At 39.5% G+C, this 101,935-nt stretch overlaps 3 protein-coding genes and 1 long non-coding RNA gene across 5 annotated transcripts; all 4 read left to right on the top strand.

Moving 5' to 3' along the window:
* The first annotated feature begins 11,642 nt into the window (after positions 1 to 11,642).
* LOC136714904 (uncharacterized) lies at positions 11,643 to 13,354 on the top strand. The gene is made up of 4 exons (XR_010805067.1): positions 11,643 to 12,034; positions 12,361 to 12,428; positions 12,915 to 12,991; positions 13,221 to 13,354. It is a non-coding gene; the product is annotated as an uncharacterized LOC136714904 (long non-coding RNA).
* A 217-nt stretch (positions 13,355 to 13,571) lies between these two features.
* On the top strand, positions 13,572 to 17,467 carry LOC136714506 (uncharacterized). Its single transcript, XM_066692038.1, has 7 exons — positions 13,572 to 13,721; positions 14,052 to 14,134; positions 14,424 to 14,511; positions 15,082 to 15,161; positions 15,471 to 15,616; positions 15,724 to 15,988; positions 17,176 to 17,467. The coding sequence occupies exons 1-7, from the start codon at positions 13,698 to 13,700 to the stop codon at positions 17,201 to 17,203; spliced, it is 714 nt and encodes a 237-aa protein (XP_066548135.1). The 5' UTR covers positions 13,572 to 13,697; the 3' UTR covers positions 17,204 to 17,467.
* A 13,089-nt stretch (positions 17,468 to 30,556) lies between these two features.
* On the top strand, positions 30,557 to 58,551 carry eif2b3 (eukaryotic translation initiation factor 2B, subunit 3 gamma). 2 transcript variants are annotated; one of them, XM_066692056.1, is made up of 13 exons: positions 30,557 to 30,637; positions 31,781 to 31,922; positions 32,399 to 32,554; positions 34,567 to 34,706; positions 38,524 to 38,683; positions 39,109 to 39,220; positions 46,987 to 47,076; positions 50,560 to 50,690; positions 51,100 to 51,290; positions 51,427 to 51,492; positions 51,614 to 51,762; positions 55,734 to 55,837; positions 58,310 to 58,551. In XM_066692056.1, the coding sequence occupies exons 3-13, from the start codon at positions 32,407 to 32,409 to the stop codon at positions 58,360 to 58,362; spliced, it is 1,344 nt and encodes a 447-aa protein (XP_066548153.1). In that variant the 5' UTR covers positions 30,557 to 30,637; positions 31,781 to 31,922; positions 32,399 to 32,406; the 3' UTR covers positions 58,363 to 58,551. The 2 variants fall into 2 exon arrangements, with proteins under 2 accessions (XP_066548153.1, XP_066548154.1); XM_066692057.1 differs by lacking the exons at positions 30,557 to 30,637; positions 51,427 to 51,492 and having other exon boundaries at positions 31,607 to 31,922.
* Positions 58,552 to 68,275: 9,724 nt separating this feature from the next.
* ptch2 (patched 2) lies at positions 68,276 to 101,712 on the top strand. The gene is made up of 22 exons (XM_066691644.1): positions 68,276 to 68,978; positions 70,627 to 70,819; positions 80,700 to 80,889; positions 81,010 to 81,079; positions 81,232 to 81,323; positions 85,119 to 85,314; positions 85,436 to 85,557; positions 86,563 to 86,710; positions 87,571 to 87,702; positions 87,822 to 87,977; positions 88,088 to 88,180; positions 88,294 to 88,419; positions 89,067 to 89,185; positions 89,336 to 90,060; positions 90,915 to 91,057; positions 91,182 to 91,362; positions 91,564 to 91,844; positions 93,224 to 93,361; positions 93,529 to 93,671; positions 97,693 to 98,086; positions 98,247 to 98,796; positions 99,182 to 101,712. Exons 1-22 carry the CDS (start codon positions 68,832 to 68,834, stop codon positions 99,214 to 99,216), a joined length of 4,374 nt encoding a protein of 1,457 aa, XP_066547741.1. The 5' UTR covers positions 68,276 to 68,831; the 3' UTR covers positions 99,217 to 101,712.
* Positions 101,713 to 101,935: the final 223 nt, after the last annotated feature.

Below are 101,935 nucleotides of genomic sequence, written 5' to 3'. Positions count from 1 at the left end.
TCTAGTTAATGTGAACTAAAGGCCTATCAATATTACATTTAGCATTAATAATTATATTGTATTAAACTGGTTTTAACACCATAATTAGAATGAATATGAATATGTTCTGGTTTTTATTCAATGTATTTATTACAGTACAAGGGAAATCAATTTGGCAACTGTATAAATGCTCTCCTTTAAGGGGTATTTACAGCAGCCATGATTGTGAGGAAGGTGACACTTTTAAGTTTAAAAAGTTACTAAAATGATAGAATGGAACACAAACACAGTTGCTTTGCTAATATGTTCCTACTAACACATATAAACCCATACTTTTAGAGGCTGCTAGTTTCCCTTTAAATTAGTAGGATTAGACTGCCACCTGCCGGACTCAAACTATAAAAGCACATTGTTCTTGATGAACTATGATGTAATGCAAAATGTTGGGGTTCTGTGTCAGTAGGTGGTGTTTTAGAAAAATCTGATACTCGTTGATTATTACACACATTATTACACACGTCAGTATTTAATGTTGGAGTCTGATTGATGAGTGTTTGTGAACTCTGATAAGACAATCTCACAAGCCTTCTGGGTGACGGGCCTTTGACAAGAACAAGCAAAGAGGCATGTTAAAACACGACAACAGTAACCGACAGTAGAAACCTTACTGGTACGGGTTTCTGCATAGGTAGGGTCCAGGAAAATAAATCTCACTTTTAAATGTACTTCTTTCATTTTAATATTAGTTAAGAAAGGCAAAGCTTAGTAGACCAGCTGTGCAGAGAATCCTAAGTAATCCCAGGCAGAAGAGATAAATGCACCAGAAATGAGAATCACACCACAGGTAAGATTTCTGGATTATTTCTAGCACCTCAATCCCCATTAAATTCATCATATTTGACTGTGCATCGGAATTTGTGACCAAATTTGCTCTTTCTCTGAATTTAAAAGAAAAGATAATTGCTTAAATGTATTTTTTAATACATGTATAATGTTTTCTGTCTACCAAGATAGTATATAGTATGAAGTATTATTATAGGGTATTATTATTATTATCATTATTATAATAATATGTTGTTTAATGTGATGATATCTTATTGAATAATTGATTTATGTCTGGTATTTTGTTTGAGAGATGATAACCAAAGTAAAATTATCCAGTTTTCTTCTTACTAGTACCTACGTTCAGTTTCCCAGAAGCCACTGCATTCTGAGAACTATCTAGATTTATCAAAATCTCACATCAGTAAGTGGTTTCATATTTTTTCATTCAACTCCTGATAGTTTGCAACAGTTACATAGCTTAATCGTACACTATTGACATTTTTAAAGCAATACTTTTTAATAAGTCCAAATATAGCAAGATGTTGATTTGAAATATATGTTCTTTTGTGAAACAACATTTTAAAATATTGTGAAACGTGATCCTGAATATACAGAATCTTTATTGCACTACATAAGTCAGACCATAAGAGGGTGCCAAAACCTGATGGAAACCCAATTAACAATGAAAAGTGGTTTGATTGTGTGGCTAAGAAAGATATGACAATGCTATGAAGATATCTCGAAGATATCAGTAAATACAACCTTACTAGTACTGTTTTGCATTGTTTTCCTTAGTGCTCTCCTCATTCTTCTATAAGATTGTACGTTCATTTTATTTAGTTTTTTTACCAGTTAATCAGTGTGAGGCTTCTGAACAAGCTGTTGAATTAATGGCCTTCTCTCTGTTTATTGAGCTGTCTTTTGTTGCTTTTGAGAAATATCCTATCCAATATCCATATTTGTATTATGAACTTCTGATAACTCCTGTTTAATCAATTATGCTATGGTAGCCAATTGAGAATGACTTTCTGAGCAGTAGATGTCTTTGTGGTCGACTGAATGAATGAGCTGTTGAGCTAGGGCAGTAGTGGACTCAATACAATATCTTGCTGACATCTATGTGTGACATGTGTCTCTTGTGTCGGTGCTGTGCAGGCGTGATTGAAGGCCTGGGCATCTGTGCCAGGCTGCAGATTTTGGTCCTGTCTGGCAATGGTATCACTGAGGTGGACAACCTGGACTGCTGCCCTCAGCTCTGGAAAGTGGACCTGAGCAACAACAAGGTGCGTCTCTCGAAGAAAACTGCATTTTTTATAGACTACAATGTTGGGAGAGGTGATCGACATAGATTTAAAAGGAAGCATTTTAAAAGAGTGGTTAATACTTTCAAGTGCCAGATATATTTAGTGTGAACTCTGTAGCAAAGTGAAACAGAGCACCCGGCCTGTAATAAGAGGGACCACTTTGTCCTCCCTTTATTTCCACAATATTTAATTTCTTACGTGCTTGTTTTCTCATACGGTGTGTTTAATCTTTCTTTGTTGTCATTTCCCCCTTTAAGAATGTTTTGGCCGTATTAAATAAACTCGGGTCTGATGAGAGACGGGCGGAAAGTTGAACTTTGCTGTTAAGTTTATTTAACATGGCAAGCGGTCAGGGCAGCAGAGTACGTGCTGGTGAATGATTTAAGACAGATAGGGTTAAAGGGATAAGAAATGTGTTGTGAAATTTAATATATTGCATGATAGATATGAAGATAAAATGTACTCTTTGCATGAAAATATGTATGTTTCTCCCAGGATTGAATTCAAATTACAGTTTAATACTGTACAGCAGAGACATAAAATGATTTGGCACATTTCGGAGACGGCTGGCTGGGGAGGTTAGTCAAGCACACAATTACTCACAGACAGTGCTTTTGTAGCGGCGTCTTATGTTTCCTTTTCAGATCCAGGGGCTGGGTGGCCTCCGTAAATTTATTGCGCTGGGGACGCTAGATCTGTCCCACAATGCACTGGTCTGGCCAGAGCTGGAGAAAATCAGACACCTGCAGATCCTCGACCTCTGTCTGCAGGGAAACGGCAGGCTGTGCGGTGACCCAAACTGTAAGGCAAGACTCTCGGATCAGCCCACACTGAGTAACAAGTACAAATAAAAAAATAGAGTATATAAAAATAGTGCAGAAACAAATAAGCACACACACACACTTCAGATCTCAGCCCTTGAAAAACTGTTGTTGATGGATCTAACTTTATTATAAAACTACTGATTCTTCAATTTCAATTCCTTGTCAATATCTACACAAGACATTTTTAAAGCTTTTTTCCCCTGGCAACTCTGATAGATATTTTTTTAACGTGCATTGCTAATTAACATCAACATATTTACAGTAGACAGTTGTGCTAGACCACTGCACAATTTTCAGTAATTCAGTTGATATATGTATACTATTTCACTTGTTTTATATAATGATTGCAATTGACAGTGTTTCGGTGTGTGTATACTATAATTACCAACAGCAGTTTGATTGACAGTTGTTTGTTGGTCTAACTTACAGTAAAATCTTGCTGTGTAGCTCAGGACTTACATGTCTACTGTGCATTTTCTTCACAGACCGCCTCCATGTGTTGGACAGTCTCCCTGCTGTCTGGATGCTGGACGGCCATATTTTTTTGTCAAATGAACAGCTCCAGATTTCTGAGTTTTTCCAAGATTCAGCTCTCACTGAGAAACCAGTGGTATGTCATATAAATATGTGTATAGATTAATTGTGGAAACCTGCCATTAGATACTCTGGTTGTAAAGGGGTGGATGGTTAGCAGTTTCTGTTTTTTCTACAGCAATGTCTCTGAGATAACACGCTACTGAAAACAGTCTAGAATAAATTCAGACTAGTAAGACTCAAGCCCTCAAAGTAGGAGGATTGATTTCAAAGAATTGTTTCCCATATAGAGGCATAAACTCGGAAAAGGCACATTCATTGCAAGCTACAGGAAGAACCTGGCCCAATGCTGCCCTTATGGAGAGCGGGTAAGTAGGCTTGTGAATTGGAAAATTGAATTTGCAATGCTTTTTTATGATCCACACAAGTATGACTTCACTGTTACAAATGTGTCCAGCTATGGTCCCAGTACAGCTGTGTACTGTATCAGTCCCCATGGCCTAGGAGGGGCCCAATTCCCTGAGAGATCGTGTAACACCAGCCAGCCATGGTGACACCTACTCCCAGGGGTTGAGAAGCTGAGAACATTCAAACGTATTTGATTAGAAGGAGGAAATTGCACTCTCAGGTGTTTCACGTTTTCCTTCAACTATTAAGGGATTCATTTAATTGAATTAGAAAAGCACACGGATCGTTTGAAAACAAGATGATGTAATCTATGGATCAGGAAATCACGAGTACATTGGATATTAATAAGAAAGCGTATTTCCCACAAAACATATGGAATGGCTTACTGGGGGCCACTGATGCTAGGAATAGCAGTGGGTATGAAAGACGTAGAGACGTCTACCTTGAAAATAAAGCCTGAAAGGACCACAGGGAGAAGATTTTAAATGTCAGGTTATGAAAATCATGTGAAATACTCCTTGAACAATGCTTTTACAGTTAATTAGTGCCGGCTTTGGTGAAAGTCTTCAGAGGGTAGTAAGTTTGATCATTATGTTCAAGTGAAACAGCGCTGACTTCGAAACATGATCTGCTAATTTTGAGTCACAGCACCACCTAGTCCATTATTAGCCTTCACAATAACCAAACCCCAATGCTAGGCAGCCCCCATGTCTGAAGCTATACCCACATCGTAGAAATGCAACCCCAACCCAAATGGAAGCCAAAGTTTAGTGGGAAATGTGACCTTAATCTTAACCCAATCCAATGTCTGCAACCGATTTTATAGCAACAATGTGTAATTCTGCTAGATGCATTTATTTCCAAAATATTGGCAAGCATGGCCAAAACTGTCCTATTTTTTAAGCAGACTCTTCACTTCATGTAAAGGTTTCCCTTCAATGAGACACTTAATGCTGGTAAGTGTTTGTTTGCTCGTTTTTGTTAAATTAATATAGTTTACCTGCGTGATGTTTACATGTTCTCCCCGTAGCCACGTTGGTTTTCACCTGGTGCTCTGGTTTCCTCCCACATCCCAAAGACATTCTACTAAGGTTGATTGACTACTCTAAATTGCCGTATTTGTGTGAGAGTAGTGTGTGTGTTGCCCTGAGATGGGCCATTGCGTCTATTTTGGTACATGGAATTGACATTGACAACAATGTTGCAAGACACTGACTGCTATAGTTTTTTCTCCAGGGGAGGTCCTGTATTAAACTCTCAGCCATCTATACTTTCAGAGACAGACAGAAGAAGACTAAGATACCTGGCCCACAATCTCCAGGAGGATTTGATACTGGAGTTAAGCCACACTGGGAGGTAAACTAGTTTTCAGTTTAACTACCTGTACATAGAAGTAGTTAAAGAAACTGTGATTTCATTTCATGTCAATAATTCTGAATGTTTACTTGTTATGATTTTACTACCTGATGGGAGAGTCCAAGGCTTCAGACTTGAAGTGTTTCTTCCCATAATACCCCTCTTGCCATTCTTGTAACCCTCCTCCTAAGCGCCACCCCATCTCACTGGCCCCCCAGTCCCACTCTCTCCTCGCTCCAGTCTGATGAACACTTCAGCCCCCCAGCCTCACACTGTCAGGGCCCAGTAATGAGCGTGCCTCCCACTCATTGTCAGGACTAGATGTATTTGTGGGCCCGGGAGTGTGTGGTTCTTAAGGGCAGGCTATTTTCAAACAAACAAAGCTAGGCCTCTGAATTTTAATGGCAAAGTTTGCATACTGAGAGTCTCCTAATAGAATGTGTGTGTCTCAATGTGTGTCTATTTTCTACAAAGTTTCCTTTGCTAATATTCGCTCTCTGTGACTGACAGCACTTGTAGCCTGCCTGTGAATAGTGCTCTGACTAACAGCCTCATTCTTTTTCCTCTCAAAGGAATGTTTACAGAGAGGTTTACAAGGCAGTTGTTTTTTTTCTAACCATACCCTAAGCCTCTTGTGAGAATGTCTTATTATCCCCTTTGTAAAAATGTTTAGTGACTAGGGCCTGTGGCCTAAAGGATTATGGAAGCCTTGCTTTTAAAAAGATCAGGAAAGAAACTACAACATTAAGGCCCCTGACAGTGTAACATGTCCTCTTCTGCTGTGATGTTGAATCCAGCTGAGATCAAGCCCCATGGACCATTGTCCTCCAGAATATAGCCAATCACCATTTTCAACTTCTAACATCATTCTTCACCATATCCGTGTTTGTTTTACCGTGCTTCCACTGTGGCTGGACACTGTATTGTGAAATTTGTATTCCCCCTTTCTCAAGAAACCTTTGTTTACAGTCAAACACATTCACAATACTAATAGTCTATTTCCAGTCACTAAATCTATACAAACAAATGTGTTTGGTGGGAAATATACAACACATTGTGCAAGATAAGTGTGCTAGTTTAATTTGTAATACTCTAAATGTGGTTATGAATAAAATGTCAAATGTCACAAAGTATTAAGGCATACATACCTTAACATTTTGGCAAGCTGTTTCATCCTAAATACAAATTTCTGATGCATAGCATTAAGTTGTTTCACGAGTGGTTACCTAACTAGACTTGGAATTTAAATAGCCCAAGGTCACTGAGTATTTTATCACATAAAACTCTTACAATTCATTCTAAATTATGAGAACATTTATATTTTTTAGCACATACTTTACACTTTAAATTCTGTTCTATTAAGTTATGTTTAAATACAAATCTGTAGTACATTTGCATGCTTTTACATGCTTTCATTGTGTTCTACACAAGAAACAATGGCATTTAAAGGGTAGGATTCATAAAACAGTTAGTGTATAGAGCCGCAAAGCATCTTCTGGCATGCTAACCTTTTGTGAGTATGGCCCAAGGAGTAGTATCCCCAAAGCCTTAATGTGCCAGTAAATGCTTTTCAACTCTATAAATGCGTCCCTCAGTGTTTTAGGGAGAACTTCAAGAGGCGAGAGGGATGAGAAAGATGAAAGGCTTGATATCAGAGGCTTACATGTGACACACAAACAGCCCTTTAAAAAAACAGGGATATGGACGCTCTCGCTCAAAGCTAAATTGAAACATCTTGAAGGCATGACACAACCGTTTTGTTTCTGCGGCAAAAAAAAACAAAAAAAAAACCTTGTCAGAGGTGGACCTATCAGCAGTTGAGATGAATATCACTCCCTGGCACAGAAACTTGTCAAAACCCCCCCTGGGAACACAGCGACAACAAATTAGCCTCCTTTTATGTGCGGGCAGAGGGACGACACTTGGACAGGCCTGAGATTGTCCGCCCGGGTTCCCATGAACCTCTCCTAACCTTCTCTTTCAGTCTGGAAGGAAGCAGCCATTGTGCCAGCACCTGTTTCTGTGGAAATTGGTAAAATGATGGCTTTGTTAGGGGTTGCCTGGGAAACCAAAAAAAAAGGGGTGGTGGGGGGGGCTGAAGGGGAGTATAAGTAGAATGTGGAGGGGAGGGGGTGGGGGGTGTCAAAGACGATCCAATAAATGAATGGCGATAAGAAATGGGTCTACTATGGATCTACGGATGAGCTTCTCTAGTCACTGTCTGAATTGGCTTTTAAATGTCGAAAGGTTATGTCATTTTCTTATTAGAGCATTACGATTCAAAAAGGGTCAGCCTGTGTCAGTATTCGCTCCCTGTCCTGATTGATTCTGTTTGTTTATTGTTGGTGTGGTCAGTAATGGACACATTGAAAAGGGGCGATCTTTCTATTTGGACTCACCACATCTTTTTTTTGTTCACTCTGGAAGGACATGCCTATTCACAGCAGCCTGAATATCCCAATTTGTGCCTTCATCAGAAACGTATAGGTTACTTTGCAGACTTTCTAATGCCTCAAATCAATCTAGGAATCAATCTGTTTGATTTAATTGAGACTTATTTTACGTTGTTTGGTTGCCCTTGAGCTCATCCTCCATAGATGCTGTTCCTCTTTGGTGTTCTGAAATACATTGTTTGAACCTTACAAAGACCTGTAGAGCATGAACTGTTGGTCTGCAAAGTTAATTGAAACAAAAACAAAGAAGAAACGAAAATGTATTGTGATAATCAGGGATAGTTTGCCCATGCTTCGACATGTCCTTCCCTTCACATATACTTTTGTTTTCAGTCTATCATGTTCATGTTCAGTCTAAGCACTTCTTTAGAAAATCAATAACGAAACGCTGGTGTTTCTGGGATAATTTCATTTCAATTTCAGGTAAATGGCCAACTGCAGGTGTTGCTGGGAAGTGGCATGACGAAAAGCTTGCTTCCTTTGCAGATGGGACTTGGCAGAAAATCTCAAAGGCTTCATGGTAGAACTGGTCACAATGAGAGACAAGGAAATGGACAAATGTAACATGCTGCTGCTAATTTTAATGGTGAGATTTAAAGACAAAAACAAAGACAACAATATTACATTTCTTTGACCCCTTTCCTTAAAATGCAGGTCTTAGTTCTTGGGAATTTGGTGGATTCTTTTACTCACATTAATCTGTGTAATGAATCAATATTGTGCCTATACTCTAAGCTGCTGACTCACGTAAAGGTGCTAACTATTTAATTGTGATGCAATGTGGTCAGGCTTCATTGGAGTTTGGACTGCATTTGGAGCTCATCCAAGACACTCTGAAAACCACCAAGCTCAACTGGATTGGGTATGTGAAATTTACGCTGTGTTTTGTTACTCCTAAGTGCATCCAACCATTCTGTAAAGTGCAAGATTAAATCTGCTGTAAGTATTGTGCATGTATTGTCATATGATGTCTCTCTTGCTCTCTCTGCTGTAGGAATGTTTCCACTCCTGACCTGTTCTTGCTGAGTCCTCTGCAGAAGGTCAATGTTGCAGCCCTGCTTTTGGGAGCAGTCAAGTTAGACAAGGACTCCAGACAGGTGACCGCCTCATGATTACCCATTAGTACAGCTTAATCCTCCACTGCTGAGGTCACAAGCTAGAGCAGTTCAAGGGTAGAGCGGTCCATAGTTTCTTGATTTCAGATTTTATAAAGAGAAATCCTGATTTCAGGGGAGCATGGCAAACCTGCTGACAGTTCTCAGCTAATAAATGTTTAGTTTACTCTGTGTTTACATATTTTAGCTCTAAAACTATTTATTCTTGAGGTAAAACAAGGTGGAATTGTAAAAAGCAGGTCTTAGGCATACTGCTGTATGATGTGCAATCCCAGCAAAAGAACCACCTCCAAAACTGTCTCTCAGACGATCCACAATTTGGAATTTGGTTCCAGCCATCCAAACAATTCTGCTATTTCCTTGTGTGATTTAATTTAAGAGTGTCAGTGGGATGTACCTGTATGGCTTAAGACAGTGTTAGATTTGATAAACAGTGACTGTAATGTACTTCATCAGTTTCTAAGCTGTCTTACCCATGAACAAATATTTAACTTTGATAGACATGCAGGAACTCGTATACTGTTGTTTGAAGCCACGTATTACAACTTGGTTTGTGCTTGGTTTCACTGGAAAACAAGCAAGGCAAAGCCAAGCCTACATTCACTGGATGAATGCAGCATAAACAGTCTTATTAACTTTCTTCAAAGCACCACTAAGGAGGATGTGCATTATTATTTTATGTACAAGACATGCACAGCAGATTTATTAAATATGAATTGGCAGTTAATTGTGAAATATTAATACTATTCTAAACGTTAAGACTTATTGACGTTAAGTCATTATAATCACAAGGAGAGCTTTAGAGTTTGTAATTTGATAATGGGTTCCACGAAACAATATGTGTAAGTGTTGTATAAAATAATTAAAATAAAATCATCAGGATGGAGAGGATGGAATTGGGTATATCAAAACAGAAGGCCCCAGGTGATGCCAATTTGGTCAACAATGTCTAAATAAGTTATAAATGAGGTGTTTATAATGTGTAAGAAGTGATGCTTTGTGCAACAAACTAATTGGGATGCTGACCTTCAGCCTATCAATCTTAAATTAATTTCAGTGTTTTTCCAATAGGAATACACTTTATAGCAGTACCACTGGGTGGCGATCACTCATTAGTAATGCAGACTAATTTAGAAAAACAAGCCAGCGAGAACCAAAGGGTTCAAAGTGGGTCCTAAAGCTCCTACAGTTAAAACTAGCAGACATTGCGAGCAGATTGTGAGGGTGTGTGAAGGACTGTTGAGAACTATTACATTGTAAAATAATTATATATTTTTTTTATGTACAAATTAGCTTATTGGGTGTTATTTTATTGTCTCGGTTTCTTATCAGACCCAGGCTTTGCTGTAATCTCTATCTGTCAATACAGCCTGTTGAGCTGGGTTTATCTTCCAGTTCCCATCTACTTTTGTTGCCCCTGTAAAGCCTGTTTGTATCAACAAGCGTGTTGTTTGACCTCTAATCTTGGCACATGACCTTGGTTAAGACCAGTGCAATTGGCACATCTGTTTCACATTTCAGCTCCTGACAGGTGGCCACCCCCAGCTAACTAGTTTCGACATACTTTTTTTTATAATAGGCTGTCATTATAGTTTACAATATCTCCTGTTGTCATTATTATATTCATGATTATAAATGTAGATTCTATATTATTGCTATAATCAACAGTGGTGCTTCGCTTTGTTTAGTCACCTAAATGAGTGGAGGGTATACATAGAGCCAGGGGAATAATATTTTTTTGCACACTGGGAGGTCACTGAGTGCCATTTGCTGAGCGGTGTTGTTGTTGTGCAAGCAGAGCGGGGGCCTGTACGACCAGCTGTTTGTGAGTTTGTACTTCCTGCTGACGGAGCTCATCAGAGGGGTGGGGCCAGAATGCAGGACCACCCACCTGCTCATCAGGAAGTGCAGGACCTCCAGGTGTGTCTCTCTCCAATAGACTCCCTTTCTGTTACTACTGGGAAAAGTACTGCAATCTGATTTCAAAAAACCTATCCACAAAATGCACTTGTCCAATTTTGCCATTGCCCTTGAAAGTCTCCAAAGTAAAGACCAGCGCTTTGAATTCTGTTTAAAAGCCTCACTGCCTTTTGGTCAGTCCTGCACAAGTCTTTCATGGCCACGTGTTTGAAAAAGCTGCTGTTTTTTCAGTCACAGACAGTTCCTGACTCTGTTGGCCTCCGAGGTGTGTCTCCTGTTTGCTGTGGTGCCAACCTTTTACACCTTAATCAGGAGAGAAAGTCCCATCAAGGAGCTTCTCACCCTCGCCACTGGAGATCACAACACAGTGGAGAAAGTCTCTCATATTCTACAGGGGAACTGCGACCTGAAGGTAGAAATTATGACCCGAATGAAGCTGACATTGCACCTGTAACAACACTTAAGCTGGTATTGTAAAAGTGGGGATGTTTTCAACCTATTAAAGCAGTGCAATTGTTTTTGTTTGCATCCAGACAGCTGTTTGGGTTTGACAACCTTCCAGCAGCGAAGGAAAAGGATCCCAAACCTTTGTTTCAGCCTATTTCTGGTCTTAGAAGCAGTTTTTCTTTTAGTTATAGTATCTTTTATCTGCTTTTCTCTAAAGTTACGGTAATCTTTTGGTGCATTTATTGAAAAACATTGATATATTTCCATGTATTCTTGCATTTACACTGTTAGAAGTTGGTAGAAAGGGAATGGGAATGTAGAATGACATTGGCAATGGTTGACAACCCAGTAGTTGAAAGAAGTTGAGATTCGTCCCTTAATACCTCTGTAAATGTAACAAAGGGTTTCTGCATTTTTAACACAATACATTAACAATTTCAGCATACCTTCACTGTGCTTTATTACACTGGGCCACACTTAAACCATTGTATACTATTATAAACATTCCTGGTTATTAATGTATTCATCTGATGCTTTATACAGTTAGGTTATTGCTCAAGCAATCTGTAAAGTACCTACTCTGGAGTACAGCAGTGTCGTCTTAACTGGGACTTAGACTTACATCTCCAGCAGTCAACAGTGCCAGACCAGCGAGTAAAGCCAAACATTTAAACCTCTCACATCAAATCACAAATCTGTGTAGTAAATGACTGAAGTGTGGGCTGTGTTGTGTGTGGCAGGATGATGGAAAACAGGCAGTAGAGGTGGCCGCCGCCTACATTACCCACAGAGTCCAGCAGTGGCACAGCCGCCAGCGTTGCCTGGCCAGCTGGCCTGCACACAGCACCCAGGCACACTTCGTCCTTGCAGTGAGTATCTATCGCTCCTAATGTACGAGCTGCACCGCCAACACATTCACGTCATGTAAGATCAGTGTTTTGACCACAAAGAAGGTGAGACTGGCACTCGGAGATAGAGTCTGAGAAGAAGAATTTCCGAACAGAACAAGCCAAAGATATATTTTCTGACTTGTTTGTAGTTCAGCACAAGTTGAAGTCTTGCTAAAGTCATGACATTAAGATTGTTAGGTGTTATCGCAATTGCACTGTAGTCCTAGTGATCTCTGTATATAGTTATACCACACAGACAGAACAGAGCATAATGATGACACAAAATAATGTATCATTCCTTCCAGGCCAGCCAGGCATTGCCCCGGAGACCATTCTCTGCTGTGCTCCAGGCCAGTGAGATGCTACACCAGGGGTTTGTATGAGACCACTGTAGCTGAGGACATTGCTCCTTTAACTGCAGAAAACCGTAAAAATCAAACAAAGGCCAATATTGAAAAAGACATAGTTATTTCCTCAAAAAATCTCAAAAAGTTGAAGGGTAGGCCAAAGCCACTGTTAACTGTTTCAACTGATCTGCATTACATACATGCAGTTGTCTTAATAAATGTGTTAAGGAAATCTGTTTTTAAAATTTGAAAACAACACAAGTGCAAGACCTATTTTGGAATGCAATAACATTTACTGATAGTCATAATTCACTTATATAATGATATAGGGACATACAAAAGGTCAATGCTATATTAACTAGCGTCACGAGTTAGGGAGTCAAGTCTTTAGTTAGAAAGACTATCTGTAATCATTATGCTTATCAAATGTTTATCTATGCATTTGTCTATTTTAAAAGGCACTTTATTATGAATTCACTAGTGCATCACATGCAATATGTTGTCTGTATTAGGCTTCCTAGTTCGAGCAGGATAAAGAAATGTGCTCAGACTCCATTCTCTGGCCAAGTGGAACGCATCCAAGCTCCAGGTATTGCCATTGCCAGAAGTTTTCTAGGTTTATTTTCCTTTATAAAACACATGCTCCGTATGTTATGTTATGTTATGTGGAATATGTGTATCTGCAATAAGGATCATTTTGTTAGGAATCCAGGTAATTTGTAATGCTAGCTATATTAAGATAAAGCACTGCTTAAGAGAACGTATGTATAAGTAAGCCATTGTATGATTTTTTATATATATTTTGTTTATCTCAGCAGAATCCAGAAATGATTTATCTTTAGCTACATGTTTCCTGAGTAGTTCTGTTGTCCGAACAGAGAAGGGTGATATGCCAATCCCGGCATGCAATTCAACAGGACTGCCAGTCTACATGGAAGCAGAGCGTGGAAGGACAGCGGTATGATCTATCTCTGCAAAATGCCTAAAATGCTACATCTATAAACACATATTGAGCATTAGAGATCTTAGTGTGATCTTATTATAATTATTATTAGTAGTATTATGATGGTGTTTTTGGCAATGTAGGTAGATCTGGATTTGAGTGTCACATCTATGATGTGTTTGTATCTTTTACTTATAAATTAGGTTGTAAGATTATTATTTTTCTTGTATTCATTAATACTTGTTTGTTTATTTAGACTGACCTTGAAGGTCCTTTGTGTGTCTCTGTTAGACCAAAGCTGAACTGTGAACTGAAGGCGGCCATTCCTAGTTGGAAAAGTCACAGGGACCACATGTTGTCTGCAGAGAACACAATGGTAATATCTGTGCAGTTCATTCTTCATATAAAGTAGAGTTTGACATAACATATGATAGCATTTATATAGAGATGTTTGACTTTCCTCACAGTCACTTTTAATCAACTGAATTATACTGATATCTTCGTAAATAACTGTAATAGGGAAAGGCTTGCAATTCTGTTTGGTTCAAATTATCATTCCCAGCTTTTAAAGGAGGATGTGACTGTTTTTCGGTGATAAAGTTCCTGCGTGAGAACCTGTGGTGATTCTCCACGAGCAGGAAACTGATCTGTGTGCGGCATAGTCAACATCCTGCTCCTCTAATAAGCTTCAGTTGTCATCCTGTAGACCTCACAAGAAGCAGGACATATTGATCTGTCTTCAGAGGAATTCACGGAGGAGAGAGGACAGACATGGGAGGCCAAAGACAGGTGGACATTGGGATTTTGTTTTTCAGTGTCTTGATATTGACATTCAGCTGTCCAAATCTTTTGTCAATTTAAATAGCAATTGTATTAATATAGCAAATTCATTCATATATATTATTTTATTTTATTTTATGCAAAAAGCTAATATATGACAAAAAAGATTTGTTAAACACCTGAATTAACACTTGTATCTTAGTTTCACTGTTCCTCTATTAGGGCATTACACGGTATGAAAAGATACATGCGTGTTACATTTGAAGTTTAGTGTAAGCCTACTTTTGTTTCTTGGTAGTGACTACCTCAATCCATGTAATGGCAGAACACTGAACTATGACAGAGAGCAATCAAGACCGACAAGAAAGATCAACTTTGAACACCAGGTCAGAAGGGATGAGTAATTCTGGAAAATTATGTTTAGTGTTCTAAAATTCAGACATAACTGGTGAATCAGACTCCCTTTGACATTTTGAGATTTTTGCAACATTTGGCAACATTTGAATATATGAATATGCAAATACATTTGCCTCAACAGATGCACTACCTGCTTGGTAAAGTCCCTACAAAAGTAAATGTGCACTGTACACTGTCATTTCTTTGTCATAGCTTTACATTTCTTGTGTCATGGTTTAATACATCTCTCTGTGCATTACCATGATTTCACCTTGCTGACATACATTTTACTGCAGTTTTACCATGGTATACTACAGTAAACATTTGATCAGGGTTATCTGCACACATCACAGAACTGCCCTGTAATAAATCAGTAATGTATACCTGTATTTTCAAAAGTGATCAGTTACTTTTAAAACATTTGGGAGCCTGACATGCATAATTGTATCTATTGTTCGTATTTTGTTACAAGGTGACCAGGCATTATCATAGCCTTTAATCATGTTTGCTCAATCCTATTTGTATAAGTGACAACCAATGCATATATCATATGTGCACAGGTGACTGTAAAAGATGATAAAGACACAAACCTCTGTGCGCCATCACAGAGTAAGCAACTCGGAGCAAGAAGTGGAAGAAGGTATACATTTTGTTCAGTATTATATTTACATAATTTAACGTTTTTTCCAAATAAATATTTAATTCAGTCTTGAGTATCAGTCAATACCCACCCATGCAGCTTTTAACTGTCTATGAAGCAACTGTTTTCTTGCAACCATATTGTTTTTTCATCCAGGGAGGAGAGAGTTATTTTAATGTGCCTTTTTTTGAAAGGATGGCATGGCCCTGAAAATGTATGTTTAATTGTTGTTATTACTATTTTAAAAATGTGAACTGTATGAATGTGGAAAGCCAGATCCTGATGAGACATTGCCCTGCGCGCTCACAGAAAGCTCCTCGGGGTGACAGCGGCGTCACGTGACGAAGCACTTGGGCCTGACAGCAGCTCCTCGTACAAGGCACAATGCGTGGAGGCCTGGAAGACAGCCGCACGCACGACTCCCACATTGCTACCTCCAGGGGCGAGCCTAAAAGGTGCATTTTCTGTCATGTAATATTATTGTGGGAAAACACCCACACATAATACTAGAAAATCCCATTATCTCTGTGAATTAGGTTTCAGTTGATCTTCTTTATTGTAGATGGCAGGGCTTGGTTACTTAACTCTCGTCACAGAAGAACCCCTCAGTGCAGAGAACTCAGCAGGTCAGCTTCTGTCCAGTCGGCCAATGGATGGTTGTGTCGAGGGGTCAGTGGCCTGTCAGGGACGCCCAGAGCAATTTGGATCCCCAGGCCTTTAGAGGGAACCTCAGGAGATGGATCAAAATTGCCTTCAAAATGTCAACAAAGAAGGTTCCCCTTTTTCAAGGTCCCAGACTGTACGATGTCTGCCACAGTCTCAAAAAGGTAATACTTATCTGTAGGCACGAGAAGATATTCTGAGCATTGCTTTGCATTGGTTAATGAATAAGGAATAGTGGATTATAGGTCCATCTGGTGTTGTAAAACCATCTCCTATAATGATAAAGCATGTCAGATTGTAAAGCAAAATCAATACTAGCAGGTTAGTTAATATATAATTAGCTCTTGCCAGCAGAGACTGCTTTCTCTCTTTTGTTTCTTTATGTATTCATCAAACTCCAATTCAGTCCATTATATACAGTGTATCTACAGGCATCATATCTACTTTTATACGTGGACATCAGATCATGCCCAGAAGGCTGGAACAGGTTTTGTTGTCACTTTAAGAACTCAACCTAATGGCTTACAGAGTTCCTTCCCCTTCTTCTTTTTCTGCTTTTTTTTTTTTGGCCGGTAAAGAATGGAGACAGCATGTGCTTACTGGGCTGTCTGAGAATAAATAAAAGAAGTAGTAAAGGCCTCGCTACCATCTTTGTTCCATAAAACTGGCTGGGCCTGGTCTGGCTCTTTGTGAAACAGTGAAGGCTTACAGCCAAGGACCTAAAGAAGAGGTACTCAGACCCTCCTGTGGGGGGTGGCTGGGGTGCTTTTCAGGAGCGAGGAGCACTTAAAACATGGCTGGGGCTCAACCGAGGAGCACTTTAAAGGTGGTCCCTATTGTTTCACACTGAGAGCCATTGTACTGGAAATGAAAAGGGAATTTATTTAGCATGCCAGTGCGCTCTAGGGGATCCTTGGTGCCACTGGGAGCAACTAAAGGTTAACCCTTTCCTTCAAACGGCTTCTCCCAAACAGCCATGGCCTCAGCACCACGTTATAAGGCAGCCATGACAGTACTCTGGGAGGCTGACAATGGCATAGGTAGCTGACTTTGTGTGTCTGCTAAGCAATATAATGATTGTTTGAAAATGACTATATTTCCTTTTTAATATACTACATCATATTATATATATATATAAATGTTTGGGCCAGAAAAAGTGCACTAACCAGTCAAATGTGTTACAGTGTTGTAAATCACAATGTATAGCCTTGAAGGAAAGGAATCGTGCTCAAGGCTTACTGATTTCCAACATGGAAGACCTTTAAAGTATATATGTATTTAACAATATTTTCAATAGTGTGTGTTTAGAGTTCTATTTAAATTAACAGAATGCAAAATGTTTTTGTTTCAGACAGGTCTGCCGGGATAGTTGGAAATAATGGTGTCTCTGTGAAAACCCTCTCTCTCAACTCTCTCTAATCTACCTGTGATCAGGACAGGCAGATATTATATTCAGCACACTGATATGGCTTGAAGAGATTCAATATAATTAATTGCAGTTTATATCTGCCCACCAACTAAAATGCATTTTAAAAGAAGATATGTATGGCTTTTAATTTTTTATTGAGATTTTCTTCATTGCTGCTTAAGTAAGTGAGAAAGGTCTTCTGATGTTTAAACTATTACTCGAAGGAATCTTTAAAAATGACAGTGATTTTCTTTTTCATTAATAAAAATCTAAATGTTTTACTATGTTTGGGCTTTGAACAGTTATTTGATATTTTCTAAATAATTAATCTATCAAAGAAAGAGCTACTATGATGTTAAACTGCTGGTAAACATGCTTGTCAGACTATACTCACTAGTCTCTTTCACTTGGTTGAGTGAAAGTCTATCAGAAGATGGCGCCAAATCACCTGACTTCTAGGTATTACCCTTTTAATCCCCCAGGTTTATTTTTCATAGTGAACTGAATTAACTAAATTATTTACAGATTGAAGTGAGGTTATTGTTCAGTCCTGGTGAGGTAATTATATGTTTTGTCATTAAATATTTCTCCATACTGCATATAACAGGAGGAGCAGAAGAAATGTTTTCAAATCAAAAACAAATCAACTCTTTCCTACTTTAACATTGTTGTCAGTCCTTTCAACAGTGCCTTATGAACCCTATTAAAAATACTGTTGTTGATGTCAGAACCCATTATTTACACAAATCGTTCAGCTTGTGGATCACAGCAGTATCAACACTTCTGCTCTCTCAGTTTTGTTGGGCTGTAGCTTGTTTTCCCAGGATGTATTAAATATGACCTTTTTTTATGAAATGGCTTAGTTGGTTTGCTGCGGAACACTTTTGCGAGGGGATCATGCTAAAAGCTTGGGAAAGACGAATCCTGTTGCATGAAAAAAGAAAAGAAACATATGCCATTGTTTTTTTGGCCGGGGCTCAGTATGGTGTGTGAGGGGGCTAGTTAGGGATGATTTATTCCCACTCTGGGGTTCACAGGATGGTTTCAGTTTAGCAGATTTCCCAGAGCAACCGGAAGCTGCTACCAGCCGCCACAACCAGGAATTCTCATTCCTGCGTCGGATTCTATTAACCCCTTTATCGCCAGATATATTTATTTACTGTGGTGTTGGATCGAAGTATAAGGGGTGCAGTCAGATGTAATGTCAGATGTCAGCAGACTTGAGTCCCTTGCAAATACTATTCCATTTATGGCTTTCATTGCTTAATTTCATGAATAGTACTACAGGAATGTTTTCATTATTTAAACAAAAAAGGCAAGAATTGTGCATGAATTATAGAGGTTTTTTTTTTTTTTTTTTCAAAACAACATGGGCATTATATTTGTGATATATTTGTGTTTTTCCACAGCATCAGTGTTGAGGGCTGGCACAGGTGGCAAACTGGCATTAGATCTCCAGAGCACTGGCAAAAATACCTTTCAACAATATATCTTATGTTTTGTGTGAACCATTTCTCTAGTGTCTTGTCACTTGCCATGTTATTCTCCAATCACACAAGGAAGGAGAAAGCCAGTTGGAAATCTGAAAGTCTTATCCAAAAACAACATTACAAAATATGCCAAATTCATTCCACTGACCACAAGGGGGAACCACATGCAAGGTTCAGATTTTTTTACATTTGTAATCATCTTAAACAACTCCTTTTCATTATATATATAAGAGTTACATTTCAATCAGAATTTGACATATGTTATGAATCCATATATTCCGTTTTGACTTATGGATGGGTTTTTAAGAATGCTGTGTATTTTGGGTATTTATAAACTTGGATCAGCAATATAGTGACCATACAGGCAGGGGGAATGTTTTTGGTCACGATTAAGGTCTTTTGTTCATATCATTAATTTTGATATGTTAACATAAAGCTTTTTTTTTTTTTTTTCCTTCGCTGTTCAATCATTGCTAGCGGTTAGGGAGAATAGTTTAACATTCAAATAAAAAAAGAAAGAGTGCTCTCTTGAGCCTTTGACTTTGGGCTGATTTTCCAGTACATTCAACATGTTTGCATGTTCTCATTTTATACATGAACGTGATTGGTGGTTAATCTGCTGAATTCTGTAGGATATTCTTTAAAGTATGTTTTTTCTTTTTTGACTAACATACATTGTTTGTTTAAATAGCAGTTGGTTGATCATTCATTGTGTATACAATGTGCATGTGTGTTTGTGTTTGTGAGTGCATGTATGAAAGAACACATTGGAGGTCCTGAAGCGTTTGTTTTTCTGTGCCTCCAGGGTGGTGTTGCTCCCCCCAAGATTGAATGTGCCTTGTGTTCAACCGCACAGTGCTGGGCACACCGCTGGACAGCTGGAGTATGTGTGCTGGTGTCAGGAGAGGGCCTGCCAGGTACATCTGTAACAGCTTCCTGTTCCCATCCTCCCCACCCACCTCCCAGCCGCTCCGGCCCCTTGCTGAGTGCCAGCAGGACCACACACACACACATGCGCGCACACACACACGCACACAGGCCAAACACAGGGCTGCTACGCACACACACCCTGCCAAAAATGTGTGGAATGCCATAAACATTTACTTTAACAGAAAGGTAAATTATTCCTTTCTGAAAGAGTCTCCTGAGGAAGGTATTATTGCTCGAGCACCAAATAATGAACACAAATTGATTCTACCTCTTGCTTGAATCAATATTTCTTTTATGCGTTCTACGGGTAAGGCGAGTACGTGTCCGTACGAATTCCCATAATGCCAATTAAAAAGCTCCCGAGTCTTTTTCTAATTGGCTTTTTATATGTTGTGGCATATGTTCATTTTAATTCATCGCTACCGAAGCACTGTTCCTGAGTGTTTGATTGGTATTTTCACTGCTGCTCATTGCATTGTTATGTTTATAGTCTCGGGATATAAACCAGGGAGACGGTGTGTTTGTATGGCTGGAATGCAAGGCAACAGGTTTAAATCAGCATCTAATGACTTTGTTCGTTCCCTCCGTCTACGCAGGACAGAAGTAGGGAAACTCTAACGAGGCAAAGTGAAGAGATAATGTCTGAATGAGATGATGTCATATTCCCATTAATATATTTCCATTCTAGTATACTAGAGTTGGCCGGCATGGCACTATTAAGTACAATGAAGGATTCAATTGTTTATTCTTACAAAACTGTTGGATCTGTGCTGAGAGAGAGACAGCAGGGCTCAATGAAGGACAGGTCCAATTTTTAAATTCACTCAAGCGGAAGACCTGCTTACCTTGTTTAATGAAAGCTAAATGTGAGATTTGTATGATGTGTTTCCTGCGGTTCCACCCATGTTTGTGCTGCCAGGACTTTAATTCCTCACTTCTCGTAGGTGGACCTCACACAGAGCAGGGCCAAACCCACAGAGCTTCCGACTGCGCAACGGGCCTGGCAAGCGCTGTGGGGATATTAAACATTTTTCAAAGCTTCCTCAACAAATTACCCACAGGCTGCTGAGTAATCTTCTCACTAAACCTTTGATTAAGATAGCTGGGGATGTAACTCCTAATCTGTGGCAGCTATTACCATTGTTTAATGTAGTCTCAGAACTTCTCAAAGGCTTTCATTTTAAATCAATTCATTCCAATAACTCTACGGAATAATTACCACTTTCATAATGCTTTCTCTCTCTCTCTCTCTCTCTCTCTCTCTCTCTCTCTCTCTCTCTCTCTCTCTCTCTCTCTCTCTCTCTCTCTCTCTCTCTCTCTCTCTCTCTATTGCCAGCTACTGAAGTTTACAAAACAAATCCCTTATTCCAGGAAAGAAGAAATTCAGTTTGGAAAACAAGATCTTGACTTTGAATGTGTTGACTTTGAATGGGGTTGTTTGCATGCATCCTAATGTGTTTATTATTGTAATGATTGTATGTATGTAGTGTTGTCTATTAGACAAACCTGCCTTTCTCTGTTTCATTAGTGACCACAAAATATGTGTGAATTTTAAGCAGCTGCTGACCTGTTGACTGATGCCCACAATCTGGAAGTAAGGAGATTGAATTATGAGGATCTGGGTGGTTACTCGTAACATTTTGTGTAATTCGTTGATAAAAAGCTAAAAAGCATGGCGATAAAATGTCTGGCCTGTCATTGGATGAGCACCGATGATCTGTGAAACTCAGTACAGCATTGCCCCCTCAGGTAAAACCTGCTGAGCTCAGTTCTTTCCTCCTTTGACACTAATTACATCATGCATAACACCTCTTATGCTGTTATGCTCCAGTCTCCCTGTCAGTTGCCGCTGCCTATGCTACTGTTGGCATTCACGCTATGCATCATAGATTTTTGGGAGAACCATTCTACGAAACTAAACTAACAACAAAGTAGATTCGTGGGGGTAAATACAGACCTTGCGTTGCCACACAATCTTTATCCGGACTCAACTGCTGTTAATATTCTGCTGTTCTTATATTTATTGACCATAATACTAAGTTGGCATCAGATAACATAAACCCATCATACACCATCTCTTGAAATATGTGATATTATAATTAATATTATTATATTACAATCACCTCTAGTCATCGTTATCTTGGCCGAACAGCTCTGGGTTGTAACGAATGAAAAGATGAGCTTCAAGTTGTCTGTCATTTTGACAGACAATGTTTTGGCTGAGTTCAAACAATGGCTGCTTTGAGTCCCCCGTTCTACAGTAGATAAGCCAGCCTGCCTGTCTGCCTGCATCCCTGCCCTTGACTGGAAGAGTGCACAGGGTGTGTAGGAAGTTGGAGCAGTGAGGCAGAGAGAGCACTCATATATTCAAGAGATGAACAGAGTTGTGCTGAATAGAGCTGGGGACAGCTCAGCTCCCTCAATACAACCTTGACACAGTCACAGCTGGGCTGATTTTTTTTTTTTTCCCCAGAGTATCCTTTAGAAGGATTTAATCTTTTCCCTGACAGCAGGAATTGAAACGCACAACATTATTAATCGTCAAAACTTGCATTCCTAGTGTTCTTTTATGGTTTTGCTCTAAAGAGACAGACTTTTTTTCTGATTTCAACTTTAGTTGCATACTATAACATGGATTTCATTAACAGCAACCAGATAAGGATATGAAATATGAGTCTGATCCACATGATTGTATGCAAATGTTCAATCATTTTAATTATTAATAATAATGAATATTAAATTCATACATTTTCAGCAATAATTTGTGTTAAACTGTACATATTTCGATAGAAAAATGAATATATATCTTATAGAAAACACTGAAGGTCTATTCAGTTTGCCAAAGGATCTTTTGATAGGCACCACAGGAGTTGAGTAGGGTCATAGTTGCTCACCAGCCTGTGCTTGGATGAGACTTTCAAATACCAGCAGCACTATGTGGTTGAGAGGTTGCTTTTCAGCTGGAGGTAATACCTGGAATGAAACGGACATTCATTGGAAACATCACCTCGTGAGATCTACTCATAAGGCTTCGTCATAAAACTTTCCAAACCACGGGTTCAGATGCCTGGAAAACACCAGTTAGATGAATGTGGAAGCGTTATTGATGGAATGCAGTGGCTGCAGTCAAGAGCACAATAAAAGACCTTCACATCTAACCATCCTTCCCTGTAACCACAGATCCATTATGTCAGTTATGCTTGGCATGGTATCCACAAACCACTCTTTTCTGGGTCATCCAGTATTAAATCAAAACTTGTTAAGGTCCCCTTTTTAGCATTTTTATATTTCCCCCTTGGGTCTGAGGCTTAGGATTTATTTGCCTTCATCTGTAATGAGGATGTGACTTTTTTCAGGCCAGCTGGAAGCCACCCGTAAGACCACAAAAGCACGGGCAGGAAATTGGACACCCTGCATAATGGCAGTCTGAGGTCCCAGGGGCCTAATTTGTCAGTGGGCACGACAATCTCTTTCGGAAATGTGAGATTATAGATCTAAATAAAAATAAAAACAAGTCAGAGTCTAACATGATAATCCAAATGATAACATGCTAGCTAATTACTGGGAGTGAAGTTGCAGACAGCCGAAAAACAAACAACGTTGTTCATCAAATCTGGTAAGAGCTGGAAATACAGCATTTTATTTCTTTGTTTGTTAATAGAAAACAGTGATGTAATTAGCAAAAGGACAGTTATGCTGAAAAATATAGGTATGGTGGTGTGTTTAAAAACGATCCCCCTTTGAACTAAACAGCAGTCAGCAGTTTGCCTTGTAGTGTAGGAAAGGCTAATTCAGTTCATCACCAGGAGAGCTGAGGTTGAGTGTGTTGGGTCAAGAGCAGAAAGCTATTAGGTCTTTTTTTCGAAGACCTCACAGACAGAAGCCTGGCGGATGCTCTCTGAAGAGTCACCCACTGAGATCAGAGAGCCTTCATGGGGACCTTGTTTGCCTGGCTGTGGCCCGCTTTCCTGGGTTCTCCAGACCAGTCTCAGCACTCCAGGGAGGGCAGAAGGTGGGAAACCACACGACAAGAACAACACCGCCCGTCTGGCAGGTAAAAGACTTCCCGAGGGCAGCGGGAGTCGACACCAGTGCAGGCAAACACCAAACTGGTTGGCCTGTCAGGTGGTTTTGCAGGTTGCTTATTATTCAAATTCATACTAATTAGTTTTCTTAGATTAACTATAGAGCAAACATTTTTAAAAGTACTCAGAGGTGGCAACCTTCCTCAGGGCAAATTAAATATTTACAAGTTCTTTATAGATTTTTTAATGATTTGCCTGCTCGTCCTTTTTCCAGCACTAATCTACAGTCCTGGGTGCGAGTTTAACCCTTCTGCTCCGGCTGCGCTACAGTTTGATCAGACATGAATGATGATGTGTGAGGTGTTCGCCTATGATAAGCCTTTTTGAACAACTATCGGTTGTTCACAAATGACTGGCGTCTGTAAAGACTACAACAACCAATCAGGAAGGTTTTATTTCATTGGGGCGTTAACAATGTACAAAAATAAAAGTTAGGTTGAGACGAGAAGGGAGAGTGTAAGTTTAGTCACTAGTGTTTAGGTGTTTCTTCAGAGTTATATTTGTACTATATTACTTTGTTATAGTGTTAAATTTTATTTTCATTTAATTGTTCTGCAAAGTTAATACTTTTAATATACATTAATTTATTAACTAAAGCAAACAAAATAATACTAATTGATTGCTTGTTGTTGATTGTTATAAATTATGGTATAGCTCACAAGTGGGTTTTTTAGCACCTTTTTGCCATACAGCCATGTATTGAACAAATAAGTGCTGTTTTTTATTTTACCTGTTTTTATATATTTGTACTGTAATGTTACATAAGGATCCAGGGATTGAATGTTATACTCATAACTTATTGTTCAGACATTAATAAAAAATGTTTTGCATGTAAATATTTGTTTGAGGTCATAACACTTTGTTGTTTACACCTCCAACCCCCACCTTTTATTGACAGTTCAGATATGGTAACACTAGCTGGCTCTGGTTATCTCAATGCCTTATCAGTAAAGCAGTAACTTTAGCTAATGGGTTAAATGGGGTTTCTTAATGTGCAGTGTTAAAGTTGCATTCCAGTGATGTTGGAGGGAGGGGGGGGTAGATACTCAAACCTACAGACTGTGAGCATCAAGAAGTAAAAATGGTGTTGTTGATCATGCCTCTTTTAGCAGTGATACATGCGTAGGCAGGCTTTCTGTAAATCACAAAAGTAAAACAATAATTGAAACTATTGTGAGCAAGAGAATGACATGCTACCATTGTTTAACTACACTGTAACTCTCGTTCTCTGCTCTTCATCAACCATACGAGGACAGATTATGGCTTCCACATTCAGGTTCTGTCTTGGGGCCATTCTCTCTTGGTTCCTTATTATACCAATCTGGTCCAACCACAAACAGCCTGGACTGAAGCCACTCAGAAAGTTATGGGACTCATTAACCAGTAGAAATATGAGCAGAGCCAAACAAAGTGTAAAACACTCACAGGCCTGACACATACATTCACCTGGCACTGAACGGGACTTGTGCCAGAAGAATTGCAGATTTTTAGTGTTGCCAATTCTACTTTCAGTTTTGCTTTACTATTTGAACTATTGTCACTGCCCATTTGTACCGCACACATCCTACAACCTCCCCAATATAATCCAAAGGAGCATATCTATTTGCCATCTTTATTTGCATCAATCTTTGCACAAAGGCAGTTTTGTTTAAATATTATCTAAAATCTTCTCAATATCTGAAAATAATAGCTATGAGCAGAGTATTAAGCAAATTTGTTTTGAGTTCATGCATATGTTACTCATAATCTAAATATCTGAAATCTCGAGTAAAACTTCACCACCTGTTGTGTTCTGGTGAGTCAGTCTCGTATACACAGTCCAGTCCTCAGTGAGAAGAGGGGATCGCACATCTGCTCAGTGTTTTACAGTTAGTAACTCGTTTATAAATGTGTGCCTCGCAGCTCTCTGGCTCTTGTGCTAAACAGAAGGTTTTGCTTGATGACAGTGTGTTACACTCTTGTGCAATCCTCATAGTTCTTCTACTACAGCGCTCATTGACAGTCTTTGATGTGCTTTTCAGACGAGGCAGGAAAGCATTACACTCAGATTTAGTACAAAAGTGCTCTGAATTCCTTTTCTCCTTGGTGATGTTACGCTGAAGACAGTGTTGCATCACCTGGTAACTCTTGCATGAAGCCTTCTCGTCTTGATTTTCCTTAGACGACTTCCAAAAGGGCCATGGGTGTGGCAAGCGGGTCATCTGATTCAGAGCGGACCAATTGAAAATGTTGGTAAAATAAAGTATGCTGACTATGACAACTTTTGGGGTCCCTAGTTATGTTTTATTCACTCTGAGAGAGTAGGAGGGAAATTATGCATTTGTAAATGGCAGAAGTTCAAAACTCATGTATTAAAAATGATTTGATCATGTTTAGTTCTTATCAAAACTCATCATACCAGTATGAGTTTGAGATGTTTCGTTGTCTTTCTGAAACATAAAACATTGTGATACCACATTCTTTCTGTATCAGTCATTTTCAAGAACACATTTTTTTAAATATTTCATTTGTTTTTTATAAGAATGGTATGGTATGGTAAAAAGTCAGCAACAAGATAGGCAGGAGAAAACAATTATTTGACAAGTTAACATAACAGCTGCTGCATAAACTGCATGTGTGCTAGTGCCCCTGTCTCACCCCCCACATTTTTTATTTACCATACAGGCATCTGACTCCTCCTACAGAACACATATTTGATAATCTTACAATAGCATGTCAAAGTCTATAACCTTTGTTAGTATTATTAAAGGAGCTGCTTCAATTAAATATATATATATATATATATATATATATATATATATATAATCTTTTCTCTTCATAGTTATCCAAGAAAGATATTGGCGCCGGTCCAGAAGCAGATGAAGCTTTTATAAGGCTTCCAAACATCCATGAATTTATGACTCCAAGCTCGTATTCCTTGATACAATATCTATCCAGCTATAACACTTTGACTGACTGTCTGATATTGGGCCAGCACAAGCCACGACAGAGAGGAAATCTGACACATTCAGTGGCTGGGGTGACATTCGAGTTTGGAATCTTGATTTCATTACCAACATAAGAAATAGATGAATTAAACCACATGTAAAACTGGAGCACATGTGTCTACCACAATGTTCCTTCCAAGTGATACAATTAGCAATTAAAGGGACCATGTCTATATGAATAAGGAAGCTAACCTATTTATTACTCTATTTTTTTAGCCTATGAACTTGTCGCCTATTATATATTGTTTTCTTGATCAAAATGATCATACATGCAGAATTTTCAATCAGTTTAGTGGGAGAGATCCATTCATTCAACCAGGAATTGTGGAGATATTGATCTGTCAATTGATCTGATCTGTAAGATGCTGTCAAACATCAGATCTCATATGAAGGTGGAATCAGAAATGTGAGAAACACCTCCATTGGTATCCAAATGTAATTGTTTTGCTCTTACACTTTAATTGCTAAAATAAATTATAGCTATAGGATTAAATACCATTCAATATTACATTGTACCCTCCTCACCCCCAATATAACATTAGGAGCATTAGGAGAATAATGTATTGAGATAATCCATTAAAGGTCTAATGAAATCATTGTGCTTATTCTGTCAAGCCAGTCAACGAGACATTTCTTTCCCCATCCATTGAAAAGTGTCTCAAAATCTTTCCCCAACCAGAACAATTGAATAATCTTGTAATTAATACAATTGTGAAACATTGGAGCATCTTTGCATCTACATCAGGCTATTTCAGATAATGATCGAAATCCTCTGCGAAACCAATTTCTAAAATAAAAACAACAACATTATATTCAGCATTTAAATCATATTAAAACATAATTGTATATTCACAAAAGTGCAAAAATGCCTCTTATATGTCACTACACTTTTGAACAGGTATGTAATTTGTCTTGATTTTTGAAGCTGCACTTTGTAATTATACAGGACGTGCTTTAGAAGACACGTATTTATCCATTCAGCACTGCCGCCTGCCTACGAATGACCATGAACCAAGTTGTTTTCTGTTTTTAGTTTTTTTTTTCCACTGCAGACAGGACAGTCAGGGCAGCTGGAGCTGCAGGCTGTCCCTGTGAGCGCTGCGAACAGAAAACCGCACTGTGCAAGCTGTGCTCCGGCCGCACTGACTCTACGAGGGAGGCGGCGGTCGGGGCCTAGGGCCTGCTCCCTGGGTGGTCTGGCCGGTGAATGTTTATGATCTAAGCTAACCTAATCCAACTGGCTTGTTTAAGGGAATTGAGAATGATTTACAAGAGCTGCAGCAGCCAGGAATAGGAAATCAGAGGAAATCAAGGCAGAGCTTCAAGTCTGAAGCAGCTTTATGGAGCAGGGCTTTCTTTCTATCTCTCTTGCTTTCATTATAGTGCCGGGGTTTCTTTATTCCTCCGACAGCCTGTTGTTGTTTAACATACAGGGGTTCAAATGCCAAACCATCACGCCTGCTGTATTTGAATCCAAGGCTCAGTGGATTTGCAATGGGATATGAAGTCTTGCACCTGTATTTGAATAGATTTAATTGTAGCGCACCAGACACATTTACCCCACAGTGGGAGAGAGTGGAAAAAAAAAATAACACATTTCCAGATTTTCAGTTTCTACAGTTTCTATCTGCAGAAATTGAACTCATCATGTATAATGTTATGGAAATGGATCTGATGTCATTCATTTTATGGTTTTGAAGTGTACCTTTTAAAAAACAAATTGGAATCAAAACCAGTTTTAAGATTTTAAGGAATTTGATGATAGAGGAATGTGGTTTCAAATTGTCATTGTATTACCTCTCCAAATCATTACAAATCTGAGGATCACATACATTGCAGAATGTGAACACATTTATATTGAGTGAATTAATTTCCATCTAGGGTTCTGCTTTTCAAATCCTTTTAAAACAACTATATTACAACTTTAAACACACACATACAAATACACACACACAAATGTTCCTAAGTTTAATTTACATGCTTCATACACACACTAGTCAACTGCATTTCCCTGCTGACCAAACTACTGTATGTCAGCACCCCCCCAGTGAGCAGTGAATCATTAAACAGTATGTTTACTATTATTATTTGGACCTGCTTTGTGGAATGTTTTACTCACAGATTGTTAAAATTTGTAATAGGCCAAGGAGTAATTGCCCGAGGAGCGCCAATGACATGAGTTGACTTTTATGATAGCCCTGGTTCCAGCCAGACGTTTTTTTATGTTTAATGTTCTAGAATAGATTATGCCACCTAAGTCTAGTAAATAAAATGTTGCACAGTCTGCACTAGGAAAAATAACAAAAAGAATGACATCAGCACTTAAATCGCATTCATTCTGGCTAACGCCAGTGTAGTTTGCCAGTCTTCATGAAGAGCAGCCCGGCTTTGGGCCTTGTCTTTGATGTGCGCCCTGTGTTCCCTCGGAATGGAATGTTCTCATTAGTAGCAGCAGCTCTGCGTCATGTGTGGTGCTCCTGGTAATTAGTTTGAATTGTGCTGCTCCTGATGAAACTACAAGTCCTGCTTATGACGTCTGTTTAGTGTAACCTTTATTATTGGCACGCCTGATCAACAGAACTATTTGTGAGCCATTTAATGACGTGCAAAGCAAAGTAGTCTTCTTTCCTTCAGTATGTCTGCATACTGATCGAATTCGGTGAAGATTGATTTAGGTTATATCCCCTGCACAAAATTCTACAACAGGTTAGACCAAATCAAGACTTTGACCTACCCATGAATTGCAAAGTAGAGATCTGTATCCTATTGTGGTTCAATTTATTGTAAGAAACCACTTTCTACTATTTATAAATCAAAACATGATAGGGTACAACTTCGTAGTTTGTGATTCAGAGGTGGGTCGAAGTTTTGATTTGGTCTAACCCAAAGGCAAATTTTGGTACCTTGCAGATGAAAACTAAATATCATTGAATCTCATGGTATGTTTAGACTGTGGTTTGAATATGAGCTTGGCAAAGGATCTCATCTTCAATTAACATCTCAACTGGCATTTCCCTTATCATTTTAATTATGCCTTGGGCTCAACTTCAAATGTTAGTATGGACTGTAAATTGGGTTAAATATTTATTCTTGGATTAAATGGATTAATAGGTATTATGATTTGGTGGGGAAAGCATAAGTAAAAGATTAGTTAGGCTTAAATAAATGTGTCTGGTTACAGATAAATTGAAGGTCATTTTCATAGTGGAGTTTATGCATAACCCATCCAGCAACAAGGGAGTTCTCAGCTAGCCTCTTCACCATGCTAGATGCAATCAAAAATGTAACGTATTTAATTATATAAATAAAGTAGGTGCAATTGATGCTTGTTTGTTTATTTATGACTTGATTACATTCAGACACTGAGGGCCCCATTGGAAATCAGATAGTAACTCAGTGAGCCTTTTGGGTCGTAGAAGCCATTGCAATAATGTAATGAAAGATTACCTTAAAAGGGTACGTTTTCGATGTTTGCGAATTATGACAGTCAGGGTGGTCTATATGATTGCTATGCTTCCTCCTCCTCGAAAACACTGCTGTCTTTGAAGGAGGGAAGTCAAACTGCCTGAAATGGCATTGGAGGTTTGTTTTCTTGAAAGCTGCTTAGGTTTACAAGGTTGCAAATGTAAATATGTAGACAACCACCACGGTGAAGGTTGCACAAATTATCTGATTGAAACGTGTTTACAGTCATGTATGTGCCTGAGTTTCTCTTTCTTTCATTTTCTTTCTTTCTTTCTTTTTATAGCCTCATATTGCCCTGTTTTTCCACAGTTTCCTCTCCAGGCTGCTACCAACGAAGCTCATCTCCTTTCCAGAGAAAACAAAGCTGAGCTGCATTCCCAGAGTTCAATTTGCTGTTACATCGGAGGCCTGCGGATTGGGGTTTGAGCTGTGTCTCTCAACTAGGGAGGTGGGTGGGTGGTTATGTGCATTGGTTGGGGGCCTGAAAATTACTGAAGTGAATCCTCAGGAACCCCCTCCAAAGTTCAGGACACACTGGGAGCCACTGGCTCCAAAAGAATTTGGATTTTTCTTTTACAAATTGTTGAGTCGTACATTGCTCCTGAACCCTAAAGATCAGGCATGCCTCCTGCCAGAAGCTACAGAGCAATAAAACGCAACCTCACACAGCTTGTCTATTTTGAAATCCCAGATCTCGTAATGAGTTAGGTCCAAATATATATATAGCCAAGGCTGGGAAAGGTAGGAAATCTGGAGCTCACTATGAAACTCTCTATAAAAAATATATTGTTTGGGTAATAAAAACAAACAAACAAGCACTTGTATAATATTAGTATTTAGTTACTCCATACAAAGTTAGATACTGTGTATAGAACATACATTTATGTTCTTCAGGTCCACACAGTTTTGTAGGTTTTCTGAACTGAAGACAATAAAATAATGATAAACATATAGAATTGAATAAAGCTTTTGTTAAATGTATTTTAAGATGTAGGATTCTGTGTGGCATCTGCACAGGATGTCTTCTGCTCCTGTTGCTAATTTCCTAAACAGAGACTGCAATTTGTACACTAAAGTAGATATTAAATTCCACAAAGTGGTACCCTGTGGTGTGGCATAGGCAGAGGGGGTAGAACTCATTCTACTGAAAATGTCTAGGTTATGAGGTTGGGTATACAATTTAGGTAAAGTTTCTTGTGAGCATTTGGCCTGGGACGTTTTATATAGTCTTTTAGGTATTATTTTTTCCACGTTTTTGTTTCAGTGTTGAATCTTCCCTGCTGTTCTTCAAAAAGTGTTGCTCAAAACATATATATCTCCAAAATTATTATTATTATTGTTTTTCATAACAATTGCATACATATAATAGGGTATTGCGTCATCACCTAGGAACCTTCAGTTTGTTGTAGTTTGTTTCACGGGGGGTCATATTAAGGAACGGCACGCAACAACATATTGTAGTGTACGTCTGATTTCACGATTAGTAGCATTTATCTTATTCAGAAACGCAAAACTATATATATATATATATATATATATATATATTTGTATGTGTTTTGAATCAAATGTAAGTTATTTTCACGCTATTTAGCCCATCCTTGCTCCTGAAATCCGAGCCGTGCTGCACGCTTTCCCTATGCAAGTGTGCTGTGTCTGCGGCAGTGAGAGTCGGCGGTGACTTGACAGCTTGTTTTCTCCACTAATTACCAGGATTTACTTAAACATATACTGAGGTAAGTCCAAATTTGTAATTGTGTTTGATTTGTTCATATAGCTCTATAATTAATGCGAGTATTGTACATATACCGTATTGCAAAAATGGCTTCACTGGTCTCAGCGTGTGAAAACGTGCTATTCGGGCAGCCACTTTAGTCTCCGGCTACTACTATTTAAAAGCATTAAATTTAGTGAAATTGGAGACTTTGTTATATATATATATATATATATATATATATATATATATATATAGTTAGTTTATGGATGCTTATAGTTGAAACTATAGTAGGAAGTTGCCCTGAACGTTAACGTCTGTCTTGACAAGCACTGGAAGTCCTTACTGTTTGTTCCAGAATTCAAAGTAGCTTCTAAGTATATTCTACTACATGTTTCAATAAAGGAGCCATGTGACATGACAATCAAGCAACTTATTACTGTACTCTTAACAATCAAAAGTGCTGTGTGTGTGAGTTGAGCTCCTGCTGTGTCTTAGCTGAGGAGATGGAGCTGCAGGCTGTGTTGATGGCAGCAGGAGGAGGCTCTCGCATGATGGACCTCACCTACAGCACTCCCAAAGCCCTGCTGCCCGTGGGCAACAAACCACTCATCTGGTACCCTCTCAACCTGCTGGAGAGAGTTGGGTTTGAAGGTATGTGTGTTTCTAGATCTTCACCATGGGGATAACTTAGTGATTCATTAAAATAAGGGGGGGAGCCAGTCTTTTCAGCCTAGCAATTGTCATTGGTCACTCCGAGGTGTGATGCTGCAGGACTTGGCCTACATTCTGTTTGGATAAATAACTAATACAAAATAAAACAAAAACTACAGTGCATAACCAACAATGAACAAAATGATCCATATGAATAGTGTGATTTTAATTCCTTACCTTTTTAAGCACCGTTTAAATAAAGAATGTCCACATAACCGTTTTGAAGTGCATGCTCAAAAAACGACATGCTTATTCTTATAGAAATAAATCCATATGAAAATGTTTTGTATGCTCAATTCTTTCTCTCACATTATTCTTACTATGCCATGGTTTTTGTTTGTTTCATTTCTTTTAGTACCTTTAACTGGGGAAGGAAATAATAGTCATTGTATGTCTTTTTGATCCATTTCAGGTTTTACTACCTGCAGGCTTTTATAGAGAACTAGACAAAATAAGCAAAAAAATCGGATTGCTATGCGACAGTAGACTTGATTCTATCTCTGACTTAACCCTAAGAAGATTTTATAGCAAAAGCTGCAGTTACTTATTAAATCAAATCTAACATGGCAACACAGAAAATAAAGTGTCTGCCATTTTCAGAGAGGGCTTCTGGGAAATTAGGATGTTGAAGGTAGCCAATTTAGTTTTCTTACTGATTAATTTTGTTTTACAGCTAAAACAAAGCAGTGTTTGGTATGCTTGGTGTTGGTCTTGGCTATGGCCCTGAATATGAGTCCTAATTTGTACAGTTTAATGTAAAAGGAACAATTGGTTTCTCATACTTGTACCAAGTTGTGCCATGCTGCATTTTGTATTTTTTACAATAGGCAGTATTTTTATTGAACATAATAGATAAATGCACATTATGTGCAAATATTAAATATTTGTGGACAAGTAATGCCTTGTTTCAACTGCAAACTGAATTATCAATTTTATTACCAACCAGTTTTAGGTACTCTAAATATAGAAACGTATATTGATACAAACTTTGTCTAACATGCAGGAAGACAACAAGCTCATTGATTTTTCTTTCTTATAAGTTCTAATAAGTTAATTCTTGGAAGGGTCTCATTTAAACTTTTGGGAGGAACTATTATGATTACTTCATGCATAAGAACATTTCACACAATATTAAAGAAATCTTCCAAGCTTCTATGCAAGGAAAGGCTATGTTTTAAAAATGTATATGTATTATAGAGCCCTGTGTGTACTTCCTTCTTCTGCATGCTATAGATTCTGTAGATTTGCTGTTTTTGACTTGCACATAAGCAGTTAACAGCATTTGTTTTCATTCTTTGTTTTTTTGTGTCTGAGCTGGTTGGCAGACATCCTCTTTCGGAAAGGGGGAAAGGTAGTGAGACAAGGGTGTCATAAATCACGCTGAATTGAGATACCATTAGACATTAGAGCATGCTCCATCTGTCCCGTGACCCAGTTTTGATCAAATCAGCTTCATGTTGCTAATAAATCAGAGGGAATATTGTGAGAGAAATTGTGTAGATGTTTATATATTTATAAAGTGTTGTGTCTCCCCAAGTCCCCCACTGAGCACGCTGACTGAACCTTTTCTCACAAGTCTCACATTCATCTCAGAATAGCTTCTTTTATTTACTGTTAACTTAAAGACACTGTACACGGTCATATTATCTACTGTAAATATACATTTTCAACTTCTGCCCATAGTTTTTAAAGATGATCTTGTCTTTCTTTTACTAAGTTCATGGCCACCTTTCTGTAGTAGCAAATTCCAGACATTAAGTGGCACACAGACTGCATTGCTATTAAAGGCCTTTCAGAGATTAAGATAAAGTCTGACCTACTGCAGTTATTATTATACCATATGAATGGGCTGGAAAGATATTTCACTACCTGGTAAGCACTGTCTTTTGTTGTCGTTTCATTGTACATACTGTAGCAGTATGTTGATGCTTCAATCAATCTTCTCCACACAGAGGTCATTATCATCACAACGAAGGAAATCCAAAAGCTGCTGAGCACAGACACCAAGATGAAGCTGGACATTGTCTGTATTCAGGAGGATGCGGACATGGGCACAGCAGATGCCCTCCGCCACATTCAACAGAAGATAAAGGTGTGGGATTTTATAAACTGAATATGAATTTAATGGTCATATTTTTTTGGTTTCAAGTCATCTGTCTGGAAGTAAAACAAACAAAAAAACGTACACAAGGAAACATGAACGTAACAACTGTTGCCTTCGTGGATAAATACATTTTAAAGGGAGCGAAAATCAAACCAAACACTTGACCAATTCATATTTCAGATGTGGTCAAAACTCAGACTTGCTCCTCCCACAAAACTGTCTCCCCTATTACTTATTCAACATCTGAAAAACGTATCCTGTTTTTGTATTTATTTCCATAGTAGCTTGTTATAATTGGATCGTGCAAATACAGATACACATTTTGGCAATTGACCCTTGTGGTTCCATAATACAACAATACTCATGTAATAATCTTTTTATGGTCTTAATTAATGAATGCCAATAAACACATTTGAATCCTGTCATTGCGTTGCAGTGGCGCACATAAATTGTGCACCTACTAGAAATAAAATGGACAGCAATAAAGTGAGTTAAAAAGAAGTACAGTAGTGTGTCAACAATGAAGCATACTTTGGTCATTCCACAACTGCAATGGAGCTCGATGTTGTTTTTTGCAATAAATTTCAGTGATTTGCAGCTTTGACGTTTTTTTGGTCTATAAAGTCTGTGTTAAGTACGTTGAAGAAAAAAAAGGAAGAAGACAAGATCTCTAAAGTCCACAAACAAGCAGCAGTCATGCTCGGCACTTTTCAGTTGCGGCTTTACAGGCTGGCTCTGTTCAGAGCATTTAACATGGGGGCCCTGAATGAGCCCATAGAAAAGGGGCGCCCCAGGTTTAACCCGGCCACTGTGTGGAAAGACTGAGGTCAGCAGGGCTATTGAAGAAGCAGATCCTGTGTGCTGCTGAGAGATCACTGATCCGTGCATTCCTGGCTGGCTGAATGAATCGGCTCATTTCACCTGTTGAAAACCCAGCTCCTTCCCTGCTCTCTAAACATATGATGTCAGAATGCTCTGCTGTCCTACAAGCAGGTCACAGAACCCACAGTGAAGCGGGCCATGCCGGGAGCATATGTGTTGCATGGGATGACATACTAGATCACCCCATATTTGATCCTCCCACTTCTTGGGTTTGCTTATTTTATGCAGTCAAAAAGTATCAGGTTATGGCCTTAAATGACATTGTTTGCTCTTTCTTATTGTGTTAGCTGTGAGGTGGCAAGGTGTGCTTTGTCGAGGGTGCCAGTGCTAAATTCTAGCTTTTTTAATGGTTTACAGCATGACTGCTAAGCGCATTGCATTGAAAATCACAATGATCTAGGTAAAGAATGTGGAACAGACACAAACTCGGAGCTGCTAAGATTAATTGGAGCTTTACCTGTGATCTCTTTGCAATTTACACTTCCACTTTGCTATTTAGTGTAGATATCACCCCTAGTTTGAACAGCAGCTGTATTTCAGAAGAAAGCACAATGCATCACAATCTTTGCGTTGAAAAATATTGAATTAGTTCAGTTTTTGTGTTTCATTGTTGACAATTCACACTAAGAATCAACTTGCGATTGCCTGCACTTTCATTTGTTTTAGAAAAAGCTTTATAGATGTCAAGATGAATACATTAGGAAACCCCACATTAAAACCAAAAGTGTGGTTTTGTTCATGAAGTCAATTTGATTTTTGCTGGCTACCTATTGTTCTAAAAATCCTCTTCCACTCCCCACAAGCTTGCTGCAGCATGTAGTGAACTGTATGTGTTTGTATGTGTATGCTCAGCAGTTAGATTAAATGCATTGAAATTTGGAACCTCCGGACTCACGAAAAAACAACCTATGTGATGACGGATGAGCCCTGGAAAAAACGTATAACAAATGCACATATGGCATTCCTTCCCCTAATTATGAAATGAAATACTACTGAAAGACTCATATTTCAAAAAGATCTACTGCTTTTCTTAATGAAGAAGCAGTGCCTGCAGAGACTTTGTATTTTTTTTTATTTTATTATTATTCCTTTCCAAACTCTTATTCCAGGAGTTACAGTACAAGCAGCAGTAATTCTGAACCTGTCCTTAAATTGTATGTGAATCCAGTAATAACCTGGCATAACAAATATCCTTTAATATCCAAAATCATAATGGCTTTCTTCAAGAGTCTTTCATGAAAGCAAGTATGTTTCTAACACATTTGTTTGCTAATTGCTTGAACAATTAAGCTTTGCTAAGTGTCAATTGCTGGAAAAAGTTACTTCGAAATCTATTTTTGTACTGGGATTTTAAGAAATTTACTTTCTGAGCAGTTCAGCTTGATGCATATCTCACCACACCATCCATTACTGTGATGTGACGGGTTCAGATTGTGAGCTAAAACATTTTTAGGAGACATGTACAGGAAGTTTCCCACTCTCCAATGTGGGAGGTTGAAGGGATTTGAGCTGAAAGTCCTCCCCCGCTTCAATAAAATCCACAGGGTCACCAATTCAGCAGCAAAATCTCGCCAACTACACCATCATTCGCTCTTGAAAGAGTTTCCAAAAAATGTTATTGTTAATATAATAGAGCAATGTAACAGAGGAGATTCCAGTGGCACTGTGTCAATGAATATAGGCCGTAGATTCCCTGAAATAATTCAGGCCTTTCCTGTCTGTGTGTCGGAAGGAGCCTGTGATTCCTGTCTCTCTCAGGCTGGTGTGACCTGGATGGATTGAAACAGATTGGTATAGGGACAACGCAATATAATCTGGGTTTTCTTTTTTTCTTCTTCTAACTAATAGAATATTTATAGATCATGCTTGTGGGGGGAGAAAAATAAATTATATATATTGTCAACATTCGTGTTCTGTCATCTCAGCAACTTTTTGTAATTCAGAAATGCTTTGGCACAATTCTTCGGCACTATCTCTTAAAACATTTATTTATTGTATGTTTTTAATTTAATCTTATTGATATTTTATTGAAAAACTCGAGCTTTATACATTTCCCCCAAGGTTTGTGCTGAAGAATGTTAATTGCCTTGGATACAGGCTTCATACAAATAAATAATAATAAATGCGTTTTCAGATCTCAATATGAGAACATAATGTCTTTTGACGTATAGAAGTAAATCAGGGACACAGGGAAGTCATAGAAGGGGTTCAGCTCTGAGCCCTACAATCGCCAAGATGTCTTTTCCCCAGTGGCATCATCGAGTGCTTCTCTGAGCAGAGCCTTTGTACCCTGGGCTGAGTGTGTGCCATGTCTCTGCCTCTGCTTGGGCCTCCTCCGTCAGGCATGCAGTCTTTATAGAGCGAGGCTCTGTTTAACGGGCCCCCCTACTCCACTGTGATGTTTATTTATTCATCAGGGCTAGATGGGCAGAGCAGATGGTAACCAGACATTTAAAACAGAAACAATGGTAAATGCAGCCTAATTTATTGCTATATTCCGTTCTTGTTCCTGGAACCCCAACAACTATGTGAGTTTCTGATCCGTGAGAGAAAACAAGATGTTTATCAAGGCACTTGGTGTATGTGTCTTTCAAAAAACATCTTCTGTCTGTCCGTTTCCTGCGACATTGCAAAGAAAATACAAGTAAATCTACAACCGACCAATAAAACACTTGATTTTATATCATATTTATTCTATAAACGCAATAAATTGGATATCATGCCTGTAAAGACAACCTTATATCACAGTCTAGACATCATGCTGCCCTATACCAGCCAAGTGCGTAATACGGTGCCTGGAAATGTCAAATGTGTAAAAGGTGCTAATAAAATGAAATGGAAAACTCAGTGTTGAAAACTATAATAAGTTGACTTAGCTGCTGGACATGCTATTGACTGTTTGTTTGTCCATCTTTGTCTGCAGACAGATATTTTGGTGGTAAGCTGTGACCTGATCACAGACGCGGCCTTACACAAAGTCGTGGACCTGTTCCGTGCCCATGATGCCACGCTCTCCATGCTGATGAGTAAAGCCCATGAATTCACAGAAACTGTGCCTGGGCAGAAAGGAAAGAAAAAGACAGGTAAGGTTGGAAAAAGGTATCTGAAGTTTGACATGTAGTGTAGCTGCTTTTGCATTTTGAGACCTGACTGATTATAAATAGTTGAATTTGAAATATATTGTATATTAATCTCTATTTCCTTCGTAATGGAGTTTGTCCGTTGTCCAGCTGGGGCAATGACAATCCAGCTCCGGTAATTGTAAGAGAAACTTCCTTTGAAAATGTTGACAAGCTCTATCATATGGAAAGCCAGTCAAACATGATTCTTGATCATCTGGTGATCTGTGTCTGAGACAGTCCTGAAATGCATGCTTAGCTTTATTACCTTAACTGCACTTGAGTCTGGTCTATTTATCTTTCAAAAAAATAAATACAAAAAAATACAGCATATTTATATTTTTTCCATACAAGTCTGTCATTAAGTTTTCTTGGCTGTTTCGTTGTAGGTGAACAGAGAGACTTTGTTGGGGTTGACAGCTCAGGAAAGAGACTTCTCTTTATGGCCAATGAGGCAGATTTGGATGAGGATCTTGTCATCAGGAAATCCATCCTGCGCAAGTAAGTGTCTGTATTAACCTTTTTATAGTATTAGTTAGTTTTCTTTTACTTTGAACAACCTGAATTATAAAATGTGTTTGCAAAATCAAAACCATTAAACATTGAAGTCACAATGTACACATACTAATGATGTATCAATCTGAGTAAATGAGTAAAAACCTCTTAAGAAACTGTTAATTTTCTAATTAATTTAATGAAATCTGTGTGTAAATGTCTGTGGCTGTCTTAAGGATATCAGGTTGCAGAGCTATTTTTTGTAAGTAAGACCCAGTAGGTGTTGCAGATGAGCTCCCTTTAAACAATGCAAACTCAAAAGCTTTCCAGGGCTGACCTCTTTGTTGTGTGGGATTGCTAATAAAAACATATTTGATCCACCCCTGCCTGTCGTGGGACCCACCAATTATTCCAACAAGTGTGGGATTTGCTTCTGCTTTGGCTATAGCAGAGTGCGTTTCCCTGGCAGGCCTTCAGTGAAAGCTGTTCCACTGTGTTTTTAAATCGAAACTGCTTTACTATAAAAGCATTTTTATTATCAGGCCTGTTGTTTCTTGGTCGTGTCTCAAGTTCTGCTCTGTGTGCACCGTGTCACTTCTGTGAAAGCCATCCATCCACAACATACACTCAGTAATGAATTAAAATGATAGTAAAACATTTAATCAATTTGTCAATGACTGTAAATGATTGCCCCGCCTTAAAACATTTCATTTACTTTTCCAAAGTGAACCTACAGATGCCATTTTAAAAATGAACTCTTAGCTGAGAATTCGGTTTCAACCTGTTGCATTGAAGTGAAGATGTATGTTTTGTATGTTCTTAAAGTGAAAATAATAAGGTATGTGTATATATACTGCGGACAACCCATCAAGCATGGAAAGATGCATGCTAGGAATAAGCAAATGGAAAAATAAATTAATGGATCCGAGAACAAATTAAAATTTGACATTTTCATTGAAAGAGTGAAAATGTTAAAAGGGCCTGAAACTTTTGAAGAAGAGCAGATCAAAGATGGACAAAGGAAGCTATCGAATGGATCCCAAGAGATTTAAAAAGACCTAGAAGATGACCACATAAAAGATGGGAAGATGAAATAATACATTTTGCATGCATGACCTGGAAAAGAGAGGCTGAAGGCTGAAGTGGAAACATCTTGAAGAGGCCAAATCTAGCAGTGGACTGATATGGGCTGATGAAGATGATGTGTAGTGATGTGTGCACCAGCCCTTTTTCAGCAAATCAAGTAAAAAGGGCACACAAACATACAGCAAGTCCATCTATATACAAGCCTTGCATCTTGTTGTCTGCAGCCCCTTGTACAAACTATCTGCTCCCGGGGCCGGAAGTGGCCCCTCGAGCTGTCATCGCCAGCGCAGGTCGAGGGCCTGTGTCCCGGCTCACTGGGAGCTCGTAAATACTTCAGGCAACCAGACCCATTGTAAATCGTGGCCTTAAATAGGGGCGCTGTGGCAGCTGCAAGCATGCTCTTCTGCACAGTGCGTACACACACACACACACACACACACACACACACACACACACGTTCTCAATCCCTCCCTAGACAGTCAGGACTGTTGTACAGCTTTCTGGTCTTTCTTTTACATAACTCAGAGATGTCGGTGAGAGATGTGTTTTTCTAAATATAAACCCCTTTACCATACTTTATTTTTTCTTTGGCACAATTAAGAGCTGTTGGGTCTTACTTTGCTGTAGACTGCTTTTGAGACCAGGCATTGGCTCAATGAACAGAATATATTTATATTTAAAAACAATCGAGGCTCTTGAACTGCTTTTGTTTTTAAGTATGCCTTTTTGTTTGTTTTGTTAGTGGACTTCACATGAAGTTCCTATTCTTAAAATTGTTAAAGAACCAGAGACCAAATAATGGCTGAAGATTTAAATACTTCTTGCTGAGCTATTATACATTCCTGGTACTTCAAATAAAGAAGATAGAGTGTAGGCAGAAGGAGGTGAGGTAAATAGATTTGAGAAGAGCAAGATGATGTTTCTGACTGACCAAAAGCTAGTATTACAGCAATGTTGAGCCAATAGGGCTTTGTAGTGGAAATCCCATTAGTGAGTGTCAGTCTGGCTAAAGACCTTACTTAGTTATAACCCACCCACTCCAGGCAGTCAGTCCCTTGGTATAAATGGAAGGCATTCTTTGTTAGTTATTCCACATTCATATGCAAGGGAAGAAAGATCACAGTGACAAACATCTCAAAATAAGAAAAGTGTTCATTGTTATTTGTATCGTATAGCACAAAAAGTTTATTTATTTTTTCTTCCGCATACAGACTGTTAAACTGACCTCGTTCCCGTGTCCATTTTTCTTTCTGCCCGACTCAGGAAGTTTGAACATGGCATGTCTGTATTATGTGCAAGCAGTTTCAGCCCTTTGCCTGTTTGTATAATCTGTCTGTATCTGTTTGCTTGTCTGACTGTGTATTTATACAGACCCAGAATGGCACTCATGCCAATAATGCTGTCATTAGACAAGCTGGTTACCATCAAATATTCGTCGCGTAAGACAATTGGCCTGAGAAACTAATGATGATGACTGCTGTCACTTACTGGTCACCAGCAGTCCTATAATCAGGTGATATGTCTTGATCCTCCAGCAGATCAAACTTCATGAAGCACTTTGCTATGATTATGTTCAATTAAATTTACCATGGTATTCCACATAAGTAAAACGATTGTCTCATGTCCCACTGGACAAATATCACAAACTATCAGCCCACGATTTTCCACTTTTGTGAGTGCATGAATTATAAATGTAATATTTTGCGATTGAGAAAAAAATTAATATTACTAAACACAATCCCATGCACCCTTACCAAAATCCTACTACGAATAGTGTCTGTGCTTTGCATTAGCTCCATGCAGGTGCCTAGAGCCACTTCAGTGTTTTGCAGAGCAGCACAGGACCTTGGCTGAAACACTTATGACCCAAAATTGAATACAAATTTCTCGTCCTTGATATTGGCAGAGGCCAGGCCCAGTTCTGTTAAAGATTTATTTTCTCGACACAGAAGCCTAAGAGCCGAGTTGCTGGTAGGCGGTTTGCGATCCTCCTGGTGATTCTGCTTGGCGTTTGCACATGTTTGCAATCGAGCCCCTTGGCTTTGGCCACGCTACACATGTGATATTAGTTGACCCTTTAATTGATTTTACAGCTTGAAAGCTCCTGCAGATTTCTCTCACATATTATCTTGCTGTACTTTAGAGTTTGATTTATGTCAGAGTTTAAAAGTTTTATTCTTTAATCCTTGCTGTTTTTTTTTTTTTTTTCTCCTGCGTCTTGATATAGTGCTCCCCGAGCATAGAATGAAATCGGACATGGCAAGTCAAGCAGTGTTTGTGCCCTACTGATGAGTATTTTTGTACGATTGTCTTTTCTTCCAAAGTGGAAATTGCAGATGATTGTACAGCCACCTTATAAATTTGGAACAATCATACCGAACCATAAATAGTTGTCCTTTTTTATTGTTGTTATGTCTTTTTAGTATTAAAATTAACAACTTCAGACATTATAATTTTCAAGTTTTGAAATATGGAACTTAAGTCTGTACAGTGTGCACCCTTTGTATGTATGCACCTTATTTACAACACTAAATCAATGTCATGCGCCTAATTCACTACTAACCTTTTGTTCCCGAATAGCCTTCCCATTAATTACTGTTCTCAAATGCTTCTTTTGATTAAAAAAATAAAAAGTTTTAATAGACATTTTGCCATACAACCGCTAAGTACAAAACCACCCAGCGTGCTCCCGACCCTATCCTGACGCTGATTTCTGACCCAAATATTTACACTTAAGTTTCAGACGAGCCAGACTACAAAGACTGTGCTCTCTCTGCTGAGCCGTGGATGGCTCTTCTAAACGTGTTTGACTGTTCGAATGTTGACACAGACGTGTTGCGTGACAGAACTGCAGTTAGCTTTGTCCCCTCTGAGAGCAACACCAAAGTCCATTACCTCAGTTCGCTGGGATGTGGAATTTGATGATTTAACGGGTGGAGGTCGGGGTTTAGTCAGTCATTAAACAACTTGTGAGTCACTATCCGAAAATAGTCTTTTTCTTTTTAGCATTTTTTTTTACCTTTATAATTAATAACAATAAATTCATAAAATAACTAAATGGCACTGGTGAAAACAGAATCCCATGGAGTGTAAATGTGAAACGTACTGCGCACATTCTGTGGAGTGAGGTTTAATGCAGTCAAGTAATTAAATTTTGCAAGTAGCTGATGAGGAAACTGCTACTTCCCCTTGTTGTTGTTTTTTTAAGTAAAAGTAAAAGTTCAGTCAATGAAAAGCACCTGTTGCTGCAGGTCTCCCTTTAAAAGCAGTACAGGCTTCCGCTGCACAGGACTCCAATAAAATGGCCTTCATCAGTGGGTGTTCTGTTATCCGGGCCACAGGTGCTGAGAGACGATGGCAGATGAAAATCTGTTTGAGGAGGGTCACATAAATCAGTGTCATGCATTGTTTATCACTGTTTACCCTTCCTTCTAACGGAAATGCGTGTTTAAAGATGCAGCGATCCATTTTCTCCACTTCAGTGCACTTAGGGACAGCTCTGAGTGATGCCATGTGTTGGGTTTAGTTATAGACTGAAGTGGGGGCGGGAGGTTGAAGATGGTGGAAAAAAAAATAGGACCAGTTGATCCTACTGGAAATGTTAACTTTCAGAATTAATAGTTAATATGTGTAACACAATAATGTAAATTGAATCGATTACACTTGGAAAAACATGGTGGCATTTGAAGGCATTCAGTTGTAACAGCCTGTGTGAAATATAAGAATGTGTCTTGTTTTACAACTGTCTTTTTAAACTAATAATCTGTTACTGTATATATTAGGACAAATGTGAAAACCACACCCTGCTTTAAATTGAATTGATTAAGAGTCAATCCTGAATGCAGATATACCATTTTCTTTATTACGAAGTGAGGCAAAGCATTCAGGTTTTTGCCAAATTAACAGGGAAGGATAAAGGATAAAGACTTGTTTTATGTTGTCATAGTTTTGCATGTTTTTTCCCCCCATTGGTTTCTGAGACTTTGTTGTAACATTTTAAGATCTTGTTCTCCAGACAAGTGCAAATTTTTGCCGTGTGTTTAAGAGCAGATCTGTTTGTAAAAGCTGACATTTGCAGCATTACCCATTTATTTTCTCTATCCTGCAGCATTGTGCAAAGGAGTGTTGCAAACACAAACATGCTGTATGTGGTAAACGCAGTTGACAACGGGCAATGTGGGTAGCTGTATATTTCATTTTCAAGAATCCATTCAGAGGACTGTTTTATGTATTTAAAATGTGCTCTTGTGTTTCATATTATTCTAATTTGGCAGGAAATAAAGTTAGTAATAACATGTGGACACTGGTAGTTTCACTTTAGTGGTTCAGTAAATTGTCTGGTTTTACTAGGATATAAAGAAAAAAACCAACATTCAGAAGTACATCTTCCAACATCCGGCATTTGTTAATTCATGAGCTTGCTCTACCACGCTGATGAATGAGTCGAGTCTAAAGCCAGCTTTGAGTTGTCATCGTTTACTTGCGGTTGCTTACTTTTTCATTTTTATTTTCTCTGCCCTTCGGCCTTGATTTATAATCATAAGCGTCTGGTTTTAAAGCTTAAGTCTTGCGTGCTGTCCAGACTCGCTTCTGTGGTTGGCATTGACTCTCTAAAGCAGTTTTTAAGAGAATCTCTTGGTTTGTTGAGGAGAAAAAATATATATGTATCACCAGTCTTTCAAAGGCACCTGTTGGCCCTCTTTCAGTCATCGAGCAAATTAACCAGTCAAGGTTATAGGATTGAGAACAATGCTGAGGGGTAAAATATATTGACTTTGTCTACTAAACCGAATGTCATATCCACTCACCCAGATGAGATCAGTGTGTTAAATATGTACCGACATGGTATTAGGATGGAGGGGTGGGGGGTCAGAGGTCCCGGGCGTTCTCCATGCTTGTTTGTGAGTGTGTGTGAGATGTACAGATACCACATGTTGGACATGTGGTAGTCATCAATGGAGGATGTGACTTGGTGAGACACAACACGGAGGAATGCAAGGTTAACACCCTCATCTGGGAATGACTTTCTCACTGGGTGGCAGCAGGTTGGACATCCCACTGTACACAAAACCTTAAAGCCCAACAGGTAAAAGGATATGTAGAGGATCAATGAAATAATAGAAAAAGGGAAACCTAATAAAAACAATTATGTCAGTTCATGTTAAGACATTGAGTGTTGTACCACTTCCAAGGGATGACTGAGCCGGTCAGATTACAGTCGGATTACATGCTACTAACTGTTTGGTTATTAAGTGATAATTAGGCTTGTGACTGTTTGACACCCCTGACTTCATCCCAGCAGCCTGACTTTGGGAGAAGATACATTATTCACCAGGCGACTTTATTTACATAAATTACTCATGGAAGAAGTGACCCTGCACTGATCACAGATTCTTAGTGCATCTTAATGATAGCTGTTTGTGTAAATGTTATCTTGCCATAGAGATTTTTAGCAGTGTGGTGCAAGTAAGCCATGGTAGTAACAGTCTGACCTACTACACAAGGTGTGGTGTGACCATGGCAATCAAAATGGTAATTGGCAATTAGGGTCCAGTACGTGATGTTTTTTATTACCCAGCATGTGCGTTTCATTTCAGTCTTGGGTGGACTGATTAACTTTATCATTTTCATTTTGCTATGAACTGAACAGGATAATAAGCAGCATATATATGTTAGAAGCCTTAATATTTGAAATAATAATTTAAAAAACATATTTGGCTGCACTGGTAGTCTAATAGTGTTTTAATCATGGTCTAATGTAATTTAGCTAAGCGCATTATTTTAAATAAGATAATCATAATCATATTTATATTTTTGGCACAGATCTAAATACATTCTGTGATTATTCTTTAAAAACATATTCGTGTACAAGCAAAACATGAACCCAGTGTAGTGGAGAATCCTGCTGATTGCAAACACGTTGGACATCTATTGCCCAGGTTTTATTGAATGTGACTCTCTAACGAGGCCTTTTTTTTTTTTTTTTTTTGACAAGCTTTAGTCTGATGAATTAGTGCAAAGGTTAGAGTGCAGATTCATCAGTGCAGGTGCTGGTGTTGTCCCTCTTTTGGTCCTTCCTGGACTACAAGGAAGAAATTACAGAACGCTTGGACTCTGGCTTAGTTTAGGTTAATGATACTCTCCATGGGCAGCTGTTGGAGAGTCAGGATATGTGAGGGTTTCAGAACATTGTCATGTCAATTCAAGGCTGTAAACCAATTGGGGGGTCCAGTGTTGGCGTTTGACCAGTTGTGAACAGTAGGCCAGGCAGTGTTGCTATGGCAGCTGTGTGGGGACAGGGGGCCTCATACGGTTGGTGGTGGACAATGGATAGATATAACAACATCCCATTGCTTTTATGTTGCTTTTTTCATAACAGATGTTCTCATAAAGTTCTTTAAAGGAATCAATTAAGGAAGGATACAGAGGAAAATTAAAGGCTACAAATACTGTGACGTTGAACTGCAGCATTTAATTAGAAAACATCAGGCTAAAAGAGAAAATATAAAAGTGTTTGGTTTTTCTAATTTCAGTTGGCCTACAGCCTAGTTTTCTACTTTAAGAAGTCTTTGTTGTGTGTTTGCCGTGTATGGTAGCTTAATGACATATCCATGGCTTCAAGCAGAAATGTCCTTTGTACTTTACGCAATGTGACTATTAACTTTGTTTTTCCTTTTTCTGTGTAGACACCCGAGAATGCACATCAAAACTGGCCTGGTTGATGCACACCTGTACTGCCTCAAGAAATGTGTGGTCGATTTTTTAGCAGACAACAAGTGAGTATTAGGATGATCTTGGCATCGTGTATAAACGCATTACTGTTACTTAATTTATTACTGATGAAAATTATTATCCAGGGCTTTTGTGTGATTCTGTCTTGTGTGTAATTATATTGGTATTTGGCATGCTAACTAGCTGACAAAAATAGATTTATAAATAGATTATGTAAAATAATAATACAATATAAAATTATACTGCCTGGAGGGAAGGCAACCATTAGGCCTAGGCCTTAAGCCGTGAACCCCCAGAGATTTGTTTTCTTCTATAACAATCTGCCACCCTGTAGGAGTTTTTGGTTCTCTCTCCTCCGTGCCTAATGGTTTATTTGTTTCTTTTGTTTATTTGTCTGTTTCTTTTTTCAATCTGTAAAGTGCTCTGTGGCTACCGTGTGAAGGGAGCTATACTATATCAATATGTATTAATATAAATCGATAATAGAGAATGTATTGGTATGTTTAGAACTTATTTTGACCTGAATAATTAAGTCCCATGGGAAATAATATCAATATAAACAAGAGAATCATTACAGGACATGTGAAATAAGATTGCACAAAATTAAACAATTTCCTCAAGATTTAAACATATTCATTTTCACAGAAACTTCCTATTATTTGATTTTGAGTTCAGTGTGAGTCTGAGCTTTTGGCTTATTTATAATATAGCAATCTGTGGGTGATATTCAGTATCTTGTTGAACTTTCTAATTGTTCGGACTCAACTTTAAAAGCTCAATTGATAATAGTCCTACCTGAATAATCTACTGACACACCTCTAGGAGGTTTACATTGAGGTGCCCCTCAGACATAACTGTTTACTTCTCTTTAAACACCTTGTATCCTGCCAGGTGTGAAAGCGAATTTGAAGATGTGGAATGTGTGTAGTCGAATGAATCCCCTGACAGATACTAAACAGTCATTTTCAAGCACAGTTAAGAAAGCAGAGCATTTGTTCTGAATACTTTTAATGTGAATGAGATTGTGTAATTTAAAACCCTTTACATTTCATTTATTTTACTGGTAAAACAAATTGTAAGGAGCAAACTGTGTGCAACCCTTTTCAAGGTTGGCCCACCGTTTGAGAAACAAGAGTATGAGAAGAGAAGTGAATCCTCTAAAAGCACTATCACTAACGTAGTCTCTTGGAACCGTGATTTGAAAATCAGGCTGGGTTTTGGAGTGCGTGTTTTTGCCGCCATTTACTTCTAATGAAAATGACAGCGTTTGCTTGTTTTCACATTTCTCATTTCGATACACTGTTTATGTACAGCGCTAGGGACAAAGACCCCCTCGTTAGTGATGGCAAAAGGTATTTTTTTGTTGTCGTAGCTTAAGCCTGTTCACATCTGCCAGCCCCTGCATTCTTAAAATGACTTGCTGCTCTGAATCTGAAACAGGGGCTAGTAATTGCTTCCACACCCCCCCCCCCCCTTGCCTGGTCCCTTTGTGCTTGTTAAACTCACATTGTGGGAAATCCCAAACAGCCTCTTTAAGTGGCGTTGAAAATAAGCGCAGGTGGCATTAACTTGGGAGCGCATTAGCCCATTCAGCGTCCTCTTTTTCCTTTTTCCAAGTAGGAATTTTCGCTCGGTTTACATAAATACTCGCTGGAGCCGTTTGTTCACCGTGCTTCCCAGTGCTTTGACATTTTAATTCTGAGTCCTCCTGATATAAATATCATTTTCCCTAATCCGCTTCCCAGACGTGGGGTCTAAAGCGCTGTTTTTTTTTCTTCCCCCCCCTCTTTTTTTTTTTTTTTTCTTCAAAGTGGGTTGACTTTTTTTATTCAAGTTTTTCTTTTTTCTCTTTTTTTTCCTCCCTCGAAGCTCCTCCGCTGTGGAGCATTTAAGGAGAAAAGGACAGAGTAACTGTTGTTTCTTTCTTGGTATTCACATGGAAATTCTAATCTCCCTGAAAAGAAAAGAAAAAAGAAGAGAGAGAGGGAGTGAGAGAGAGAGAAAGGGGAGAGAAAATAAAATTGCCCGCAGGCTTACATGGAATTTTAAAAACATTATTTGCCCTGATCCTTTTTAAGTTGATAGGGACCCATGAACTTGTATATACAGCGGATCAAAATTAAATTTTTAATCCTTACTCTTGTGACCACGGTACAGGCTTGTAAAAGTCTACATGGATATTAGCCATATAGACAAGTGATTATCCTTCTCCAACCTCCATAACCCCCGCCTCCGGCCCTAACTTCTAGGTGATATCGATTTGTTTTACTGAAAACAAATATGTGATCTGAACCACGTTGACAGTTATTTCACTAATTAGGGTAAGTGGGGATAAATGATCATGCATGACCAGAATATTAAAGAGCTTTCCAACCTTGGTTGTGAACACAATGATTCATGAAGATAAAAAAAAATATTTTCTGAACTATCCCCTGTGAGGTTCTATCTTCTGTTTTCTTTTTTTAAGTAATATGTATTAAAACACAACCTGAATCTTTTTTTTTTTTTAAATAACATTTGTTACCAAAATGTATCGCTTTCAAATGAAGACGGACTACTGTCTTAGTCATATTTGATTGCTTTGAGCATAATACATATATATAGTGCCTATAGAAAGTATACACCCCATTTAACTTTTTTCAATTTTTCTTTCAGTGATAGTTTCATTCATTTTTGTAATTATTTGTATTCACTTATCTAGACAGCATACTCCACACTGTTATAGGGAAAAAATGTTTTTATTATTAAATAAATGATGTATTAAAAATACAAAACTGAAATATCATAATTGAATCAATCTCCACCCACCTTCCAACTTGGTGGAAGCACAATTACAGCTGTGAATCTCTCGGAATAGGTCTATCAGTATTGCACATCTAGATTTGGATATATTTCACAATTCTTCTTTGCTGTTACTTGTTTGCTGTTTTACTGTTCAAGCGCTGTCAAGTAAATTGGGCAGCGTTGATGGACAACAATCTTTAAGGCATGCCACAAATGTTCTATTGGATTTAGGTCAGGCTCTGACTGGGGCACTCAAGGACATTTACCTTTTTGTTCCTTAGTCAGTTTATGTAGCTTTGGCTGTGTGCTTCAGGTCATTGTCGTGCTGAAAGTTGAACTTCTGTCCCAGTTTCAGCTTTATTGCAGAGTGCAGAAGGATTTCCTCATGGCCAGATTTGTGGAGCGCTTGGGATATTGTTGTCACATCCACACTTTGGTCAGGCTGTAGCTCAGCAAAGTTTAATTTGCCAGTTTTGTCTGAAAGCACATTGTCTTAAACCTTGATAATATGTGTTTAAGGATGGAGTGAACCCAAATGTGTGAGTATTTATTTGGGTGTTTATTATTGCATGCAAATTACCAAATTGATTACATGTGTGTTTATTAGCCAGTTGAGAATCAAATAAATACAAATGTATAGGTAAAAAGAAAAAGGCTATATAAAAGCTCAACAACACACTGAAAGAACAGCACAACGAATTAAACAATCACTAAAATATTATTTTTTGTCTTCTTTTTTCAAGATCCATCACATCCATTCGAGGAGAACTGGTTCCATATTTGGTCAGCAAACAGTTCTCCAGGTCTACAAATTCACAAAAGACAAAAGAGGAATCGGAACAAGACCAGAAGAAGAATGAAGCAAAAACAGCAGGTCAGAAACAGCAGACAGATGTTTGAGTCTGTGGAACACCTTCAAGTTCACTTCAGGGTCAGACTAGGGCCTGCATTGAGTCAAACTTGTATCCCTCCTGCCAATTGAAAATTAGCAGCATTAAGTACTTAATGGCAGCTTTTTTGCCAAAGGCTCCTTGCATCTACCACATAGAAACCAAACATGAAGTACTATGTTTAGAAAATTTGGGATTTGTAGGTGGGTAGTAGTTTGATTCAATCAGATACATTTTCATTCATGGCTACTATTGCAAAAGCCTTTCTTTTTTTAAATAAACTGAAGCATTTTCTGTCATTCATTCAGAATTCCCCCGGTGTGAAGTTTTGTGCCATCATTTGCTTGCTAATATTATCGAAACTCAGTCTCTAAAAGTCTATCCGTTTCTTAGATATTTACATTTCATCCAAAGACGAGGATCTTCTCCAGCTCGCCAGGGACAAGTCGTGTTGGAATGATCACCGGGGGGACATGAACGATGCCTACCACGGCGGCAAACTCCGCTGCTACGTCCACATCATGGAAGATGGCATGTGTTACCGCGTCAACACCCTGGCTGCCTACATCGAGGCCAACCGCCTGGTGAGAGTAAATGTGCCGGCCTTTACCGTTTGCTGCTGATGATTTTATAACGTGGGGGTTATATTGTGGTCATCAACACTAGTTTAATACCAGTGTTTTTACTCCTCTATTTCATAACTTTCCCCATTTTTCCAAGGCCCCCAAACTGTTCTCAGAGGAGCCCCAGATTCACTCGTCGGCCGTGATCTCCGAACAATGCGTGGTGAGTCGGTATGGAAGCTGACAGGCCTCTAGGTGTCTTCAGCTGACCCTCTAGTGGGATCTGGTTTTCTGGATGGAAATTAACTTAACTTTCTCTTTTTCGTTATTTTCTTTTTCTGAAGGTGGGATCTGATAGCATCATAGGTCCGTCCTGTCAGGTGTCCGACAAAACGTCCATCAAGCGCTCTACCATCGGGGCTTCAACAACAATCAAGGAGAAGGTTAAGATCACCAACTCCATTATAATGAATGGCGTTACCATTGAGGAAGGGTACGTATACATGATGTTTTTGACTCTATTGCTATTACTTTCAGGGTCTTGCGTAAAGCTCCTGAATTGTAACGCACATGGCGGTGGACAGAACTATGCGTGAAAGCTCCCAGATTTTGTTTCAGTAGGGGGTGCCACTCCATTCATTGCTTTTCAAAAAACGTTATAAACACTGTTCAGTCTAGGAAATAAACTGCAAGCAAACTGACACATCTGACACTTTTAGAGATGAAAAAACATACTAGCGGTCATGTCACAATATCAGTGGCGCCACCTGGTGAAATGTTTGTGAATACTTGCCAAATGACCCTGTGTGTGTAGTCCCTTCACTCTGCCAAATAGGCATTATAGCTTTGAGAGTTCTGAGTAAAAGAATGCATTAAGATTATATAACTATTTCTTTCTCCTATTAGCAGGAGTCTTTGTTTCATGCCATGCCATTAGAATAACATTTTTTAGAGGCAATTAATTTCCTTTTTTGAGGCATTTTTTTAAATGTGAAAATTACATCAGCGCTGACGGACAGACACTGCAGAGAGGGAGGCAGGGCGGGAGACAGCTGAGGGTCGTTATCAGGGAGGCAATTCACAGAGTTGTGGCCCTGCTGAAAGATCCTGATAGGCCAAGTGACAGACGCACACAGACAGGGAGCGCGCTCGAAACAACCACAGAGCTCCAGGCCTCCTCCTTAACTTAAGTGTCTTTCAGAAGATATTATTTTCTCCTGTTTTATTCTACTATGTTTTAGTTCAGTTATATTTATGGATATAAGAAACATCCTGCAAGAATTTAGTATCTAGAAATCCAAAATGATATATTTCACAGTTTCCATTCAGTAAAGTTAATCTCGGTTGCATACCTCGGATAACGAATCCTCTGTGAAAGTAACGTCGGACGCATGTTTTTTTTGTTATTTTTTTGTTGGTTTGTTTGTTATAGACAGGCAGAAATAGACAGAAGTCAGACAAAGCAATTCAAAAAGAGTACAATTTGAAGGATACACGTGCACCGTACATACAATTGAGTGAGGTTTGTTAAAATTATCAGAAGTTAGTCAGCGAAGAGGTTTGTGAGAATCCTTCACCTGGTCCAGTCAGCAGTGCCCTTGTCATTGGTCAAGATCTTTGTAATGCAACATTTTATTGTGTTTTTTTTGGTAGCGATGAAATGCAGGTATTGCCCCCATTATGTAATCCAAACTAGTTGCCTGACTGCAATCCCTAATTTACCCAATTTTCTATATTTAAAGACTGTATTGATGGGCAGTATGGACTCTTCAGGCCTAACCATGCAGTTTGTAACGCTGCAGTGTGCCGCACAGATAGATCCATTACTAGAGGCAGCTGGGAGTTGTAAAGGGAGGTGGGAGGAGATGGGGGCGCGGGTGGTTGTTGCTTCTGTTTTATGTTACGGAGACAGAAGCTAGCGTGTAAAAAATGTCTCTTAGCTGTGCAGTCAAGCACAACACAGGGACAATCCAATATACACACAGATAGGTAATGAATATAGATTGCTAGCATTCGTGCATTTTTTTTAACGATTCCTGTTGTGTGTGAGATATTTATGTGAAAAAAAAATCCTTCTGAGTTTTTGTTTTTATTATTTATTAATTTTAGGCCTTGTGTAACGTTCATTAATTTACATTTTTTGTACCCTTTCTTTTGAAAAGACTCCATTACATTCTCATGATTCAGTCGCACTTGTCTAATAAAAAACAGAATTTGCCATTTTAATTATTTTATATTCTGAAGTGGAAAATTCCATTTCATTTCTGTTTCTCCCAATTAAGGACGCGCATAAAGAAAATGTGTTTGTTTGGGGGAGCTGAGCTGTGGGTGTCTTAAATGAACAGAAAAGGAACAAGTTACATTTTGTGCACATTTTAAACCGGGACTTGAGAATGCTTTTATCTGCGGACATGCTGGCTGTATTATGTCCGTGGAGACACCACAGAAGCGATGGTTAGCGTGGTGCCCCTTCCTAGCTCTTGCTTGTGCGCTGTCTTCTAAGAACTTTATACAGCCAGCATGTCCATGTATAAGTATGTATGAGTAAGTGTGTTCATAAAAGAAAGAAAGAGAAAGAAACAGCAATTCTTTTTACAACTTAAAAAATGCATGGGGGATTAACAAGTCCCTGGCATGTTAAAGAAAGCTCTTGCGTTTTTTGGCCCTTTGTTTGCATCTAGGAGTGCTTGTTTACAAAGCGGGTGGGGGGGAGGGGGTCGGGGTGAGGAGGAGCACGGTGTCAGTAATTAGTGGTATTTCACTGGAGCTTCTTAGGTGGTCTTTCTGTTTAAAACTTGAATCCTTGTAATCTCCCAGAGCCATCCACCCCACAACCCCCAACTCCCACCCCCTCCTATCGAGTACCTGAATAGATCGCTCCTGTTCCTTTGCCAATACAAACCTTAACGGCAGCAGGACTTAGCACGTAAGCATTTCTGCAAGATCTGCCACACATGCCCCTACAGTACATGCACTGTTTATATCAGTTGGGTTTCCGGAAGGAAGCCGTTCGTGCCAAAGGAAAGAGATAGGTATACATTTTAACCACCGTCTTCCCCCAAGCTTGATGGCTATCGGTTTTCTAGGCTCACTTTATAATTGGCAGCCTTTGGAAGAGTAATGGTAATAATCATGTTAAACGTGCTTCTCTAGTTTGATGTTGTGATGTGTCGGTGATATTTTTTATATTAATCTGTGTTATTCACCAAAATTAAGTTTTATTGATTGTTGTAATCATTTTTTGTAGAGTGTATATTGTAAAAAAGTGGGTAATCGTGTTTCTGGGACAAAAAGACCTGCATTGTGGTCCATTGTTCTGCCCAAATTAGATGGGCACTCTGCCCAAAGTTTGCCCACAGGGAAAATCTGGCCCCTAGTAACACATTGTAAAGTCCCAGATAGCTCATTTAAGAGTCTAGTTGTTCAGTGCTGATTTCCTCTGATCTGGAAGAGTTCCCTAGCAGGTAGAGGTAATGAGGTCGAACGTGAGAAGCATCTAATTTTCTGGGAGTAAAACGGCAAGATGTTGGTTTTCTTTCCAGTTGTGAGTTTTTTTTTTTTTTTCTTTTAAAGATTGGTTTCCCGAGTGTGATTGTTATTTTATTGTGGTTTCCACCATTTATTTACAGCGTGATTTGAAGTGGTGTTTCTTTTTAATATATATGCTAATTATTTCTTTAAAAAAATAAAACAAGGCCACTAAAAATGCAGAAGCATAAAGTGCCTTTGAAAAAAGAAACAAATACAGGACAGGCCTTCAGCTGTGCAATTAACTCAACTTGAAAGAGACTAAGTTCATAGTAAATATGTTCATGTACCAAAATGTTGGCTCAGGGTATTCGTGTAAACATTAAACTGAGCAAATAAAATTTTATGGAGCCAAAGCGATCCCAGGAAAATATTATTCTTTAAGTGTTGTAAACAGACGCTGAAATAAGGAGATCTGTGTGTGGTAAAAGTTTGAGCAGGGCCTGCAAATGTATGTCCTAATTAGGTGGAATTGGGAAACGGCTTGCATAATTCTCAACCTCAAAAGAGGGTCCAGGCTTTGTGTTATTATAAAGGGGGAAAATGTCCATTATTGTCTATGTATTCCAAAGTTCAGACTTTTTTTTCCCCCCCTTTTCTTTTTTTAAAGCCAAGGATTACAAACTCAGAGCCGTCATTACTACATAATAATTAGGTCATTGGTCCAAAGTTGACCTTAAACTTTATTTGTACTACATTGCTTCAGTCAAAAATTGTTAATTGACAATATTTGAATCGGGATGCAACATTTTCTTCAGTGTCCCTATACTTGTATCCATATGTGCAGTAAGTAATAAGACATTTTAGTCAGTGTCCCAGACATCTTGGCTACAGCACTCTGGAAACCTTGTTTAGTTCCAGATCAGCTAATTTGTTACCTCTTTAAAAGGTAGTTGTGAATTGATATACAAGAAATGTGTCGTCCTGTCTTTACAGTTGCAGTATTCAGGGCAGTGTGATCTGCAGCCAGGCCGTCATCGGCAGAGGTGCTGATATCAAGTACTGCTTGGTGGGCAGCGGACAGCGCATTGAGGCCGAGGGTGAGTCTTGCTTCTGTTTCATGATTAAGAAAAATAAATACACTGAGGTCACAGGGTCTGACTACACTACATTGGGGATGACCGTACAGAAGTTGACGCATCAATTCTGATTTATAAACACATAATATAGTGTTAACGTGTAATAATAATGGATTCTCTCTCTCTTTATATACATATATATATATATATATATATATATATATATATATTGGAGTTATAATTGAACCATCATTTGCTTCAGTAGTAATGAAATATTATAACAAGCCCTAAAGATTTACAGATATGATTAAATTCAAAGGTATGTCTGAAATATTTCAATTTTAAAAATACAACAAATTAAAGAAGTAATTGTATGCTGGATATTTTGTCCTGTTCCTCCTGGATTGTAAGATGTTGTTCTAGAAGTACAACGATGTTTCTTTCTGTATGAATTTGCCAAGCCGGGTGACACTGGAATATTTGAGCAAAAAAAAAATGAAATGCATGGAAATTAACTTTCTTTAAACCACCTCTGTGAACCTCACCGTAAAGTATTCATTCATTCGCATATAATTACCTGTAAAGGGCATTTTTTTCTGCAGTTAAACCTACCTTAATGGGCTAATGCATGTGTGTGTGTTTAACTTCTCATTTGAGCAGAACCCGGTGCCGCCGTGAATTTATCATCTAATGACACCCGGTTGTTCTGCCAACCACTGCTTTTGATTTTGCTTTAATAGCTTATTAAAAATGAAGCTCATGTCTATAATTGAGTCTATGTAAACCTTTTTGTTTTCTCGTTCTACCAGGGGGGTTGTGCAGGGAGGGGGCTGTGTGTGTCTGTGTGTGTGGGGAGGTTGTTGAATTCAGGGTGGTCCTGGCCTGGGCTGTAACCTCTCTATCACTGACACTGCCAGAGGCTCCACTAAGCTGTCCAGGGGCAGCTCTGCTTAATTGACTAAACAACAGGGTGTTGCTTTACTCTGGGCCCACTTATAAACTGTAACATCCCTTTTCTGCTGAGTGCTGCTGGTTACCTCGGAGAAGCTGGATCTTATTAGCTGGGCACAACCTCGGAGGCATTGGCTAATTGAATAGCTTTCAGAAATCCCAAATTATAAGCCTTACTCCTTTACTCTCCAACCAGGTTGTTATGTCACAGTAAAAGCCTAGGAATTCAAATATATGGTCCATATCCCAAAACAAACAGTATATATAAACTTAATTTTGAATACTACTCTTTAAATTATATTGTCCAAATGATATATCAATATGCGTTTGTGGTTTTAAATGAGTATATTATTACTATTACATACTTAGGAAAAATGTTTAAAAAGTGCCAATGTTAGCAGCTATTGCTTTACATCAGTGTATGTCTCTGCAATTTGCATATCTTAAGTATTTAAACATTTTCAAAACACGTTATGTCGGTATTAAAGGAATGATCAGTCGGAAGATCTTTTTAGACAAATGAGAAACAGGATAAAGGACAGTCATATATGTAATAACAGTGGTGTAATCAGCTGTTAAATAAATCTTGGTAAACACATGAAATGTCCCTGTTTTCCTACAAGACGGTTGGATCATAACGTTTATAAAAGACCACCCTGCAAGAGAAAGAAAACAGACTTTAAAGACAGGTGGTCTTAATCTGCAGGTGCCGCTACATTAAGTCAAGTGTACGCCGGCCGCCGAGGAGCCGCTCTCTCGGTGCCGGAGCTGCGAGGGGATGCTCTCTCCTCGGGGTGTTTATGCTCTATTTATTTTTTGTTAAAATGGAAAACAGCCTTTGTTCGGATTCCTTTTCACCAAAAACGTGTTTATATGGCCCATGAATACACATCTCTGCCTCTGCTTTTTGGGATTCGGATGCAAGCATGTGCCTCATAGGGATAGAGACCTGCGTCCGTATAATCCCGGTGTGAATGGAGCGCTTTATAGATTTCCGGTCAAAAAGATTTTGAATTATTTTTGTATTTTCTAACTTAACATTGATTGGATGTGTAACAGATTATGCCCTTGTGTCTTTAGTCTAAGGAAATTAGTCTTAAAACCCAATTGTTGCTTCTTTCAAACCCTTAATGCATTATCTTTGTCAATATACAGTAGCTTAAGGGAGGATTTGTTTCTCGCAACACCCAGTAGATTTTAACCACTTATTTTTACTTTAGCACCTTCTAACCCTTATTATCTGAAATTGCATTTGTTTCTTTTCCCCTTCTGACTCACTTGGCATTGTACGGATTGGGTAGGGAGTTTGAGAGATTATCAGCTTCTGTGAAATGTTTATGGTTCTTTATTACCAAGTGTATTACTATTACTAAGATCCAGAGCATCACCACTGAAAGGCCTGCCTGGATTACATTCATATCACAACACAGATATCGAAAGGGGTTGTGATAAAAACATAACGAGGTGCAAATCCGCTCTTTGGCAGTTTAATGGCTGGAGCTGCGCTGCTCTCGGCTGATTTCCTTCTGCTCCTTTTTCTAGCTGAAAGAACCAATGAAGTAATAGTGGGAACTGACCAACTGATGGAGATCTAAACGGACTAGAAGATGCCTTGCAGATGTAGAGGCGGCAAAAGTAGTGAACTTGGACACCCATTGGAAACCGAAGGCACTGTTCAACATTGCACTGCTGTAGCGTGTCTCTGCAGACTCACCTGACCAACTTTTTTTTAAATATATATATTGTGGAAGATACCAATAAAAGTGGTGGATTTATGTATCTTTTTTCATTGCACACAATCCATTTTATTGCACATTCTATTTGAAGGGTTCTAGCATTCAGTACCAAATTACATTGTACAACACCAAGCTAGTTGATTTGTTTGTACCAAGTCATGGAATTGAATGTTATGAATTTAAAATGCACCAAGCAACATGGTAAGATCTGATTTCTGCGGCCTCTTGAGCCAGCAAGCTTCCTCCGATCTTCAGCACGGCTTCCGCTGTCAGCCTGGTCCAGCCTGTTGCCGAGAGGAACGGGAAGCCACAATGGGGTTAATTTTATTTGTTCTTTAAGTATACAAAACGAAGAGACCACCCAGCATGATCGCAACTAGAAACAGCAATCCCTTCCACTTTCATGAACTGCAAGAAAGGAGACGCTTTCATTTTGTGTGTGTGTGAGAAGATTTATGACTTTCCTGCCCCAATGCAGCTCTTAAATTACAGGTTTGACGATCCATAGTCACGAAGGAGCAGCGTTGATGAAGATGATTTGCCCACATGAATGTTTCGTTTCGTGTGCTTCCCAACATTGTTGCAGTGTGGAGTTGGATGGGTTTGGTGTCATTGGTGGCATAATCATCAAGCTTTTTTCTTTTTCATTATTTTTCTTTTGTTGTTTTTGTCATTAACTCCATCTTGAAAAAATTACACGTCCTACTCTTTTTTTTATTATCAAGTCCTTTATTTTTTTAACCTCTTCCCTGGATGACATTTATTATTTCACATCTAAAATTGTAACAATATCTACTGTATTTATTGCATTGACTTACCAGGAATCTACAGAGATTTCAGTAAGGATTTGTGAAAGTCTACATCCTTCCTAGAATAGCATACTTGCTTATTTTATTTTCACTGTGGTCCATTTATCACAACAGAAGTGTAGATTAATAAAACATGTGATAAGTATACATTTGTATTTCTGCATTCTCTTATACAGGTATCCCCTATACCTTGCGATATTTAGCAAGTAATGTTTAATGTTCTGTCTTATAGTAGAAAGAGACTAGTGTTGGACTGTATTGAAGAGGAATACATCAGAAACTCAAGTGTGTATTCTGGGACAAATAACTTACAAAGAAATAAATAAAACATGAAGGAAGATTGTGCTGGTGGGGTCTGGTCCGGGAACCCTAAGTGGGGAAGAAATATGCAGCGTGGCACTCAAATGTTTTTTAGGAAAAGCACTAACTTTTCTATTACCTCTCCACAAAATATTTGTAAACTCAGCATTTGCAATGTTCCTTTCCTCCAGTGTTGGGGTAATTTTATTATTTTGAGGGAAGAACTCAAGACTTGTCTTCTGTATTCTTTACCTACATGAATGGACCATATTTTCATTCTTGGCTTTGTCTTGCACACAGTTTCACATCTGATAGTCATTGTCTGTTTCTTTTTTTTCACTCATACCGTGTTGGTTTTTCCTCTGGTCTGCCAGTTATTTTATACATCGCAGTATGATTTAAAATATTGACTGACAATTTATGTTGAATGAATCCAAACCCAAAGCTGCAGTGAGTTCTAACCTACTCCCTTAATCATATATATGGGTTTCAGTTCATGATTATTCATGTTTTTAGCAGATGTTTCAAACAATTACAAATATATATTTATTAGAACCATGTTCACAATCTTCTATCAAAACACCTTCATCTTAACAGAATTTTCAGTGTCCCTTTCCACCAAAATGTGACAGATGCCAAAGTTTTCTACAGTTCTAGATCAGATATCATCTATCTCCTCATATGTCAGCACAGACTGTTTCTAGGCATGGATGTGTATTTAGATACGTGTTTTCTGCTTGAGGGAATTTTTTTTTTAATGAATGCATGCGTTTATATATGACCAAAGCTGCAAAATAACATTTTACATTATGGAATTGATAATAGATAGAGCATTTATATAAATCATGTGTCATTTAAAATGTCCGTTATCCTTAGTTTGAATCTGTTCCTGCTACACATACCAAGTCATATATCCTTTTTTACTGCTACTTGCCATTTGTGATACTTCAGTGAGATTGTAAATTAAAAGTTAACAGCCCTAGTATGTGGAAGCCCATGTCACGGAATAGGGATCATGATATGTTTTTGGATGTGATCCAAACACCCATGTGAGGCAGTCGTTCACTTGGGGAGTCTCTCTGCTTCGCCCATATGGCGGTGGTCAGCCCTGCCAAATGACAGGCAGATAGAAAGTATCTGCTCAAGAAGCACAAGCAGAGATTGCCCCCATGCATCGGTGGGGGCCGGAGGGCTGTGCTGGGAGGACGAACCGCCCGACGGCCACCCAAGTAGAGAAGAACCTGCATGTTTGCTGCTGACCTCGACACATTAACAGAACACTTCCTCAATTTGACTCCTGTGTTCTTGCAGCACAAACTAATTTCCTCTCTTTTACACAGGCTTTTAAGGCACAGCACCACCCCCCCCACCACCTCCCACTCTCCTTCCTTCACTCCCAACTGTTTTTTTCCCCTTTTTTTTTTTATAAACATGGCCTTTTATTTAAGCTGGCATCTCGGCAGAATGTGAATTTGCTTAATACACCTCAACAAAGCCTGCTGAGAGACAGAAAATTGTGCATTTAATTATATATATATATATATATATATATATAATCTCAACCACTGGGGCTAAGATTCCCCAGTACAGTCCTGTGTGGTACTGGATGCACTGGTATAGACATTAGGCATGCTCCCTATTCCAGGCACTTTAATGTGGCTATGAGTTCAAACTAACCATTCATCATCCTCTTCTTTTCATGTTTCATTAAACTCAGTCACTAGTTATTTACTAAAGCTTTTAACGCTTGCCCCTCAAACTTGCCAGGTTCATATTTTGCTTTTAATTCTGTGGGTGTTTTCTATGTAGGCGGATGAGGATGTTCTCTTTCACGTATTGTTACTTTATCTACAGAAATAAGGCATGAAGCCATCGTTAGTGTTCATTGAATTCAACCACTGCACCATATGTAGTTTCTGAAGAGTAGAAAGTTGCTATTGTGTGCATTATTTTCAGTTCTTACAGATTATAATGTTATTAGAGACATTGTCATTTTTCTTTGAATGATTCTTTGACAGGTGTTTTGTTCTTTACTTGAAGGTGTAACCTATCCAGTTGCATCATTGATACATGCTTTTTTATTGTAATTATACATGACCTTTTCTTCATGCAGGGTTCAGATCAGAATCCAGAATCCAGGTATCCATTCTTTCTATGTATGAGCAACTGGGTGACTGACCTAATACATACACATTAAAAACTTAAGGGTTTAACAAGTAGATTCAAAAACAAACAAAAAAGATAGTAGAAATGTGAAATTGTGAACTCTAACGTACCTTAAGAACCAAATTACATTCTTAATAAAATCAACATGCGACCTGTATCGCCATTCCAGCCATTCTACATTGTTTATGACCAGCAAGAGCGGCAAATACAAATGTGTGTTGCCATACATTATATATGGCTGGTGTGTCTAAAAGGGTGTAGAAAACAGGTGTACAGAAGTGGTTGTTACAAAATAAAAGATTGGATGTTACTTTATTGCTTGCTAAAGGTGAGTGAATGCCACTGGAAACTGAAAAGGTTTTCCATACAGTTTACAGCATAAAAAACTTGATTCCCTGATCTCAAATTCTGGTCTTCATTCAATGAATAACATTCTATGAGGAGAATCATGCCCACTACTGCGATGTCTTAGAAATGGTTTGGTAAGTATTTATTTAAGCAAAAGTCGTCATTCTCCCATTTTAAGTGTAAGTACTTTGTTTGTATAAGACATTGGAATAAGGAATCCTATTCTATCTTTTAGTAGATTGTGTACGTTTTGTCCTGAAATATATCCTAGACTGGTACTAGGTTTGCATGGTTAGGAGTTGTTTAACTGATTCACAGACTGACTGGAGTCAGTAAAGAGCCCTTGAGATGTTCGGTAGTTTATACTATTATCCTCCTGGCATTTTCCCCTTATCGTTATTTTTGGGATAATGGTGTAGAATACTAAAATGTTAAATATTTGAACATAACAGAGAGGAATCAATGTTGTGTTTTCACTATTATCATTATTATTTGTATTGATGTTTATTATTGTAAATATAAGTTTTATTACATGTTTATATATAGAGCTGTTTTCTGTTATAGATGGAAAAAGTGCATATACCTGTGTGTATTTCAAACATTAAATATTATGACCTAAATATGCATGAAACCATTACTCCTCTATAAAATAAACTTTTTGAAACTAATGTCATATGAAAACTATATAAATAAAAGTATTCTTAGGTTAGTCATAAAGCACTGAGAAGACAAAAGAGCTGATTTTGTATTGCCACCTGCTAGCCGTAGTCCTACAATACCTCTAAAAGGGGGAACAAACAAAGACGCCTGAAAAATCTTTAAGGGAACCATTCATTGTAGTGACAAAGAGGGAAAGAAATACATTATCATAATGAATCCTATCTCTGGCGGTGGGTGGCGGTCTCTTCTCTTTAAGCACTGCCGGGTGCTGACAATGCCTACATGTACACATGCTATTGTGTAACAAGGCAGTTTGGGGGTTAAGAATATTTTAAGCTTTGTAAACATCATTCAGTGAACAAAACCTCACTGTTAGTAAGAAGGGCAACTTTGCCCATGTCTTTTTTTATTGGAAAATAGAACGCAGGAATCCATTTGAATAAAACTTCCTCTGTTTTCCCGCTCCACAGTTTAGCCCAGAGAACCATATCTATGAACTTTTGTAGTTCAAAACATCAAGTTGAGGTATAATATCTCTCACTGTGCAAAGGACAAGTCTACACTGAATAGCCCACTAAACAGCCCGCATGCTAAAGAGCAACAATACCAAGCTGATTCGAAGTTACAAAGCATGAAAAGGCTGTGAAGTGTTAATTGAATCGCTGTTATCTAATTTTGTAATCTTCTTAATCCATTTCTTGTTTTTGATATGGCAACTGGTGCATAACTGGATTGCACATTTTGTATTAGTTTTACTTTACTACACGTGGTGCATGTGTATATGTAGATAGAAAGGCAGACAGACACATAAATGTATTCAGAGAATATACGGTACAATCAGCTTTACTGTCGCTGGTCGATGCTTTCTCTCATACTGGCATTGCAGTGTAATATTATTATTACATAGTAGTAGTATTTATTTAGTGATTGATTATGATTTTGTAAAATTCACAAGGAAGTAACAACTATTTGATGTGTGTAAGGTGCAAAATGGATTGTATGCCTTTGCACTAGGCTTTCTGGGAGTTGAAGTTCTCTGTCTCTTTTATAATGTAAATATGTGGGAATGACAAGTACAACCTATAATTGTTCTTATTGGTTCCATTAAAATATAAAAATACTTAAGTATTGGTTAACATATAAATATACAATATGATTATTATTATGTGTAATTATGAGTGCACTATTTCAATTTGCAAGGTATTGTTCCTTTTTGTAATATTGTATTTAGTTGTATTCAGACATATTCTACTGAAATATATAAGAACATAAGAAAGTTTACAAATGAGAGGAGGCCATTCGACCCATTGTGCTCGTTTGGTGTCCATTAGTAACTAAGTGATCCAAGGATCCTATCCAGTCTATTTTTGAATGTTCCCAAGTTTTCAGCTTCAGCCACATTGCTGGGGAGTTTGTTCCAGATTGTGACGACTCTCTGTGTGAAGAAGTGTTTCCTGTTTATATATATCATTTTATTTTTTTGTGAAAGGACAGGCATTGGTTATAGAATATGGAATTAAAAGTGAAAACAAGTTCAGGTTTTTATAAATATCATACATAAATGTGGGGAAGTCTAGCACAATAACTCTTACTCAACTATTCCCAAACCATGTGGGAATATGAGACTCAATCTGCAGGGTGTAGGTTGAATTTCCAGTAAAGTGGAAATATCGTCTGTGAAGGAACTATAAACAATTTGCCCAATTCATCCAGATTCTTGTCTGTATCTGGCTGGGGTCATCTCTTCCAGGTGGGCAGAATTTTTATGGAGGAGGTCACCCAGGTCAAATCATCTTTTCAATTCAGAGACGAGCATAGTGTAGGGATGTCCTGGCCAATTGTGGGCAACGAACCTCACTGCGCGCTCAGTGAGGTATCCCAAACCAATCTGTGTGGATACATCTCACTTCACCTATTTTGTTATATGGATTATGTGCTAGGAAATAGTAATTGCCTATTCACTTGTCAGGTTTGTCTCTCTATTCCTCTGTGGAAGTAAAACAGAACATTAGCTTATTTTAATATAAAAACATATGTACATTTAAAATATTACAGTGTTTTCTTTATTGCTATATAGAAGATATCATTTTAAAAGGTTGAACATAAGTATAGGTTTACAAATTGATGAATTAAGATTGTTTAATTGTCTATTTCTGATTCTGCCCCTTCTGAAAGTCATTCAATGCGTTACAATGTACCTAAACAGCTCTCAAATGGAACCACCCATTACAATAAACAAATACATAAATAAATATACGAAAATCAACCTGGCAATGATTAGATCAGCTCTTTCGGCACTCATATGCTAACGTTTCTTCGTTCACAGCCTTTCTTTTTTGATTTGATAAATAAACCTTCCATCGACTGTTGCCGCTGTCGTGCAATGGGTGAGTTGGGGTCATTCCATGCTTTGCAATTCCACATACAAAACTCACTGGGGCTACAGCAGTTTATGTTAAAAGCCTGTGCGATGGCAGATTTCTGGACAGCGCATGGTCATCTCCCCAGTTTATTTATTCAAGGCCTGCAGACCTCGGCCGAGACCTCCCTCAGTTTGTTAGGCTTAAAGGGGCCCTCTCTACCACACAGGGCAATACTTCACATTCCACATTAGCTCCAATTTCCATCTGCCTTTTTCTTCGTTAAATTAAACAAATTGAGTTTTCGGCAGATAGGTTAGGGGTGCCACTGCCACCTAAAATATGCATACAATGGCCTTTTGTCTAATTACAAACTTAAGCACAGCTGTATATAAGTGTGCAAGGAATGACTCTTGACTTAAAACATATTGTGCTGCCCCTAGTGTATATTTATTGTCCGGTCTGAGAAGTTTTTCATTGAGCAAGCCCAGTTATTACATTTTGTGACAAATTCTTACTTGAAAAAACAACAACAAACGGAATTGTCGTGACAAATTCAACATTTAAGCAAATTATTTTGGAATATGTAGCTGTGAAGATTTAAAAAAAATCTATTTTTAATGTGGCATGTACTCAAAGAACATGCATCTGTCTCTCTTGCCACCTTGAAGCGAACGCAGAGCGCAGTCCAGCTTGTGCAGAGTGCAGAAAACAGATCTATCAGTAGATGGCAGATTAGAAAAAGACTGCACCACCCACTGGAGGAGTTTACAATTGAGGATTTACACATCCATCAGTAGGGTTATTTTCTTTCATTCAGTGCCAGTGAGTACTACATGCTAATAACATGCACACAGCTGAACTTCCTGCACAGGAGGGGTGTTGTTGTTTTTTTCTAGTTTTTTTATTCTTCAATATAGAGGTTTATAGGAAGATACTGACTTACCTGTACAACAATCAAACCAGAGAAAAGATAATTGCAGCTACCAACACCAGCCAACATGAATGAAACAGTATATATTGTAAAAGCATATCAATTAGGTAAGCTAAAGGTATAGTCATATAAGTGCCATTTACAATACAAAGCATTAAACTAACTTTCAGCCATTCTGATATAATATGTTTCAGATTCAAAGACAAACTTAACCATTTATTTCCAAATTAAATACATAAACCATTTTAATTATACATTATTCAATACTTTCCATGTTCACTATTATTAGTTGTCTTTTATTTTATTTTATTTTAAGGATTAGTGATTGACATTAACAATAACATATCTCAACATTTAGTGTCCCGAGAGTTAAATAGGTCATACTAGCCACATCACTGCCAACTCATGAACAGGTATAGACCAGAGGAAGAAGCGTCAGTCCGCAGACAGACATGTGACAAACATTTAGTTCAAAAAGGGCTGTTGGAATTTGACATGCTGATTAGATGGGTACTGGGATGCAGGCAAAGGTGGAAGAGAGCTAATGAGACATTACTTCCACTGAATGGGGTAAAATGGAAGACTAGCAGATTATATAAACCAGAGGTCATGTGTCCAAATAGTAAAGTATTTATACGGTGGTATTTACACACAAAATTATATATAATATTAAAAGAGGGCCAAGGAATCACATGCCTTCAATGGCATAGCCAGTCATCAGACATGAACTCCATTGAGCATGTATAGGCTATACTTGACCAAATCCTGTGAATGTAGATTAATCATGAGAGTAAAATTTACTGTTTTGCTTTATTTGCAGTATATATTCTGTTTTTCAAAGAACTGTACAATGTACTGTATATATTTGTATAATATAAAAGGGACACATCTGACAACAGACTGGATAGTTTTGCGCAACTGCAAAACCATAAACGAGAGATACCACCCGATTCTGTCATGTTCGTATTATATTACAAGACCAAAGTTCTTGATCCAAGCTATTAAGGATGCTTTAGGGAAGCACTTAATACTAACTACACCAAATACACTATAAATCTAATGCCATCTGTATAATACCTAGGGTAGTGCCTAATGAATGTAGTATCCCTCTTGGAGATGCATATTCGTTTATTAGTTGCATTTACTGAAATGTCTATGACTTTTTTCGTTTTAAACAAGGAAAACATGTTTCTATTACTGATGTAATTGATATAGGGTAATGCAGAAGGTTAGGATCATCTGTAACCTTATTACCTAGTTATGACGATATATTAGCACGTTTATTTGTACTATTTCACAATTAATCAATGGGTATGGTATTTTGAAGTGGCGCTCAAATAGTCATTTTTCGTTTAATTGATCCGACTGACGTCACACAGCCAGGGACCTTGACTGACCAGAGCCACGATCCTATGCATGTCTGACAAATGCTTGAAATATTTTCAAAAGACGCATATTTTAAAATGTACAAATGTACGTCTGTCTATACGAAAATAACTAAATGTCTTACAAAGCATATTTAAAAATCAGATTGTTTTTTTCAGTTTTTTCTTTTTTTAGCCAAGGGTTAAGTTCAAATGTGGGGATATATTCTCCGTGACAACTAGACCTCTGTAATTGTAAAGTGTAAATAATCCCATCAAAGGCGAATCAGTGTATCAAGGTCTAGCTAATCCCTTGTTAATAGTGGTAAGCATAACTCCACCCGCAAATTTCTCACCGTGTTAAATAAGTGACAATATTAATTTGATATATTATTGTTTTCAGTGCCTTTAATAAGATACATGCAAATTATAAACTAATACATATAGTACAATAAATATAACAACTACAATTCTAAGCATTACCCAACGCAGACAATTCATTTTATAAAAACAATTAACAAAGATGTTGAATTCATGCAAAGCAACAACACAACAAACCAATACAAATAACCTATGTATTTAATTATTCAATTACACATTCGCGACTCTTATACAAAATAGAACGCCTGGTAAAGAAGCAATAAATGACGATTTAATGTGTTCTAGAACGTTACCATTATAAGAAAATTGCGACATCTTCTTTTTTTCGTCTTCTTTCACTTTTGTTTTATCTGATTTGGGGATTTAAAAGAGCTGTGTCTGTAGTATGACTAGATGGTATGTGCGATTGCATCTTAAAAAAAAAAAAGCGAGTTGAACCATTTGGAAATGTGCAGAGCAGGGGCTGCAGTGTGCGGGGATTTATTGAAAGAGTTTTCCTCTCTCTCCCTCTCCCCCTCCCCTCAATGATGTGAAGGGCTGCCTGGGTGGTCTCCCTCTCTCTCCACTTTGGTGAGCTGTTGCTTAGCAGCTAATAATAGGAGATGTTTGCAAAGTAATTTGCCTCTTCCTTGGCCAATGAGAACCAGAGCACTTTTCCACCAAACCACCCTTTTCAGGATTTGCAAAGGGGCTCCCCTCTCCAAATGTTACTGCAACGGGATCAGAAGCAGACTTAGAGATCTGCCCGAGAGTTTCCCTCTGGTTTTTAACTTTGTTTTACGAGCTATCTGGACGAATGAAGACTGAAGGATCTATAAGGATTTGGGCACATAATGTGGGGATGGAGTTGCAAGACTTTGGCTCAAGGAAAGACTAGAAGATATTCTCCCAACTTTCTCCCGGTGGATGCGGTTGTTCTCTTTCTTGGATTATTGTCGCTTTTTGCTGAAGTCGCAGAGAGTGTTCTTGCTTGTTTTCTTGTGCGCTTCGTTTTCTTTTTTGGACTATGGCCTCGGATCTCAGAGTCCCAGGGGCCGGTATCTTTGGAGATTTACCCCCAAGTTATACGCGTTCTCCCCCGCCTGCGAACTCGGATCTGCTCCGGAGACCCAGTTACTGCCACGCTGCTTTCGCATTAAAACAGATTTCTAAGGTGACACCACACTTCTCTTTGCAGATTCATACAGATTTCATTATGCCGTTTTGTTGTGCTGGTGCTTTTTAAACACATTACTTGAACAGGGAGAAAGATGCGTTTTTATTTTTATTTTAAGAATGAAAATAGTTTTTTAGCTACACACTAAAAGACATTGGACATATAGATGTACTGGAAGGAGGTTACACAAGAAATGTCAAAACTTGTTTTCCCCTCTTTGTAACACTGAGGATGTTTTGCCTAAGCGTTTCAGCCACAATGTCACCACTACATAACTTTTAAAAAGTTACAGATGTCACTTTTCTTGAACTTTTCTGTTTACTGTAAACGTATAGGAAGGGTACAATGCGGTTCTTTAAAAGCATATCCACTTTCATGACATAGGGAGTTTATACAGATTTACGCATGAATGGTGTATTTCTTTATAGAATGGCAATAAGCCTGGAGGATAATTGTCACTTGAAATTGGCTCTACATGCATTATAGAAAAAAAAGAGAAATGTGTTGCTGCTGCTGTTGTTTTTTAATGAAAGGAATCCATAGAGCTGTGTTGTGTTTGTTTGAAGATGCGGTGGGTCTCCGAGAGGAATTCACTGATTAAGTTTTATCTGACAGACCCATCACTGAACCCCACGAACGTTTGGATATGTGTCAAAACTGGGATAAGTGAACTAAAAAGAAAAAAAGTTTCGCCATAGGAGGCAATAAGTCTTTAAACATGAATGGCCCAGACGATATTTGTGGAATTACTAAAATGAAAAACACACCATGCGTCTCTTTGGAGAGGTTTGCAGAGTTTAGGGCAGCTATTGGTGTGTGTTCTTCCATGTTCAGCAGAAGACTTTGTTTGCCAGTTGTATTACTATTATAACAAGTCTGTTTGAAAATCTCATTCTTCATATAGTTATTAATGTATATATGACTTCAATAGAGGGACATTTGGTCACAGAACACATGAGATATCACATCCTACTTCTAGTAACCAGATTGGAAGAGGGGGAGGTGAGCAGGGGGTGTAATGACACTTGATTGCTAATAACATGCATTTCTGGTTCTAAATTAGTCATGGATGTCTGCTACCCCCCATGTCTTTCCCTGGCCACGCTGTGGACACTTGGGAGAAAAGAAAAAAAAAAGTGGGCCAAAGAAAAGACAGCTAGAGTTTATTTAGTCCTAGGCATGTGCAGTACTTGCAAGAGCCAAAACACCGTGTTTAAATATAAACGTAGCTAATGTTGTTTGTAATAAAATAAAATACAATATATAAACTGGCTGACATTGCGGTGCACATACTTCCAAAGCACCTCTTGGGGTTTTCACTTTGACAGCTGGAATTGCACACCAGCTATGTGTTTGCATTACGTTGTTGAGTGTTGATTGCAGGTCTGCCCTGGTGCGAATTTGTTAAAAAAGAAGTAGACCTTTTATATGCTGTCCATGTCGTGTATTATTTTCTAAGCATGCAGTGCATTATGTAATCTGACAGTTGCATAAGCAAACAAAGCACGTCAAAGAGATGGGTTATTTCATTTAGTTTGGTTTTCTCTTCTATGTAGCTAATATTGATCTACTCAGGTCCCACAGAGCCTGTAAATCTTGAGTAACATGAAGGCCAATATGTGTTTTTTGTCTCTCTCTTTTTTAGGGGAAGGCTGTGGGACAGAGAGCCCCGTTGTGGATTCGGGCGCGGTTCCAGGCTCTGCTCTTTTCTTTGGGCTGTCAGATCCAGCGACACTGCGGAAAGGTCCTATTCATTGGACTACTTGTATTCGGGGCCTTGGCCGTCGGGTTGCGGGTCGCTGCCATCGAGACGGACATTGAGCAGCTCTGGGTTGAAGGTCAGTAAAACTCCCCATCTCAGCTCCGGGAAGAGACCCGAGCAGCCGGCCAGCGGTCGCGGTGAAGAGATGGCATGTGCGGGCGAGGTGGGAGGTGGGAGGTGGGAGGAATGGACAGGCCCACCGCCTCGCTTATCGTTTCTGGCTATTTCTGGACAGGGTCTCAGATTTATTACTCGCTGGTGCATGAAAGAGGTGACAGGTCCTGGTATTGGTTATGAATGCGTTGCAAAGTTACAGAATAGAAACATGTTACCTGCCAACCAGCCGCTTTGATGGAGACTGACGCCTGAACACAGCGCGGCTCCTGCTGTTGTTACTCCAGGGCTCTGTTTGTTAGTTAGTTTCTATTTTGTGGCGGACCACCGTTTGTTTTGCCTTCCCGTCGTCCTCCACGCCTTTTTTTTTTTTAAGGGGGGGGGTGCGATGTCTCTTATCTGTGCACATTTGGGCAGCCTGAAGCCGGTGGGTTTTTTATTTGGTTTTCACACTCCCGGATTCTTTCTAAGCCCCCCAGGCTTTAGCTCCGCTGCTGATCCCAGGAGCAGATGGGCTGTGTGAATCGTTAGCCATCTTTCAGGCTCTGCCCCTCCCCCCCAGCGCCCTGTGTGGTCCTAAACTATTCTTGGATTCCATTCAACAGTAAAGCCACCCCCTCTCTTTCTTTCTTCCCCCCCTTTCCTTAAACGTGAATACTACTGAAGTTTACCCACCTGTTTCACACACACTAAAGGACTCTCAGCAGTTCCACCACAAACAACCTTCATTGCGTCTCCCTGATGTATTTATCCGCATCGGCTGTGGGCGAGCATGTGTGTGCATGGACACCCTCCGTGCATGCATTCCGCTGTTCTCTGAATGCAATGCAATTATTAAGTATACATGGTTGCTGATGCTGCTTAAGGGGCTCCCCTGCTTTCACTTTTTATAATCGTGAGCGTTTGCTGTTGTTTCCCGAAGCAGTGCCGTGTAACAGTTCAGGCTGCAGAAACATGCATGTGGCCATAGAGGTTGTGTGAGGAATTAAAGCAAACGATTGGCTTCTAATGGCGAGATTGAAATGGCAATTGCTTTTAAAGAATGCTGTGCCTTTAAGAGGCTGCGTCCCTGTTTCTAAAGTTTCTGCCTGCGTTGTTTCCCCCAATAGCCCATTGACAAAGCTGCTCTGAGTTGAATGGAGAGTAAGTGGTTTGGTAACAAGGAGAGGTTAGTTCTCACACACTCTCTCTCTCACACACACAGACAACACACACACATATGAATAGAGAGACAGATTCTATAGGAAGAGGAGGAAATAAGCCTATATTGGTATATACAGGATTCTGCAGTATGTCTAGTTGATGTGTGCAATCTCAGTCACAATTACTAATTAATGGAGCTGCTTGAGTTGAGTTTTTTATTGAGAATAATTCATAAATCCTGCAGCTATTTGTGACTCGAATGGCCTATTATTGAAGTCATGCTTGTTTATGGTTGTCAGAGTATATTTCAAAAGTGTTTGGAAAGGCGTATACTGTAGCCTGTGGGTTGTATCTGAAATTGAATCAATTTGAAGATCAGCACCGGTGATCTGTGTCAGGCACATTAAGAAATGAATGGCGTAAGGGTTCTGGGGATTATTTTGAACTATAATCTCTGTCCAGTAATGGACAAGATTACTATTTGACAATGAACAATGCAAATATTGAATGGATGTCAAACTATTACTGTGTGATTGTACATGGTTTAATTTGCAAAGGTTTCAAATAAATTAGAAACAGCATCCTCAGGACATGCAGTATATAAGGAGACATGAAGATATCTTCCAATGATGTGACTATTTTGAATAACACATGCAAAGCTACTTTAGCAACATTCCTGTTTTATCCAACTTTGAACACACAAATACCAAAAGTCTAACCAGACTTTGCTTAACTTAACTTTGGAGGTATCTCAATTCTGACCCAGTTTTACTGGCTGCTAAACCTGGATTTTTTTATATTTTTTCCTACGCAAGTGTTATATCGTGGTCTGTGTGTTTGAGTACCATGCTCTTGAGAGGCTCGGCAGGAGCTGAAAGTGTTGAGGTGATGCTTCTTGCACTGACACAGTCCAGCTGTGACTTTGCCAGCATGTGCCTCTGTCGTATACCTTTGCCGCATTTGCTTGTAACTGCTAAGTGTGTTTGCCCCGCAAGTGAAATGGGACCACCAAGATTTTTTAATTGCTTCCTCCTACTTTTCTAAAATTAAGTGTGAAAATCTTGGATTATTTTGTAAAGAGCACACAAAGCTGCCCCTCATGTGTTTATGTTGCACTGCCAGAAATTCTATGGCCAATGTTTCTTTGAGACCTCTTGTTTGCTTGGCTAGCTGATTTTCACTTGTTTTTTTATTTTTCTCTCCTACATTTTTTTATATCTTAAACAGATCTTAAATAGATGCCTTTTGCATATGGAAACTGATGATCGATGGGGCTGTTTTTCTAGTCAGTGTCTGGTTAATTTTCTGTAAATTAAGTTACTCTTTGTTGCCAGGTATGTATTTAAAGAACAGTGTAGTGAAAACCACTTGTCTGATGAATAATAATACAAATAATAATAATACAGATAGCAGTTGAAACCAACGGCACAGAAATAAATCACAGTTCAATTAAATGAAAGGGCATAGCCTGCAGATAATAGGACCCTAAGTGCATTGTCTAGTGGAAGAAAAGAGAAAAATAAAGGGACGTGTTGAGAGGGAGCAGTGCAGGGTTGCCATTGCAAGCGGTATATATATACATTTTGTACCTTAAATATGTACACTCCTTCCCTGGCCTTGCAAAAACAAAACAATACCCCCCCCCCACCTCCAACAACAACAAAGAAACATCCACATCCACATTGTTTGGATTGATGCATATTATTAAGATATGAATACAGTAAAAAGAAAATAATTATGTTTCATCTGTGCTGCACAACTGTTCTTCCCTATTTCAATCCCAGCCATAGCCCAGTAGACATCTTGCTTCAATATCACAGATCCATGTGGGAATTTTCTCATCCCACCCTTTCTTAAAGGGAAAAAAAAATGAGGCTTTCACATGTTGACAAAATGCCAATCAAAAGAGCATAATACGACTCGGCTTTCTGGTAGATCCATGTTTCAGACTGTTTAATAGAGAAAAATGGATCTGGAAGTCCAGCGGGTTGAGCAAATATGAGGAAGTCAACTGTAGAGCTTTTTTTTGGTTAACCATCGGAAAGGACCTATTAGGCTGATTAGAAAAACAATGTTTAATATTTTATGAGTTTGAACTAATGCAGTAGTATAAGTATTATACAAAGATGTATTTCTCTCATCACTTTTTAGAAATGGGACACGATAGGCACTATAAAGTTTAAAGATCATTCTGTCAGATGCAACTGAAGTTCACAGATACTCTAGATTGTGCAATGTGGTGTGAAATACAATGGAAAACATCAGCCTCAGACTCTATCTCTTTAATCCTATTCAGAGGCTATGCTTTTTGGCTCCCACACTCCTTGGAGGGAAAGTTCAAATGTTGTTTTTTGTTATGAAGAGATTGCAAAAGCTACCCATTTTGTCACTTTGTGTTATTATGTACACCTCTTTTAAGATCAGGTTCAAATAAATTAATTCAAAGGCTAGCTGTGTTTTAAAGTTTTGTGTATGTGATTATAGTATGTGAGTTAATGCCTTCCTTAATACTTTTTGAAATGTTTTATAATGAGACTATGTGTAGTGAGAAAGCAATGCACCGACACACAAATTCGCAAAAATGAATGGCTAGGAAAAGCTAGTGCACTGCAGTCCCCTTCCACTGGACTCAAACAAACAAGGCTTTTGGTGGAAATTTGTAGATGTTTTTGCATTCAGGGCAGTTATCTAAATAAAAAGGCACAGTAAATGCAATAATTCATTAAAAAATACACAGTCCCCCCAGTCCCAGCCTGGTACAAGAGAAAGAAAGCTCTATCAAGCATTATCGGAGGTGAATGGCAAGCCACAGGGCCCCAGCTACATAAATAAACTGTAACTGCTGAGCCCAGACCTCACGAGTAGAAAGAATAAACAAGGACCGAGTCAGGCTGGGTCAGCAGAAAATGTTTATTCCAAATCCCCTTTCAACCCCCATCTCTCCTCCAGCACTACCACACTCCCTAAAAATCAGAATAATACGTTTATATACATGTCTCTGTGTGTGTGTGTGAGCATGTCTGTATGTATATATACATGTATGTGTATGTATGTATGTATGTATTTCAGTATCATTCGGAAATATAGGCCTAATACTAAGCATAGGATTTCCTGAACGCCTCTTTTCATTTGCTGTCCCGAGGAGAACATAGCCTTGGTCTAGGGAGATTATCCCATGAACCTCATAACAGTAACCTGCTATGCAGTTGTGCTGAGCAAGAGTAAGTCTTAGAGTATCACTCGAGACAACTGAAAAAACTGAAAAAATCCAGTATATTATATTGTTGATAATTCAAACAAGGATTGTATTGGCTAGCGAATGCTATATCAGTGATGGTGCCTCTTCTCTTTCTTAGACTCCTTTTTGGTAACTCATAGAAGTGATCTCTACAAGAAACAGTTTTCTGTTGTGAGCTTAAATTGTTGAATTTCCATTTTAAGAAGACAAGCATAGTCAAAGTTAATTTTGATATTAATGAACTTGAAGAAAATACCCAGTACAATAAGATTTACAAAATGAGAAGACTTTTATGAAGGGTAGTAAGAAATGATCTGTATAATGTGCTGTCCAAATAGACGGGGCTACAGAAACCTCTTCAGTCATATTGACAATTTTATTTCGGCAAAGAAATATAGTTTTCATTGGGTTGGATCAAATAAAGTGACACCAGTCACCTTTTTCTGCGATTTTTCCTGTTTCCCTCTCTACACCATTCACCCCTTCGAAAAGAAGGAGAAAAAAAAACATTTTCTTGGTGCTTGGAAAAAAAAACAGTCCCTGGGCTCAATAAATTCATTTCTGGTCTGAATGAAGCCAGCAATGTGGAAAAATTTTGCCTTTCACAACGGGATGAATGTATGTTTCAACCACACATTAAGCCGCATTAGCAGGCAGTGGAGTGCTTAATGCGACCATTTTTCACAGCAGCCAACAGTGGGGATGATTAGCATAATTAGTACAGGCAAGCCTATACATATGGAAATGGCAAGTGCCTAAATGCCAACACCAGTGGAAATTTATGTCAACCCTGACAGGAGTATCAGGTCTGAATAGATCCTAACCAAATCTTTTTTATGGCACTTTCCTTAACCTTAACAAGTTTTAGAATTCTTGATATTTAAGTTAATCTTAATTTAAGTTTCATGTTGTGGTAATTTTCTATCGTTTCTGAATAGTAGGCCTTTCTCATACACCAAAGGCCTATTTAGGCTCTGAGCATGAAGCAGGCCTCAACAAACCCCCCAGTAATTGAGTCTTTTTCTTCCCCTCTCTCTATCTCTCTCAGACTCACACACACACGCTGTATTTCTATAGCTAAGGTATGAAGCCAAACCCCCCTTTTTTGCATAGTTTTATTTGGTAGGGAAGGCTTGGTTCTTTGCTTTTGTTGTGAAAGTTTTCTTTATTTTTTCCTGTTTGTTGGGAAACATCTGAAAGACATTCAGAAGGAATGACAAAGGCCTGTATTCATTCTTTGGGGCCTGAGTTCTTTCTTTTGGGAGCTGAGGTGGAGCACCCATCTGCTACTGGATTCTCGCAAAATGGGGAGGTGGGGTAGGGGGTATTGGGCATGGGGGGGGAGAGAAAAAGATGTATTTTAAAAGTGTTGTTTTCCTGTAAAAGAGCCAAATCTTTCCCCCTTTGTTCCATAATGTGTTTCAGAAAGCCTAACAACTAAGGTTTTCAGCTTCGGAAAAACAAATAACGAGTCGTGTTTTGACAAGACCAAGCTGTGAAGAAATATGACAATCTTTGTTTTCTCTGTACCCCTCCCTCAGTAGTCCTCTCTTGTTTGTGGGGGTAGCTGGAACAGGTAAAAATGGCTCTTTCTGCATTCTCCCCAGTGAGACTTCCTCCAAAGCAGCATGGGTCCTTTCAGTGGTTTCCTAATCCAGCTAATCTGGTCCACAACACTTTGAAGGTGGCCCACACGATGTCAAGTGCACCACAGAGCCCAGAGACGTAGAACACTGGGTGGTGTGTGTGTTTATGTATATATAGATAGATATAGATATAGTTAGATAGATAAATTGCAGTTACTAATATATAAATTCATTTTTATAACGGTATTGTAAGAGCAACTACTTTACAAAGACTTACTATCAGGCATTACAGTTTTGATCTCTGGTCCACATTGCACCATTGCCAATCGGTGCAGCATTTGACGGGTCCAACTGTGCTTTGACAGTGGTATGCGAGGGTTTTATTGCAGCATATTTAGCTGGGCCGCTTTGATGCCTCCAAGACCCTACTCCATTTCTGGGACTGATTAGCCTGTCTTTCAATAATACGAACCAAAATTAAATGGACCATCGGTTCAAATTGATTAGCAACGGCAGGAGGAAAAACAACTCGAAATAAAGGTTGTCGCTAATTAATAACAAATGTTCCCGCTATTTTTAGAATTTGTGGCTAATATGGGAATGTAGTGTATTGTGGATGTGCATACTTTTAAGAGAAAGAAAACAAGATCTGTGTTACAAAACAATATATTTTAAAAGTCTATCTGTGCTGTGCAATTGTACTGTATCTTTAAGGGGAACTGAATATATGTGGAGGAAGACTATACAAGGCCATTTTACTTAGTTTAATATGTCATCTTAAACTGCTTGCTAGGTTCAAATATTTGGCTGTGATATTATTTAAAACCGTAAATGTATACATTGTGGTCTTTTATGCTAATGTTGTGTTTGAGATGATGAGGCTGAAGGTTGTTGCCATTGAAGGGAGTTAAATGGCATTCAAAGCAGAAATGTAAACCATTTTGGAATCAGATGTAACGAAGCTTGACATACATCACAATATTACACATGAAGACCAGCACCATGACCCTAATTTCAAATCAGCGAATGAATGAAATGTTTATATTTGAGGGAGATTTACAGTAAGCATCCTCGCACTCAGATGCAGGGGTATATTAATGAAAGTTTGTGAGTGTGTCCGTGTCTGCGGGGTGAGAGGAGTGTCTGGGACGGAGGTGAGTGAGATTGGAGCTGACAGGGTCCAGCGGTGGGGCTGACACCAAAGCACGGGGGGCTCCATATCTGCGGTTAATTACATGTCACATTTCATACAGGCTGTGGAGGCTTCGCACTGGCCTGATACGCCGGCTTTTCCCTGGGTGGGATTCCCTTCCCGTCTGAGACACACTAACTTCCTAAACCTGCTTTCAGCTCACCACCATGTTAATCTAGGTGCCCTCGGTATCAGTTGGTGTGTATAAGAGATACAGATTGATATACAGTATAAGTATATGCTCTCAAAGTTACATGGATCTGTACACTGTCGCTTTTACAAACCAACAAACAGCTGCTGAATGGTATGGGTTTGTTTTTTAAAAGAGACATGAGAAGGAAATTATACCAACAGTGAGGAAGGGAAAGAGGAGTGGTTTTCAGACTCAGCATTGGTCATTTTGGATGTAATTTATGATTGGTGCTGCTGTGTTCTCCTCTTTTTGGCATCATCATAACGTGTTTAATGAATACAAGAGGGAACCAAGAGTGTTTTTTTTCTTCTTCCAATATTCCAAATGTTTTGGTGTCTGTCTCTTTAAATGTGAGGGCCTGTAACCACAGAGGCATCAGAGTTCCCATCTGGTGAGTGGCTGAGCAGTCACTGAGTGGCGGGGCCCTGGTCCCCGTCTGGGTGGTCCAGATGGGCGGAACGAGACACAAATAGCTATAATTTACTTCAGGAGCCCTGTAATTACAGGGAGAGAGATTGAAACTCAGTTCCTGCAGATGCCCAAATGCATTAAATATGAACACAATGCTCAAAATTAAAGAAATGTGTGTCTGTGGGTACACACATGCACAACCACTCACTCCATGTTTGATAGAACTTAATATAAGTAATCACTCCTAAAATATGAATAAGCACAAGTAATGTTCTTCAATCCATATCTTATTAAATCAGTTTGTCTACCTGACTATTTAAATCTTGGTTTCAGTGTCAACATGCTTGTATGTTGAATAGACATGAATTATTGTGAATTGAAGTGTATATATATAAAATGCTTAAATTGGAGAAAAGGCATACAGAAGTAATATATAGGCTGATTTGAGGAAGTCTATCAGTCTCCGCAATCAGAGTGCTCTTGTAGTTAGTAAAGCGGTAACAGGACCGTGAATTCCAAACCGTAAAACATTGGCGACAAACTAGTCTAGTGTAGTTTAAAATATCGCATTTCACTGGAAAAATCATCTGTTTTTATCAATTAAGTGTGCGTGGGAGGGAGGCAATGCGACAGGGCCCTCCGGGTTGTTCTGATGCAGTGTTGTGTATTCGTACATCCAAGGGCAGGCGGGCTCTCTGTGGTGCGGTGCGGTGTGTTTCATGTGCCCTTGGCGGAGCTGCGGATACCCTGCCTTGTCTTTTCATGCTGGTCCCTCTTAATTAGGGGGTTGGCCTCTGAAGCTTCCTCTCAGCGCTTTGATGCTTTTATATAAAACTCTAAATACCACATGAAAAATGTTTATTCTCTTTTTGTGTTATTGTCAAATGGCTTAGTTGCCTCAGGTTTTTTTTTTTATATATAAAGATGTCCAAGACACTGTTTGTCAAATTTGAGAGTCTTCTGGAAAGCTGTTAAAAGATAAATATTAAAATTAATTGAGTTTCATTTACCAGGAAAGTGTAGCTGTTCATTATGTTGACATGTACTGCCTCACTAATTGGATAATTGTGTAACATTTCGGTTATAAACATGCCAAAAATATATATATAGGGTTGCCACCTGAAAAATATGAGAAACCAGAACATTGTAAAGCAGGTGATAATCCTGTTTGAGAGCTCGGAGATCTGTGAGCAAGCCTGCGCTGTGGCACTGTTGTGAAGGAGTTTAGGCAGGACGCATCTGGCAAGGTCTGTTTTCCAGAAATAAGTGAATGAGTTGCTTTGACTCATTGCCTTGGCCAGATTTGTGTGTCTGAAGTTCCTTCCACCCAAGTTGGCAAAGCAGCAAAATCGAGTGTGCGTGCTCAAATGGCTGCCCCCATTTTAGCGTCTGCCTTCAACTGTTCTCGGCAGAGCTTTAGCAGGCATGCATGCGGTCTGCATTGTTTCAGAGATGCGACGGAGTATACTCTTCAGAGCGCTTCCACAGGCACGACAGCCCAAACAGGAGAAGAATATCTATCTTGTAATAATACGGCTGTGAGCTTGCCTGCTTGCAGTGTGTCTCTCACTGCGGCGCTGCTGTGGGTCTCTGGTTCCCTGGAGCTCAGCCAGACAGTGTGGTTAGATCTGCAGAGCTATGTAGGAAGCAGAAAATCATGAGAAAAGGCAGGTGGGGGGTGCAAATTAGAAATTACCACATAGAAACTCTATATAAGTCAACCTTGCACATAATTACTGCACTGGCTGTAATCCTGTAAATCCGTAAAGCCCAGTTAGAAACTCAAACAACATCTGCGTGCACGTCACTGATAGCTTTTTTATTTTTAACGGGTTGCTTTCTAGAATCATTGAATGCACAGTAGCCAGTCTTGGTAGTTTAAGATTTGGAAAGGATCTGAAGAACAATATTCCAATCAGGTGGGAGATTCTTGATGTCTGATTGGTTAGCTTAAACCTTTAGAGAAATCCGATCGATTTCCTGATTAAAAACAGACGCTAATACAAAGCGAACATAAGTAAGTAACTGAGTAAGTGAGTAAGAGGATGACTGTTTTACACTGATGCCTTTTCTCCCCAGCTGGCAGCCGTGTGAGTCGAGAGTTGAGATACACCAAGGAGAAGCAAGGAGAGGAGACTGTCTTCACCTCTCAAATGCTGATCCAGACTTCAAAACGTGAAGGCACTAATGTTCTTACCCAGGAGGCTTTGCTACAGCATCTCGAGGCCGCACTTGCAGCCAGCAAGGTCCAGGTGTCTTTGTATGGAAAGTAAGTTCATGTTCATGTTGGAAGGTGTGGAATTTCCTATGTTTAGATCACTGCCCAGCACTTTCACTGTCCATCAGTTATAGTTTATCTTACAAATGTTTTAATTTCTTATTTTCTTAGGTCTTGGGATCTCAACAAGATTTGTTATAAATCCGGTGTCCCTATCATCGAGAATGTAATGATTGAAAGGGTAGGTACCTTATCTTCTTCTTCTTCTTATTTTCTTTTTGTTACCTTGTGTGTGTCCTGGCATAATATCACAGTGTATGCTGTCCTGAGTGTACGGGCTAGTCTGTTCGTATTGAGTGCATACCAGGTTTCTAATTGTTCTTTGCTTTACAGATGATTGACAAGCTGTTCCCCTGCATGATTGTGACTCCGCTGGACTGCTTCTGGGAGGGGGCGAAACTCCAGGGTGGCTCCGCCTACCTTCCGTAAGTTTCCCACCCAATTTTTCCTCGATGGAGAATAACGCAGCGAGTTTGTGGTTTTTAAATTATTGTAAATAATGGCTTCTTCTGTTGATGTTCAGAGAAATTTGGTCAGGTTTAAACATATAAGCATTGCAACACTTCTCTAATGCAGTGCGCTGGATGCTTTCACTTCTGTGCTAGACCACACTCACTTCTACTAGTAATCTCAGACTTGGTTTCTCTCCCCTGAGGTGAGAGTGCTATCTGTAGATATCTACAAAACTCCCTCCAGCTGAACTACCATTTATATCTAGCTGGGAGTTCTGTTGTCTGCATTGTTTCACCTAGTTTTCACGAAGCTCGGCTCAGCCAAGCTGTCTCAGGGCCTGCTTTACCTTGCTGACACCTTTTGCTCTGCTGACAAGATGACCCCTGAGCTGGGGGCTGCGAAGGAGCTCACTTGACCTCCTGTTGCCACAAGCCCAACCTCACTTTAAAATTGAGGGCAAGTCGCCACAGCTGCCCTTTCCTTCCAAATTCCCAGACCTCCTACACACATGGGGTTGGACTTTGGACTTACTGTTACCATATTATCACATTAACAAAATACATTTTGGAAACCTTTAAAAAAAATAGGTGAGCAATAATATTAATTTAAAACGTTTTCTTATCAATTATAATAATATTTGCCATCACGGCCCTGCGTAGGAAGTGGCTAAGCGGCCTGCGGCTCTCATCTCCCGACGCCAGGGACGTTGTGTAGAGAGTGGACAGTGGAAGGGAGGGGACGGTCACTGGGTGGGGGGGTTTGGGTCAGACAATGGTAAGCATTCTTTCAGTTTATGAGTGTGTGTCCATCACTGAGGGGGCCCAGGAGGGGGCCCTGCTTTGTCAGCAACCGGTAACACAGCTCATTCTCATGTTAATCACCGTTGCTCAAAGCTGTAAGTTGCCCAACAAATAAAACAGGCATTATTCAAGCCACGGGCCTATAGAGAGCAGGGAAAGTAAGAACAGAATTGGGCTGTGGAACCACGTTTTATATATGTTACTTAAATAAAATGGCGGTTTCTAATTGAAATATATTTGTGTATGTTGTGTGTGTGCTTGCATGCGATAGAGAGAGTTAGATAGATACAGAGATTTGTAGTATAAATGGTCAATTACCAAGTAATATACACTTAGACGTCAAAGTATATCTTCATATTATGTACATGAGAAAGTGCTAAACATATAAACAATTTCTTGACTATTCTCTACTTTGTAATAACTAAAAAAACTGTTATTCTCAAGTGAATTCAGATCATGTGCAGATCCCAGTGCTGGGATGTAGAAAAAATTGCGATTGAACCATGCAGTGGCTGCTTGTTGTGGACTGAATGAATGAGGATTAACCTGGGACATGGAGAGAGAAAGGGCAGGGGGGTGGCTTATGCAGTGGGTGATTTTAACATTTTAACATCATTCAATTTATCTGGCTTCAAAATAAATGTAAATGTGTGTTTTTTTTTAATAATAATAGAACAGAAAGACTAAAGAGCTATATTATCTTGATTTTATCATGTAGATTTCCTTCACATTTATTTTAAAAATGTTGTACAAATAGGAGGGGGGTGGAGGGGTGGCTGTTGCTAATGTCCTCTCCAGCTTCCGCTTCAGTTCAGCTGAGTTTTTCAACGCAAAAAGAGAGAGAGAGGAGAGAGAGAAAAAACTTTAGAGAACAAAGAGCAGCAATCTATGGAAAAACAAAAGGGCCTGGGCCGGCTCACTCAAGCAAAAAATAGCAGATAAAGGAGCCTCTCTTTGCGAGCAGGAGCAGGGCCGCTTGGTATGTGGGAATTGGAGAGAACCAGCTTTATTTGAAGCCACTCTTCATGAATTATTGGAGTGAGATTCTGCCCAGAGTTTGGGTGCTTTTTGAATGTGTCTCTTTTCTTCCACCCTTTTTTTGTGGCAACTCTGTATGAATGCCGCCTTGCCGTTATATACAGAACATACACAAATAAATAAATAAACAAACAAATACTTAAATAAATGTAAATGTAAATAAATAAATGTAATATTGGATGATGGAATGTATATATATTGTGTGTATGTGTCCATTATCTTAGTGAGTCAGAAACAGAAAATGTTAATTATTATTTTTTTTAAATTGGCGTTCTTTGCCTCATTTAAAGTTTGAAAGCTTGTGGCAGATTGCGAGGGATTGGGCGCATATTTTTGCAGTATATATGTGTGTAATGCATCTGTGTTTACTAGTTCAACAGTAAAAGCAAGGAGTGGGTGCCAAGATAGTTTCTTGAGTTTTTAGTGAATATTTTTTAAAATCGATGCCGTCCTGCCACTAAATAGACCTGTAGAGGTGCGACACCTCGTTCCCCCGATCCTGCTTCTCCCTCTCCTACAGCAGGCACTGGGGCATTGAGAGGTCAGATGATTTGCCCTGCCAAAGGGGTCACACAGTTAGTAGGTGGGTTTTTGAACTTCTTGCACCAACAACAAATGCACTTTGAAAATTCAGTGTTTGTTACTATCGTTTACAAGCATCGTGAGATACCTGTTTTTACACCGTGGCAACGTTTCCAATTTTCTTTTTCTTTTTTATTGAAAAGTCCGACATGGGTGGAAAGGGGGGAGAAGATCGAAAGGGGGGGAAGGGTGGAGACAAAAATTCACTCATTGTAAGTGTGAGAGAAAAACCTACAAAAGGATATTTTACAGATGAAGAGATTAATGGTTTAACGTCCTCACAGAAGAGAGCTGTAACTCGCAGGGAGAGAGGAGGGAAAGGGTGGGGGGGAGGAAGAGAGGAAAGGAAAAGGGAAGACCATCAAAGCGACAATCAAGTCAGGAAAAGGGATAAAAAAGCGTGGACGGAGAATTAGTTAGAGAAAACATACTTAAAGATCTCAGGTTTGCGTGGGTATGATCCAGTCACAGATGTTTCATTAAGAAAATGGTTGGACTTCAGCATCCTTGGGACAACAGCAGTGTCAAAATCTCGCATTTCTGAATCTGTTGTCATTTAAATCGGAAGTATCAGATTATATATATATAAACAACAAAGCGTTCGTATGTATTTAGTTATTTCTTGTCAAGAAATTCAAGGCCAGCACTGAAGCCTTAGTTGTGCAACTTACATCATAGCACTGAACAATACAGGAACCCGTCTTCTTGCCTCCTAGTATTTTTACCCGCCACCCAATCCCCGGCCCGCTCTGGAGGGGTATCAAGATGTTTAAGAGCCAAAGGTAATTGTTATGACTCGATGCACAAAGTTAAGAAATAGGAGCGAGCAGCCTGCCGATTGGGCTTTCCCTGCATTGTTGCCCCGTGTAACAGGATAATATACGCTACTTTACATTGCATCTGGCACAGGCAATGAAGATTGAGGAAGGGTGACCAAAACAAACCCCCGTAACACTTTGAGGAAGGAGGGGGGCGGCCACTCAGTGCGCGGCAGAGAAGCTGACTTTCATTGAAGCCCAATACAGATCTTTAAGCTTGTTATTTCACAGTTCAAATATACGTAAAACAATAGGAAAACATCTGAACAAATGTAGATTATACTTCAGACTCTTGGCGTAATATTTTAAATTCATATTATCCGTTTGTGCATTAATGATTTACATTAACTGGAGGAGGAGAAAGAAACTCAAGCATCCTAGTTTGATCTGTGCAACTTGGTGTCATGCAGTTATTTACCCATGGTTCCCAGCTCCTTATGTCTTGTTTTCTGATGACTGTATCTTGGGACCTAGAGGGATCTATTGCTGTGACTGCATGAACTGACCTTATGTGTTTTACCTCACACAGGGGGATGCCAGATATCCAGTGGATCAACTTGGATCCGGTTAAGCTCATGGAACAGCTGAGCCAGTTCACTTCACTTGAGGGCTTCCGAGAGATGCTGGAGAAGGCCCAGGTGGGGCACGCTTACATGAATCGCCCGTGCCTGGAGCCAGAGGATCCCGACTGTCCTCAGAGTGCCCCCAACAAAGCATTGCGTGAAGTGAGTGACACCATAAAACCATTTCTCTAGATTAGTAGCAAATTTAGCAGAATACATTTGATTTTTTATTGTTAAAATGTTCATTCATTTTTTAAACCAATTTTTGGTTAACCTTTCCCAGATTCCTGACATTGCACGGGAGCTCCACGGTGGCTGTCACGGTTTCTCCAAGAAATTCATGCACTGGCAGGAGGAGCTGATCTTGGGCGGCAGGGCTAAGGACTCCCAGAATGCATTGCTGAGGTGAGAAACAGAGGGGTGGTGGCCGTCACAGGAAAATCCTCTTGGAGGCTGGGGAGAGAGGGCCTACTGACTCCTAATAACCTCACACATCTAAGGAATTCCTTGCATGAAGGAGGATCAATTTCCACCTCTGACCCCCACGTAGGATTGACCAATTAAAGTTGATGGACAGCCGCATAAACCTTGGTCTTATTTGTTTTGGAGTATCTAAATGAGTATCTTTCAGTTTAAAAACAATTAAAAAAAAAACAGATCAATTTCCTATATATTATATACATATAGGAGATTAATACGTTTTTCATTCTTTAAAAAAATCACTGAATAGGATATATTCATGTATATATATATAATTTAAAATAAAATATTAATTAATTTCTTATTTAAGAAGACATTATAAAAAATTATATTTAAAAATGTGGTTTTTTTGGAGCTCTGGGCTTTCCTAAGTATTTTGAATTCTTGTTTTAATTTAAAACCACTGTGAAAAGGAATAGAGTGACAAAGTTGGGACTTTGCCCAGATCTTGACCCTGGCAAATCTCAGTGGAAGTGATACAATCCTTTACAACAGACCACGAAAACCCACAAACATTACTTTGAGATATGATTTATTATAATCTCATTCACTTCATTTTTTCTAACCATAAGCCACCCAGGGTCTGTGCCAAGCTTGGAAGGGCCATCTGTTTATACATATTGGAATCAGAGCACCTGTTTTAGCCCACAGACTCACAAGTGCGTGTATACAAGCATGCGTGTGCAGAGAAGAATCCTGATTACAAGCTAAGACACAACTGTGATGTTGGCTACATATTGGGGCTCTATTTATTTTTTGTATTGTTATTCAGAATCATCATCTGGGCACACATCTGTGCTTTTGTAAAACAACAAAAGTGGCTTTTGTACTTTTTGAAACAAGAAATGGCAGAACAAATATTTTAGTATAGTACATAAATTGCATTCCTCTATGTGGCCTGTATTAATTATTATTGTGGTTTCTCTGCAGCGCTGAAGCTCTCCAGACAATGTATCTCCTCATGAGTCCCAAGCAACTTTTTGAGCACTTTAAGGATGACTACGAGATTCATGACATCAACTGGAACGAGGAGAAGGCTACTGCGATCCTGGAGTCCTGGCAGAGAAAGTTTGTTGAGGTATAACAATGTCGCCTGCTCTCGTTAAGACAAATATATTGTATGTTAACAGCCTATTTTAAAACATTACGATGAGCGTCAGGGTGTTGTAGGAATGAGATTCATCTGAGCTTTACCTGCCATTAGGAGGGGTGTCCCGTGGATAGCTTTTCGAAAGGCCTTGGAACCGTTTGTCTGCCTGAATTCCATCAATCCTCAGCTGGCTTGTAAACGGAGTCAGCCGAGGAGGCCACTGACAGACTCCCAGTTATAGGAACAAGCTGTTTTTGTGATAACTGACACCCTGCGCTGACTGAAGGCGAAGGCGAGGGGGAGACCTGCAGTGCCTCGAGCGAAACGTGTTCAGGAGGGAGAGAGGACAGCGAGGGAGAAGGGGAAGGGGAAGGGGGGGGTGGTTTTGCTGGAAAAACAAAGTGGAGGGTGTTTCATTCCCCCAAGGTTGTAGGCCATTCAGGGTGGTGATGGAGTAGCTGGGGAGACCATGTGATCTCAGTTGACCCCCAACCCCTTTGACCTTTGGCATCTGTGGTCATTATTTCTAGTTGTCAGGCTTTGCAGGAGTTCAGACTACCTTATTTTCCAAAACTATATGTGTTGGAAAGGCACAATAACTACAGGATTTTTTTTGATTTTGAAACATGATATATACATTCATAACATACAAATACATGTGACTTGCAACAGTTTCTGCTATAACATGTCATATCTGTGTTTTCATCCTTTCACTATGTGCTCCTTATACTATTATAGTTAACTGTAATGTTTTCTGCCATGCATATCTCAGTGGAAACACCAGTTTCTCACAGATACTCATGAACACCATTCAATCGTTCGTTCCTAAAATGTAATTTCTCCTGCAGGTGGCTCATCAAACCATTCCTCAGAACTCATCTCAGAGCATCCACGCCTTCTCCACAACCACCCTGAATGACATCATGAAGTCCTTCTCTGACGTCAGCGTTATCCGCGTGGCAGGTGGTTATCTGCTAATGGTAAGCAGAGCTGCTTGTTATCTAAGGTTTTTGGTAGTCTAGGAATCATAGAAATCGCGATTAACTGTCCAAAAAGCGTAAAATAAGAGACATTTTTATTTCCATGTTGTTTCTTGCAGCTGGCGTATGCCTGTGTGACCATGCTGCGCTGGGACTGTGCCAAGTCACAGGGTGCGGTGGGGCTGGCAGGGGTCCTTCTGGTGGCCTTGTCTGTAGCCGCAGGCCTGGGCTTGTGCTCCCTTCTCGGCCTCTCCTTCAACGCAGCCACAACACAGGTACGCTGAGAGCCACGCCATTCGTGTCTCTCATACATCTGTGTTCTACAGTCGTTCTAGAATGAACTGTTCTACATGACTCTCTAATTCACTTTTACTTTCACTATTAGGTGCTTCCCTTCCTTGCTCTGGGGATTGGAGTGGATGACATGTTTCTGCTGGCCCACTCTTTCACTGAGACTGGCTCCACCATCCCTTTTAAGGCAAGTGTCTCTTTAAACCTCTCAGCCCTACCATCTGTGTCTTTATTACACTGCTGCTTTGTATTCTGAAGTCAAATCACCCCAATAATATATGTGTATCTTTATTTCAACAGGACAGGACAGGGGAATGCCTCAGACGGACTGGAACGAGCGTGGCCCTTACCTCAATCAATAACATGATTGCTTTCTTCATGGCTGCTCTGGTCCCCATCCCAGCACTGCGAGCTTTCTCCCTGCAGGTATTCTTCTGCTATTTTATTAGTGGCACGAAACTTGGTGCTAAATCAGAGGAGGGTTCATTTCCAGTGAGGTGCAGCTGGCACAAAAGAGTGAAAGGCTTTGATAAACAGCGTTAATTCCTACACCGTTGTGCTGCTTTTATTGCTGCGAGCCTCCGTTTCATCCTCTGAGCCAAACCTGTAAGACAGGCTCCCACAGCTCCCAGCTCAGGTGGGAGGGGGAGAAATAATCAAATGAGAAAATATATCAATATATCACTGGGCCGTCAGACGGGGGCCTGTGATCTCCCTACTTCTCCTTGGGTGGTCCGTAGCCTGATAATACAGAATATAATGTCAGCCTGAGGGGCTGGGGGGAGTGTGGGGGGGGGGACTGTGTCTGACACGTAAAGGCCCGCTGCGACCTTGGGAGTCTCCTTTCTCATGATTGTTTCTGTTGACTGTGTGGGTGAATAAGGGAGGGAGGGGGTGGCTGGGTAGTGCGAGTGATTTAGAGTAGATCTCTTCACTAAATGCACAGCAAATTATCAACGACTGTTTCCCTTCTTTGTTGAGATCACAGAAAACTCAGATTGCAGACATTACTTGTGAGGTATAAAATATCCTAACCTCTGTCTACAATTCATTTCTGTTTGTGTCTCCTGTAGGCTGCCATAGTGGTAGTGTTCAACTTCGCCATGGTTCTCCTTATCTTCCCCGCCATTTTGAGTCTGGACCTTCACCGTCGAGAGGATAAAAGACTTGACATTCTCTGCTGTTTCTACAGGTAATACATGAAACAATCAGCCATTAAGGCATATACAAATACCTCCTACACTTATATAATCATTGCCTAGTCAAGAAGTATGAATATTAGTAAATCAAATGTAATCTCCTATTATCACACATTAACTGACTCTCCCTCCCTCTTTGGCAGTCCCTGTTCCACCCGGGTGATCCAGATCCAACCACAGGAGTTTTCCGACGCCAACGACAACCACACGTACCCGTCCTCGTGCTACAGCGGCCCCACCATCACCACCAGCACTCAAATCACCACCACGGTGCAGGCCTTCACGCAGTGCGATGCCTCTGGCCAGCACATCGTCACCATCCTGCCGCCCACCTCGCAGATCTCCACCAGCCCGCCCTCTGTCTTGGTGCCCCCAAACCCGGATCCCTACGGGTCCCAGCTCTTCACCCCTTCCAGCTCAACACGGGACCTGTTGGCCCAGGTCGACGAGTCCAAGGAAGGCCGCAAGTGTGTGCCGCTGCCCTTCTTTCGGTGGAACCTGTCAGACTTTGCCCGGGACAAGTACGCTCCACTGTTGCTCAAACCTGAAACGAAGGTAGTGGTGGTGGTTCTATTCATGTCCTTGCTAGGCTTGAGCCTTTATGGTACCACCATGGTCCATGACGGACTCTACTTGACTGATATTGTGCCTCGTGACACCAAGGAATACGACTTCATCTCAGCCCAATTCAAATACTTCTCCTTCTACAACATGTACCTGGTCACTATGGGGGGATTTGACTACGCACATTCTCAGAAGGAGCTCTTGCAACTTCACAAGAGCTTCAACTCGGTGAAGTATGTTGTACGAGACAACAACCAGCAGCTCCCGCGGATGTGGCTGCACTATTTCCAGGATTGGCTACGAGGTAAGAGACGTTTTTGTAATGTTAGTTTTTTGTCTTTGCTGTTTCGTTATTTTCAAAATCTTTAGTTTAGTATCAATTCATTTCAATAAACATCATCGATACACAATGATTCACACTGAAATAGCACATTGCTTAATATCAGTCGGAAAAGTAAAAAGCTTATACAAGTGTTTATGATTTTCTTTGAGCACCTTGAGCTAATTCTTAATGTTTACCTTGAGGAGAGGGGGTAGATGGGTTCGTGGTGAAAGTTCACAACTGGTCTGTACACCCAGGGGTTGATGAAGGTTGAAGGAGGTGGATTGGAGGTTACCTCTGCCATTGCTTCTTCCTCAGGTTACAACAGGGAGAAATAGATGGGGATAGAGTGGGACAGGGCTGGTTCCCTTGTGGATAGAAGAATTAATAACAAGGTGAATTAAGGGTATAGAGCAAGAGGGCAACAGCTAGTAGGAGAAAAGGGAGAGGAGAAATTCTTTAATCAGTTGGTAACTGGCGTGACTTAAAAGGCTGTTTTTTTTTCCGGGGAGATCCCTATAATTACAGAATCGCTGTGGAAATCATTTTTCTGCTTTAGACTTTGTAATTTACAGAAGAAAAAAGGTTGTTGGTTTCTTTCTTCAGCCCACACGCACATCCATCAGCAGGCAGACTCAGTCTAAAGGGGGCCCAGGCTCACATATTTCTGCCGTCTGAAGTTATAGGCTGGTAGAATTTGTTTATGGAGGTCTGTTACAGTTCGACTCACATACTGTAGTGATTAATCTGAAGGATCGCAACGTATTGTCAAAACACACACGGACACACACATATAGATATATAACAAGAATTTTGACCCTTCTGTTCCCCTGTAGGACTGCAGGCCGCATTTGACGCTGACTGGGCAGCAGGCAGAATCACGCGAGATCACTACCGCAACGGCACAGAGGATGGTGTGCTGGCATACAAGCTGCTCATTCAGACTGGTGCCAAGAAGGAGCCATTCAACTACAGCCAGGTGTGTAATCCTTCTTGTCCGCACTTCTTGGTGCATTATTAGAGATTGAACTCGTGATCCAGATTGACAGTTGGCAGCAGGTTTCCCTCTCGTCCCGTGCTAATGCACTCTTCTTTTCACACAGCTCACCACCCAACGCCTGGTGGATGAGGAGGGCCTGATCAACCCTGACACCTTCTATATCTACCTGACGGTGTGGGTTAGCAACGACCCCTTGGGTTACGCCGCCTCCCAGGCAAACTTCGATCCCCACCCACGGGAATGGATCCATGACAAATACGACACCACCGGCGAGAATCTGCGCAGTAAGTGTTTATTCTGATCAATCTGAGACCTAAATAATGCAAAGAAAATGTGAGGCACAAAATTCTTCTGCGCTTGGGTGTTTTTTTCAAATACATTTTTTTGACACTATTTTAGCATTTCCCACAATATGGCATTTGTCTCATTGTCCTTTACTGAGCAGCCTAGGAATTAATATTGATGCTTGTTCCCCCTCCTTATAGTTCCTGTTGCTGAACCCCTGGAATTTGCCCAGTTCCCCTTCTACCTGAACGGTTTGCGCCAGACGTCGGATTTCATCGAGGCCATCGAGAGCGTGCGTGCCATCTGTGATGAGTTCTCCAGGAAGGGGATTCTCAACTACCCCAACGGTTACCCTTTCCTGTTCTGGGAACAGTACATAGGCCTACGCCACTGGTTCCTGCTCTCCATCAGCGTGGTGCTGGCCTGCACCTTCCTGGTGTGTGCCATCCTCCTGCTCAACCCCTGGACAGCCGGCATCATTGTAAGTCTCTTGCACGGCTTAATAAGTAGAATTGCTTGTGGCTGAGAGGCCTTATCTGGAGAGCGCCGCTGTGGGCTGGTTAGAGGGCGCTAGTGCCTCCTTTGTCATTCTAATAAGAGCGGCCGTGCTTAGAAAAGGAAATGCAAAGAAGTGTAAAGCCCTGGAGGCTTTACCTCAAACTGTCTTTGTCAAAATTGGGGACAGAACAGATTGGCCCTGCCTCGACCTTGTCCTGCCAAACCCATCCATCAGGACATGGGGGACACAGTGTCAGGGGAGCGGCTGGGAAACATTTCACACAGTGGCTGGTGGGGCCGTGCCTGGCAAGGGGAGGGTCACAAAATCCAAGAGAATGCAGGATTTCTGGATGACTCAGATGAACAAATAAAAATGTAGAATATATGCAATTATAAGAACAATCCCAAAAACAAGTTTGAGGTGCAAGAACTGCTAGGTCCCCCTTGGAATAAAATAAAATACAGATATTGTTTTGTGAAAGGAAACCACAAGACACTGTCCTATCTTTCTGCTGATGCTTTTTTGTGGCCTTTATGTCGTGGCAATAAAACGCTTTTTAAAATTTCTCATTTAAACGTGACCAAATTGGGACCCCTGCTGACATCAAAGCAGCCAGGGCTGTGGAGTTTCTATAGAGACTTTGTATATCAAAATAACACGGAGTCATAGAAAAAGAAGAGCATTAAGTTGAAAAGGTACAGCATGAAAACAAAATCTGATTTTGCAGACAATAATGAAGCACCATATTGTCTTTTGTCTGACAGTGTCAGTCATTTTCACGAAACTGAAAAGCAAGAGAGAATGGAGAGGGGGGGTTAGTCACTGGGGGGAGGTGTAATTTGAAGCTGTGCAGATGACAGTAGCATCCTGAATGTTTCGCCACAACCCTTCTGTGTGCAGTGCTGACACTGCTTTAGTTGGGACCCAAGCAATTTCCATGTAAATAGGCCCTGAGTGGCACAGATAAAGAACTAAAGTGAGGGCTGTAAACTGTGTCCAGGGCCTGGCTTTCATTTCTGCCTTCTAGTTCTACAATCACTGATTGAGAAGATGTGCTCACCCCCCAGCCCCCCATCTCTGCTGTGACACACACACTCACACACACCAATTACCAAAACTGTATCCAGTGTTATTGGTTTATTTTGCTGCTGTATTTTATGATACAGCTACTTTTTAGGTGTTCCTAAGCCTTCAGTTCAGTGTTAATGTTTAAGGGGTTTTAGTTTTATATTACATCTCAAGACTTTTAAGGACTTTAATATATTTATATATGAAATCATCATGTTTCAATTAAATGCATGGGAATACAGCTTGGGCATAAAAAGGGCTTTGCTTTAGTTAACCTCCTGTCTGTCCCTCAGGTGTTCATTCTGGCCATGATGACCGTGGAGCTGTTTGGGATCATGGGATTGATCGGAATCAAGCTGAGCGCCATCCCCGTGGTGATCCTGATCGCGTCAGTGGGGATTGGTGTTGAGTTCACAGTCCATGTAGCGTTGGTGAGTGAATTAATCCTTTGGCCTGTAATGTTGCTCGTCTTTAGTTTTTTTGACTTGGTAGTATCATAAACACTAGTGTAAAAGAGGAAATCTTATGATGCCATACTCCTTGCTGCTTGTGTTCTGCCTGTAGTGCTAACCTATTATTCTGTTCCTTGATCATTTAGGGTTTTTTAACTGCCATTGGAAACAGGAATCTTCGCTCTACTGTCGCCTTGGAGCACATGTTTGCCCCAGTGATGGATGGAGCCATTTCCACTCTGCTGGGGGTGCTAATGCTGGCAGGCTCTGAATTTGACTTCATCATGAGGTAAGACTAGTTTTAAAGCCACAGATAGGTTTCTTTGATATTGTTTTACGCTCTTGCTTAATGGGTGACCAAAGGCAGTTGTTGACTTGACTGGAGGGAGGGGTTGGCGACATTGAGAGGGTGGAAGGAGCTGCAGGTGGGAATGCGTTTTATTTTTTCCTCCTTCCACCTGTCCGTGTCACTCTCGCCCTTAGCACACAACAAATGGAGAAAACATTAGTGGCGCACAGCAGCTGCTCGTAAACATACGAATGTACTACCCACTGGGCAGTGAGTCACACTCACACACTAACACTCCTGTCAGTGTTAAACCCTCCCGGTCTTTGTGAGTTTCATACCCAGGCTACAAACCACAAAGAGAAAAAGGGAGAAGACACCACCCCATCCCTGAGTTTGAACTGGTCAGCTCTGTTTAAACCAGTAGTCTAACATGTCTCCTACAGCTGTTCACCACAAAAATCCTTCCTAGGAAAAAGTACAAAAAAAGCAAATAGAAATGTTTTTAAGATGAAATGAGTTCAACTGAGACCGACCACAACCTTGAGAGCAGCCTCAAACAAGCCTGTCACATAAAAGTGCTTACTTGGAGAACAGGGCTTAAAAAATAAATACAGTGAGGGTGGCTTCTTGGCAGATTTGTCAGGCATTCTCCGAGTGATTGACTCGGGTTAGATGGTGAAACGATAAGTCTTTTTTTGCCAGAAAGGAAGACAAAAAGAAAGAGAGAGAGAAAGGCAGGGTTGGGGGGCTAGGGAGGGAGAGGGGGGGGAAGTGTGTATGTATGTGTGTGTGTGTGTGTGTGTTGGGGGGGGGTGTTTAGCACCAAAAGCCAGGGTATTCATACTGGGAGGTCCTGTTTAGATATAGAGAAAAACGTCCCTCTTGCAGGGGAATAGCATAAATACGTTGTTGTAAACATTTCCTCTTGGTGGCACATAGAGTAAACAGCTGAATAAGCTCAGCAGCTCCACTCTGAGCAAACCCCCCTTCCCACCTCCAACTCCGAATGGAAAAGATTACAGTTTATATAAACAACAGAATTCCTAACACTCGGCCTGCTTTGGAGGTCTGGCCCAACCGGGGCCCACGGATAGTTTAGGTTTTTTCCCCCTTTAAATAAATCACGCTCCATTTTCGGAATGTTGACTTAGTAAAATAAACAACTGGATTTTTTTTTTTACACACACTGGATAGTTACAGAATAGGGCCTCCCTATATAAATAAAAGGAAGTGGATGTTGGCAGTTTTGAGGTGGCTGTTTTATCTTTTTTTTTTCTTTTAATTGAGGCTCTCATTTTTATCATTTACTTCAAGATAGGGTTGTATTGCTCAAATGTTTGCGATTCGTACTAACAGGAAAAAGCAATAACACAACGTGCATTGGGTTTCAGGTGTATTGACAAAAAAAAACAAATGCTTACAATATGACACAGCTTTTACTTCAAAGTCCTGAGGCGCACTGACATGTTAATACAATAAATGGTGAGAGGGAGAAATCACAGAAAAGGAAAAAGACCTTTGAGTTGTGCAGTCTGGGTCTGCATGGTTTTCTTAATGAGAGAGAGCGAGAGAGTGATAGTGAAAGGGGTGGAGAGGAGGAAGAGGAAAATAAATGGTACTCAGCAGTGGAGCAGTGCTGAACTGTTCGACTATATCCTGGTATACTTTGCGTGACTTTCACATTCACAGCTGATTCAGGCCTGGACCTCTGCTGCTTATTTTAGCTCTCCCTGCTTAAATAAACAGGAGGGCCTGGGTTTGGGGCTGAAAGGCAGGGAATGGCATGGGGGGGGGGGTGCTGTGAGGGGTTTGGTTGATGAAAAGGCAAGAGAGTAACAATTTTATTGAGTTAATAGCTTCCTGTTATGTATTTGGTTTATTTAATTGGCACGTTTTTACAATTCTGGAACAGAGTAGATAATTAAATTGTTGTACTTTAATGTTGAAAGCTTTTTCTGTGGTACTCTCTGTTGCATTTTAAAAACCTGTACACACACATATATAAATGCTCACACATAAGTATATATATTTATATATACACATAGGGAGAGAGGGAGATTGTTAATGGTATAAACTCAGATAGGTAAAGCCCAAACAGCATGCTGCTCTTCATTTTGATTTGTTTATTGTGTTTTTTGTGCCCGGGATGGGTACACTCCTGATTGCGCCCGTGTAAACAGATAGCCTCCCTGTCTGAAATAGACAGTCAAACACGTGAAAAGACGGCAGTTTCCATTACGTTGGTACAGGGAAATCATATAACCAGATGTGTACAATATGTAGCCTGTGTTTTTTTATTTTCCTAATATCCCTGTTGGTATTGTTTAAGTCTATGGAGTGTGAGGGTTTCAGGATAAGGGCTGTTTTTTGTGAGAAGGTTGGCACTTTCTGGTCTTTCTATTTTTCACTTTATTTTTATTTTTCTTTCTGCCTGAATCTGTTCTTACCCCTTACAGTTTGAACCACAGCTAAGAGTGTGGGTGGTTCCTTTCCTGTCAATCTAAACATTTAAAAAGAATGCTCTCTAATTTCCACATTGACCAATTTTTGTGGCAACATAATCCCACTTCCAGCCTCTATCCATGTAGGTATAGAAACACAGACTAAATCAAAGTCCTCATTATGGTAGACGCACAGTAAAGGCATGTGATTTTATTCATGTGATTTTAAAAGTAACAATTTGATATATGATGGTATTTCAGTCTCATGCTTTATATATACAATTTTGGCAGGAGTATTCTGAGACGTACTCCTTTGGAAATCTTCCAGTATCCCATCCTCTTTGAAACATGTTCGCACTGTGAAAAGTGGATAAGAACTAGAACTTGCTCAAAATCAAAACAGACCGAAATCTTGTGTGTCTGGCTTGGTTTTCTCCAGTTCACCAGTTGCTCATTTGAAGGGCTTTAAGTGGCCTCTTAAGAAATAGCTTTTCCTTTGCCACCCTGGATTAATGATTCTCTGGCGCCTTAATGTTAAATAACAGCAGCTTAGTTGTGGAGGTGCTTCTCTAGTGTTTTACCACTTGGGTATAAACACTTAAACTAGTTCCATTACTGACCAGCTCCATTTCCTGGCAAAGAGCAGGGTGTAATATTGCAGCCTATTAGCCATTGGATTATTAATGCCAGAACTGTGAGCGGGATTATTGTCAACGCCCCTTTGCTTGAAGATAAACAATCCCTGCCTAATGGGTGAACGAGTCGGGCCAAACCCCCACGGGATGGGGATTTATATAAACACACAGAAATACAGACCCTCTCTAGGAGACAGAAGACACCCTGTTCCTGCTACTGGTCTGAGACACTATTATTCATAATGTACAGACTTACAATAACAAGATATAGGGAAATATCAAAACAACAACTGTCCTTTCACAGAGGTATTAAAGTTTCACTGTTAAAAGTCATTAGACTAGAGTCAAACTGCTCATTAGCTGTACTGTATGGCAGTTGGTTCTCTTTTACAAAGTGCTGATATAGAGGAGTGGCTCTGGCAGGCCCACAAATGCATAGTACACTGTCAACTGAAACAGGATCTCACGGAGTCTAGATATTAAGATGTTGAAGGGAACCTTACGTTAACAGCAGCCAACAAGAGAAAGGTGTTTTTTTTTTTTTTTTAATAAACTGCGGTTAAGGCAGACAGGGGAGGGCTGAACGTCTCTCTGGTGTGTAGGATCTGCACGCTAGTGTAAACACATATTTTCAGGAAGTGGCGGTCCTGCGGTGATAGATGAGGGCTCCCCAAGGGAAACAAAACGCCGTGGATTTTGAGCTGAGGAATTTTTCCAGCTTGTCAGGGAGCCAGTGAGAAGACACAAGGAAAGGAAATGGCAAGAGGGGGAAAGGAAGAATGAAAGAGAAAGTTGAAAGGCAGTGCTTCCTCAGTCAAAATCAGACGAGTCAGGTCAGAGTAGCAGTAACTGGCCTTCAAGATACGGTGCCCTTCCGTGTCACAGCTGAAATAGGGTTTGTCAGAAGGTGGAAAGTTCCTAACCGTATCCTTATTCTTCTCCCAGGTATTTCTTTGCAGTCCTGACCATCTTGACGGTGTTGGGCGTTCTGAATGGACTGGTGCTGCTGCCGGTCCTGCTGTCGGTCATCGGGCCGCCTGCTGAGGTGACACCGGCTGACAATGGCAGCCGCTTGCCCACACCATCCCCGGAGCCCATCCCTCCTCCCATGAATCACCACGGCTTGTACACGGGGCGCTACCCCCCTGGACGGCGCCACCAAGCCTTCTCTGAGTCTTCAGACTCTGAGTACTACTCCGAGACCACCACCACATCAGGCCTGGGGGAAGAGGAGTACCAGTACTGTGACCGCAGTAGCTACATCATCCCCCCCAACCCAGCACCTGCCTCCCACATCCTTCTGGAGGCCAGCAAGAACCCCAGCTTCCCCAAACTCACGGTACGCTGAACTTCTCTCCTTCTCTCTCTAGCTTTCCCCTTTGTTTCTCAGCTGTGTTTACAGGTCATTATAAATCACAATGTTCAGATTGTTGAAGACATAAATGGATGGTTTGATTCTTTTTAATGGAAATTAAAGACTCATCTTTATATTCTATTAGGTTGTGAAGCCATACAATGAAGGCCAGGATGTTGCCACCAGGAAAGAACATCTAAACAGCCCAAGTCAGCCTACAGTCACCTCTGTCAGCTCTCAGATTGCTAAGCAGGATCATAAGCAGGACTTTCAGCTGGAATTTCAGCAGGACCAGGGGCCCAAGAGGCAACATTTGCCCAGTGACAGACCCCAAGGGCCTGGAAGGACTAATTACTGTGGCCCCAAATCTCAGTACAACACCAGGCCGCACCATAACAGGACTACGTTGCCTGTGTACAGTACAGGAACCAGAGTGCAGGGGCCCAGTAAAGCTGTCACTATGGTGACCGCCACGGCATCCGTGACCGTCGCTGTGCACCCCAGCCTGCCGGGGGCATACAGGGGGTACACGCACGAGGGCTTTGAAGACAGTGAATCAGACTGCTTTGAGGACACTCAGAGGACATCTCACAAGACTCACAGGACAGCTACCAACTCCTCTAAGACTGACAACTTGGAGCTCCAAGACCTGGACTGTGAGGAAGTGACTCGACAGCAGGTCAAACAGGCACTAGGTCAGTAAAAATGCTTTGTCTTTTTTTCTTTCTTTCCAAAGCTGATGCTTATATATTACGGATTTGCTGAGAATCAATAAGTACATTTTTTGTTGTTTTTGTTTTATTTAAAGGGTAGAAAAAGGAAAAATAGGGATTTTGCAGAGGTTAATCCACATATTTGATAATCAATATTTTCCAATGACCTGTTGTAGGCTTGTAGTGATCAATACTTTAGTAGCACAGATACAAGCTGGGGTGGTATGTTTCCTTGTGGAAATATGTGAATACAGCAATAGCATCTTCACAGTTCAGCATGTCAACTTTGACTTCAGCTTTGCCAGCATAAACAGGGTTTAAGTTCTCATTGAACTCACTGTTTTCTCTCTCTCTTTGTGTTTTACAGGTGGCCCTCTAAAACAAGCAGCCAAAGACAGCTAGACCTTCTTGTCTGGAATATCATCTCTGACTGCTTGTGGGACATTGTGCTCCCAAACCACGCTCTATGAACTGTAAATAGACCTCACACAGACAAGAGAGTTTATTTTAAAATATTAAAAGTTCTTGTTTTTAAGAATATATATATATATAAATATATATTTTAATACTAAAAAGAGGGAAAAGCTATTTAAAAGAGTACTGTATAACTTGTGTATTCTATTATGTAAAAGTAATGTATAAGATAGGAGTGTTCCTCCCTTGTATAGATAAAGAGATGTATTTTATGAAAAAAAAAGGAAAATTCTGAAAAGTGAATTGGTGTAAAGATAATAGTTTATTAAGAAAAAAAAAGGTCAGTGTTTTTTGTTTGCTGCTACTCTGTTAAAAACTGAAATTATTTGTCTTGAAAATATGCAGTATCCCCCTCCCCTCAGCATAAACTCCCTAAAAGAAAAGTCATCCACTTAGTTACATTTTCTGAGACATAAAAAACTTGTTGGTTTTACAAGGAAAGGTGATGACATGTCATTCTGAAATAACAGAATCTGGATTAAAAAAAAAAAAAGCCTTTCCTGAAGCAAACCCTCAGTCTATGTGTGCACTGTTTAACTGAAAACCAGCAGGAATGCTATGCTGAACACTACTTACTGTGCCTTTTCGATCTTAAGGATCAGAGCACCATTTTGTGGCATCTTTACTTCCCTGAGTAAACAGGTTCTCATTCAGCAAGGAGTTCTTCCTTGATAGTATACGTTGTGCCTTCTTCACTTTTCTCAAGTCTGTCTTGGGCAGCATTGCAGCTGGTGCCCCAGATCGAAACTAATTCGAATGGAATATCAGTGACATTTAAAATCCACAATTCTGATGTTCACCATCATTCGTTGGTCCACAGTTTCTCAGGATATCTAAGAATTTGTGTGAAAAAAAACAATCTGATGTCTCCGTCAATGATATTCCACTTCAAATTGGGTCAGTGTTTGCGACTTTCAGAAGAGTTTCCCCCGATTGTATTTATGTGACCTGGATCGATGTGTAAAATAAATCTTAGACTCCTCCACACTTAGCATAGGACGGTGTGAAGAAGTTAGGGTGCTCTTGTTGAAAGGGAATTGTTTTGGTCTTAATTCTCCCCCTGCAGGTTATGTTTCCTTTAGCTAAATATTGACATGCAACCAAGGGTATCATCTTGCACAGCATTTCTCTGTAGGTGCTTCTCCACTGCCATGCAGCTTTTGATATAAAGACTGCCTTCTCTTTCATTGATCAGCAGGAATTTGGAAATGCCAAATCTTTATAATCAGCCCATTTTTTTTTTATCAACATTTAGCACACATGCAGGGCCCATTCTCTTTTCAATGCCATTTTGATACAAATCGCCTTTTCAATGTCTGCTTCCTTCATGCATTGGAGTCTTTATTTATTACTTGAAGAAGCTGTGAGATAAGGATTTTTTTTTTTTTTTTTTACAGTTTGTGTAAGCTGTCTGTTGGGTAAAGCTGCTGTTTGTCATGTCTTTTTTTTGTATTTTCATTGTCAAACGTAGCATTTACCTGTTTTTGTTTTCAAAGGGAATTTGAAATGTTAAAGGGAGGATTCATTTAAACACTTGTCAGCTGCTTTGGTGATTCATTAAACATACTGTAGCCCTCTGCAATTATGGGCAATCCAGTACCTTTGCATTAAGGATTGGTAGGACAACTTTTAATGTCACTAAGAGGATCTTATGCTACAAGTCAAGGGTGCTCTCTCACTCTTAGTAGTCAGTATTTTTGTCAATGTATTTATGTCTTTTATTATCTTGATAAAAGTCAATCTTTCAGTATTGGTCATGTCACTGCCAATTTAAATGCAGGGAAAATTGTATAATTTAAATGGCAGCTTTCTGTTCTTTTTGTACAAAAGTTAAAACGTTGAATTAAGCATTCTGTAACAAAATAATGTAGCTACTGTAGTATCTGGAAGAACAAAACAAAACAAAAAAACATCTACATCCACTGCTTCAAAACAGAAAAAAGAAAGAAATATCAGTGTGCAACGGTAGGAGGCAGGGTGGGGGGGCTGCATCGGGTTTTAGTACTATTTCAAATGTTTGTTATGCCATATAAATTATTTATATAAAGTTTTTATTTTTGTAGTTTGTACAGATGTTAGCAATCAGACTGAAGTTTTATTTTTAAAGAGTAAATATATATTATATATAATTATATCTATTTGTTGAGTTTTTGTTTTGTTTTGTTTGGGGGGGGGTGGTGTTTCTATTTGATCTGATGACCCTTTTTGAGAGGACTGTACACTTGGAAAATGAAGGAGGGGTGGAGCAGTTGTTTTTTCCACCTTGCGTTTCCTTTGCCTTTCCTTCTTCATGTAATACTTTTTAAGTGTTTTGTGTCAATTGTCTAAAACACTGTGACTTCAGAAAACCCTTGTGTGACCATCATTTTCCTGCACCCTTAATAGGAACTGAACTAACAAAATAAATTGAATGAAAAAAATAAATCCTATGGCTATTCTCATTGTTCATTGTTCAGAATTAGACTAAAGGTTTTGCTACAGTATTCTATATGACATTTCATCTGGCCATTGATTGTTATCTGTTTATGGTTAAAGAGGTTTTTCAATAATACAGCTTGTAAGAGGAGAAGTCTGGAAAATCTGGACTCAATAAATTTACTTTCATTAAAAACTACATTGCTATTGGTCTCTCTATCTTTGTAAGGTA

This window comes from Amia ocellicauda, chromosome 19, assembly GCF_036373705.1.
Source record: "Amia ocellicauda isolate fAmiCal2 chromosome 19, fAmiCal2.hap1, whole genome shotgun sequence".
In the NCBI taxonomy this organism is placed as follows: Eukaryota; Metazoa; Chordata; class Actinopteri; order Amiiformes; family Amiidae; genus Amia; species Amia ocellicauda.
This window is presented reverse-complemented; position numbering and strand designations above follow the sequence as displayed.

Excerpts from the sequence above, each read along its gene's own strand:
- ptch2 (XM_066691644.1), top strand. The coding sequence starts at position 68,832 with ATGGCCTCGGATCTCAGAGTCCCAGGGGCCGGTATCTTTGGAGATTTA. Across the intron at positions 89,186-89,335 it reads ATTCTCTGCTGTTTCTACAG|TCCCTGTTCCACCCGGGTGA; the intron begins GTAATACATGAA and ends CCTCTTTGGCAG. Across the intron at positions 91,058-91,181 it reads AGCCATTCAACTACAGCCAG|CTCACCACCCAACGCCTGGT; the intron begins GTGTGTAATCCT and ends CTTTTCACACAG.
- LOC136714506 (XM_066692038.1), top strand. The coding sequence starts at position 13,698 with ATGTTGTCTGCAGAGAACACAATG. Across the intron at positions 14,135-14,423 it reads ACATGGGAGGCCAAAGACAG|TGACTACCTCAATCCATGTA; the intron begins GTGGACATTGGG and ends GTTTCTTGGTAG. Across the intron at positions 15,162-15,470 it reads GGAGCAAGAAGTGGAAGAAG|AAAGCTCCTCGGGGTGACAG; the intron begins GTATACATTTTG and ends GCGCGCTCACAG.
- eif2b3 (XM_066692056.1), top strand. The coding sequence starts at position 32,407 with ATGGAGCTGCAGGCTGTGTTGATGGCAGCAGGAGGAGGCTCTCGCATG. Across the intron at positions 34,707-38,523 it reads ACATTCAACAGAAGATAAAG|ACAGATATTTTGGTGGTAAG; the intron begins GTGTGGGATTTT and ends CTTTGTCTGCAG. Across the intron at positions 38,684-39,108 it reads GAAAGGAAAGAAAAAGACAG|GTGAACAGAGAGACTTTGTT; the intron begins GTAAGGTTGGAA and ends GTTTCGTTGTAG.